Raw genomic sequence first — 137,214 nt, 5'->3', positions numbered from 1 at the left:
GAACTAAAAGGTAACGCCAACTTCCTGGCCCCTGTGAGTTAGGGCTGAGGGCTAGCAGGCCTGAACCATCTTCTCTCTCACCTTGAGAAGCAGTCCCACGGCTGCGGACCGTGGCTGTGTTTGTACCAGTCTTGCCCTCAGACAGTTGGAAAGTAAGCAGTCCCAACCTCCCTCTCGGGGCCTCAGCTTCCAGTGGGATGACAACTAGGTTTCTGCCTTGTTCCCATGTCTAGGCTGAGCTGAGTGGATGAGGCGTGCCGCTGCAGGAGCCAGGCTCCGAGAAGCATCTCATTTGAGTCCAAAGCAACGGCCCGGGAGATTTAGGAGAGATTTCAATGAGCCTGAGCAATGGATGAGCACTGCTCAGGTAAGGGCACCCCATGCCCACATCACCAACTCTGACCTCCAGAGTACAGGTCTCGGCTCCTTCAGGCCCCAAAATGTAACCCAAACTCCTTCCTCATTTCTAGTAAGACAGTTGAGACAACTAGGTACTTTCCAAAGGAATTTAACTGTGAGGCTTAAGGAAATGAAAGAAGAAAATGCTGTAGACCCCCAAGCTTATAGAACCTGTGTGCCTCAGCTTCTGGAAGGTTCTGCGTCACACCCTATTTGAGAGTTCCATTTATAGATGACTCCATATTATATGAGACGGGCTCCTTCGCCCTAATCCCAACAAAAAGCCAGTGTGTGTGTCGGCGGGGGCAGGGGTCAGGCTCCCTGAGTGCACTGCTTTCTCTCTCCCAGCCCTCATGAGCAGGGTGGTGTGGGGAAAGATAGGAGCCCCCGGAAGGACAGGACTAAAGCATGAGGTCTTTCCACGCAAATGTTCTTCTTTCCTCTCTCAGACATGAGTAGGTCACCTCCTTCCAGCCCAGCCCTTTTTTTCCTTCTAGGTGCTCACAGTTAAGTGAGGGAGATGGCTGCATACAGTTTTCACTTATTGTGGGATCTTAACTGCAGCATCACTGGACCACCTCCCAACTCCTGCATCATGTTTCATCCCAAGAGGAAACGGTCTGACTTCCCAAAGCACACACAAGAAGTCGTTTACATTGCCGTTGAAAATAAAATTTTTAGTGGTGCCAGAAAGAGTACATTTAAAAGACAAAATGTGGCCTCTGCCGCCCTATCCTCTTCCTCCCTTCCGACAGGCCCCTGCCCATTCGAACGTCTATGCAGTTAGCCTTCCCCCTCCACTTCTCCCACTACCCAGATCTCTGCCACAAAAGCCCTGTGTGTCTGGTGGGCAAATGTAGACGAGGTCTTGGCAGGCTGCCAGAGAGGGCAGGCAGGGCAGTGGCTGTTGTTAGTGTCCACCGTGGTGCAACAGGACAGGTGCGGCCCTGGTGGCCGTCTTCCCTCTCACCACTCTTTCCTCTGTCCCCAAGCGCTATTGCTCCCCAGGATCTGTCCCAGGTCTTCTCATTTTGACTCAATTCACACCACTTCCTGGACAACCTCAAATGCTCCCCTGGCTTCCCCTGGCGCGGACATGCTGATGACTCTCAAATCCGTTTCCCCAGGAATTCAGCTCCTAAGTGCCCAGGTTCTTCCAACCTGTAAGCCACTCCTTGGGGGAACCCAGAGCTTGAGAGAGACCTCTGGTCAACTACAAAGCTCTCTTTAGGGCAGCAAAACCATAACTTTTCTAAGTAGGTTATTGATGATGTAGTTTGGAAGTCACCCTGTGTCTTGTTTGTTTTTTGGTCTCTCCTCCCTCCCCAGCAAGTTCTGGCCCGGGATGGGGCTGGGGCTGACAGTGAATAGCCTTTTTGTGTTTCCGACCAGATTGGGCATCTCCAAAGCATTTATTTGTAAGGTTTTCGGGCCCATCAGAGGATCTGGTTGGATTCCCTAAGAGGCAGATCCCTGGATTAATTGCGTCGGTCATGTGTCCATTCACTGTGGCCGTGGGGTAACATATCTTAGTTTAGGTCTAGGACTACTGCCCGTCCATGAACCAATCACGGTGGCAACTGATTGGGATTCTGGCAACTGGTTTAGGTCAGTCCATGGATACTCCCAGAGCCCACCCTAACCACAAGGCTATCCCACCATGGTGAAAGAGGGAATAGGTGGCAAGTTAGCAAGGCAGCCAATGTCCCCTGCAAAGTTCCTCTTGAGCAATGGCTTGCAAACATTTTCTGTACATGATCCATAGTAAGAAATACACTTTATGTTGTGACCCAGTATCTGCCCCCACCCCCCACACACGGCTTTCACAAAACTTCCACAAAATACTATTTACCCTTTGCTTGCTACAGGCAACACATGGTGAAATTTTGTGGTCCTGGCTTCTTGGCCAGGTAACACCTAATTCTATCGTGGTTTTTTAAAAATCCTGGTCTAAACGCCCAAGACTGATTTCACAACTCGCTAGTGGGTCAAAGCCCATGGTTTGACAAATGCTATTCTGAAGGTTTACATACACTACTTGCATAGTTTAAATGGTTGTTAAATGCGTCATAAATTCTCCAGGAATTTAACAGGGAAATGTGTATGGACGTGGAAGTTGAGGAAGTTGAGTTAATGGAGAGTACAAAGTCATTAAGCATACGGGGGTGGTGCTTGTCACTTATAACTCAGAAAGAAGGCCCTGGGAGTAGGGATTTTTGAATTCCAATGTAGGACTCTAGCTTCAAGTAGTAATCAGTCTATGGGACTTTCCTCCCAAATAGATCAGATTTATGGCTATGAAGGACTTCTCTGAAGAGGCTGTATGGGCATGCAATCCAGCTGGGTGCCCTGAGATGTTTTGTTCCGTGATTTTTGTTACCCAGAACCAATTCCAACCTCTGACCAGACTTCTTCAGCCCCTTGGTGACTGGATTATAGTGAGAAGACGATGCTTTTTGGTCATGCGAGGGCCAGGCTCAGCACCTGTTGTACGCAGGATGTGTCTGTGCACCTGGGGGGGTATGTCAGGGGAGTGAGGATAAATAGGCAATGTACCCAGGTACACAACGTTAAATGACATCCACAAGTATATATTTTTAAGGATACGTTAATATGATAACACAATTCAGAAGAGTGGTTTAGTAGGTTGAGAGAGAGAGAGATAGGGAAAGGACACAGGAGGGTCTTCAACAGGGATGGTAACATCTTATTTTTCAATCTAAGTGGCAGATACATGGCTGGTTATTTTATTATTCGTTAAACTTTAAAGATGCAATGAACGCACACACACACACCTATTGGCATTTGTGACAAAAAACAAAATAAGCCATGGAGTCCATGCTCCATGAGCCCACAGACTCAAGCGGAAGACAGACATAATCACAACAAATATATTATACACTGAGATAATAAGAAATAGAAAGAAGAAATTCATTCTGGCTATCTATATGACCTTGGGTAAGTCATTTTATTTCCTGAAGCCTGGCTCTCTTCAGATACATTTGCTACACAGATAGATAAATGCACGCGCACACACCCACACACACACACACACACACACACACACACACATAATAAGTTTATGGTGAGACTCCATTGATATGTAACGCATGAGAAAATGTCTGACGCGCCGTGAAACACTGTAAAACCTGTGAGATAATATTATCACTCTGGGCGTCTTTGCAACTGCTTATTTCTTCTGTGAAACTGCTATCCCACACAGTTTTGTGCTCGAGTGGCAGTCTGAAGGAAGCAGGTTGTAAGTGACTGTAAATTATTCTCAATCGAACATATTTTGTGTCTAGCACAATGAGGGACAGAAATAAAGACGGCACCGGCTACTACTGAATAGCTTGTGATCACCAGAACAGGGCCTTGGAGCTTCAGAGACCCCTGGGATGACAAGTCTAAGGGGACTAGGACTTTGAACTTGTGGGCTATGAGGGGTTAGTGTTGAGAGGAGAGTACTATGCCTCCCCTTTCCTAGGGGCTCTTTCAGTCCAGCTAGTAGGCCCCCCACTGCCATTACCACACGGGGCCCTGGCAGGTGTGCACCTCCTTCGTGCTCGGGCCTAAACATGGACACGAATCCTTCCCCCGGCTCTTATCAGCCTAAGAAAGCACAAGAAGACTGTGGCTTCTGATGCTGCCAGGGGAGGCTCCCTTTCAGGATTCCCAGGCCCTGTCCTTGCCCCTCTGCCATATGAGACCTCTGATGCCAGCCAGACAGCAGTATGGCTCTGCAGCCTCCTTGCTCAAAGTCCTGATTTCCGGCCACTTGCCATCGCCGCGTGAGCAGTTCCACCCCAAGGTTTGGAGGGGTGTTCTCAGGAAGAATGTGAAAATTCACTATTAAGCCTTAGGAGTCTAGGTTCAAGGACACTCCAGGCAAACTGACTCCTGAACTTAGGCTCCGAACATTGTCTCTCTCAGCATAGAGTATGTCCCAGAGATTAGCGGAGACTGAAGTCCCAGGTTGGAGTCAGGTAGTTTGTCAGTCAGAATCCCAGCTGAACAGGTGACACGTACAAATGGGGTAATTTGAGGAGCGTTTGATGAAAAGACTATTTTCAAAGGGACGGCAGGGTATGGAGAAACCAACCACAAGGGAGAATGTAGAAGCCCAAGGCTCACGGAGGCACCAATAACAGCAGCCCAGCCTGAATGGGTGCAGGGAGGAGGAGCTGTGGGAGTGTGCAGAGGGGGGCCCGTGTAGGGAGCCACTTGACTGGAGTGGTGCTTTTCAAGGGAGGGATGCAGCAGAGCCCAAGACAGGAAACCCTGCAAATAAGTACCCTGACCTCACACCCCTCCCTCCCTTCCATCCGGAGCTACTCGGCTAGCCCAGCTGGAAGCCAACATACAAGGGAACCCGCCGCTGTACTGCGGATGCTCTGCAGGGCACAGAGCCTGGTGGGTCTGGAGGGTCAACTGACCCCCAAAGCCTCACTGTGAAAAGTGAGGGGCAGGGTGATGGGGGCGCTGGTCTTGAGCAGCACAGCCCAACAGTCAAGATGGGGAAACACCAGAGATGACAAAAACACACACAAGCAGTCGATTCAGGGAGACCACCCTCAGACCATGGGAATTCAGAGGTTGAGAAGGCCATTGGGAGGCCGGGGCACGTCCTTGATGGCTGAATTCAAGTGTCCTGTGTCTGAACGAGGACAGAGGCACATCTTTGCAGAGATATTTTTGGCATGCAAGAATCGAATTCATTTAGCAATTTCACTTGCAGCAGCAGGTTGAAATTTCTCATCAACTGTTTTCAAGGACATTTAGAAGCAAATGTGCAGCGGACACTCCGTGATTTACTTTATGAAGCAGTCTTGAATGACTTAATGGAAAGATCCTGGTGTAACAATGCAGAAGACCTCTGTGTTAGACTTCACTTTGCCTCAAACTCACTAAGGTCCTTTAAATCACTCTCTCCCCCTCTCTGGGCCTCAGTTTCCTTTTCTGCAGTGTGACAGGGTTGGCTGCGATCTGTAAGATCTCTTCTGATTCTAGCATGCTGATTTTCTTTTTTTTTAAATTTTTTTTAACGTTCATTTATTTTTGAGACAGAGAGAGACAGAGCATGAATGGGGGAGGGTCAGAGAGAGGGAGACACAGAATCTGAAACAGGCTCCAGGCTCTGAGCTGTCAGCACAGAGCCCGACGCGGGGCTCGAACTCACGGACCGCGAGATCATGACCTGAGCCGAAGTCGGCCGCTTAACCGACTGAGCCACCCAGGCACCCCTAGCATGCTGATTTTCGTATAAACTGTATGACACATCGGTCTTGGCAGTGACTTTTTGGAGATAGAAAACCAGAAATTCCGGCAACAAAAGCAAAAATGAACACGTGGCACTACACTAAATGCTAAAAACTTCTGCTGGGCAAAGGAAACAATCAACACAGTGAAACGGCAACCTACGGAATAGAAGATATTTGCAAATCCTATATCTGATAAGGGTTTAATATCCAAAATATATAAGGAACTCATACAATTCTACAGCAAAAACAAACAAAATAAAACCCTAATTTTAAAAATGGGCAAAGGACCAGAATATACATTTTACCAAAGAAGACATATAAATGGCCAAGAAGTATATGAAAAGGTGCGTGATATCCCCAATCATTGGGGAAATGCATGTCAACACTACAATGATATATCACCTTACACCTGTTAGGATGGCTATTATCAAGAAGACGAAAGATAACTAGTATTAGAGAGGATGTGAAGAAAAGGGAACTCTTGTACAGTATTGGTAGGAATGTAAATTGGTACAGTCTTTATGTAAAATAGTATGGAGGTTCCTTGGAGAATTAAAAATAGAACTACCATATGATCCAGCAATCCCTCTTCTGAGTATATATCCATAGTAAATGAAATCAGTACCTTGAAGATCTATTTGTGCTCCCATGTTCATTGCAGCATTATTCACAACAGCCAGGACATGGAAACTGATTAAATGTCTGTCGATGGTTGAATGGATGAAGAAATTACTGGAGTCGCCTGGGTGGCTCAGTCAGTTAAGCATCTGACTTCGGCTCAGGTCATGGTCTCATGGTTCATGAGTTTGAGCCCACGTCAGGCTCTGTGCTGATAGCTCAGACCCTGAAGCCTGCTTCGGATTCTGTGTCTCCCTCACTCTCTGTCCCTCCCCTGCTTTGCTTCTCTCTCTCTCTCTCTCTCTCTCAAAAATAAATATGTAAAAAAATTTTTTTTAAAGAAATTACTCTGTGTAATTTATGTATGTACACACACACACACACACACACACACACACACACACACACTGGAATATTGTCCAGCCTTTAAAAAGGAGATCCTGCCATTTACAACAACATGGATGAACCCGGAAGACATTATATTAAGTGGAATAGGCCAGACACAGAAAGAAAAATACTGCATGATCTCACTCACATGTGGAGTCTGAAAAAAGTCGAATTCATAGAAGTAGAAGGTAGAATGGTGGTTCCCAGGGGTGGGGAGGCAGAGGAAATGGGGAGATGTTGAGCAAGGGGTACAAAACTGCAATGACGAGGAATGAATATGTTCTATAGATCTAATGTACAGCATGGTGACTATAGTTAATAATATTGTATCGTATACTGAAAATTTGCTCAGAGTAGATCTCAGGTGCTCTCACCACATACACTCACACACACACACACACACACACACACACACACACAAGTGGTTACTATGTGGAGAGACGGATATGTTAATTAGCTTAACTGTAGTAATCTTTTCACTATGTATATGTATGTCAAAATGTTGTACACTTTAAATATACACAGTTTTATTTTTTTAAAAAAGAACCAGTCCTGACATATCAGCACAGCCAACTTGGCAGCCACTGTGTGATTCCATTTTGTAAGTTACAAAATTGTTTCTTTGAAGTCTCTCTTTAACATTGCTCCATTTCTCTGATGCAGCAAGAAGGCAAGGGAAAATAATTGCTTTCCAGTGGACTCATGCCCATGAAAACAAACCCAAGCGTACTGCTGCTAAAAAGAATCCAGTCTGCCACACTTCCTATTTATTTGGCTTTGGAGAACTGGACAGAGCAGAACTGAGGCAGGCGTGATACACCGTATTGAGTCATCATCACCTGAAGTGGCTTCCACCTCCCAGAGCCTCCTGCTGGCTGGCGAGAAGGCAGGGCCTCCGTTTGCCACCCTCCCCTCCATCCTACTTTTCTCCACGGAGGAACACGTGGCGCTCGCTGCCTCGTTACAATTCCTGCCCACAACGTGCATTTCTTGTTGGGTTAAAAAAGAAAACAGACCCAGCCTCCGAGTGCGCACGCTTTCTCCGGTTCCTGGACTGCATTCAATCTGACTTCCTGTAAGACGGATCTGTTGGGTTTGCCTGCCTAGCTCCTTTATCCGACTTGTTTAAGAGAAACAGCACTCTCACCTCGTTCGGGTAGAGATCTGGTTGATTCTGGTGGGGCTGCCAGTCGCCGAGTCCTGAGTCCTGACCCCCTCCCCAGGCGATGACGCAACCTAAGCCTGACCAATCACAGAACCCCATCCCGCAGCCTCGAGACTGAAGGAGGAGGCTGGTGGAAGCTGGGACTTAACCTCAGGTTCAGCACGGGGAGGGGAGAGCAGTCTTCTCACTGCCTTGGCACAGCTGAGCTAAATAACACGTCAGGAGTTTCTGGTGGCCATGCTTCCTGTACTCTGTCCTCGCCAGGGTGAAGGCATCCCAAGTAAGAGAAAATGAGGCCGGGGCACAGAGAAACGTCAAGATGAGGGAAGCAGGGGGACGCCCGAGTGGCTCGGTCGGTTAAGTGTCCGACTTTGGCTCAGGTCATGATCTACCGGTTCGTGGGTTCAAGCCCCGCTTCGGGCTCTCTGCTGACAGCTCAGAGCCTGGAGCCTGCTTCCGATTCTGTGTCTCTCTCTGCTCCTCCTCTGCTCACGCTCTCTCCCAAAATAAATAAACATTTATATATACACATATATACATACATATATACATATATATATGTATGTATATATGTATGTATATATGCGCTGAGTGACGCAGGAAGAGGGATGAGAGTAGAAAGCAAAAAGCATGACAATGGCCCACCCTTTCTCCAAACACCAGTAACCCCCCTTTTCTAGGTATGCTGGGGTTAACTGGATTTCTGTCCCACAACTAAAGAAGCCTGAATAATACAGCAATTCGTCCCTATAAATGGAGACTTGTGAGTAATAAGCTAATGGACCCTAAAATGTGGAGCTGGCTGGGGCAAGGGGGTGCGGAGCCACAAGGACTCCCCTTTCCTGGGAGGAGAAGCTGGTATTCCAGGCCATGTGCTGTGAACAGCCGGTTAGATGGTCACTGGCTGTTACAAGAGGTCTATCCCAAAAGATGCCAGGATGTTGGAATGGGTTGTCTGGGCACTACCGAAAAAGATGCTTCCATCAAAGCTGGGTTGTTTGAAAATGGAAGGATCAGCAGACAGATAAAAGAGCAGCTCTTTCTCCTCACGGCAAGATTCCATGGGTGCAGAGAGTTGGCTGACCATTTTCCCTGAATAACTGCAAAAGCAGAAATCTGTGGCTGGGAAGGAAGGTGCTGGAGTAAAGAGGAAGCATCTCATCTTGACTGGAACACGGCCCAGGGCCTGTGTAGACCTTCCTCATCACATGGAGCTTCAAGCCAGCTCAGGCCAGGAAGCTGAGCCCCCAGGAAATGGACGCTTCTCTGGGCCTGGGTGAAGGGCAGAGCCTCCTCCACTATGGGGTCCAGTTTGCCGCTGCTCGGTGGAATTCTCCCATGTCTCCCAAGAGGCAGGACCAATAGGAGCATGGAGGAATTTGCCCCTCTGCCAGAGAAGTGAGTTTTTGCTGTCGCTGTTCAGAAGGACGAGATATAGGTTGTTGGCAGATGACAACCGGAATTGCTTCCCCAATCCAATTTTTTTTAATGCAATTTTGCAAACATATATGGAGTTAACATATCATTTAGTCGTAAGTGGCAGGAGTATGAGTATGTCCACTAGGCTTCTCGGTTATGACCTGATTAAGCTAGTCAACTAGTCAACACATATTTATTGAGCACCTACTAAGTGGCAGATACTCCTGGGAATACAATAATGAAGAAAACAACCAACCAGCAGTGACTTACGACTCGCGGAGTCATTTCCTTACCAGGAAGTAGGGACACCATCCAGGCAACCTTCCAGGCCCAGACCCCAGGAATCATTCTCTGACTACGGAGCCCTTTCAGTAGCCCCCTCCTAAATCCAACCCAAATGTCCCCACTTCTCACCACGTCCTTGGCTTAGCCATGGCCCAGGGCATCAACACTTCGCTAAATCACCACAACAAATTATGAACTGGGCATTTGCCTCCAGCGTTCCCCCACAGTCCATTCAGCACACAGAGGTCACAGTGGTCTTTCCAAAACAAAAATCAGTTCATGTGCTGTCAAACCTAACAGATCTGTTGCGAGCAAACATCTAGAGCATAGTGTCTATGTCAATAATAAAATGAATGCTAACAGCAGGAGGCACGCATATGTCGGTGAGACTCTTTGTTGTATAGGAAGAGTCGGTGCTGGTTTTGTGTTTTCGGACAGTGGAAAATAATCATAATAATACATTCAGTCGTATCATTTGTGGCCTCAAAAATAATAATAAATAAAACCAGTTCATGTCGCCCTCCTGTTTAAAACCCAGTAGCTTCTCAGAGCAACCAGACGTAAAATCCAAACACCTTACCTCCGTCCTCAGGAGCCTAGGTGATCTGCAGCTGCCTCCGCCCCATCCGCCCTTGTCTGGCTCTGTCTTCTCCCTCACTGCCTCTTAATTAAGGTCTTACCAGCTTCTTTCTGCCCCTAACATACCCCATCTGAGTTTGCATCTCGAGGCCTTTACATTTGCTGTTTCTTCTTCTTGGGACACTCTTCCCCCAGATCTTTGCAAGCCCACACCCTTTCCATCATTCAAAGGTAACAGGATACTCAGTGGGCTTTTTCTTGTCCAGGAATTCCAGCTAAACCCCAGAGATGAGGACAAAGAGGCTCTAAGCATTCTCCTTCTCAAGTGAACTGCCCACTCTAGCACCAGGCTCTGCTGGGGCTTACTGGAAGGTGTCAGAGTGTCCCTACCAGCCGCCCTCCATCCCTCCTTTTTAATCTTCATGAGATGACTGGGGTGGAGGAAAAGAGGGGGTTAGAGCCAGAATCCTCTGCCTTGTGGGGACAGCAGTGTTTGTGGCGAGCGGCGACCTTCCCCCAAGCCAAATACTGGGGAGGCGTCAACGAATCAGCCATAGAGATGGGGTCCCTGATAGACCTGCTGTTCCCAAGCTGATCATCATTTTCGGACTTCCCGCTGGACTTGCGTGAGTCCGGGAGAGGAAGGGTGGCACTGTTTCCAGCTGGGAGTAGGAGGAGAAGGGGAGTATACTGGCTAGGAGGGAAGGATCTGTGGTTGGGCCAAGTGGACACTAAGGGAGGTAGTTGGGCTCGAGTCCTCCAGACGACACACTAGTATTTGAATGCCCGCCACAGAGAGGGTGTCAGTGGCCACTGTTAGCCGGAGGAGCGGGCACAGCCGATTTAGAAAGAACAACAGCTGTGGCCGTGTGAGTAAAGACACTCTTGTCCGGTTTCCTGTCCCTCTGCCCTCCCCAAACGCACTGGGAGAGCGGGGCCTTGAAGAAGGAAGGGGGAGTGGTATCTCAGAACCTATCGCCCTCCTTCCCCATCTGTACTCCCAGCAGCCAGGACCCAGCTCAGGAGAGGCAGAAGAGATTCAAACCATTTGAGACTGATTAAAGTAGACTTTTAATCCCCAGGAGGTCATGAAATGCACCTGCATCTGTCCTGGGCCCCTTTGCCCTCCAGGTACATTTCTCACCCTTTCTCAAACTCGGGGGTGGGAACTTGATCCTGGCAGGCCATGCTGCCCAAGCCACTGGGTCAACTGGTGGATGGGGGGTTGAAAAGCAGGAGGAAGGGACGCGTTAAGGCATCTTCCTCCACTCTCTCTGCTTCCAGTGTGATTTCCGGGTATGAGGTCTCCTTCCTTTATGAGTCCAGGCCTAGCATGGCCCAACTTTTGCTGTTTGCTCCTGGCCTCTGGGCTTTGGTCACATATCCTCCTCCATTTGCCTCACTTTTGTTAATATCTGGATAGCCTTACTCTGCCTTGCTTAGTTCTTAGGTTTTTCTATCACTTGTGTGACTCGTTACAGCAAGTTTCCTGTTTCAAATGCTTATAAAGTGTTTTTGTCTTCTGCATGGACCTTTAGTCATATACTTCCTGAGAGGTTTATAAGGGCCTATCCTGTAAAGGACTGTGCTATAGATATAGCATAGTTTGGGGACAGTATTTGTAAGAAATCAAATTATACCTTAAGGAAGACATCTGAATACACCCGTTACAAACATCCCGACTCAAATGCCATCTTCTCGGAAGGGTATCTCGGCATCCCCTCCCCCAACCATATTCCATCACCTTATTTTGTCTTCTTTTAGCAATTTTCACTACCTGAGTCCATCTTATTTATATATTTCTTTGTATTTGTGTAACTTATTTTCCCTTCTGCTGGAATAGAAGATCCTTGAGGGCAGTTACTCTTTCTCCATACCCTTATGTGCTCAATAAATGATTAACAATTGACCACCATCAGGGCCTGGTGGACTGGGATGTCACCCAGAGACCCTCAACTTGCAGCAGCTGGATGTGGTAGCTGTGATGTCACTTTGGGGGTGAAGACACCTTTAGTGTATGTGAAGTAAGGCATTCTTAGAATCGTGTGTATGGGAGTTATATATACAGAGAAAGTCTCCCACCCAAGAGGTAGGATATAAAGGGTCTTTTATTTTATTTGCCAGTATACATTTTCTTTCTTCTGTAGCACCACCCTTTCTTTGAGGAATCTCTCTTTATCCCAGCCATAGCTATCTAAGAATGCAGAATGGGGAAAGACAGCCAGATTTTTTAATAATCTTTTAAATTGCACTTGTGGTTAGAATATTCAGGCTATTTATTTTTTTGCATCAGTTTTGATCATTACATTTTCATAGCGCGTTTTATCTATGTTTTAAAAATTCATACCAGTAAATTTTATATAGAACCTTTTAATTTTTAAAATGGCTTCTGTTGGGGCACCTGGGTGGCTTAGTCCAGGTCATGATCTCATGGTTCGTGGGTTTGAGCCCTGCATCGGGCTCTGTGCTAACAGCTCGGAGCCTAGATCCTGGAGCCTGCTTCGGATATTGTGTCTCCCTCTCTCTCTGTCCCACCCCCGCTCACACTCTGTCTCTTTCTCTCTCAAAAATAAATATTAAAAAAAATTTTTTTAACGGCTTCTGTGTCAGCGGTTTATAGACTTTTTCATTATAATCCGTGATTCAGTGAACCACTTCAATCCATAGATAAACTCTTTTCAGCTCAGGAAATTCTCTCTCTCTCTCTCTCTAACTAATACTTCACTTCTGGGGCACCTGGTTGACTCAGTCAGAAGAGCATGCAACTCTTGATCTTGGGGTCATGAGTTCAACACCCACACTGGGTGTAGAGATTACTTAAAAAAATACTTCCATCCATTCGTCTTTTTGATTCTATGACTCCTGTTACATAAATGTTGGAACATTATATCTATTTTCCCTCGTCCTATTTTTTATCTTATAAATTTATCTTTTCGTCTGTGTTCTGAGGGGATTGTATGAATTCTTATGAGTTTATCTGATAACTCACTAAGTCAGTTTTCAATAGTATACGTACTGCAGTTCTATTTTATTTGGGGGCGCGCACATTCATTTTGCTTTCAAGGATTGTTTCTTGTTCTCCCAGCCTCCCACTTGATGCCTTCTCTACCCTCTGACTTTTCACTGAAATGCAAATTTCAACTGGTTTAAAAGTTAACTCCTGCTTTCTGTCATAATTCTTCTTAACTGGCTCTGATTGGCAGTCTGGTGCCATTTTGAGGCCGCACCATCTCCTCAGATGACTAACAAATGCTTGTTATTCGTTGATGTTGAGAAAGTATGAAAGTCTATCCTGAAGAGGACCGGGAGCTCTTCTGAGTGCCGTGAGCAAGTGCACAGGCCATCGTGAGCTTTCCTCGCTGCTCCGGGCACAGGTTTGTCCCCAGCCCCTGCTGGCACGGTCCTGGGGAGATCAGCCCCTGGACGGGCTCACGGGCAGGTGCTGCCTTGCCTGAGTTTGTCAGATAGGCGCTCACACAGGGTTCGCATCCTCCACAAATTCTCAAGGTTTCTGCCTGGTAGGTGTTCTTGAAACCAAACCCGTGTGGCTTCCCCTTAGACTGAGCCTGGGTCAGTAGGTTTAGCAGTGCCGGGCCCGTAGACCTCCAACCTCCGACCGCAAGAGTCTACGTAAGAGCTTCCTCTGGCAGCCTGCGCCCCTCTGCCTGGGCCTGGCCAGTCAGAAGTCCTGGCATTTCACGCACCCCTGCTTTTCAGTGACTGATGGTGCAGAACTACCACAGCTCACTTGCCCCTTAGGTGGGAAATTCGGAGGTGCCTATTCACTCCGTACTGGCTCCTAGAGTTCCTAATTGGAGAGCATGACCTGGTCATCCACAGTGGTGACTAGATGCCCCTTTGCAGCCTGCCATCCCTTCTCTGTCTCACTTCCCCACACCCCTGTTGATGTGTCCTGGGGCCACTTCCCACATAAACAACTTGCAAATGAATGCTTATCTAAGGGGGAACCCAAATCAAAACACGGACGGACGGTGTGCGGCAGGCTCTTCAGGAAGTTCTCTCTTGGGGCGCCTGGGTGGCTCAGTTGGTTAAGCGTCTGACTTCGGCTCAGGTCCTGCTCATGAGTTTGAGCCCCGCATCAGGCTCTCTGCTCTCAATGCAGAGCCTTCTTTAGGTCCTCTATCTTCCTCTCTCTCTGCCCCTCCCCTGCTCTCTCTCTCTCTTGAAAATAAATAAACATTAAAAAAAAAAAAAAGAAAGTTCTCTCCCCTGGTGTGGAGGGGGGGAGCTGGAGGCCAGATCAACCTGGAGGTGTGAGCAGCAGTCCCAGGGAAGGTAAGAGAGGAGCCAACATCCCATCGTGTCTCAAAGACCAACACACGCAGCACAGCACAGTGCCCCAAGATATTGGTTAAATATTGTGACATCGAGAAGAATAGAAATAGCCATCATGGAAATACCCAGACTTTGCTGAACTTCCTAGCACTAACTTTTATGGCTTTTTCAAATTACTGATGTTGTTGTTGTTGTCGTCACTACTACTGAAGCATTCAGTCAATATTTGTTGAATGAATGAGTGAATGAAGAAATAAATGACTCCCAGGCTACTGGCTGGGTGGCAGTGCCATTCACTGAGTGAAGGACCAGAGGAAAAAGAGCATGTGTGGGGGGAGAGGTGGGGCAGGCAATCTCCCATACAAACATCGCAGATAACAGGGCACTCTGGGTACTTTCTGGAACTCAGGGTGCTGGGCAGGCCTAGGCAGGGGAATAATCAACTATTTTATGGTCATCGTAGCACGTGCTCCTGCCAATCAGGAGGGATCCAGCCCCAGTGCCAGAGCTGAATCCTGGAGCCCCTACAGAGCCAGATGATAACATCTGAGTTGTTGGATTATGGGGAGGAGGAGCAGAGGGCGAGGGTAGCCAGAGGCTTGGGACTCCTCCCCACTTAGGGGCGTGGGACAGTGGATATACACCAACAGGTATAGTTGCACCAGTGTGTACAGGTTGAGCCCAAGCCCTGGGCTTGAGGTCAGGCAGAGAAACCAGATTAGAAGACACCATCCAGCAAGGCAAGACCTCAGCTCCTCCTGAGAAACCTGAGGGCAGGCCAAGGATAGTGAGCACTTATGGATGCTTAGTGTGAGAACCCCCTTTCTAGAGTTTCCAACAGCTTAACTCAATAGAGGGCAGGTCCTATGACTATCTTTATTTTGTAGCTAAAGCAACTGAGCTGCAGGGAAAGGTTGAATGTAGGGGACAATCTTCAGTAACCTGCCTATGATTACAAGGCTCTTAGAGGGCAGAGCCCAAATTCAAACCCAGACCAGGGCCTGTCTACACTCCACTGCCCTGCAAGTTGGAGTATCAACTGGAAAGCAAAGGAAAAAGTCGGCCAGTGGGGATCTGAGAGCTGTGAGGGACTCAGTGGTGCCTCAGTGACCCAGGAGCTCCAGGAATAACCAGAGAAGTGCTTCTCCAGCTGCTAGCTTAGGCAGAGATTGCACATATACACTTGCCTCAACTGGTGAGGTCTCTGTGGAGTTGGCTGGGGGAAAGGAGATATACATGAGATCTGAAATAGTCTGTGGCATGAGAATGAGTTCAGTGGGTTTGAAAAGTGGGAGCATCATCTGTCTTCCTACTTCCAAATCCAAACATAGTCCTGGGTTCAAAATCATTATTCAAAAAGTACTTCTGGGGGCTCCTGGGTGACTCAGTCAGCTAAGCGTCTGACTTTGGCTCAGGTCATGATCTCACGGTTTGTGAGTTCGAGCTGCACATCGGGCTCTGTGCTGACAGTTCAGAGCCTGGAGCCTCCTTCAGATTCTGTGTCTCCCTTTCTCTCTGCTCCTCCCCTGGTCTCTCTCTCTCTCTCTCTCAAAAATAAATAAACATTAAAAAAAACTTTTTAAAAGTATTTCTGAACAGATGAATGAATAAACAAAAGACCTACTTGATTTTTCTCCAAGACCTGATCTCGTATCTAATCTTCTTAAAATCTTCCCAAGGTGTGCCAATTGCAGAATCAAGTTCAAATGTCTTCTTTCAGAATTCAAGGCCAGTGTGATCTCACCTCTATCATCCACCACCACACACCCCACACTCAGCCCTTCCCTGGTGCTGTGTGTGTTGGAATTTTTATTGGTTTGCTTGTTTGTTGTTTTCTCAACTTTCTGAGTTCCCGTTTTCCAGTCATTGTAAGCCTCACGTTTTGGGTGGAGGATATGTTCTTTCTGCACAACTCATCTTGGGTGGAGCTGCCAATCCCACTTACAGGCACACAACACAGGTGGGACTGATCGCGTCCTTTCCAGGAAGTACTATAATCCCAGAGGGGAGAGGAAGTCTCTTCTCTGAGGCCAGTCTCTGGGGTGGTGGAGTAATATACGCCTGGAGCTGTCTGGGAACAACCTGTGCCACACGGAGAACTCTTGTTCCTCTCTGGAGGGAAGGAAGCCAAGTACAGACAGAAGCAGAAGCAAGAGAGCAGACACGCAGGCACACACACACACACACACACACACACACACACACACAGAACAGACTAAGTGACCACATCACGAGTCTGTTGCATCCCCCGCCCTTCTTCCTGGTTTCCAGAGCCGTTCCTTTTTGTTTGTTGTTTTATGTTTTTTGGCTTATGAATTCAATTTGTGTCTCCCTTACCGATGAGTATTCAGCTCTACTGTATTGCTGACAGTTCCCTGAATTCCGTGCTGTCTCCTTCTTGCACTCTCTACGGGTTCAGATAATGTAGTGCAAGCCATACGAAGTCCAGTGGGTGCAGGAAATTGGAGAGTGGCTCTTGGGATCCATCCTCCTCCTTTCCTCAGTTCCCCTTCAGACACCACCACATGGCCACGTTCAGCTTGGCAGAGAGTATCACCCTGGACCTTCTCCATGCTTTGTCTTCACCACCTCCCATACCCTCTCAGTCTCTTGGCTCCTCTTTGCCCTTCAAAGTCTGTCTCCTCACGGGGCCTGGCCCCTCATATATGTTGACATCTGCTTCCGTCCTTCTGGTTTTGCTTCTGGACAGGGGAACTTAGACACTGTGGGCTTCAGACCTTGATGCTCTGTGGACTCAGGGCAAGTATCCAAAGGCCTCCAGTGCTGTAAAGATGAACTACTGGGGGCATAGTTCCTTCCCCATTATTCCTGAGAGAATTAGCCCGTTTCCTGGTCTTGAGGTACATTCAGGAGTAAGCAAAGGCTTAGGGACCTTTCAGCCTCTGTTTCAAGTATGTGCCAAACACCTGAGGTGTTCAGAGGAGGAAGAATACAAACGGCAGACAGGTTCAGGGGACTGGGGGATGTCGAGGATGAAGCAGAGTCTGCACTGGCTATCAGCGAGTGGGTGAGGCTAGACGTAGACTGGTGATGGCTATCCCAGGATGGGGTGGGCCGTGAGCAACGGTCTTGCAGAGGCCTATGTGACTCACTTAAGTAACCATGAGGAGACCAGGCTGGTAGCCTTTGGCAAGTGACAGGAAAGCTGATGTTCACTGAAGGGTCTTGAATGCCCAGGATTTTAACCATCATTCTCCAAGACTGAAAGGGCTGGGGTTGATTCAGGGCCTCTTCCAGGAGGGCCGGTTGGTTATACCTACTCCCATGGAGAAAGAGCACTGGGAAGCCAGGGCATACAACTCAACCTCCCTTCCGGGAGTTAGCAGAAGGAGTGTCTGCTCCTTTTCACTCTCCCTGGCTGCTCTGTGACCTGTAAATATTGTCCTGCCTGCTCTGTGACCCAGGCCCATGGTAGGCTCTGACTAAAATGGATGACATCTTCACTTCATGACCTCAGGAGCCTCCTGTCCCTCTCCTGTCTCTGTTCCTGTCTGTACCAGGCACCTCCCAGCCCCCACTCACTTGGTGGATGGGCTGGTCCTCAACAATCCAATTCTGGGGCTTTCCAACCTATAGCTGTCTTTTATTCCATGACTCATTAGAGATTCTCATCACTCTTCCACTTAGGAAGCCCCTAAGTGAGGTTATGGGCTGTCTCCTTTTATTGTTTTGTCCTCAATTTCCTTCCTACCTCAAGGACTATTCGGGTGGATTCACGTTGCAGAGCTTCTGGGCCAGCCCAGCTGAATGGGAGGAAGTATCCCAGCATGCTCAGTGCCTGGTGATTCTGCTTCTCTGCAGGGTCAAGCCAAGAGCCAGAGCGCCACAGACTCAGAGCTGGAGGGAGCAGACAGGCGGCCTCGTGCAGTGGCTCCTTGCAAAGATCTGACACAGACCTACCACTCACCAGCTGGGTGACCCGAAACAAGGGACTTCCTGAGCCCTAACTTTTTTTTCCCATTTATAAAGTGGAGCTAAAAATACCTACCTTGCAGGGTTATTAAGAAAGGTAAATGGGCCTTATAATAAGTCTGATGTTTAATAACTGGGAGCTGATATGGTTATTTTATCCCAACCTCCTTGAAAAAACAAGGCGGGCTTGCCCAAGGTCACGCACTGCAACAGTCATAGTTCACCCTGTTTTCCTCGCTGGGGTCCTTCTGCCCTACCCCACGCTGCGCCCTCCAAGTGGGAGACAACAGGCAGGGGTGGAGGAGCGTGACGGGAAATGCTCCTGTTCTCTGATCATCTCCCGAGGGCTGTGGAGCAGTGGCAGGGTTAGCAAACCCACCCCAGGGCCACTTCCACATCAGTGGTGGAGAATAAAGGAACTAGGGGAAAAGAGTCAAACAGAAGAAAGCACCTGGAAAAGACGTTTTTATGTTCACTTACATGGAAAAAAATCAAAGCATATAGCACAAAGATATATGTGTCTCAGAAAATTCATCCTCATGAACCTGTTTGTTCAACGCCGTTATAATTCGAGAGTTGCCCCACGAAAGTCATAAAATCTGGGGCAGAGGGTGGGGAGGGCCTGCCAAGGGAAAGGTAGTCTTACACATTATTTCTTTTCTAGTTTCAGATAATTTGGAGTTTAACCTTTTCCAGCAAGTCGGAGTTATATAAACAGATGCCATACTAAAATATTGTGTAAAAATCTAAAACTCCTAAAGCATGATGGCAAAAATATTTTAGGAAATAAACATTAGGGTCTGGTAATATCAGAAAATACAAATAGGATCATTTGAGCAGTTCTGTGTCTCTGTATGAACAGCAAAGGACGGATGTATATTATGGATGTATGAAGAATAAAGCATTCGGTCTGCACATAACTTAGGGTAACATTTCTAAACACTGACTTTGTGAGAAAACATGAAGGACATCTTACACTCAACAGCAATGGTTAAAGGAAGAAATTACTTTCTGAAGGATGCAGTGGGCAGAAAGCCAAGGCCTTTGTTTTCAACTCGCTCTTAACCGTGCTGGGATGTGTTCACACTGCATGGGGTCTCCTGCAGAATCTATAGCACCGATAGATGGATCAGATTTTACTTTTGATCTGAGTCCTTTATGTCTTCAGTTTTGAGTGTATTGAGGTATGTTTTCTTTGGCTGCTGTTGTGACGGATGTGTAATAAACAATTAATATTTACAACATTTAAACATTTTCGATTTCAGTGTTGGCTCTTCACATAAGAAAAATTGGAAAACTCTTAAGAATCATTGGAGGGTCATTACTTCCTAGCATCTGTCATGAAACTGTTTTCGATACACAGAACAATTAGCCTATTAGCACAGCTATATGCTTTCTGGTCCAGAATCTTCCCTGTGCTCAGTGGGGAGGCCAGTCCCATGACAGCCATGTCGGCGGTTCGCCACGCTTCACAGTACTTATCCACAAGACGTACTCCATGGGTGCTGGAGCCGTGCCAGATGACCTTCTGGGGCCTGCAAAAGAATTGTGCCACGTTACTTTTGACATGTCACTTCTTTGTGGCCTATCCCATCGGTGAACAAACTGGCCTAAGTAATGAACCAAGTCAGACTCCTGAGTCCTTCATGGTCTGGCCCCACATCATGGTCAGACCCCACCACTTGGAAAGTTGCTCTTTTCGGCTAGCTGAACATCCTGTATTCCAACCAGACCCAGCTTGGACTTTCTCAGATCAGACTCTCCACTTTTGTGAATCTGAACCTTTGCTCATAAGGTCTCTTAGCCTGGAGTAGCTTCTCTCTCATTTTCAGATCAGTGACCCTTTCTCATCTTTCAAAGTCCATTAAATGCTTCCTTTTACAGGAAGCCCTCTTAACCGTCAGCCCCAAACAAGAACGAATCTTTCCTCTGTGCTTGTGTCATCTTATCTGTTTCTCCATTTTACAATCACAGTGTTCTGTCCAGAATTGTAGCTGGTTCGTGTCTGTCTTCCCCTGTAGACCATGAGCATTGTAAGGGCATGGGGTCATGTAGTTTATTACTGTGCCTTTCAGGGGGGGCATCAGGCCTGGCATAGGGTAGACACTGAGGAAAGCTTTGCCAGTTCGTTCTGATCTTAATGAGCACACGTATTGAAAGAATTAGAGCACAGCTCCCACAGCACAGGGTTAAAGGGTCACTAAGAACAGCGTTCCTTACCAGGTATCGAGTGCCTACTGCATGTTGGACAGTCTCATACTTACCATTTGATGCTCACAGCAATCCTAGGGGATAGATGTGATTATTTTGACCATTTTACAGACGAGGCAGCTGAGGCTCAGAGAGTGGGAGAACCTGGAAAGGTCCTTTATTAAGGTACTGGACTCAGGTCCCCTGGCTGCGAGGCCAGGACTCTCTCCATGGCCCTCAGCTGGCTCACTGAGGCTCAGTCTAGCAACAGCCCAGAGGGGCAGCTGGTAAAAGCATTGCATTGTTAGAATGTCTCTTAAAGCAGTCTATAGCCCCATATACTTTGAGGGCTTCTACCCTTACTTACCAGGAAGGATCTGTCATCACGTCTCGGCCATCAAACGAGTATATTGGAACATGTGTATTGAACTGACCTCCGTGGCCAGAAAAAATTGAGTCCCAATTATTGAAAAGTACTTGGCCCTATGGAGATAGAAATGCTACATTGGAATTCTTCTGCCATCAGCCTGCAAATGGACTGGCTATTTATTCATTCTTCAAGGCCCGCACACCACCTCACACCAAAGCCACCAGCCCCAATCCCAGAGCCTGGACAGAGTGGGAGTTCAGGAGCTGTTTGTGGTTTGAGTTCATCATCCATCCCTGAACCCTTTTGGTTTTATGGTCCTATTTCTTGTGGTAATTTCTCTTATCATATGTGTATGAAGGCTGCTCCCCAACCAAAGTGTGTTTCACGTCTTCACTAATTTTTATCTTAAAAATTTTATACATATACACCAAACTCCAAATCTGTGCCAGGCCTATGTCAATCTACACTGTGGGTGATACAGAGATGACTCTCTTACTTCTTTTCCTGAAGGAGCCCAGTTGCCTTCAGTTATTTGTATTCCAAGAATACCAACAATTTGGGTGAATGTGGCAGAAGAGAACCTCAGGAGAAGGGGTTATGGGAGCTATGGGGTCAGGATGGAACTTGCTAGCCTCAAGGTACCAAACTGGAGCACTGGGGTCACAGGGACTTAAGGGTCTCAAAGCACTTTTGAGATATGGGGAGAGGTCAGGATCCAGGATGGGTCTGAGCAGTAACTGAGCTGTCCCTCTGTAGCCTTAAAGGAGCCGGCTATTTCCATGGAATAACGGGAGGCCTACAAGGCCCTGCCTGGCCAGCGAAAGGGGGAAGAGAAATGTCTGGCAGGTTTGGGCAGCTTAGATATGCGGAGAGGACCAAAGTAGGGTGCAGGATGACGTGGCTCCGCTCTGGGACCAGTGCTAAGTAGCTCTTCTCTGGTGCCATCCAGTCAATGCCCTACAGAAAGCAGCCTCGGGCAGAACTGACGGCCCTGGACTGCGAGTCAAGGAAAGGAATTCTGGTTGGTAGTGACTTCCGGGCAAACTCTTTTCTCCCTCTGAGCCTCAGTTTCCTCATCTGACAACCTGAGGAAAGAACAACTCCCTCTTTTATTGGAAGCATCTGTTACGATAATGGATATACAGTAAACATTTTAAGAGGTATGTAAGCGAAAGAGGGGATTATTATTCCTTCCTTTTGTCTGCCCCAAGAGTCGTACTGTCCAAGGGCCACTGTAAATACAAGGAAACTGAGGCACAGAGAGGTTAAACTGACCCACCCAAAGTCACATAGCCAATCAGAGGCAGGTGAGGTCTCAGACCAGCACACTTCTGAAGATGTCAGGAAGTGGCAGTTGCCTACAGATTCTGTGGAGACCAGTGTGCCCGGAAGACAATGGGAAGAATATTTATTTTTACCTTGAGGTTCACTATTGGAAGGCTATATCTCTCTGCTTTCCTCACAACCGTGGAGAGGTCTTGCAAATGGGACGATAAGAATGCTCGATAGGTGGACAACAGTCCTGCAGCCCTGGCCTGCTGGAAGCACTGAAAGTCAGCTCGAATGTCTCCAGAAAATGGCGTGTTCAGAGCGACCAAGTGCAGCTGAAAAAGGGAAGTGAGAGAAAAGACAGTGCAGTTAGTTAAAAAGCAACCCCAACCCCACACCCATCTCATGTTCCTAGTAAGATCCCAGACTTGCTGGGATGGAAGGCGCTAGAGGTCATCATATTCAGCCTCCACCTGACAGTGGCATTCCAGCCCCAGCCTGACCATCTCCAAGGCAGGAGAGCTCAGATCCCAGGCAGGCTGCTTCAGCTCTCTGAACAGCTCTAAATGGTGGAAATTTCTTCCATATATGAAACAAAAAACAAAACAGAGCACTTCAGAGATCTGAATCTAGTGTGCAGGCCATTTGCTGGAAGCTTCTGGGTATGTCCTAGTTCAGCTTCCAGGAGGGTTTTGAGTGGCTCTGGTCCTGGATCCCAGAGCTACACCAAGCTTTCTGACCTTGCCCTTTCTTCTACTTCCCCAGTAGGCCTGGGGCTGATTGTGAGAGGCCCAGAGGGAAAGGCACTGAAAGGAGAAGGTCATGACATTTATAGCTAAGACTGCTGGGCAGACCCTTTTAGAAACTAGGGGTCGCACAGTAATTCTAGCCTTGCATTCCTGCCACTTTGGTCAGCAGCCAAAATAAAAGTCCTTCCATAGTCTTGTTTTCTCCCACACTTCCTCCCTCAAAACCCATCCCTCGTTCCCGGCCTTTGTGCTGTGCCTTCTGGAATAATACATTCTGTGGCATGTGTCCAGGAGCGGTCTTTTCCCTCCTCGATGTCACCTCAGGAGTGGCTGTCCTCTCACCAGCATAGAGCTGGGAGGGCTGGTGCAGACCCTGTGCCCAAGTCTCCAGAAAAGAAAAATATTTCAAATGATCTCAAACCAAAGGGCATGCAAATGAGCCCTGTGTGGCGAGGTGGGAGGTGGTCGGTGTTTCTCTCCGCACATCTGCACTGTCTCTCAGGTCTGAATGAGACCCGGCACCAAGCGTCTCTGTGGCCCAGCCCCAAGTGCCACCATATTGGCACTCTCCTGCTCCTCCAGCGTCCACCCGGTTGGGCACAGCTTGCCATGAAGTACAACATCCAGACTGCTCCACACAGTCCCTGCCCGTCTGTGGACCTTCTTCTCCATTTCACCATCCCCTTCCTGCCCCATTTTGAAGAGAACAGACTCCAAGCTCGCAACATCCCCCAATTTCCTCCTTTTTATTCTTCCTTGTTTTGCCTGTATCACCAGGCTGGATAGAGGTCCAGGTCAAGCACACCACCCCTTCCAACTGAGACAAGACTTCCCCTGCAGCCCTCCTAGCAGCAGCCCTTAGCATGGGGAGGGGGCTACAGCATGCTGCTCACTCACCACGACCACCTCCAGGCCACCGGACTTGTTGTCTCACATACAAACTCTCTCTTCCTCCCTCCCATGTATCTGCAGACTGTAGCACCTGAGGCAAGAGGCCCTCTGGTCTCATCATCTTCCAACCAGTGGGTTTCTGGTGGCCACACCCAAGGGCAGTCACAGGAGGATGGTGTCCCCATACCAGGGGACACCTAGGAAAGGTGCAGAGGTGAGCACAGGGCTTCCCTGCCATGCCTCCAATCCCACCTGTCTCCACTTCTCTTTCCTTAAAAAAATACATAGAGAACTGTCTGGAATGATGGCTGTTTCTGAATGGTGGGACTGGGGGCTTTGGTGCCCTCACGTCTATATTTCTCTAAGTGCCAGAACATTTTTTATGACGAACACACTATCATTTTTATGAAGACAAGAATGTTTCAACAATCAAATGTTAAAAGCGTGAGTCTGTGGATGGTTGTAGTTTTGGTAAAGTTACAGCCATGTCCCGTTTCCTTCTCCATTCTTTTTATTTATCGTCCAAATGTTCTAAAAAAACAGATTACTTTAGAATTTATAAAATGTTATTTTAAAAATCCTTCAGCCGCTGCCCTAACTTCTCCCCTTCACGGCTGAGCTTTTGGTAGGGTTACCTACACACGCCTCTCTTTCCTCACCTCACCTCCCATTTATTCCTCAAGCAGAGGGAATCTCGTTGGCATCCCCTCACGCTCCAGAAATGCTTTTCTCTGGCTTCTAAATTTGGAGAACACCATTTAGTTCTTTTGATGGACCTCCTGGAAGCATGTGACGTGGCTGGCTTCTACCTTGTTTGGCATTCTTTCTTCCTCTCTGGCTATGGCTTCTATTTGTTCTCACGTTTCTTCCATCAGTTCCTTTTGCTTCTGCTCCTCACAGTCCAAACTCTTCTCAGGGTGCAGATTCTCTTTTGGGAATCCTAGCGCCCTCCGTCACCATTGCCAGGGCTCGGTTGAAGACTCCCAGATCTGTATCTCCGGATAAGGCCCCTTATCTGCCTCCCTCCGGGTGGCCTCCACTCAGGTCTCCTACAGGTGCCCGCACTCAGTGGGCCCCGGATGAGGTCCTGCCTGACAAGTAGCAGCACTGCAGGAAACCCATTTCTGGTGGCTGCCGAGCCCGTGGCTTGTTTTTCGAAAATGTCCCCACAACGCTCGCTAAAAAGAGTGGCCTTAGGTCATTCAATCTCCTTCTCTTGGCTGCTGTTGATCTGGCTGGGAGTGGGCAATTAGCCCAAGAGGACCCATGTAGACTACCTCTCCCCAGACTCTGAATGGGGTGAGGTAGCACTGGGCTCTGCAGCTGCAAGATCACATGGAGCGGAGGCCAGGATCAGCGCCATGGCAACCCAAAGTGGTGTGTGCAAGCTTTGTGGATGTAACCTACATCTGCGCGTTGGGGTGGGGGCGGAAGGGAGGCGGGAAGAAAGACCCTTGCAGGAGCTGGTCTGTAGAGGGAGAGGAGCAGACTAATAGCAGGGACAAGAGTCCACAGACCCAGTTGTACTTCCTGCAATTGAGTGCCAGGAGGTTCCTGCAATTATCTGAACAAAATCTTCACGTAAGCTAGTGAAGGAAAAGAGTCAGAATTTTAATTCCGGTAACAAAATGATCCTTGGGAAGGAAACCAGCACCACTCAATTACCCAAGCAGAAACCTGGGCATCATTCCTGATTTCCCTCATCCTTGCCGCCCCGTTTCCATACCAGTGACCTAATCTGTCACTCTCCTATCTCCTTAATTTCTCTCCAATCTTCCTACTTTTCTACATGTTCACTGCTGTGATCCTGGTTCAGATAAAACAACAGCCACCTAACTGTCTTTGGGCCCCTGGTCCTGTTCCCTCCAACTCATTTGTACACTGTAACCAAGATAATTTCTCAAATGCCAATCTTATAGACCCTTTTCTTGTTTAAGACCCTTCAGTGGCTGCCCAGTGCCCACTGGAAAAAGTCAAAGTCCTTAGCTTGGCTTACCAGCTCTTGATGACAAGTCTCTGCCTTCTGCAGACTCACCTTCTCCCTTCTCTACCTTGAGCTCTGCCTCTTCGACCAGACTGACATACTTAAAACTACACAAAAGCACACTTCTCTCTCTTGCCTCCCTCTGTTCCAAATCCCCTCTGCCTCAAATGCCCACTCTCTACCCCCCACCTGGGTCCCTCCTTCTCTCAGCTCTCCTTCAGGCCTTAGTGTAGAGGTCACCCCCTCTAAAGATGCCAGAATTCTTTGATGTTCCTCACACCCCCAGCCCCCTTTGTTGGCCTTGCCCCAATGACTTACCACACTACTGTAACTACCTGTTTTTTTGTTTGCCCCTCTCTCTAGTCTAGATGCACCTTGAGGGTGGGAACTGCGTACCACGCACGGGGTCTAGCACACAGTAGACACATAGCTCAGCATCTGCAGGATAAATGCATGAATTATACTTACTGCAGGCCTCTGGTAATTGACACTTGACAGAGACATCAGTGGAGGCTGTGGCTGATGGGGCTGTTATGGGAAAGACGAAAACAAACAGTCCTGAATATGCATTCAAACTGTTCTTCAGAGTACACGGAGGTTCAAGAGTGATGTCTCTTGAATAGATACTTTAAATAGCTTGCCATTGTTTTGGGGGCCGCTCTTAATTGCCAAGAGTTTCATGTCCCCATGCAGAAATGATCCTCAGAAAGGGAGGGGATATTCTCAAATCTTTTACAGAGAACACTGAACCAAGGAAGAGGAAGACCCATGTTTCATAGTCAACACATTCACTTAATAGAACAGTCAACTCTTCAGAGCCTCGGTTTCCTCAGCTGCAGAATGGGGATGACAAGGCCTGCCTCAAAGGGTTGCTGTGGGGCTGAAAAAGGGACAATGGAAGCTGCCAACGTTCCCAGGCAAAGAAATCTCAGAGTGCAAAAACTAAAGGGCTCTTCTAGATTGCTTATGCCGGCCATCATTTCACGGGTAAATAAACTGAGGCTGAGAGTGGGCAAGCCTCTTGCCCAAGAGGATTCAGCTATGATGTGGAAACAGCAGCTCTCCTGCCTCTGGGTCCAGTTCTTCCTCTGCTCTACTAACGAGAACATTCTGTTGGCACTTGGCAATCTCTGGGCTTCCACCAGATACTAAACCATGCAGAGCTGGCTGGCCAGAGCTTGGAGAGCTTGCTTCTGGACAGCAAGGGGGACTCAGAAGCTGCTGCTGCTGAGGGAGGGAGCGAGAAGTCAGGCAGGGCAACCACTCACATTGCTGGAGAGCGCAGGAGGCGGTGGGCTGTCCTCGGGAATGGGGATCAGTTCTCCCAGCTTAAGGAAAACAGGACATTGAAAATGAGACATCAGCTAGAAACTGTTGGGCTATTTTCAAAACAGAAAAATGGTGCTTCCAGGGGTCGATTGTTATTTTTAAGAGTGGATTTGGAGGCATTTTGTTAAGAGAAGCTTAAAAATTACCTGCAATTTCTTCCACCCATCTCGGACACGAATAAAGAAGTCCGTGCTGTCCCTCAGGTAGATGAACGTCCCTTCGATAACCAAATGTGCTTTCTGCAGCATATCATCCATGCTGCTAAATGCCGTAACCTGTCAGGAAATTTTAAATTCCAGACAGTGCAGTCACCATTAGAGCGGTGGTACCATCTGAAAAATCGGCCTTTGCAAATGCAAACAGGCGCCATCCCCCGAGAGCCAATGAAAAGGCTCACTGTGCCTTAGAGAGACATGTACCTTGGTTAATAACCAAATGATATTCTTTTCGAGGAAACGAAAACATGAGTTGGCTTAGAACATAAATCGAAACTGTAATAAATAAATGAGAACAGAAAGATAATATTCCGTGAGCGCAAAGACATTAAAAAGCTGTAAACAGAGTTATCTTTGTGGAGTCTTGGCATTAGCGAAGTCGCGGGTGAGCTCTGCGAAAAGCACACTTCCTTTGTGTGAGCCGCTTAGCAGCACTGACGTTAATTGCGTTTACCTCATGCTACTCCTTAAAGAGTTTCAAGTTTGTTTTCATTGGGAATAAGAAAGGCAAGCCAATGAGCGATGCCAGTTAAGTTTTGAATCCGTTTTGCCCAGCTGGGTAGTTGTAACATTAAATACATGATAGAAAATCGCGGTCCGCAATTTGTCTAGGAAATGGCCGAAGATTCGACATCCATCTTGGCAAATCCAGGAGCAGACATAGAAGCTGCAGAAATCTATCGAAAAGCATCAAGTCTTAAAGAAATTATCAGTCCAAGAGAGCTTTTACTTTTCGTTTCAACTGAGAAAGATTATAAAAAATTAATTTTCACCTAGCCTTGAAAATAATGACTTTGTGCAGCAAGATGGCTCGGAAATCCCCCAAAGACGCCAGATATCAAAATTCCGTCGTCTGCTGGACGGTTTTTTCATCTGGCAGCCAAATTTTCCTGTTAAATCCAGCCAAGATCCAAGAGCATTCCCAGGACTCCTGACATCCTTGTGAGGTATTTGTCCCCCTTCCTGTGCATCATAATAGGGTCTGAGTGCTACCACCCCCTGCGCCAGTGGTGTGTAGGGTGATGAATGTGCAAGAGCCATCCTCTGGCAGGAGAGAGAAGGCTGAATTGCCCAGGGCCAATCTGACCAGCACAGGACCTGCTGCCATATTGTTTCTACTCTCGTGCTTATGTTTTTTGATGTAATACAATCGGTTCCTGTTACAGTCTAGTGAATTAAGGATCAGGAGCGTGGAACCAAAATCATCAATGGTTTTGTAGTCTGTATCTTTTTACTTAATAAGTCACCTACAGAGGTAATACATGCCCTCCGAATGTGGAGTTGTACCGATTCTATTGCCATGGAGGCCTAATTCTTACATAAGAAGTGTGCCGGCCCCTAAACGCTACAGCTGAAGTTCTAAGTAAATCCACCCAGAGCAGAAGAGAGAATACACACTGATAATAACACTGACCAGGTTTCTGGATCCGGGAAGCCCTGGCTGTCCTGGAGGGCCGGGTGGGCCTGGAAGGGCCACAGCTAAGACAAAGCAGAAAAGACAAGTTACAAAAAAAGCACGCTCTCTGAAAAGTGCCTCAGATGTCTGCTGGTCACTGAGGGGAGTGTTCACCACCCCATTCGGAGCTCTGCACTTTGCAACTGCATCTTGTAGGGGGCTGTGGGCCCAGCCTGGGACTCTGCCACATTGGCAGGTTTGGGAGAGATCTGGGGTTCTTGACTGTAGCCTTGCAGGAAGCCACGCTAGGACTTCTGGGTTTTGTAAGTGAATAAATTATTGGTGCTTCTGTTGTTTATATAGGTCAGTCTGTGCTGAGTTTCCAAATATGTCCTGACTCACGCAAGTTACTTCACCCTAGAGACAAGCCAGTAACTGCTACACAGAGGCCAGCAGGCTCAGAAAGAGGAAGAAAGGTGCTGGGGCTGCAGGAGGACGGGGTAGTGCAGCGACAGTTTCGTCACCTGTGAAATGTAAACAAGCGTTTCTCCTTCACTGGGCTGAGGTGAGAACCGAGAAAAGATACACACTACATAGCACCCAACCAGGGGCTCTCAGCGTTTGAAGAGTCAGTGCCCTCTTCCCCTAGAACAATGCACATAGCTGTGCTCTCCTTCTACCTCTGTAACCTCCCAAAATCTGCAAAGCTCTTGGCAGTGAAGGATGTTTTCACAAGTCCCAGTAAAATTACTGTACGAGATTTTCCAAGTCACGTAAACAGGTCTGCAGTTCTGGCACAGGACCTGAAAATCACGACATAGGTGGTGAACGTCTAGTGAGGGGAGGGTCAGAGGACTTGGATTTGGACCCCAGCCTCGTCTCCCACTAGGATTTGTGACCTCGAGCAAGTCTCTAACCTCTCTGAGCCTCAGTGTCTTCATCCATGAAATGAGTTTTATAGTAATATCCATTTCCTCTCCCTCCCGGGGTTGCTGTGAAGATTAAATGGGATAATTGGTATGAGAGCATTTTGTAAACTGTGGGTTGTGGGCATTACGTGAGGGGCAATCCTTCAGCGAAGCGAGGAGCCGTGGGCAGCATCCCATACAGAGCTGCTATGAACAACCGATTCTCCACATCCTGTAATATCCTTCCCCCTCCTGCAACTCCTGCTCATCCTTCAAGGTTATGTTGGCACCTGTGGTTTTATCTGCCTAGCACCTTCCTTTTTTGTGGGACTAGTATCCTCACCCTCTCTTGAGATCTTCCCCATCCCCTCTACCACCATTTGGATTCAGGAGGCACTGACTCGTTGTTATGTGACCGCACCTTCTGGCCACAGGTGACTGGCCCAAGGTTGGGTATCTGGGCCATGATGGGTTAGACAGAATTCGATCCTATGTCCTCCACCCCAGGACCTCACAAACTAACACCAAGAAGGAAGGCCAAGATTTCTAGCTGATTGTGGAAGCTCTGAGTTGTCAGTAACCATATTTCCCTTCATGCAGAGGATGTGGTCTGTGGTGAAGAAGCATGAAGCTAGCATACAGAGAGAAGCCATGACAAGAGATGGCCAGAGAATCCTCACAGGGGTTGAGTCCCCGGTTCCGGCTGTGCCTGAGGTCCCGCTGCATGCCGGCCCCTCGGATAAGTTAATGATTCACCTCCTTCACGTCCAATAAATCTCCCTTTTGCTTAAGCTAGTTGGAGTTACATTTCCTTTTTTTTTTTTTTAATTTTAATGTTTTATTTGTTTTTGAGAGAGAGACAGAGACAGAGAGCAAGCAGGGGAGGGGCAGAGAGAGTGAGAGGGAGACACAGAATCCAAAGCAGGCTCCAGGCTCCCAGCTGTCAGCACAGGGCCTGATGCAGGGCTCGAACTCATGAACCCTGAGATCATGACCTGAGCCGAAGTTGGATGCTTAACTGACTGAGCCACCCAAATGGCCCCCACCCATTTTTTATTTGAGGAAGTGAGGTAGCTATGGGTAAGGAGAGTTTTTATAGAGTTAGAATCAGTGCTGGTCCTCAAGTCCCTTAAGGGCCAGGCATTGACAAAGCAGTCAAGGAGTTTCCACCCACACATGAAAAGACGTTCCACACCATTAGACCTCAGGGAAAGGCACCGCAGGATATCACTGCACGTGAATGAGTGATGGCTGGAATAAACAATATAGGACAATAATAAGTGTTGGTGAAAATGAGGAAAGCCTCGAAGCTTTGTGCACTGCCAGTGGGAACGCAAAAATGGCACAGCCACTTTGGAAAGCAGGTTAGCAGTTCCTCAAACAGTGAAACAGAGTGAACATACATTCTTCCACCCAGCAATTCCACTCCTGGGTAAACACCCAGGAGAGCTGCAAACATATGTCCACACAAAGACTTGTGCATGAATGTTTACAGCAGCGTTATTCTTTTTTTTTTAATTTTTAAGTTCATTTATTTATTTTTGAGAGAGAGAGAATGGGGGAGGGGTAGAGAGAGAGGGAGAGAGGAGCCTGATGCGGGGCTCGGACTCACAAACCATGAGATTATGACCTGAGCCGAAACCAATAGTCAGACACTTAACCAACTGAGCCACCCAGGCATCCCTACAGTGTTATTATTAATAGCCAACAAGTGGAAATGACCCAAATGTCCACCAACTGATGAATGGATAAACAAAATGTACTATGTCCACACAGTGGAAGATTATTAAGCCATAACAAGGAATGAAGTACTGACACATAATACATCATGGAGGATGCTGAGTGGAAGAAGCCAGACACAAAAGGCCACACATTGTTATTATCCCATTGATAGGACATGTCTAGAGTAGGCAAATCCTGAGAGATAAAAAGTGAATCTTCAGGTGCCCACGTCTGGGGGGAGGAGAGAAAGAGGACTGAATGCTAGTTGGTGCAGGGTGTCTTTCTGGGGTGATGAAAATGTTCTGGAATTAGAGACAGGTGATGGCTGCGTAACCTTGTGAATACATTAAAAACCACTGAACTGTACACTTTAAATGGGTGAATTTTATGGCATGTGAATTACACATCAATTTTTTAAATTTTTTTTTCAACGTTTTTTATTTATTTTGGGACAGAGAGAGACAGAGCATGAACGGGAGAGGGGCAGAGAGAGAGGGAGACACAGAATCGGAAACAGGCTCCAGGCTCTGAGCTATCAGCCCAGAGCCTGACGCGGGGCTCGAACTCACGGACCGCGAGATCGTGACCTGGCTGAAGTCGGACGCTTAACCGACTGCGCCACCCAGGCGCCCCTACACATCAATTTTTTAAAAAAAGGAAAGAAAGAAAGCTCCAACCTGGAAATAGCTCTCTGTCATACAGTGTGGCTCTGACATGCCTGCCCGATATGGTGACCCTGAGCTCAACAGCAGGGACGGCATTCACAGTACTAACCTGCTCCGAGGATAGCTGGTGGTCCTGGTGGCCCTGGGGGGCCCGGTGGCCCAGGTGAACCAGGTCTTCCAAAGCCAGGAGGCCCAGGCAGGCCAGGAGCACCAGGGGGTCCCTGGGGCCCGACGACAGTCTCCCCTTTCTGCCCCTGTCAAGGCAAGAGCACAGTAACAGAAGAGAGAAAGCAACTGTAAGTCCCAGTAATCACTGTAAGTCCCAGCTCTTCTTTGTGTGAGGATGTTTGTAAAAAGTCAATAAATACGAGCTATTGCTATCATTATCCTCCAATCTGGGCACAACTCAGGTGTAAGACCTAAAGAACAGCAACCCAGTCATTATGTTCAATGTCACTGCATACAACCCCAGAGAGCCCTGGAGTCGGGAGGGCCCAGACTTTGCATTTCACAGATTAAGAAACCCAGGCACAGAGAGGGGATAGGGCTTGTCCAAAGTGTCAAAGCAAATTAGCAGCAGAGGTAGAAGTAGAATCCTGGTCTCCTGGCTTTGCTGGAGTCTGCCCTCATGGTGAGCTCTGCCCAGGACCAGGGTTTGCTTCTGGTTCCTGAGGGTCATGATCTGGTCATAATCTCACTGGAGACATAACTTGAATTTCTCTTGTGAGCTGGAGAAACCTGGCGTCCTAAGAAGACCAAGCCTATCTAGGGGCTCCTTCTTTCGTGAGATTTCAGAAGAATCAAATAGCCCCTCTAAAAATATCTCCCTCACCTTCCATTCTGCCTTTATTATCTGATATGTTCACCATTAGTTAGTAACTCCTTGGGTTGAGCAAATTTTCCACCGTTGACATGAATAAGGCTGTGTGGTTAATGACCTGGAAGTTACCTGAACGCATATGGCCATGGCCAGCTCCCTTTCCTCCATGGTCCTCAGCCAACATCCCTATTGGTAAGTAAATACGAGGGAGAGAGGCCGATGCCCAACTCCTATCTCCAGCTTGTGGTGCTGTGACAGACCCTTGACTCTCCAACTGCCTAGTCCCACTGGGGTGCGTCAGGGAAGGCTGTGATTCACTGAGGAAAATGGCGAGGAAAAATCACTACTTACAACCAGGCCGGGACTTCCTGGTAGTCCTGGAGGCCCTGACACAAAGAAGTCACCATGAGAGTCTCCTTTTTCTCCTTTGATCCCCCTGTCTCCATTCTCCCCCTGCAAGCAGAGAACATTCAATAAGAGTAAGGCTAACCAGTGCATACCGTGAGCTCGAGAACTTGGAAACACAGGCCAAATGTCTGGTAGAGAGATACTCACCTTCAAACTGTTTAGAAGGTATCTCAGGTAAGTCGGGTCCACTGGAGGGCCTGAAAAAGAAGTCCTGTGTAAAATTCACCACCGTAATCTCAGAAATTCAAAAATAAACTCTCCAACTTGGCATCCATCATTATTCCCCAGTGGAAGTGCCCCCACATTGGTTTAGCTAACAGAGTGGGCACTGGCCTTGGAGGCAGAAACGAGTCCTTGGCTGGGCCCCACAACCCAGACACTGTGGGATCCTGAGCATGTCACTGGCCCTCTTTGGGCCTTGCTTTGCACAGGAACTTCTGGTCTCTTTTGACAGTGTTCCATCTTGGACCCACGACTGGGTCTCTCTAGAACTCCATGGAGCTTGTGGTCAGGGTGGTAATATAATCCGTCTTACTTTCTAGCTCAGCTGGATTTCTCAGGAACAGAAATCAAAGGCAAGATCCAGAACAAGGGATAAAATACCTGGTGGTCCCTGGGCCCCCTGGTCGCCTTTTTCTCCTTTTGAGCCGGGAAGACCCCAGGATCCTTTTTCTCCTTTAACACCTGCCATCAAATACACATATATTTTATATATATATAAAAAAATACTGCGGAAAATCAGCTTCATTCTATATAAAACGTTTCTGTGACAAGTTTTCAAATTGAGCCCTTTTAGCAAAGTCCACTCAATAAACAAAGGCCTATTGAGGGTATGAAATCGTTTGCTAAATTATGGGGAGGGCAGAGGTAGATACATCAGATGCAATTCCTGACCTTCAAAAGCCCGGTCTCTGTGGGAAGATGGACACGGTGAAGGGTAATGTGAAGCAGGAGGCAGTAAGTGCTGTCTCTAAGGTGCCAGCAATGCACAGTGGGGGCCCAGCAGAAGCTACAGTTAACTCTGTCTCAGACAGCTTCGTGCACACAGCCTGAGGGCTCAACACCCAGTCAGGCCTCCAGTCCCATCTCATCTGTGTGTGTGTGTGTGTGTGTGTGTGGCATGGTGGGATAGGGGAGGAGGGGAACCTTCCAGGTTCCCTCAGAGGACCATAAGGGTGCGAAGTATTCCATGCACAAAGTTGGAAGGATGCCAACTGTGTACCCCACCACTACCCCTCAGGATTTGTGAGAAGCACTCTCTCTCTCTCTCTCCAACTCTTTTATAGCGGGGGAGAGGCACGGAGGGAGCCTTCCAGAAGTTCAACATTGGGAAAGGGAAGCAATCCCCTTTCCCCACTTTGATGGGTGGGGTAGACACTAGATCTCCGAATTCCCAGTTCCCAAGAGATGAGACAGATCGACCCAGCAGTGCTCTCGGGCCGAGAGATGGGGTTTGGGTGCTCAGGCTTCCCGGCACGGGAGGAGTGTGAGTACCAGAGGCCCAACGCCACCAGCTGGGGGTCCCCTGGGAGATGCAATCACAGGGCCAGGGCGGCAGCGCCTCCACCCTCCCTGGTGAGATCACAGGAGTGGTGAAGCCCAGAGAAGGGGATGGTGAGCTCAATCACCACCACCGATGTGGCTGCTTATCTCACGAAGCGGGAGTAACAACCACCAGTAAGTAGCAGGACACAGGCTCACCAGGGGCTGTCCTGTCCAGAAAGGTCTCTTCCCTCCCCTGTCTCCCAGAGTGGTCCCGTGGGGATGGGGGAACCACCAGGGATCTGAGACAGCAAATCCAGCTCTACCCCGCCTCCCCAAGGTCCCCCTTGCACCAGGGGCAGGGGGAGCCTTGAACTGGATCTGAGCATGGAGGGTGGAAACAGTCTGGACCTTATAACCAAAACCAACAGAAAACCCACGGGGCCAGATATCATCAGGAAGACCACAGCCTGGCGGGCCATGGACAACAGAGCAGAGCCAGAGGTCAGCATTGGGGAAAAAATGACTTTTCCCTGTTTAAACTGCAAGTGCTCAGACCTCTCAGTCTGAGGGACACACAGAGGGAGAGAGAGTGTGGGGACAGGGGACAAGAGCGACTGCTCCCCTGCAGACTCCTGTCTCCTGGCCTATGCCCCTTGCTGACATTTACTAATCGGACACCTAGAGCCAGCACCTCTCACACTTTCCTGTGCAGACACAGTAGGGGGCTTAAAGTGCAGCCTCTGATTCAGCAGGTCTGCAGTGGATCTTACACTTGATCTTAGCCCAAAGGCCCGAGAAGCGATTGAGACGCCGCATTTCTAACACGCCTCCAGGAGATGCTAATGCTATTGGTCCAAAAACACTTTGAAGCAAAGGTCTTCTGAGCTCCCATAGCCCTTCCCTGTATTAGTTCTTGGTATATTACATTAGAATGACTTTTAAAATAGTTCTATCTAAGGGAGTCTAAGGGCCCGGGTGGCAAGAATGGCGTAGGATTCATCTGCCCAATGCACGGGATAGATTCACGCACTATGGTCTCGGTGGATGCTTTATGAACAAATTAACAAATAAACAGCCAACCTGAGTACTTCCTGCTGGCTGGAAGTCCCAGCCACGATGTATAGAATATACAGATGTGTGACAAAACCGAAGAGAGGTGCCCAGTCCCACAGCGCTGGCTCAGCTACCCCTGATCCCACCACACGCAGCCAGATCTTCCCCACCATGAGTCTTAGGTCCAGCACTGGGAGTGGAGACCACCTTCTGCAGAGCTACAAGGGTCTGGAAAAGTCCCACAGAAACAGAAGGTAAAGAAGAGAAGCTGTACCATGAAAGGTGATGAGTTCTGAATTCCCAGGATGAGTGGTATCAACCTGGAGAGAGAGAAAGGCAAGGTCATAAGGTGCCAACCGTGTCCTGGTGTTTGCATCCACAGGCAGCTGCCACTGTCCCCTGTCCCGGGGGTGTGTGGTAGGAGGCACAATGTCACGGAGTCAGGCCTTTCTTTGGCTCTGGAACCCCCAGAATCCCAGGAGCCCTCATTGCACAGGCATCCCAGGCCTTCAACCGGGGGGGCCCATTATGCAGCCAGCGGGGGGAGGTGAGACCTACTGGTTGAACAACTGTGCGAAGGGAAAGCCCAAAGCTGCAAGACAACAAATCCCGACGGTGTTGATTTAGCCAACCCAGAGCGTTCTTGGCCTGCTTTCTTATCATTTAGGATTGATTCATGTGAGAGGTCAAGCATCCCAGTGAGTGACGACCCAGGTGTGAGGCTACACAGCCATTAGCTTTGCTACGGTGTATAACCAAGGATGTGCATAATGAACAGGAGCTGATAACGGTAGTGGTAACGAATAACGGGGGGTTATCATTTGGTTGGAAGGGGTATTCTAGACTCCCCATTAAGTGCCAGGGGTCTGGCATCTAAGTTGTCCTAGATAATATTCCTTCCCAGTTCATTTCCAGATTCCTGCATTGCCTTTTCTATAGAACAGAGCCACTGGAGACCCTGCTTTTAACACCCAACTTCCCCTTTTCCCAGTTGATATGTGGAATCAAAATGATCCCTCTGGCACCAGGATCCTCCTACTTTTGGGTGGAGGGTCACAAGTTGCTCAGGGGTCAACCAGAGAAGATGGGGGGAACAGATGAGAATCCCCCAGAAAAGACATTTCAAAGTTAAGGATGTAGGCTGGAGTGGCCAGCTGGTATCCTGTGGCTATGCTGATAGGGTTCCTCCGGTCCCCATGTGGCTAGAAATCATGGTGGTGTCAGGAAGGGGCCGAAATTAGAAGGGGGCTTATAGAATGATGGATGTGACAGAAAGCATTTGTTTTCAAGTGTCCGTTTCAAGAGCTGATCAGGAAATGTCCATGCCCAAGCCCCATGGTGTCCAGCCAGGCAATGTGAAATCAAAAGCTCACCAAAAATGCTCTGAGCTCATCTTTGGTTTCTTTTCTGTAATCTCATGACCCCAAAGGTTGTGGCCACTGGAAAGGGTCCTAGCACAGGTCGTGGTAATTGCAGTACATTTTTAGAACACTCTCACATTTGCTAAGTGCTGTCCCATGACACCTGCAATCATGTTAGCAGAGAGGGGCTTTGGGCACAAACTCTCCAGGAATCTCGAGCAGACCCTTTGCCTCTCTGGGCTGCCGGTTTCTCCTTCTGTATGATAAGGAGGAGGAATGCAGTCATCTCTCAGGAGTGTCCCTCCAGCACTGACATTTTATGTTTCCCTTCAGGCGATCGGTGTAAACATGACCCGGCTTGATGTCGTCCTCACATAGACCAGCAGGACCCCTGGACGTCTTAGTGGGTCATATCATCTGCATTCTATGCCAGAGTTCCCGGGCCCTGGGCTGCAGACTTGGGTGCCTCAAAGTTTCAACATGGACAGAACTCAGCCAAACTGCGTCATTTTAAAGCCTCTGACCCGAGGCTCAACACCACACCCAACAGGCATCAATTATGAACCCACTTCAAGGAACCTTTCTAAATTGTAATTTGCAAACTTCTGAGAACAGAGGCCACGCCCATCTAGTTCACCCGTGCATCTCCAGGGCCTAGCAGAGTACTTGGCTCTCAGTAAGTCCTCAATAAATACTTGTTGAACAAATGAGGAAATGGTCACGCACAGCTCTGTGACCAATGTCCGTGCACAGGGACAGGCCCACTCTCCCTGGGCTTCCCCAAAGAAATGGGCAAGACCTCAGGGACAGTGCCACTGCCTAGCTGGGGTGACCGGGCACGTGCCTGACCCCTTGGAGTCACAGTGCCTAGTGGTCAGGGGACCCGAGGGATGACCCCAGCTCTGTCAGTACTGAAACCTTGGACAACTCTGTGAGCTTGTCCCAGTCCCAGTTTGCTTCCTCACTATAAAGTGGGAGGGAGAGTCCTTCCTCTCAGCGTTGTATGCTGTTCAACATACCAGATGGGAAGGGACAGCACACATTCACTTACAGGTTTTAGCCAAAAGTTCCTAACGCAAAGAACACTGATTGGAATTGCTTTATTTTCCCATCTGTATTTTTAAGGGGGTTATTTTACTTCTTACTATTTGCTCCAAATGTGAAGCTTAATGTGGTTATAATAACAAAAGACATTGCTTTTTGATTGCATTAAAAGAAACACTCTGTCAGTGTGTGCACCTTTTAGAAGATCCAGTATGTGTCACTGCCATGGTCTGTTATCTGGGAGCTTCTAGCGACCTACTTAAGGGTCTATATGTAAGTGATAGGAGACATCAAAGAGAACACTGATGGACTGAAGGGCTTCAACACAAAGACGGATCATCTTCTCTGAGTCGCTTTCTATGCCAACATCTGCTCCTCGGGGCAGTGACTGTATACTACTTACCGGCGTTTTGCAGTGTGGCCGGACTGGTATTGGGAAGACAGCCTGCAGGAAGTGAGAACAAGAGAAGTGAGGCCATCAGGATGCCTGACTCCAGCTTAGGCCAGTCTGGGGCCTACTCCCCAGTAGCCCCTGAAGGTCTCCCTCCCCCGCCCTACCCAGCTTACTCCTTTGATGTTGATCACAGCTCCAGGGGGTCCAGGGGGCCCTGGAGGCCCAGGTAATCCAGGTGGGCCCTGAAGGGAGAAAAAGGCCATTCCTGAGTTGAGGTTATTGTGAGTGCAGGGCAGCTGCGGGATACTTCCTCCAGGAACGGGGAAAGAAGACCCTCTAAAGTCGCCTACTTCTCCCACAGGGAGGCGTGACACTTGGAAACAGCACGTCAACGTGTATCCATGACCCTGTTGCATCTTTACGGCCACCCATGGAAGAGGCAGAGGAGCAAGCACTATCCCTGGTTTACGAATGGAGACAGAGGCCAAGAGAGGGGAAGTGACCTGCTCAAAGCCACACAGCTGGAACCCAGATCCTGCCTCCCAGAGAAGGGCTCAGCCAACACGGAGCCCACCACCTCTCTACCAGCACATCCCTGCTATGGAAGGGCAGGTGGCGTGGGGACCAGAGGGTCCCTCACCTGATACGGTACCTCAGAGAGTGCCTCATAAATGCAAAAATAAATGCAAAACTCTTGTTCACTAGCAGCATTCTTTTCTTTTCTTTTCTTTTTTTTAATGTTTATTTATTTTAAGACAGGGAGTGTGTGAGTGGGAGAGGAGCAGAGAGAGAGAATCCCAAGCTTGCTCCACAGAGTGGCATTATTGTCAAAGCCAGGTCAGCGGCCTTAATGCTGTGCAATGTCTTTTCCTCCAAGCCCGGATCTCAAGCAGGACCTTGCAGCAGGACGGGTGAGGCTCTGACCACAGGTATGAGGAGTCCGGCCCGCTTGGAAGCTGCACGGATCCTCCTAAGTGAAGGCACGAGTGCCTGCTTTACCTAGTAGCTGCAGCGTGCTTGAGGAGTGTGAGCCAGTCCTCACTTGCCTGTCTGATTTCTGGCATGCAGAGCAGAGACAGGATGGTGCAAACAAAAGTAGACTTTGTAGAGAGTCTGGTACATAGTAGGTGCTCAAGAAACACTGGCGTCCTTATTGTAGACCCTGGACCCTGCTGATGCCCCCAGTGTCTGCCACCTTGTGAGGCTCTGCCTAAGTAGCTGACCTACCTTTGATATGCACTCACAAACATGTGCTGAGCCCCTAGAGGTGTGATATCCCTGGGACTGTGTGCAGCGGGAAGATGGGGTATTACCCCAGGGTCAGGAGCCTGGGATGTGAGACCAGATTTCCTGAGCATACCCAGATCTCTCTCCCACCCTTCCTCTTGGGTCGGGACAAGGAAGCTTATGTTCCACTAAGGAGCTTTCAATGGCAGAGACCCTCCTGAGAGTGGGCTGGAGGACAGGGATGGGCTGGAGGATCTTTGGAAGTGGCAATGGAGGAAGGAGACAAACATTCCTGAAGATTCTGTCTGCAAGCCCCACTCACTGGACCCGGTACTCTCTTAGCCTCCCTCCCCCCCCACCCCCATGGACACTGGACTCAGGTAGTGGGGGGCTGGGGCACTGGTCATCTCACTCACCGGCATCATGACCCCTCGGTCTCCCTTGGCACCCTTGAGGCCATTCAGTCCCGGACGACCCTGCAACCCACAGGAGATGCCTTAGTAAACCCACTGACCGCCAGCTGGCCCAGCCCATGCGTCCTCCCCTCACATCCAGTCTGAGGAACAGCGACACCTACGGGTCGTCCGGGGAGGCCAAACTCTCCTTTGTGTCCTGGTGGTCCTTTGGGCCCCTAGAGGCAAAACAAGTATCAGATTAGAAAAGAAGAGAAAGTCAAGGGCCAGGGCGATGAGGGGCACTGGCCTGCCTTCATGGGCAGTGGTGAGGATGAATCACTGGGCAGGGAGGAGGGAGGACAACAGGCAATTATGAAGTATGCACCTGCCTGGAACCTTGACTCCCAACCTCTCTGCTCTCAGCTGGGACCACCGATTCAACCCCTTTGTACCCCATGGCCTCCTGCAGGCTGTACCCCACCCAAGACTCTGGACCCCACCCTCTCAGTCAGGGCTAAGGAAGGAGCAAGAGGCAGTAGCTCAGGGCCACAGCCCCCTGGTAGCTGGGTACTGGGGTAGCTTAGAAGACGGACCTCTGCCCTAGGTCTTATGTCCCAGTTGGAATAACGCAGCCCTGCCTCGCCTCTCATGCTAGCCCAGACTAAGAACCTGCTCCAGGATTTGGCTCCTGCCTTGCTCCCACCTGTCTCTCAGGACCAGAGTCTTGGCCTGGCACCTCAATTCTTCAGATGAGTCTTTGACCTGTGGACCCTTATTCATTGCAGTGCTGGCTTTCTATGTCTTCATGCTTCTAGAGCCACTGCCCTGTTCCACTCTCCTGCAGGAACCCTTATGCCTTCTGGCATCCAGGATATGTACAATGCATACTACCTCTTCCCAGAACACCCTCTGCCTCCAGTCTACACTTTCCTACTTCTGTAGCTGGGTCTGCCCCGTCCTCCCAGGGGAATGACTCGTTTAAGCCTGGGGTCTCCAAGTCCCTTCTTCCTGCTGACATTAACAGATATAGCCATGCCCTGGAAAATGGCAAATAAAGCTGAGTTAAAACGGGCTCTGTATGTAAAGTACCCAGCCCACAACAGTCCTAAAGATAGAAAAGCAAGAACAGAAGGAGTAACAGGGCACAGGCCACTTGGTGGTATGTTCTAGTGCAGAGCTCTTCTCAAACGTCAGTGTGCCCAGGCGCCACCTGGGATCTTGTCACAACGCAGACCCAGCAGGTCCAGGGTGCGGCCTAAGGCTCTGCATTTCTAGCAAGCTCCCAGGTGATGCTGATGATGCTGATCCAGGAGCCACGGGTAACAAGGCTCTAGGGAGCTTGTAAAGGCGCTGTAAGCTATACCAGTCATGAGGGCCACAAGTAGCCCATATGACATCATCATGCGAAGGAGAAGAAGGTCTCCCATGCTGTCTGAGCCTGGCAAGCTGTGCACACACTGGGCTTTGGTAGGAACAAGTGACATGGCCATCTGAAGCGGCGTGCTGGCCACCATTGCTAACTCCTGGAATATTTCCATGGTACTGGATGTTGGTAAGTGATTCACCAGTGGTTAACACCATACTCCCCCAGTCTGTCTTAGTCCACGGTTTCTCCTCTGCAGGGCACCCATTCTGCCCGACTGAAGGGGCCAAAGGCCTCAGAAGGTCCTTTGAGGGATGCAACTTGGAGGTTATGGGCCATTCGTCAAGGACATGTGTCTGTGAGGTTCCTTCTCCTCAGGCCTGAGGTCCAGCTTCAACCAAACAAACCCCATGTACAAATCTCCAGGCCAAAATGCTTTAGAAGAAATGTTTACTGGCGGCAACGGGGAAAACCTGGATACAGACTCCAACAGGCTTGGCTCAAATCCCCAGTGTACCACTTACAAGCTGTGTGACAGCGGGTAAGTTACTCACTCTCTTTTTTTTTAAATTTTTTTTTTCAACGTTTATTTATTTTTGGGACAGAGAGAGACAGAGCATGAACGGGGGAGGGACAGAGAGAGAGGGAGACACAGAATCGGAAACAGGCTCCAGGCTCTGAGCCATCAGCCCAGAGCCCGACGCGGGGCTCAAACTCACGGACCGCGAGATCGTGACCTGGCTGAAGTCGGACGCTTAACCGACTGCGCCACCCAGGCGCCCCAGTTACTCACTCTCTTTGACCTCCGTTTCCTGGTCTATAAACTGGGAATTCTGATACCTCTTAGAGCAGTGAGTCTGACATGAGATGGTCTGTGTGAAGTATCAGTACAGCGTCTGACCCACAGTGGACATTTTACATCTGAATTTTGTTGTTGTTGTTCTTGGGGAGGACTCTATGACAGAGAGGTTTACAGTTCATTCTTGAGAGAACTGGGAGCTTAAAAACCATTCAGCAGCCCAAATGGGTTACAGATTCCTAGAGCAAGTAAGCCAAGAAGGGCCCTATCATATTATCTAGTACTAACTTGATACCTTTAACTGTACCTCTGCCTTCTGTAAGATGGGAAAACAGAAGCCCAGACAGAAATGGACTTGCCCAAGGCCTCATAGACACTAGGTCCAAGAAACAAGAGAGACTTTCTGGGGTTCCTCTGAGGGGTTCCTCTGAGGGGTTCCTTGGGCAATGGCAATCTTCAGCTAGCAAGCATGTGGTATACCCGCGAGTGGTAGGCACCAGTCGATTCTCCTCTCCTTCCTTGACACACAGCTAACCTACGCTTCTGAGTTCTGGCCAGTGGAATGTGCTAAAAGTGATGTTCATCATCCTTCATGACCTCTTTCCCCTCCCCAGCCTCAGCCTGCGGAGCTGGAAGATGCCAGTGTGGCTTGGGAAACCACCGGACAGCAGAGTCCCAGGATAAAAGTATCCTGGGTCCCTGAATCACTGCTTGGGGGTAGATGCCCATCTAGGAACAACGACCATGGGCTTGGCAAGAGTGAGAAGCTGCTTCTGTGCTAACCCACTGAGATTTTCACTGGACTACAATTAGCATACCCTAATCCACATACATTTGCCACACCCTTGCTATTTTCACAACTTGACAACTCAATCTAACGGAGCCAAAGTATGAGAAATGCTTCAAGCCCCCCAGTCCAGCCCCAGCTGAGAGATGGTCTGGCTTACCATTGGTCCGGGGGCTCCATGCACACCAGGTTCACCCTAAAGCAGGGAGATATGAACTCGTCATTCAGAGGAACACAGTCGGTGCCAGGAACAAACATGGGGCGTTGAAGCGGATGTGTGCCTTCAGGGTCTGGTGACATGATTACCTTTCTCCCCTGCAGCCGTTCCAGAGGAATGTCCCCGGTGAGGATGGCACCTGGCTCTCCCTTCTCTCCCTGCAATTCAGAGAACCTTTCAATGAAATCGGGTCTCTTCCTCACGGCCTCATCCAGAGGCTCCCTTGAGCCTGTGGTCCTGCAGCCCCGATCCCGTACCTGCAGCCCCGCTGGTCGGACATGACCTGTCCCTGGAGAACAAACTGCAGGGGCCTCCTACCTGAGCACTCGCTCTCTGGGTTACTCCCTCAACAAACAAGTCCAGGTGGGCGTCCTGCAAGCCTCAAGGGCTCCCACGCCGATGGATCTACATCCTCACCCCCCGACCCTCCAGGAACCAGCCTGACAAGGTCCTCCCCACCTCTTACTACACAGCACCCCTCTGAGAACCTCTGGCTCCTAATTTACTTGGTGGCTTGCCTCCCTAACAATCCTTATTCTCATTAAAACGCCTACAATTGGGAAAGAGACAAAAATATGAACACTAGAGGCCTCTCTCAACACAGAGGCCTCGTGTCTCCATGTGGAACTCTGTCCCCAGACTCCGGGATCCTGTGCAAACCTGAGCAGACAAAGCTATCTCAGATGCTGGGGAACTGGGGAGATGGGTAGCCAGGTGGCCAATCTTGACCTAGATCCCATCCTCAGCAGAGCCATCTATTTATCCCAGGAGGCTTCCTAGAAGATATGTGTGCACAGAGAAGGCCAGGTGGAGGGACCTTCCATATCACTCTAACACTCTGGCTCCAAACTTAAGCGCTGGCCCCTGAGGTGCTAGGCTGGACCACACTAAAGTCCCCCTTCAACGGGGCCAGAAGCAGCTGGGACAGCGGTGCCAAAGCAAGCAGAGCGGCCTCTTCCCTCCGTCCCCCTGAGCCCACACCTCATATTTGGATCTTACCACTGCACTGGCGAGGAAAGGCAGTCCTGAGCACGGCAGCAGTAAGAAGGACAAGCACAGAAGCATTAGAGGCAGAGCGAGAGAAAGTGCGTTTGCTGTGAGGGCTGGAGCAGAGCTGGCTGGGCGCCCATCCCAGTTTTCAAGGTGGTAGGAAATTAGCGGTGGCGACGGCACGTAGGTCCCTCTAAAAATAGTGTTTAAAGCAAGAGCCACTCTGGTTCGACCAGGCCTCCTCCCAAGCCACAGCAGCGGCTTGTCAAAGGCCCAAGGCAGCAAAAAGCATCCCAAGACATCACCCCACATGGTGCCAAATGCAGACCCCTTTGCCCAGCCTTTGAACTCCCTACGCCCTAAAATTATGGTCCAACAGACACTGGAGCCTCTGCTGGGGGGCCAGTGTGGAATGGTGGGGGGAGAACAAAAAGACAGAAGCTTAATGCTCCCTCCTTTTGGAGACATACCCACCCTCTGTGCCTCTCAAGGAAGGATCAGGGGTTTCTGCTATTGGCCTCGCATAGACCACCGTTACAGCAACGGCCATGCTTTTTGTTGGCTAACTGTATGTCTGTTCCCCATGTCTTACTTCTATATCCCTAGTGCCTACTATAGGAACCCGGCTGGCACATGCTTAGGAATGGATATAAGATGGATGAGTACACAAATGGATAGATGAATTCGTGACCCAATCCAGAGTCTTTGCAATCTGTGTATGGATGTTACTCTCCCTCTTATCTATAAAAACCAACCAGGAAGTTAATTCTAAGAGGCAAATACGGAAGGATAGAAAGGTCCGTTCCGTGTCTTGGGAGTTCCCAGGATATTCTTTGCATGCTAAATACTTATTCCAAAGATTTTGGACCAAGACTGCCATCCAAATGCAGAATGCTCAACTTATAACTTCTAAATACTAGCATCTATTGTACTGATTAATTTTATGTTCCTTTATCCAATAAATGTCTTGGGTGCCATTTGTGCACCGGATCCTATGCTAAGTACTGGGACCATAGAGAAGAAACTGGCATGTGGCCCTGCCCTCAGGGAGCACACACTCTAATGGGGGTGCCCAACAGGTCGCTAGATAAAGCATGGCACATGGGACTATGATGAGAATCAATGTCTCCACCACGACCCACCTTCACCTTGGAGGGCCACTTAGATCATAAAAGTTAACAGCTGTGGAGTGGCTGCTACTAAATATGGAGTTTCTTTTTGGCACGAAAATGTGCAAGAATTGGGAAGTGGTGATGGCTGTACAACCTTGTGAATATACTAAAAATCACTGAACTCTACAATTTAAAGGAATGGATTTTGCGGCATGTGAATTATATCTCGGAAAACTTTTTTAAAGTTAAAAGCTACTTTCAGCCAATTTGAAATATTTAGCAAATTCTGGAGCATGATCCCACTAAATACCTGGGTCCCTCTTACCTGTTCTCCTTTTAGTCCTGGAAATCCAGGCACACCGGTGTCACCTTTTGGTCCACGAGGGCCCTGAAAGGAATCATCGGAAGGTATTTTGTTGTTTGTTAAGATTAAAATGCTTTAGGGGTGCCTGGGCGGCTCAGTCGGTTAAGTGTCCGACTCTTGGTTTCGGCTCAGGTCATCTCACGGTTCATGAGTTCAAGCCTTGCATCAGGCTCTGCACTGACAGCATGGAGCCTGCTTTGGATTCTTTCCCTCCCTCTCTCACTGCCCCTCCCCAGCTCTCTCTCTTTCTCAAAATTAATAAATAAACTTAAAAAGAAAAAAAGAGTTTCTTCTGCTGCTAGGAAGAAGTCACAACTAGCCATGATGTTTTCTTAATTTTAAGTGATGCAAGAATTGTGGTATGGTGGAAAGACGACAGCACTGAGCGCTAGGAGGCCTAGAGGCCCCTGCCTCTGAACTTTGGCTTCCTCTGAGGGGCCCTACTGAGACAGCCTCGTCCTGCTGCCCCTGCTTACCCCATGGGTCCTCCTGGCCACCCCGTGGCCTGCCTCCACCCACCGTTCATCGCCTGGGACTCCCACTTCCCGTCTGGCTCCCCACCACATACGGGATGGGATCCAAATGTCCCAGCCTGACACTCAAACCCATCCCAGCCAGCCTCAGCACCTCATCCCCTGCTCCCCATCACACACCCAGGTGAGCCTTTCCCCTTATCCTCTCTGCCCTGCCCACTGCCTCCGCGCTTCTGCCCACGCCCTTCCCGCTGCGGGAATGCCCAGCCACCCCTCTGCGGAGCCAAGTTCTGCACACCCGGCCAGAGGTGACCTCTTCTCAACTCCAACACTATATACCTGTGACAGTGACTCACAGCCAGATGTCTGCCCCAAAAAGGTGTTTCACACTTTACTGCCATGTAGCTTTTCACAAGTCCCTGTGCAGTCTTGTGGGTTAAAGGGGGAGTTACCCACTAGAGCAGTGGCTTTCAAATATTTGTTATTGTTACTTTTTAGCAATGAAACTCTTTTCATTCCTTTTTTTTTTTCAAGTAAAGACTTGAATGAAAGCTTAATATATAAAATATGTCAAATGGAGCTTCTTTATTGCAGGTTGGTGGCCTGGAATCCCACTTTGTGGCCCCCTCTTTACTCCCTAAAGTGGCCCTGGGGGCTCCCGCGGGAACACAGCCCTACTTATATAGAAGAAAACGTGTTCTGGAACATGCTCCTGGTTCGGAGCAGCCAAGCCAGGGCTGGAGCTCAGAGGTCTGGCCTCTCCTCCTCTTAACAAAAGAGGTGTTCTCCATGACTGCCACTCTCTCTCCTGTTCCTGAGATCTAGTTCACACATATTGCCAGTGTCATGACAGGATATGATCATTTTGCAAAATGTAAAAAGTTCAGGGGCACCTGTGTGGCTCAGTCCATTAAGTGTTCGACTTCAGCTCAGGTCATGATCTCGCAGTTCATGGGCTGGAGCCCCAAGTCGGGCTCGTGCTGACAGCTCAGAGCCTGGAGCCTGGGTTCTGTGTCTCCCTCTCTCTCTCCCCCTCCCCTGCTTGCTCTCTCTCTCTCTCTCTCAAAAATAAACATTAAAAAAAATTAAAAAAACAAAATGTAAAAAGCTCAGAAAAACAGAAATAAACAGAAAGAGAAATCACTTATATTCCATCATCAAGAACAAATTTCTGTCACAGTTTTGTTAAATCTCCTTCATTTGCCTGGAGGCAACGCATACGCTGTTGGCATCAGGACATTTCAGATCTGGAGCGTCTTGGAGAAATTGTGCAGATTTCACGCTGGAGCCTTGAGCGTATGCACAAGCTCACACTTTTAGACAAAACTGATCACTTTCTATACAGAAATGCATATTCACCTTCTACGGTGGAAGCCACAATAGTGTGCACACAGACTATTAATTGTTGGGCTTCTAGTCTGTGATTGCTCCCCCTCATCCCCCACTGCTCCCATCCTCTCTCTTTAGGACACTGATCTGCGGGGACTGTATACTTGACTCATCCCCTCACATTCATAGGCAGCCAACCACTGGCTCTGGTTTCTGCTGGTACCAGGAGAGAGATTAAGACCCAACCTCCACAAGCTGTTCACAGTACAATCGAGAAAAAAAGACAAGGGTGTGAATAACTTATTAAGGGCAGAAAAGAATCACAGCAGAGGTGAAAATAAAGTCTATGGGACTCAAAGGAGGAAAGGATGGGGCACCTGGGTGGTTCAGTCAGTTAAGCGTCCTGACTCTTAGTTTCAACTCAGGTTCTGATCTCAAGGTTTCATGAGTTCAAGCCCTGCATCGGGCTCCACGCTGACAGTGCGGAGCCTGCTTGGGATTCTCTGTCTCCCTTTCTCTCTGCCCCTTTCCCACTCACGCTCTGTCTCTTTTAAATAAACTTTAAAAAATAAAAAAAAAAATTAAAAAATAAAAAAAAAAAAGGAGGAAAGGATCGCTCCAGGTGAGGGTCAACCAGGGCAGGTTACATGAACAAGATGGTGTCATAGAGAAGGAAGAGAATGGCATTCCAGGTGGAAGGCACAGAATGAACACAGCCCCAGGGCACAGAGGGAAGATGGCTACTGTGGTACTTACTGGAAATCCCGGCAGCCCAGGTATGCCCTCCGGACCCTGTGACATACCAAAGATAAAATAGGCTGGTTAGCAGCAGCATTTCCAGAGCCAGCAGGAATGCTGTGCCTCAGGGGCCCACCCCCTCCCAGCAGCTCCCAAAGACCCAAGCATGTTCCCACGGTGGAGGGTGTCTCACGATCCATGTTGCAGACAAGGATGTTGAGGCCCAAGAGGGGAAGGGACCGTGCAGAGTCACGCGGCTGGTTAGTGACGGAGTCAGAAACTGTGCCCAGGAGCCCAGAGCCCCCACTGCCACCCCACCCCCATGCAGGACTCTGCATTTGAAGGGTCTGCCTTCTCCTCTGTGAAATCACTTGATACATGTTCTTGGAGAAGCAGCCCCTAATTTCTGAGGCGTGGGCCCAAAGGGTGTGCCGAGGTATTTGGGGGTGGAAGACTCAGTGCTTCTCCCTCAGAGAAGAACAAACAGACAGTGTGCGGTTCACTCCACATTGGCCGGGACTCTTCTTCCTGCCGGCCCAGGTACCCACATGCTCATTAAATGTCTGACTTTGGCAGAATACATAGAGAGACAGACAACTGGAGAGCAACACGTTTCTCAACCCACTGTATATACAGTGGGGTGGGGAAGCAGAAGGGTGCCAGCTGGGACTTGAGTCCCCTCAGGGAGGGATGGGCCTCTGAGTAGGAAAATTCTGGCCCTTCATTAGGAACGAAAAGGATCCTTGGATTTGCTAAAGGGAGGACGGGGATTGGCAGGAAAGGCAGATTCTAGGGGTGCGGGGAGGGAGAAGGGATGGGGCAGACAGGCCCTAGGGACTCTTAGGACAGAGATGCCGAATCTTTGATTTTAGAGGGTATTTTCCTTTAGTAATAACCCGCCTAATAACCCCAAACCTCTAATTGTTCGGGAAATACCAAGACCCTTTGTGAGATGACTTTTTCTTGAGAGCTGGTTTGCTTTAGGTGTTAACTATTGGGGTATTTTGAGTGATTTTACAGAAACCAAGGAAAAGAAGCCCCATTGGCTGTAGTAAAGAGACGGCAGAAGTACCCACCAACAGAGGTCCCTCAGCAGGACAGGCTGGCTCTAGAAGAACGTCCCAGATATCTGCAGAAGCCTTGGGGGGAGCGCCAAGTTCTCCCCAGGACATGGATGCTGGGGGTGGAGGCCAACCTCATTAGGGACCACAGGGGTGGGTGGGCTGCCCAGCTGTGGAAGTATAAGCCTCAATCTGCATGTGGGCTTGCGCTAAGTGCTGCCATTTGCAAAGCAGATTCACATCCACCAACCTCTTATGAGCTGCCCTAAAGGCTGCTGAGGCAGTGTCAGAGGACAGGCTCAGAGGCTCAGAGTGGTGTGTGGACATGGGCTGGAACCCCAGGGCTCCTAAGACCACAGCTCTTTCCTCTCTTTCCGGCTGTCACCAGCACATGCTAGGAGGTGCAACGGGGATTTATGGCACAGGCTGCAGGAAGGAGCTTCCTTCCTTTTAGGTCTCCTTATGCCACAGGCCGACTCTACAGACTTGCAGAGATACTGCAGCTTTGCTAAGTGGTCCCGATCTCTAACAGGGGGCTGGAAAGACCAAAGCAGGTCATGTTCTCTCCTTGTGCGCTGGTTTTCCCATTAGCACAAGGCTAGGTCTCCCTAGGCTCTTCCCGTTCTAGGAGATGAGATCATGCAAATAAAAGCAGGCCAAAGGCATCCCACAGACGTCAATCGGTTTGTTACTTAGGATTCTTTGCTTTCCATGACACATACTTCCGATACATGAGACTGGAAGCTTCCACTGCATTGGACACAAAACTTCCCGAGTGATCAAATTAATGTGATAGCAACTTCTCAGAAAATGCAAAGTTCTTTTTTCCATTCTATTCTGACATATTCTAGCTCCATGCTTCAGGAGCTAAAAAGATGCCAAACCAACCCAGCTTAGTTTCAGCAGGGTATCTGGGAAGAACTTCACTCTAGGGCAGCTGTGGATACACACCGGAGGCCCAATGAGCTCAGGGATATCCGAGAGATTCAGGAACCCGTGGGTGATGTTAACCAAAGACTGAAAAGAGAGAAAACAGACAATGAGACAGAGGGTAGCACATTCCACCTTGTTCCTGGCAAGGAGTCTTTAACTGAAGTCACCCCAGCACCGCAGAGCAGAGGCAAACGCAACACCCTAAACTCACTGCCATCCCCTCCCCACCCCTTATGAAACAGCGCTGAGGTGCTGTAGACTTTCTTCTTTCAATTAACCTTAAAACTGCACCATCCATGGGGTGTCTGGGTGGCTCAGTTGGTCAAGCGTCTGACTTTGGCTCGGGTCATGATCTCACGGTTCGTGAGGTCGAGCCCTGCGTTGGGCTCTGTGTGGACAGCTCAGAGTCTGGAGCCTGCTTCGGATTCTGTGTCTCCCTCTCCCTCTCTGCCCCTCCCCTGCTTGCACTCTGTCTCTCTCTCTCTCTCTCTCTCAAAAATAAACATTAAAAAATTTTTTTAATAAAAATAAAAAAATTGCACCATCTATGAATGTCTTCTCTTTTAAAATTTTAAACACACACACACATACTTTTAAAGCATATATTTCCATATACATCTCCATAGAAAGCATGCAGCGTTGACAGTGTGTGTGTCCGTGTGCCTATTTTACGTCAACGGCATCAGGCTGAATGCAGAATTCTTCAACTTGCTTCTTCCAACAATGGAGCATGGATGTCTTTCCACATGGAACTGGGGGGTATGGACACTTTTGTTTTAATGGATTGCTGAAGAGTGGTCTAAAGGGGCCTTGTAACTTACACTGCTACCAAAGCATATGAGACTCACTATTTCACCACACCCTTACCCACCCTGGATATTTGTAATCACTTTTTTTTTTTTTTTTAACTGTAGGCATCCTTTTTTCCCCAGTTATTTGGGATTTTTCTGTCTCTCTGTCATCTACCAGTATGGCATCACTTGTCTCAGAAGAGCCACAGTTTTTCACCAGTGTGATGCTCTAACATGAAGGGGACCTTGCTCTGCTCCCTGCCCACACCCCAGCCTTCTCTACAGTTTTCCACCACTCTCTACACCCTCCACACCCATCAGCCTCCTGTGCCTTGGATTCACTCACATTTTCCTATTCTGTGCTGTGGCTCAGAGTGTGCCTGCCAGCTGAATTCTGGAAGTCCTGTCCTTTGTGCCTACCTGGTAAGATCCTTCTCAGCTCCTAAGTCCCTGCTCAAAGACACCTCCTCCAGAAAGGCTTCCTTAATTTCACATACCCCAAAACATCTTTCCTCACTCTTCCCCCACTTATGTTCCTCTGCCTCTCTGTCACAGCCATTCTCTTGACTGCAGATGCTGCCAATAAGAGGAGTATTCTGAAAGTGCTGTGTGAGAGAACTGTGGTACTGGGGCAGGAGCAGACACAAGGGGTGTGCTGGTAGGTGGAAATGCCAATGCCAGATGCCAGCTACATGCCCTCTGTGTAACCACCATCCTTGAAGTTGTGGACAACTTTCTCTCCCCTTTAGTGAAGGCAGAAAATACATAGTCATGCTCCAACCTGGCTGGTACTCACACTGGACAAGACCTCGATGCGCCCTGGCGGCCCCCTGGGCCCAGGGGGTCCCACAATGCTGGCTCCATCCATCCCTCTGTCACCCTGGATACAACAGTGATAGTGGAAAAAAATTCATTGTACATGGATAATGCTCCTAGAAGCTGGCTGGAAATTTCTCCCACCCCCGCCTCAGATCTGTGACCTCACCTTGGGACCCTGGTCTCCTTTTTCTCCTTTGGGACCCTGGTAAAACAAACAAAACAAGCAAACAAACAAAGAAACAGACATTCTTTGGTTTTCTTCTCTTCACTTTGTTTACTCCTCATCTATCCTCACATCTTGCCATCTCTCCCTCAGCTCCCACACGGATTTTGCCCCAGATAAGGAGAGCAAAAGATGTGGGGCAAATCCCCTTTCCAGAATCAGAAGGAAGAACACCCACGGAGGCTCTCTCCTAGCATGGGGTGAGTGTCCTCTTAACCCTGACTCTCAGAGCCCTCTGCATCTGGAGGATAGGGAAGGTCTAATTTAACCGCAGAGAGGGCTATGCTGCTTGTCCCTTCGAGGCCCTGTTTCTGCTGGGCTGCCGTGCTTAGCTCTGGGTCCCATTTGACAAACATAATGAGATCTGGGCGTTGGTCCTCTTGAGAGCAGAAAATCATTGCAGAAGAGGGACAACATCTCCCCAGGGTTGGACGCAGTGGGAAGGGGCACTTGTTGGGAGCACAGGGTTCTGAAATGAGGCAGCAGGTAGGAGGCAATGAAGCAGACATGCTTGATGGTAAGGGACTAGAGAGAGAGAGAGGGAAAGAGAGAGAAAGATAGAGAGAGAGATAAAGATGACTTTCAAGTTTTCCCCTATGATGTTTTGTGCAAAACTCCTGTGCTGCTCCTTAAAGAAACAGGTTGTAAAGAGCACCCAGTCTCCCCGCTGCATGGCTGGAAGCTGGAGGTGCAGAGAGGGTGAGTTACCAAAAGGAACAGGGCCACGGCGGCACCCCACAGCTTCCCCACTCCAGCAGGACAATATGACAATCCTCAAAATGAACGTTTCAAAACTCAACCTACACTTGAAACCGCTGGTCCAGAGATCCTGGGTTCATGCAACAGCCTGATGCTTCCAGATCCTTCGGTATCCTGGAGAAGGAGGAAGAATGAGAATTTCACATCCAATTCCAGAGCACATGCGTGTGCCAGGTGTGGAGCTGGGACCTGGAGCTGGCTGGGCCCAGTGGGGAGTCACACACAGCCTCTGCCCTCGGACCCGCATTCTCTTAGCTGGTTTTTCCAACAGCCCCTAGTGCCCATTGTTCTTTAACCACAAAAAGGGTGGGGGAGTACCTCAAATCCAAGTCCCATTGCACATCCAGGGCCTGGGGGCCCTGGGGGTCCAGGAGGCCCTGGAGGTCCCATGACCCCAGGAGCTCCAACTTGTCCGTTTTTCCCCGGAGGTCCTGGTAAGCCTCTGCTGCCAGGGTCACCCTGTAAGGAAGAGGACGGGCTGATTGTGCAGCCTTGGGGTCGCTGGTAAAAGGAGTAACATACACGCCTGAGTTGGGAAATCGTTCTTTGAACTAAATGAGGTTGATGGATTTTCTGATGGGCACTGCTTCCAGGTACAGAAACCACGGTCTTGCTGACACTTGGAGACAAGCGGATGCGCTCCTGTGCACGTGTTTGTGCGGAGGGAGGGCGTGGGAAAGGAGCAGGTGGTTTCCCCCTCCCTCTCTAGTGGGTCTGCGGTCCCAGAACAGTTCCTGAGATGTGTTTCTCTCTGAGAACACATCTGAGAGATGTGTTTCTCTCCCCGATGCTTATATACTCAGCAGTCCAGCCCAGCAGTCCAATTACAGTAAACCCAGAGAAAGGGGAAGAATAAGAAAGCTTTCTCTTTTTCTTTCTTTTTTTTTTTTCTTTTACCTTTTCACCGGCTGACCCATTAGGCCCTCTTGCTCCCTGAGGGGGGGAAAAAAAAAGCAAGAAAAAGGCCCAATTAATATATATTTCAGTAGGTATATTCCAAAGAAAATGCAGAATTAGAGGCTCTCGAGTAACAGGTTATTAGATGAGCTGACTTGAAAAATCCATTTTTCAACTCTTAGCTCATTACCTACCTTAAGAGTAAAAAGGAGAAGTTGGAGATTAACCAAGGAGAAACTGCAGAAGAAGAATTCCCTTGGAGAATTATCTGTGTACTGGCGGGTCCCTTACCCCACCCCTCCCATGTTGGAAATAAAGAGATAGGTCTGGTACTTGAGGCCAAGAAAGGGACTTCAAAAACTTGGTATGTATTCCCTAGACTTTTGGAGAATTGTGAACTGGTGACTGGCTTTCTTCCGGAAATATCTAAAGACAAAAGGCTAGCTGGAGTGGCCCCAGAATGGGGTTGGGGGGTGTTTCTCTAAAGCAGGTTACATGTATACCCCTAATGGGGGCCACAAAATAGGTTTTCTGGGGGGTAACATGTGGGTCCCACAGAATGGAGCCGGCTGTGAGCTCTGAGCAGAGGGCAGAACCAATGGGAACTGGTGGCCAGGAGTGGTCAACCACAGGAGATACGGCCCTACATCAGGGGACTGTGGTTGGTGGCCTCCAATGGGAGAAACTCTGAGGACTCACAAAAGGAGTCAGGAAAACATCCTGACACCCGATGATGATGTACCCACCATCTAAGGCTGTGCCCTTCCCCAGTCCCCTCTTATTCTAGGTTGGATTGCCCTTCCAATATCAAATCCATAGGAAGGACAAAGTGGCTAGTTCCAAAATAACATGCTCAAAAATAAGATGGTGAATGACACTGAATCTGAAAATAGTGAGGAATACCAAAGGGAAAATACAGAAAGCTGAAGCCACAGACTTCAGTAGTGGAGAGAAAGCACAGGGGAAAAAGTATCCTGCAGAAGTGGCGGTGGAAGCGAGGGGCAGGGTGTGGTGCTGATGGGCAGATAGGTCGAAATTCCGGAGCAGGAAAGCCAGCCAGCCCTGCCCATTCCCCCTCACCTCCCAGCCCCCACTCCTAGAACAATAAGAGCTGTTTACTGGAGCCAGGGCATCGGGCAGAGCCCCGAGTGGCTAGGGAATCCTGGGAGATCCAGGGATACCCCAAACTCCTAAGACCAGCTGCTGAGGTGCCCTGACTGATGGCACACCCCACTGCCCCCATCCTGAAACCCACTGAAACCTGCAAGCCTCAGAAGTAGCCGCTGCCCAACTCCCCAACAATCTGTATGAACAGAGGCAGAAAACAGACCAAAGAGAGATTCCAACTTTGAAAGCAAACACACGAGCAAGAAACAACACATATCAGAGGGAGGGCAACACTATCAAAGAGAGGCATACAAAAATAAAAACTAAAATAAATAAAATAAAATAAAAATAAACATTTAAGAAAGACAGGCAGCAGTGCCGGCAATAGAATGTATGCCCAAGGAAGGAGCGTGAAGAACACAACCTTATCAGGACTTTAAGCGTACAATACATATTCTCAGGGAGAAAAGGGAGGCTATTACAGCCATGAAACATGGACAAATTATTATGAAATAAGCACAATGCTTATATGAAAGAATGAATTAGAGACCTTAGAAATAAAAATACATGAACTGTTGAAAGGAAGTCATCTGTAAAGGCTGAATAACAAGAGATGCGCCTTGTCACAATCAGGCTGCAGTCACCCAGGGCATTAGCAGGTGCAGGGAGTGGAAGGGGTGCTTCGGCGAAGGAAGCAGTGGTGGCTGGGCTCAGAGGCTTCTCTGCCTGCCGCTTGGCCCAGGAGAAACTACCTGTGACCATTCACCATGGGCATAAACAAAAACAATCGGGTTCCAGTTTTGCTGCCTAATCTGGAGGCTGCGGTTTCTGCGCCTGCATTTCTTGGGCGTGACCAGCCGCGCCATCATCTGCTGCCTGTCGCAATCTGTCCTTGAAGGAAGTGCCAACCGTATGCACCTTTCCAGTAACAAGTCAAATCACAGTCAGGGAAACTGTGAGAGAGAAGTTAAATTAGCTTCATCTCTTGACTTCTGGACTCTGTTCTCTGAAAACCTTATTGTTGTGTTGCCAGCTGAGCCTGTCAAAGAAAATTATGTTCGGAAAGTGAAAAACTGTCTTTTTTAAATTGCCTTCCCAGCTCTTCAAATTAAGAGTATGTCTTGTAGCAGTTTCAGAGGAAGTCTAGAAGATATTTTGGACCTTGAGTTACCGGTCTCAGAAGCAGATGATTTTATCCAGCTTGTACATGCAAAAAGGTAGTATTTAGGCCCATTCCATTGGCTCACAGATTTGGTGGCCACCATTTTGGAATCTGAGCAGATCAGCTTGGGGATGGGAGTGCTCGTCTTAACTGGAATTTACACGAACAGATAGAGTGAAAACTGGGAAACTCCAATTACAAGAGTCAGCAAAGACTCTCTGCTCCCAAAATGATAATGGCAGACCTATATCCAATTCCTCAGTGTGAGGCTTGTGTGTCTTACAATTTCAGCCAGCCAAGCTGCAGGTCTGGTTGTGGAGATGAAGTGTGGAGAGGTCAGTTCTACAAGGGAAATACTGTAAAAGAATGAGGTGCAGGAGTGCTACAAAATCATGCTTCAGAATGCATTAGAAATTTCTGCTCATTATAGTTATCAGATTTGCCAAGGACATTATTAGACTTCAACATACAGGAACATCAAAAAACCTAATAAATACATGCACTGTCGTTTTCTGTTGTGGTATCTCAGATGGCACAACTTACTGCCTTGTGGCTGTCACTTTTGCTCATGGTGTTTGTTACATCGATAACTTCAATTAGTTACAATTACAACTGACCTTGGTCTATTTGGTTTTATGGAGGCCCATAATCCTGATTTTGTACCAAACACATCTGATGGTTAAAGGAGATATGAAATAGGAAATCGGGCCAATATTGGAATTTTTAACTGAAATAAGCTGTTACGAGCTCCAAACCCATTACTGGATCCTTGTTAAATGCATGTGGGTCCCATAGATTGGAGCCAGCTGTGAGTTCTGAGCAGAGCGGAGGACCAAAGGGAACTGGTGGCCAGGAGTGGTCAACCACAGGAGATATGGCCCTACATCAGGGGACTGTGGTTGGGGGCCTCCAATGGGAGAATCTCTGAGGATTCACAAAAGAAGGAGTCAGGAAAATATCCTGACACCCGATTATGATGTACCCACTGCTTAGGTTCTTAAGGGGCACCCTGTTTTTAGTGTGTAAGATTTAGACAATTGCTCAAAGCCAAACTGGGGTTACGTAGAGAAAGGGAAGGCGATGATGAATTACTTGCATTTCTTCTCATCCCATGGGGAAGACAGAATCTGCTTTATAAGGCCCAACACTGACATTTCGGTGGCTCAGTGAGATCACTCAAAGCCCGTTATAGGGAACTCCACGTCCCTCAGCAATTCTGGACACTGAAGAAAATGTCAAAACACAAGCTCTTTTCTGCCTCGGTGTCCCAGCACCTTTTGACACTGAAGAATACAATGAATCATTCAGAGTGTGAATGAAGGAAAAGAGTGACAATAGTAAATGCTACATGTGTGCCGCAGATCCGGCTGTCACAGTGTGCAATGCAAAAAGCAGAAAGGAATGTCATAGAGACGCGTCTCCGGCACGTTCTTCAGCATCCTTTCCAGGAACATTCAGTAGCTGAGAAAGCAGGATACTCTTCGCCTGTTCCTTCATGGGCTAAAGATCTCAGAGTAGCTGTTCATCTTAATTTTGGGAAAATAAATTAAGGAGTACTCCTATCATGGAACTCAACATAAAATAAACTATTTACTTCAAGAATTCTTAATGACCATCCACATTTTGATGACAATCCTACATTTGAAAATAATGATTATATATGACAATATTTTTTTTCCAGTCAGATAAGCTTGGACCTCATTCTCTGGGAAAAAACTCCCCTTTAGACAACTGCCCAGACTGGTCTATGCGCCCTGTAAGTGAGAAGGAGGCTGCTTTCTGAGCAGCATGAGAAAAGATCTCCTTACAAGAATCCATGCAACTGCGGAAGGCACTTCCTGGCAAGAAATGAGTCCCTTGGAGTTGTGCAAGCCTGAAGTACAGATATTGTGGAGGGGAGTCAAGGATCAGCTGTATCATTGGATCTTATGCTGGGTTCCCTCCCAGAGACTGCTGATTTTCTGTAGTACATTTCTATTATTTTACATCCATACTATGCTCCTTGGTTTGCTTTTGGCTTTTAAAAGTTATTTTTAGGTAAATGTCATCTGCAACGATTCCTTTGAGCTCTCCAGATGTAAGTTTCCAAGTCCTTCTAGAATCTGCTTTTACTTGACCAGAAAGCATCTTATGCACATAGTGCAACGAATTAGGACTCACAGCAAATTTTGGGGGGTGGAGGTGGGGAATGTAATTGATCTCCAACAATCATCCTATACAAGCCTGCCACCCTGTGCACGGCTGCTCCCCTGAACAGTGCAGAGCGTGCTTACTCGGGTGTCAGCGTGCGGATGTGGGCACGGGTATTTTTAAATGCCAGACGAGCAAGGGAGGGGCATGTGGGGGCGGGTGCAGGAGAGCTGGCAAGAAGGACAGGGAGGAACAGTGTGGGTCTGTGATGTTTCCCGAAGAATCTAATTTCTTATGAAATAGTCGGTACTTATAGAGAGAGTTCTATACAGCTTGACAACCGTTTCTTTCTTCTTTTTCTGAGAAAGGAGGTTTCTGCGAAAATCGAGTTACTGTTTCAATTAAAATAAACACACTTGAGAGCTGTCGGAAACTGGAAAATCAGTTCCGTGAAGATGGTGGTGTCTAGGGAGTTGACATTTTCCACAACTTCATGCCGTGGAGCACACAGAAGACCTTGGTCCTTATCCCAGCTGGGAGGGACCCTTCCTCCTCTGAACCCCAGTTATACTCATGCCTGCCTGTATCACCACACGGAGGCTTACCTTATCTTTATTGCCCTCCTTTGCAGGGGACTTGGCTTATCTCATCAACCCCGGATGGGAACACTGTAGGGGCAGGAACCCCGCCCCCAAGGCACCACGTGGGGTTTGCAGACCGAAGAGAGACAGGCTTACAGAGAATGAAGAGAGTGAAGGGAGCAGCAGATTCGCTAACCAAACGCTAACAGGGGCCTGGGCCAGAAACTAAGGACACACAGACAGTGCTAGTGCTGTTTGTCAGGGGAGGGGTGGGGGCACAGGTAAGCTAACATTGGCTAAGAGGAGTCCCAGCAGAACAAATACCGTGCTAACGGAAAGCGCAGGAAGGAGGGCTCCCTTCTGCTAATAGGGAGTCTGAAAGGGCTTCTCAGAGGATATATCCGAACTGGCCCTTGGAGGATGAGAAAAGGGAAAGATCACCTGAGATGGGGAGAAAGCCTGTGCAAAGGCCAGGGGGCTGTCCAGGAAGAGCATGCCCACAGCACATCAGTAGTGCTGCTCGTTGACCCAGAAGCCACGTGAGGGAGCAGCAGGAGATGGAGCTGGGAAGGCAGGTCCGCACACAGTCAGGGTTCGGTGCCTTCTCAGTGGAGAGGGCTGTGACTGGAGAGAGCCTGAAGCAGGAAGATGGACAGGTGCGGCAGGCGGGCAGAAGCTGGGTTACAGGTGGGGAGATGGGACGCTGGCGAGAAGCCTGATGCCATCATGTGGGCCAGGATAGGTGAACATCAGGTCAGGGTGGAGACAGGCAAGAGAGGTGACTGTCAGGCGGGCCAGTCCTAGCAACAGGTGGGGTACGGCAGGAAAAGAGAGGAAGAAGGGGTTAGAGATTCTGCCTTTGCATCCTCGTGACTGGGTAGATGGCAGCACCATTCACTAAAGCTGGAGATGCTGAGCTCAGGTTCGGGCATCAAGAGCCCTGGGATGGGGACATCCAGCAGAGAGAGGATTAGGAGGGGATCAGAAAGGGTCCTTCACCTAAGAGGCAAGGACAGGCCCAGAGGCCAGAGACAGTGTGGGCCTGGTGGCCCCCATGTGTTGGAACCCCCCCTGCCCGTACCTTCTCTCCCTTCATCCCAGGAAGGCCGGAGGCTCCATCGGGTCCAGGCTGTCCCTCAGGGCCCTGGAGAACATCAGCGACAATCAGCTCATAACATCTCTGATAAGAATCAAGCATGAACCTTTCTTGGAAAAGGAGGCCAGGGCTGGGAGGACGGAGCGGGTGAGGCCAGTGGGTCCAGGAGCATTGTGTTGGTCCAGGGTGGAATGCTGGTCCCTGGCCCCAGCATGGCCACTGCTGGCTGTGTACCCCTGGACGAGTGTCCTTCATTCTCTGGGTTGCATTTTCCCCTCTGAGGGGGAACAGGAGGTTGAGTCAGACTAGAGGGTCTCTAAGGACCCCCTGCCCCAGGCCCCGCACTTTGATATGTCCTATAATTCCAAGATTCCACGAGTCTGCATTTCCTATACTAAGATAAAGCTGCAAAACAGTGCATAGGATGGTGTGTTTCTCGGCTTCTGCTTCTTATGAGCCTTAGTAATGACTCAGCTGAGGAGGACTTTTGTTTACAAATGTTAGCTAGCTGCTCGCTCTCTATCATGAGTCTTCATGCTGGGGTATGGGGTCTGTACACCCCTCCTTGGATAGAGGAAGTCTCATGGCCACGGAGAGGGGGGACATGACCCCAGGGGCTCACCGGGGGCCCAGGTTCACCAGCAGCTCCATCCTTTCCAGGCGATCCAGGGGGTCCCATGAAAACATCAGTTCCTGGTTTTCCTGGAATCCCAGGTGAGCCGGGTGGGCCCGGGGGACCTGGGGGACCCTAAAAGGCAGATACTCTGTTAAGAAACAGCAGGGGAGAAAGACATATCATATGTTTTCACTCACATGTGGAACTCGAGAAACTTAACAGAAGACCATGGTGGGGAGGGAAGGAGAAAAAATAGTTTCAAACAGAGAGGGAGGCAAACCATAAGAGACTCTTGAGTGTGGAGAACGAACTGAAGGTTGATTTGGGGTGGGGGGGAACAGAGGGAAAGCTGGTGATGGGCACTGAGGAGGGCACTTGTTGGGATGAGCACTGGGTGTTGTATGTAAGTGATGAGTCGGGGGAATCTACCCTCAAAACCAAGAGCACACTGTATACACTGTATGTTAGCTAACTTGACAATAAATTATTAGAAAAAAGAAAAGAAAAGAAACAGCGGGGGAGGGGATAAACATATACAGAACATCAGAACATATATGTTCCACCCATTCTCTCTTTTCCTCACAGTAACACTGTAAGTAGAAACTGGTGTTCCCACTTAGCTGATGGGGAACTAAGGCTCAGTAGGATATTGTAGCTTGGTTTGAGCTCACCCACTCACGGCTAATTATTAGAAAAGCTGGGATTTTAACCCAAGTCTTTCTGAGCCCCTTATATCATGTTTTCTCCATATATATACATATATATGTGTGTGTGTGTGTATATATATATATATGTACATATATATATATATGTATATATATATAATAAAAATCCAATCAGTTGGAATTTTCAGAGGTGCTCTTAGTTTTCTGATTACCTCGCAGAGTGGTCAAAAACTGCCTGTTGTTAACCCTTATTAAAAGGGTTATATACTACTCTGCAGTGTACTAGTCTCTTTCGCTTCTGGCCGGGTTGGCTGATCCCACCAGCCTGGAAGACCCATGTGACTCCCACTCCACTTATCCAGCGAGTCCAGAACCCTTCCTTCCCTATCCTGAGGAGGAGGCAGATGGGTAACTGAGTGGAGTGTTCTAGGTAGGGATTCAGCACTGGGACTCAGACGAAGGGCTGGCGGGGAGGTTGGGGCCCCGGAACAAAGCCATCAGCTGCAGCTGGAGAAGAGAGGTGCTTCCCAGGAACCAGGGACGATGGGAGCCCCGCCTTGGACTGAAGGCTGGGGGAGCAGGAGCAAAGAGGGAGAAGGAGTGGTCTGAACTGGTAGTAGGGGTTGCATCAGGGTAGGGAGGATTTCAAGAAAGGCCTGGAAGCCAAGTGCCAAATGCTACCTAGAGAAGAGGCCAGCAGTCGGTTCTGTATCATCGGTAAAGGGGATGGGGGCAGAGCCAAGGCAGTGGTGAAGGTCATGGGCATACTTGCTGTGAAATAGCCCCGAATGCCAGGGAAAGGGGGCAAGTGGGAAAGTGAAGGTCCTAAATATAAACTAAGGCTCATATTCACTTAAAACAAAACTGACTGAAGTGGAAAATGCCAAACATATACAAATGTGGAGGGAAAGTATAATCCTCCTGATTATCGAGAGGGCAATCCCAGGCACCAGGTAGTGTCATTCTCACACTTACTCTTAACAGCTCCTCAGTGCGCACGAGGTCCCCAGAGCCAGAGCCGATGTCCGATCCCCAGCCCAGGCCAGAGCCCTCGGCCTCAGAGCTCACCTGGAGAGAGAAGAAAGTCCCACCACTTGGTTTCACCTGCCACTCCAAGGACAGCCACGTCACCAAAACTCTTCCCTTATTCTGTAGCCCAGTAACTGCTGCTGCCAACTTTCCTTCCAGCCTTTTCTCCCACCTCCCCCTCCACTGCTCCCCTCCTCCCTCACCACCTCCCGCTGCACAGCCAATAGGTCCTCAAACATACTATGCTCTTTCACATCTTCTCAGCCTCCCTTCCTGCCTTTCAAACTCCTACTCATCCTTCAAGGCCTAGTTCCACTCTCACCTCCTCCATGAAGCCCTCTTACCTACCCCATTTCCAGGTGGAATTCATCTCTCCCTACTCTGTGTTCCCCACTAACCTCTACTGAGGTCTCGATTTGGTAGTAGGGCCACCTGACTTGAAGCTCAGTTGCATGTGTCTGTCAGCCCCTCTAGACTCTAGACCCAGGGTCTGCCTGATCCTGAGATACCTCTGGATGTCCAGTATCTAGCATAAGATCTGGTACCAAGAAGACACTCAGTGCATACTTGTTGAATGCCATCAAATTCCTCCAAAGAACAAAGGTAATTTCTGAAACTCTTTTCTGGTATTTAGTTCCCGAAGACAGGAACCAGGAGAGGCTTAATTCAATCATGGAACGTCCGTGGGGCACCTGCTAAGAGGCTCCAAGGAGGAGTTGGGCTGGGTTTAGAGGGGCGGCAGTGGTGTGCACATGCAGAAGGGAGGTAGTGACAGGGTGGCTGCTGCCACCGTCTGAGGGACCAGGAGGCACTGCACAGCTAGACTCGGGGCTTGTAGACTGACCAGATGGGGTGTGGGAGGCAGAGGGCCACTGCAGGTTGTTTCCTGATTTCTGTCTTGGTGACCAGGAAGATGGGGTGCCACTCCCAGAGACGGGAGTGTCGAGGGAGGAGCGGGTCTGGGGGGATGGTGACGAGCTGTTTGGGACGTGGTTGACAGACGTGTGGGTCCTTCAGGGTGCAGGATATGAATGGGACATAAACAGACTCTGCTCCTGAGCTCACTGAGGGTTCTGATAGAGGTGAAAGCCCCGAGGTCTCACTGGAGGCATCTTGGATTGAAAGGTAGAATCATTAGGGGCGCCTGGGTGACTCAGTCAGTTAAGCGCCGGACTTCGGCTCAGGTCATGATCTGATGGTTTGCAGGTTCAAGCCCTCCATCAGGCTCTGTGCTGAAGGCTCAGAGCCTGGAGTCTGCTTTGGTTTCTGTGTCTCCCTCTCTCTCTGACCCCCCACCGCTTGTGCTGTCTCTCTCTCTCAGAAACGTTGAAAAAAAATTTTAAAATAAAAGAAAGGTAGAATCCTTAGCCTGTGGCTACTTGTCAGCAACCCCAGTCCCTTAACACTGTGTGTGTGAGGAACCTGGACAGGGGGTCTCACCGTGGCTGCAGTAGGCCTGACAGGTTCAGGGTGGCCAGGAAGCCCCTCCCCAGCTTCACCCTAAAGAGAATGAGATGGTCAGTGGAGTGCTAGGCACTGTCCCCCCTCCCCCCCCCCCGCCACTGTCCCTCCTCTTCTCTGTAGAAACCACTCATCTTTAAGATGAAGCTTCTGCAGGGGTGAAGAAGGCTTTGTTTTCATGTGCCAGCCCAAGGGCACCTTGTCCCACCCTGGGCTCAGGAGCCCTTTGTTTCTGCACCACATGTGTAGGGTAGGTGGATATGGTAGAAATAACCAGGCAGTAGGGACCCTCCCCACACTGTCACCTAGGCCCCCCCCCATCTAGGTCCTGCCAGAACCTGGTAGCCAGGCCCAGCATGCCTCCCTCTGAAGCAGGTCCTGGTTGCCCTGCCCCTCCCACCAGCCCTGTAGCCTGTGCGAGGCCTTTATTGCCTATAGGCCTGCCTCCTCTGACAAAAAAGGTGTCAGAATGGCCTGAGCCCCAGGGAGGAATGGAAACATGAACGGTAAATCTGCACAAAACCTGTGTGGTATGATGTCCTCCTCTGACTCCCTTACTGCTCCCCAGAACACTGGCGGCATCTAAAGTCCACTGAGGAGGTCAGATCAAAGTGAGGACACCACCCTCCCCAATGTCCTCACAGGCAGCCTCATGAGGCATCAGGGCCAGAGCACCCTCCTCCCTGGGAGACGGCCTCAGCCCTGGGGAAGGTGAGGAGGGCAGAGGACCAGGACCAGCGGGCTGACAAAGAGTCTCCAGAGGCAGCCAGGTTGCTGCCTATTGCCAGAGTAGGCTCCCTGAGCAGGACCTCCCCAGGATGTGGGGCTCCCGGGGGGCCATGGCCCTGGTTGCTGCGGGCATATCCCCTCGGCAATAGTTAAACTTCACTGTTGCTTCAGAAGGAGGAGTTTGTTGTTTTTCTGTGGTGACAGACACCAGACAAAGCAGTTCCACCAACATCACCTCATTTCATTCTGACTACTTCTGTGTGGGGTAGTCATCACCACCCCTGTTTTACAGATGGAGAAACCGGAGCACAGAAGGGGTAAAGATCTCTCCAAAAATTCTACAACTACTAAAAGCACACCCAGGTCTCTGAAGCTCCCGTTTGCCTGAAGCTTTCCCAGGAAAAAATTCAGGGACAGAGCCTGGAGTCTAGCCACAGAACACCAGAATTGGAAGGACCCTCTGATTACAGATGGAGAAACTGGCTGCAGAGGTCAGGGTCACTGGTTGGTAAGATGTGGCAAGAATTGAGCCCCACAATGTTTTTGTGGGTCTCCCCAACTCTCAATTTGGTTTCTTTGGGGCTCAGTCCTCTCAGTACTCCTGCTATTTCCTTGATCAGAATTGACTAACCCCAAATAACATGCTCAGGGCACATGACCAGATCCAGTGTGGTCTCTAGAATGGTCACAGCACCAGCCTTTTCTCCTTTGGGCCCAACCTGCCCTTCCATTCCCACATGCCCTCTCTGATCCTAAAACAAGAAGATGTGGTTAAAACCTGGTCCATGCATTTGGGACGTGGAGCGGCTCAGCTCTGATGAGTGAGCTGTTTACCAAGCTGAGGATGGCCAGGGGCCTTGCAGCGAGCCCCATGAAGACAGAGGTGTGGCCCTCTAGTCTCTGCTGTGTCCCTAACACCCAGAAGACACTAGGCTCTTAATAGTATTTGCCAAACGACTGGTGGGAAGACCTTAGAAATGGAGTGACCTCATTTGAACTGCATGGACCTTGCTGACCAACTTCTGACCCATGTCTGAAGACGGGTGGTTGTGGACACTGCAAAAACCAAAGGTAGAAAGTGCAGACACCAAGGTTTTCACCCCTACTCATCTCCCGGGAGCAATGTGGCCCTGTGTGACCCCTAACCTTTCTGGGCCTCATCTGCAAAATAATTAGATATACTAATTTGTTGAGTGTGTACCAGGCACTAGGTAAACTCTTTCATGTGTTAATTCATTTAATCCCCAGCACAACCTGAGACGCGAGTACTATGACCCCATTTTATGTATGAGTAACCAAAGATACAGGTAAGAAATTTGTCACAGGTCTACGGCAGGGCCAGATGTGGATGTCCCTTTCACTCACTGCTTTGGCTGACTCTGAGATTCATAATGATCCTAATAAGGTTCCAGAGTGAGTGCTCTCCTGACTGGTCCCGATTGTGCTTTTAAACCATTTGCTCAAATGGAGGCTTCCATTTCACCTCATTGCCAGTTCCTGACACAGGCACTTAGGGGTGATCTGTTATTAGTCACGTGACAGGATGAAATAACTGTGTGTTTGTCTTTCCCTCCCCACTTCCCCGCCCCCCACCCCCCCCTCGGCCCAACTCTTCTTAGAGTTTTTAAAAATTCCCATTGTAAAAGCCATACGCTCATGGCGAAAACACCAAAACGTATTAGGAACCTACCATCCTTCCACAGTTCTGCCACTTTGAGGCCACAACTACTAACGATCAGGGAGGGCATTTCCTTCCAGGGTTTGTGCGTGTGTCTATTCTTCTTCTTATTTTTTTTTTAAGTAGGCTTCATGCCCAGTGCAAAGCCCAATGTGGGGCTTGAAGTCATGACCCTGAGATCAAGACCTGAGCTGAGATCAAGAGTTGGACACTTATCCGACTAAGCCACCCAGGGGCCCCAACTTTTAAATAGTTAAGACCACACAACGTAACTGAAGTTTATAACCAGCTTTTATCACCTGACATTATGTTGTATTTCCCCCATCATTAAATACTCCTAAGAAGTATAACTTTAATAGCTGCATGATGTTCCATTACTTGAATATACTTTATTCAATCAACCCCCTACTGTTGTCTAGTTAAACCGTGTTCAATTCTTTTCTATTATGGGCAATACTGAGATTAGCAAATTTGTATACAGTTTTTTTTACATATAAGACTACCTCCTTTAGGATTAATTCCTAGAACAGAAGTTTCTGGATCAATAATATGTCGTTTTACGGTTGTTAACATGTGTTGACAAAGAACTTTCTCAGAAATAGTAATCTACCTTCCCACCAACACAGCTGGTCTGGGGAGGCCCTCAAGTGCCAACTTGTCCAAGTGGAAAAAACAAGGGATCGAAGGACAAATGACCCAGTTTCTCCAACAAATTGATGGTACAAAGAAAAAGGAAGGTGAGAGACAATCATAGACCCAAAGAGGCTTAAGAAACACATCAGCCAAACACAGTGTGTAGTAAGTGTTGGGATCCAGAGACAAACTAATTGCAAAAAGGCATTTTTTAACAACTAGGGTATCAGACAATATGAAGGAACCATTGTTAATATTGTTAGAAGGATAATGACATCCAATCAGAATGACCACTGATGGACAGCATTGTGGCTAACGCTGGAGGGGGGAGTCCCAGATCAACCTATTAGCAATGTGCATTGAAGTATTTACCAGTTAGATGATGCCATATTTGGGATTTACTTAAACATATTTTCAGCCTCCATCTCTGCTCCAAAAAGATGGCCAAAGAAGGTGGAGGAGATAAAGCACACGGGCAAGTTGATATTTATTCACATAGGGTCACGGGTATGTGGGGGGCTTATTATAGTACTCTAAATCCTTTTGTGAATTTTTACAATTTCCATGATAAAAGGTTTCTGAAAAGGAAAAAGGAGAGCTGGTTCTATGTACATGTGCTGCACTGATGTGGCGTCACTGTGGGGGGATATGGTCTTGGTGTTTTGGCAGTCACAATGTATGACATCACACCCATACACGGGGTGGGTCCCAGTGAGTTGTATGGTAGAATCTCCTGGGAGCTTGAACCCCAGGTGGAGGGGCTCCTCAATTGGTCTGGCAGTGGATTCAGACACCTGAAGCGTTTTAAATGTCCTGGTGTCTCTAACGTACCGAGAGGGTTAAAAACCAGAGCTCTTGTCTACCTCCCTCTGTTTACAGATGGTAACATTGACACTCAGGACACATCACGGGTCAGTGACATCCCCGGAAAGAACCCTGGCCTCCTGACCCCCAGTCTGACACCTTTCCACCTCACCACACTCTCAGGGAAGTTCAAGAGCATGAGCTCTGCTGGCCCACATGCCTCAGTTCGAAAGTCAGCTCTGCTTCCTCGAGGCATGTAACAGCAGACAGGTTTCTGGAGGTCTCACAACCCTCACCGACAGACTGGGGCCCATTCACCTTGTACCAGACAGACACCTCTGGTGTCTGAATAGGGTCAGATAAACTCAGAACACAGAGTGTTTCACAAACATCAGTGCAAACAGCTTATTTCCTGCCCCTCAACCGTGAACTCCTTGGGAATAGGAATGAGGCCATGCCCATTTCTATCTCTAAGTGTCTGGACTGAGGCCCTGAGTTGCTGTGCTGAGACCATGAGTAAGTCAATAAATGAATGGACAGACTCTAAATAAAGAGACAGTTAAGCAGTGCTGACGACCACTGGGCCACTGGACAAGGTCCACACTGGCCTCTGGACGCCAGTGTGCTCGAGTCTGATCCCACAGCCCTCCCCTCATGGGCCAGCCCTGGAGCACTGTGAAGGGTCACATGCCTGTAGCTCGAGTCAAGGCTTTGAAAGCGTGGGTAACCAAGTGCTGTTGAGAAGCTGATATACCCTATCTGGTCACCAGATTGTCTCTTAAAAATAGTGACATCTAGGGGCACTTGGGTGGCTTAGTTGGTTGAGCATCTGACTTCAGCTCAGGTCATGATGTCCCGGTTTGTGAGTTTGAGCCCCACATTGGGCTCACGGCTGTCAGACGGTCCACACAGAGCCCACTTCGGATCCTCTGTCCTCCTCTCCGTGCCCTTCCCCCGCTTATGCTCTCTCAAAAATAAATAAATATTAAAAAAAAAAATAGTGACATCTGGGGGCACCTGGGTGGCTCAGTTGGTTAAGTGTCCGACTTCGGCTCAGGTCATGATCTTGAGGTTCACAGGTTCGAGCCCCATGTCAGGCTCTGTGCTGACAGTTCAGAGCCTGGAGCCTGCTTCAGAATCTGTGTCTCCCTCTCTCTCTGTCCCTCCCCTGCTCACACTCTGTCTCTCTCTCAAAAATAAATACACATTAAAAAAACACTGTGACATCTGAAAGCCATTTCATTCTGATTCACACCCGCCATGCTGACAACCAGCACTAGGTTTCCTCATTCTAAAACACAAAGTTATAGCCCTAAGTGGTGACAGCCCCATGCATGTGTACAGAGCTGTCCAAACATTCCCTGACCTGCGTTCTCTGACATGATCTCAGAGCCATCCTCCCAGAGAGCTGAGGAAATGAGGCCCAAAGTAAAGAAAGTGTTTGCAAGAGGCCACACAGGTATAGCCCAGAAATATAGAAACCCTCGTTGGAAGGGACGTGAGGGTCACCCACACACACCTCCGAGTCCCCACCAAGTCTTACAGGCTTCCCCACATTCAGGATGGGACTCTCATGATATTTGAAATGGGGTCTTTGCATCTTTGCCAGCTCTGCCTATTAGGAAGTTCTCATTTGAAATTGAGGATGATTTGGGACATGAAGCCAGGTGCCCTAGATTTTTATCTCTTGCTTTTTCCTCTGCAAACTGCAGCTTCCTTGTGTGTTCCCAGGATAGACGCCCCTCAAACGCCCAAATTTGGAACTTTATGAACCAAACTGAAACCCGCTCTGAGCCAGCCAGGGGCAGTCCCTCCCAGGACTTTCCTTCTCTCCTCTGTAAGAACGGCCGCGCAAATCTCCGTGCCTCTAACGCCACTTACAGGAGTGACCGTTCTTTCAGAAGCCACTGTGGGTACGGGAAGTGGGGGCCCCTCAGGGAGGGTGCTGTCCAGCTCTTCTGCCACAGCCACGGGGATGGGCTCCTCCGTGGAGGCGGCTGCTAGGTCTTCCTCATCGCCAGGACCCTGGAAAGCAAAACCAACAAGAGGAGTCACCTCACCTTACCTGTGACGCAACGTGCACACAGCTGCCGGAGAGTCTGGGTGACTGTCGTTTCACAACACTTTCTTACCTTCGACCGTCATTACCCACCACACGTTCGCAGAAGCACAGACTCACAGACTCAGGATCCCCCTCCAACAAATGCATCCCCTCTGGTGATGGGGCGCTCCTTCCCCCCTGCCCCCAGCAACCCATTCTGACTTGAGAAAATTCCTGGACAAAGCTAGGAGGTAGCAGGGTCAGGACTCGGATTCTCTGACCCGCTCTGTCATGCTGCTTCCCCCGCACCCTGCCTTCCTCGAACGGCACCTACCCAGATACGTGCTCTCACAAAGCTGAGGGCTGCATTTGCCCCTGGGGAGGGCCAGTCACTGTTCCTGTCTCGTGACACTGACCCCTCTCCCCGCTGTGAGGCAGACGGGATACCAGAACCACTTACAGAAGTGACCTCTTGCTCAGGGGCCGCTGTGGGTGCGAGGGGAGCCAGGCCGTCTGTAGGGACACCATGAGCTTCCTCTTCTTCAGAAGTGCTGAGGGATGCTTCTGCTGCAGCTGCTGCTGTTGTTAACGTTTCTTCACCGACTGGACCCTGAAACAAAATTGGCATGAGAATCGGCCGCCGTTTCTATACCCCTGGGTCAGTGGGTGTGTGAGTGCAGGGAGGAAGCCACGGCCACATAGATAGCATGGCCAGATAGATAGCCAGATGGATAACACGGCCATAGCTCTGCTCAGGCAAGACCTGCCTTGGCCCACGGACTCCTGGAGCCCCAGGCTGGAGGGCGCCTCTCAGGCCAGTCCACCCACCTCCCGGCTCCCCTACAGCACACCTGTGCCGAGGGCCTGGCCTCAGCCTACACATCTTTAGCTCCGGGGTAGGTGCTTTCTACTGAGTCAATACTCGCTCCCTAGTTCTCTCACCCCATGACAAGTGCTTTGCTTTTCAAGAAGTGGGGGGAGGAAGGAAATGAAGGGGAAAGATAAGGAATGAGGGGTCAAAGATGAGAGATGAAAGAGAAGAAGAAGGAGGAGGGGGAAGAGGAGATAGAGAAGGTGGTGGCAACCACTTTGTTAATGAAAATAATCCACATAACTTGCAAGGGGCCCAGAAGCTCTATCAGCTGGTCAGGTAAGCATCCCCACTGCAAAGTTTCTCTCGTGGACCAAAGGTGCAAAGGCTGGGAGCAAATGGATGGAGTGATCTCAAAGGCTAATGTTGTTGATATTTGATGGCCAGACAACCCCTCCATTCATGCAGCAAATATCCACTGAGTACCCACAATCTATGTGCAGGGATAAAGACAGATCAATGAACTAGATGTATATATACTCCCTGTCCTCACAGAGCTTATGGTTGTAGGGAGCCAGGAATGAACCATTTACCAAGATTATTATTAATTATAATTACGATGAGGCCTTCCAAAGAGAAGTTTGGGCCCCATGAACGTGTCTGAGGAGGAGACTTCACACTCTAGGATGGTCCTTCCATGATACAGTGGTGTTTGAGCTGAACTCTGAAGGATAAACTGACATTAAAGGCAGGGCCAAGGGGCGAAAAGGTTCTAGGGAGAGAGGGCAGGGTATGGGAAGATTCTAAGGAAAGAGGCACGTTCAAGAAACTGAAAGAAAGTCAGTGAGGTGGGAGCCCCAAGAACCAGGGAGACAGTGGCCTAAGATGCAGTCACCAAGGCCGGTCAGGCCAGACCCTGCAAGGCCTTGTGGCTGGGTGGGGGAGCAGGGTCTGGAGTGAGGGCGATGGAAGGCTCCATGCACAGGGCTGCCCCTGCAGGAGGAGTCGGGGGAGAGCATGGACAGGTGAGGCAGGGACCTCAGCCCTTGCCTGGATGGGGGACATGCGGTCTCAGTCCACGGGCTGGCATGGGGAAAGGGGCAGGGGAAGGAGGCGGGTCCACAACAGGGAGAAAAACTCAACAAGACTTGATGCTTGACAGGATGTGGGGAATAAGGTAGAGGGAAGAGAATTCTGGATTGGGTAACTAGGGGATGAGGGTCCCAATCATTTGAGGTGGGACCACAAGAGGAGCGGACATGAGGAGTCCAGGTTGGAGTCTGTTGAGTCTGGAGAACCTGAAGGACAGCCACTATGATGACATTACAGGGACAGACCTGCCAAGTGTCCTGTATCTGTATCCCACCTTCATGAGCTGGAACACTGTCTCCATGCTGCCTAAAAAGAGGGCTGAGAATGCTTGCCCCTGCCTTTGGACCCTGACCTTCCTCTACCCTCTGATAGCCCGCATTTGTGCCCAGAAACAGGCCGTGGCTGTGCCGTCATCACCTCTTCCACTCACGCCCCAGCTCCTGCCCCACTGCGGGTGGGGGTGGTGGGTAATGGGCCCCTGGGACTGCCCCCCGCCGCTGGCTCTCCACCTGTCCCCAGCCTCACTCCCCACCAGCCTGCTGGGACTGCCAGCGTGCGCGGTCCCCAGGCCAACAGGGCTCCACCACACGTGTACCCAGGCCTCGGCCGACTCCCCTTCAGAGAAGTGCCCCATCCAGGCTCCTTGGGGTGTGCGGAACAGCATGAAGGCCGGGACCTGCTCCCAGGGGCAACTTCAACCTTGCAGCACTTTGCACTCCTTACCAGTGTCACCCGTTCCCCTAGGCCCTGGGTGGCCACGGAGAGGGTCACCTCCGCCGTGGGCACGCTGCCGGCCTCCACTTCCCCAGCCGTGCTGACGGGCACCTCGGCCTCTTCAGCTGCTGTGGCTGCCGAGCCTTCTTCAGCATCTGCACCCTGAATGGAAAGGCATCATGAGGGACCTAGCAGCAATCTACTGTGGTCGGCTTGGCTGCAGGCGGCAGGCAGCCGAGGCCCGTCGGGCACCTGCACCCTGTTGCTTCCTCGCCTTCAAAGCGCTTGTATATCCGAGACCTCATCCCACACCGCTGCCTCGAATGTGGCACCCACGCAGAAACCCACACCTCACACACCACTCAAGGCAGGAGTCCCTGGACAGCATGCCCCCTGTGTGGCTCACCCCACTCCTCCCCATCACCCTCAGGGCCACCTACCACAGTCCCTACCGTCTTCACTCCTCCTAGGAGGGGGGACTTCGCCGATGCCCAAGTCATGGTGCTGGAGCAAAACCCAGCTTTCCTTCTCATTAGAGGAGTGAGCTGGCCTCACTGACCACTTCCTCTGATCTCTGATCCCAGCCCCTTGCCTAGACCACAACACAGACCCCAGGCTTGCTTCTCCCACCCCTTCTCCACTTTCTAAATCCTACTCCGACTAGGCCATTAGCCCTTCAGTGATTCCCCACTTCTGAACATGCTCCAGCTCCGACTCGTGGCTCTTAGGTCTCAGAGGCCTGTCCAGCCACATTCCCTACCTCCCCTTGCTCACACGGGACCTCTTTGCATGTTCTTGTTAACGCCCCCAGGGCTCTGTTCCTGCTGGCGTCCCTCCTGGAACACCTGTCTCACTCCCATCTGCCAGGCTCCTTCTAGGTGTCCTCACGGTCTTACCTTCAGCATCCTTTCTCCAGGAAGGCTTGCAGGACCCCAAATCTGGGCTCTCGGCCCCTTTTGGTGCTTCTCCTATTGCACCTCTTACCACTCTGTTCCCAAGAACTGGTCTATCTTATGCACCTGTGCACAGCACAACACATCACTCCACAAACATCCAGATGAGTCAACAGATGCCTCAGCCTCCGAATCCATGTCTATTCAGACCTGATCCCACAAGGCTGTCACTCTGAATTCTGCAGACTGGTAAGGAAACCCAGTGACTCCTCCCACAGAGATGCCCACGACCCCTCAGAAACAGGTGAGATGGAGAATGGACTCTGAGCTACTCACTGGAGTGACCCCTTCCCCCATGTCCTCAGTGGACAAGGACAGGGCTGGCCCCCCGGTGGGTGCACTGCTGGCCTCCGCTTCCCCAGCGGTGCTGATGGGCACCTCCGCCTCCCCGGCCGCTGCTGTGGCTGCCAAACCTTCTTCAGTGTGCACACTCTGGAACAAAAGCATCGCGAGGGACCACATCACTGAGTCCGTGGCCCTGATCAACGAGCCTGTGGCTGGAGAGAAAAGACTGCCCATACCCCTCTCTCTATCAGCTTGCCTTTCTCCAGCTTCTTTTTCTCAAAGCACTTTTCTTATCTTCGACTTCACTGCAGCCCCATGACAGTCCCAGAATCCCAGAATCCCAGGGACAGGAGAGACTACAAGATGGCTGTATCTGCTGGTTGATTCCAAGCATCTGTTTGCACATGCCAGTGACCAGTGATCCCTGTCTCCTGAGCCAGCCCTGCTCCAGCTCTAAACACTTCTATCTAGAAGCATCTGCCTCCCTGTGACCTCCCCTATGTGCCCATCCAGAAGCTGTAAGAACAAGTGAATGTCTTTGCCCCTGACGGTGCTTCAGAGATGTGTGGGCAGCAGCTCTGACCTCCCCAGCCTTCTCCAGACTGAACTCCATGCTTCCCCCTCCCTGTGACTCAGTTTCCCTGGGAAATGCATACCCTTCTCCGGAGGTTACACAGCAGATGCACAAAATAGCAACAGCAGTTTTGGCTAGGTTTTAAAACTAGGTTTTATCTCAGTTTCAAAAGGTTTTTTTTTTTTTTTTTCTTTTAAACTTGGGGGCGGGGCACAGGTTATTCTGTGTAATTTTGTTTTGTTTTGCAAAAAGTAGTTCTTTTAGACACTAAAAACACTAAGCCGATCAAAGTTAGATTTCCTTGCTGCAAGACTTATAAGGAATCTGTAAGACATGCTATATACTACATAACAGAGTATTTTGCAAGCATATTTGACCACAGAACCCTTTTTTCCTACAGCATGAATTCCTTGCAGAATTACTGTCCTCCCCAAAAAAGAGAGAAAAAATGATGCCACAGATTTTCAAAATGAGACTCTTTCTGCTTCAAATTTAGCTGGAGTCCCAAAGGCCTTTACAATAAAGTACAATTAGGAACAATTAATTCACTGGGGTGCTTGGGTGACTCAGTTGGGTGAGCGTCTGACTTTTGATTTTGACTCAGGTCATGATCTCACCGTTCATGAGTTTGAGCCCTGCATCAGGCTCTGCACTGACAGCATGGAGACTACTTGGGATTCTCTCTCTCCCTCTCTCTCTCTCTCTCTCTCTCTCTCTGCCCCTCCCTCACTTACAAGTATTCTGTCTCTCAAAATAAATAAGTAAAATTTAAAAAAAAACAACTAATTCATTGTACAATTAAGTACACTTCCATGCGCTGGAAGAAGCAAGCAGACCGCTTGTGTGGGATGGGCTAAGAGACAAGGAAAGGAAATCAATTCATCAGGGTAGGCCTACTACCTGCCTCTGGGCTATATAGGAAAAGGTAAAAAATTCCTTTGGAGAGAATTGTCAGTGTGCTGGGACTTTCCCCTCCCTTTTCCCCACTACAAATCATTTGGTGAGCTGGATACATGTTCTTTGGAATTTGGGAGACAAAGGAACTGAATTTTGGTATTTTGCTGGACTGAACTTTGGAAATAGCTGTGAAAATAGATTATTATCAGATAGTGACTGAGAGACCATGAGAAGTGTCTGAGTTTCATCCCAGGAGAGCAGAAAGAATGAGCTGACCCCGTGGGTTTTCAGCAGAGCCGGCTGTGAGAAAAACACGTGCTTTACTTTCGCACCTTACTGTATCTAGCTTTTAGAAAACCGGCTTTGCGAGTATAAAAGCCGAGTACACAACAATGGGGTGGACACATGTGCAGTCGATCGGATTCTGTCTTAAAGGGGCTCAAAGGGTGGATAAGGCTGTTTATCTTCAGAAATGAGCAGGAGGGAGGTGGGTACCGTAGAGAGGACCCGGTGCTCAGCGCCATGCAGATGTGAGGACAGGCTTCTGCTGCACCTCTCCCGTCTTGGTGCATTCCTGGTGAGCCTCTGGGGCCCCGAGTCTGCCCTCCTCTGTAGCAGCAGGAGGGAGGCAGTCCCCATGACATCCAACTAAAACCCTCCTCCTTCTTTATGGTGCCCAAGGCAAGCCACCAGCAGGTCTGAAACAAGCAAACTTACTACTGACTTAGCAAATGAAATGAACTATTCACTTACCTCTTCAGTGACATGGATGAGGGTCCCATCCCCCGAGCCAACGTCTGTAACGGGGGCACCGTCCACAGTATGAACTCCCTCCAGTGTGTCGTTCAGGATCTCACCAGACCCTAAGGAAGCAGGCATTCTGCAATTAACAACTGCACTTTGCAATCTTGGAAAAAAATGAAGTATCTCTTTATCTACTGACTTGAAAAAATGTCCATAATACAGGATTAAGGATTAAGAGGAAATAAAAACAAGTTGCAGAAAAACAGATGTTGAGGGGCAATTTTACACAGTGCTTTGATCACGGGTTCTGGCACCAGCTGCGGAGTGGTAACCCCATTTTGCCACTTACTAGAAACGTGACCCGTGGCGAGTCGTTTAACCTGTGTCTCAGGATCCTCATCCACAAATCGGAAATAACAATTCCTATTTCACAAGGTTGTTCTGAAGACTATGTGCTTATAAGGATTAAATACATTAATGCAGAAAGAGCATTGAGGACAGCCCCTCAATATAGTTAGCAATTGATAAATGTTCACTGTCAGTGGTTCTATATGGGTAAAGGGAAAAAAAACTATATGAGTTTACTTGTGTTATTATCATTATACATATAATTATCATTATATATTTAATGCAATTATTAAATAATGTGTGTAATATACAGATACGTGTGTGTGTGTGTGTGTGTGTGTGTGTGCAGACATGCCACACATAGTTGGCTAACCCACAATGCTTAATATTGGTTTCCACCAGAGGATAGGAAAGGAAACTACTATTTTGGGGGATTCATACAACTCTGCACTGATTGAACTGTTAGCACAAGCACATATCTCTTTTGCAATTTAAAAAACAAATGGAGGGGCGCCTGGGTGGCTCAGTCGGTTGAGCATCCGACTTCGGCCCAGGTCATGATCTCGTGGTCCGTGGGTTCGAGCCCTGCATCGGGCTCTGTGCTGACAGCTTGGAGCCCGGAGCCTGTTTCAGATTCTGTGTCTCCCTCTCTCTCTGACCCTCCCCTGTTCATGCTCTGTCTCTCTCTGTCTCAAAAATAAATAAACATTAAAAAATAAAAATAAAAAACAAATGGAGTCCTAAAGCAAAGAAAAACAAATTACACTAATATGAATACATGCCTGTTATGGGCTGGGCCCCAGGCTAGTGGGCGGGGCCCCAGCCTAAGCATGTCCCACGCAGTGTCTCATTTCATTCTGCCACTAGCCTATCCGTCCTACCTACAAGGACCTTCCCACCACTTGGCAGCTTCGGGGACAGAGCCAGGACAGGAATCTCACGTTTTCAGTCTCCCCACCATCTCCTCATGGCATAGGTGTGCTGCTCTGATCCGCACGTTAGCACCTTATTATTATTGACCCCACTTTGCTGAAGAGGAAAAGGGTCCCACAGAAAGTAAGTGACTGGGAGGGGCCCTGAAACCAGGTCGGCCTGTCCCCATGCCAGGCCATCTGCACACACGGTGTGCTCACGCATGTCCCACGGTAAGAACTGACCTATGTATTGTCAGCACACATCACCACTCTCTCTCGTCCTCCCAGCTCTGGCCACCAGGGGGTGCTGTGCAAGCAGCAGGCCAGATTCCATGCCTTTGAGTCCCCACTCTTTGGAGGGTGGGGAATGGGGGTGCCATGGGTCAAGATGGTGTCAGAAAAGCTTAGAATAAAACTACTAGGTGGCTTTTTGCAGCCAGGGAGAGGGCTCAGGGTTCAGGCCTCTTTCTCCTCACCATCTGGGCTGTCCACCCAACCAGCAGAACACAAACACTTCAGCAAGCTCCGTGGTTTCCGTTTGGCCTTTTCTCTGCCAGTTAAGGAGACTGGCTGATCACAGGGAACAGATGAGCTGTGCTTGGACCTGCGTCCCAGTCTGCATTTGGCTCCCACCGCCTTTGCACTCACCCCTCAGTCTAGGAGAGGCCCTGGTCCCAGCCCTGAAGCCCCCCACACTTCCTTGCCCCTCCTCAGAGATCCTAATTCGGCCCAGGAGGACAGCACTTGCAATTCATAAACCACTTCCACATCCTTGGCTGGGTTCAATCCTCTAATCTACCTGGGGAGGCAGGGATTAGGAACACTCCCAGGGGGCAGTTAAAGAATCCAAAGCTTGGAAGTGTTAAGCAACATGCCCCAGGCCCAACAGCAAATAGGTGGCTGAGCAGGGCTTCCGTCCAAAGTGTCTGCTCTGTCCCGACTCTTTCCACGGCTACACCCTGACTCAGTGATTGTATTATGACTTTGTTAAATAATTATACAAATTTTTTCCTAATCGGTACTGTATACCGTCTCTCATCCATAGACTTCCCAATTTAGTTTTTTAAATTTTTTAAATTGTTTTTTAATGTTTTTATTTATTTTTGAGACACAGAGAGACAGAGCATGATAGGGGGAGGGGCAGAGACAGAGGGAGACACAGAACCCAAAGCAGGCTCCAGGCTCTGAGCTGTCAGCACAGAGCCCGAAGCGGGGCTCGAACCCACGAGCATCAAGATCATGACCTGAGCCAAAGTCAGACACTTAACTCACTGCGCCACCCAGGGGCCTCCCAATTTCATTTTTAAAGTAACGCTCATTTACTGATGGCAGAGGTAAAAGGAATAATGACACATATGACTGCAGAAGACCTGTCAAACACAGAAGTAAAAAGAGGAAAGAACAGCCACCCACAATCCTTCCACCCAGATAATGACCTATAACATTTTGTTGTATGTTATTCTAACACACACACATATACACTGCTCCACATGGCTACATCCATGTAGATATAAATAACATATCCAAAATTAGGGTTACAGCACACATATAGTTTTGAAATCTGCTTTTTTTTCATGGAGTATACCATGAGCACGTCCCTGGGACTGAATCTTCTGCATCACCAATTTCAGGGCTGTACATATGAATGGAATACAATATGCCCAACCAATCCCTCCTCCAGGTAGTCTGAGTGGTTTTTGGCCCTTTTTTCCTGCCCTGCATTTTGGTGCTCTGGCACGGGCAGTACCTTCAATGGAATGAACACCCCTCTGATAAAAGGCTGAAAGCACAGACCAATCTCAGACCTTGGGACGTGTCAAGCTGCTGCCCAGGGGATCACATCAGATCTTGGGTTTTGGCCAGTGTCCTCTGCACAGCTCATGGAATAAGAGTTAGGAGTGAGAGCCCTGGATGGGGAGCCAGGAGGCCAGCACCTCCCCCAGGGCCTGCCGCTGACCTGCTGGGCACCTGCCCCTCTCTGGCCACCAGTTTCCCACGTGAGCCACGTAGGAGTTTAGATGACTCGATCCTATCCTCTGAGAGTCAGGAGTTGGTGGCCGAAGCTGGAAAGGGTGAGGATTCTGGAGTCAGGCCTGAGCACTGGGTCGGTCCCAACCCTCCCTAGTTGTGTGACTGTGAGCATGTCACTTACCTTTCCAAGCATTGGTTTTTCCACCCATAAAATCCCGGCCAATAATACCATCTGGGAGATGTATTATCAGGATTGGAGGTAAAGTATGTAAATACTTGGCACACAGTAGGTATTTATTATGCAGCAATAATTATTGTAAGCTTTTCTGTTGGAACTCAGTCCCTACTGGAGTCTGGGAGTTAAAAGTTCAAGTATCCAAGTTCAGGGGCGCCCAGGTGGCCCAGTCGGGTAAGCGGCCCACTTCGGCTCAGGTCATGATTTCGTGGTCCTTGAGTTCGAGCCCCGCGTCGGGCTCTGTGCTGACAGCTCAGAGCCTGGAGGCTGTTTCAGATTCTGTGTCTCCCTCTCTCTGACCCTCCCCCATTCATGCTCTGTCTCTCTCTGTCTCAAAAATAAATAAATGTTAAAAAAAAAAAAAGTATCCAAGTTCAAACACAGCCATGCCATTTACAAGCCAAAGAGCCTCAGCTAGGTAATCCAACCTGACTTGATCTCCCCATCTTGTCTATAAAATGAGGATGGTTAGCATTCCCTCCTCAAAGGACAGAGGGGAAAGTTAAATGAGATGCTCTACGTTGCATACATCACCCAGGTTGGGTACACAGTAACCACTTACTAAAAGACCACTCTATATGAAGGCATATCAGGGACTTGCCTTGCTCAGGGCTGCTGTGCAGGATGACACTCAAGTTGGTGGTTTCCGGAGTCCCCTCAGGTACAGGCTCTCCGGAAAGCTCCCCATCATCAGAAGGAGTGGATGGAGTCGGAGGTGTGTTTATGGGTTCCACTTTTGCTTCTTTAGACTGAAGGGAGAAAAAATGAGACCCAAAAGGATTTACTTGGGAGGAAAGCAGAAAAAAAACAGCAGTGATTATCATTGAAGAAAATAACATACCCACAAGGTGCTGAACTAATCCAGAAAAATGGCTGGACCCGCCTGCCATGTACACAGGCAACTACTGAACCTCCCAGGGCCTGAAACAGGTATGTGCTGGGGGAATTGAGTTCTGTTCCATTTACAGAGAGTTCTGCTCATCTTGGCTGAAGCTCCAGCACGAGGACCCTGCGCCCTAGGCCAGCACCGAGGAGGTGCCCAATAAAGCTCTGTTAGATGAGGGAATGAATGAGTAAACAAATGAATGAACCAGGCTGCACTCAGTGAGCACCATATAAATCCACTCCCAGATGTGTCCTGAACACCTATGAACTAGAAGATGAGTGTGATTTCCTTCCAAGGAAACTTTAGGGTCTGTGTTGCTTTTCCAAAGTCAGACAGTGTCTAGACTAACCTTACCAAGTAGAGAAAAACAAACAGACAAAAGCCCCCAACAGTTGGAAACACAGAGCATCTTCAAGATCTAGATGGAAATGGTGATGGGGGGCCATGAATGTCATGATATCATCCCAAGATCCAGGATCCCTAGACCCAGCCTCATCCCTTTCTCAGTTCAAGTGGTTGAGGGCGGTGAATGGAAGGATCCTGCTGACTGGTGTTGGACCCGTGGTATGAATAAGAAAATTCAGCCACTGAGGTATTAGGGCTGATTTGTTAATGGTCACATGACTTGCCTATCCTGACTAGTAATAGAAGGTTACTTCCTTAGTGCCAAAATCCAGTGTACAAACAGTGGATCTCTGGTCCATCAGAACAAAGGGGATTCTTATGGGCACCGTAACTTGGGATTTAATGGTTCGGTTCTTACAGTCAAATCTAGGTCAAATCTCTGCTCTCCACTTACTGGCCACATTTTGTCAGGCAAGTCATGTAACTTCACTCTTCTGTAAAACGGGACAATAGTAATACTCTCAGGGTAGAAAATGCATGGAGATGCTCAGCACTGAGCCAGGCCCATAGTATGAACCCATCTATGGCAGTTATTATCAACATCACCGGAATTTTAAATTTTGAGAAAGGACACCACCTCAATAGTGCTTTCTCCGGGTGTTGGTATTAGAGGTGATTTTTTATCTGCTTTGCTCATCTGCAATTGGCAGTTTTTTCAGTAACGACTATGGACTATATATGTATTGAAAAACAAAATCTAGGTTACTGTAGTATAAACTCTCCAGGGTAGAAGCAGGAATGGAAACCTCCAAGAAGTTGGGCGTTGAAGAATGAGGAGAATTTCAGCAGCCAGGGAAGGAGGGAGGTGCTGGGTAAGAAAGGATACAGCATCGTCAGGGCCTGGCAACCTGCGCCTGGTGAGGGTTCAAGGATTGGAGGAGGGAAGCAGGGGGCCGGAGCCAGGAGAGGCAGAGAGCGGGGAGGCCGGCCCTTTGGTGAGAAGTTTGGCCTTGGACCTGGGGCCTTCATGGGATATCAGGCTCAAGAGAAGTGTTGTGCTGTGGGGAGTTCACCCTGACACCAACTGGAGCGTGGATCTGAGGGTTGAAAGAGTTGAGGTTTAGGCCAAGAGACCGGGAGGCTGCACTACAGAGGCCCAGTGAGGCAGGACCAGGGTGGGGGGTGGCAGCAGAGAGTAGGTGCCACCGCAGGAAGGCTGTGGAGAACTCCCAAGTGGTCTTCCCCACACTTCCCCAGCTGCGTGACCCAGCAGGGTGGTAAGGGCCCTGCCCCCGGCACTTCCTCTCCTCTCCCTTCCAGGAGCATGCGGCACCCTGCAGTGCTTCTCTGATGGTGTCCTGTAGGGGACCTGAGCTTTGGGACAAGGCAGGCAGGTGGGGGTATGAGAAACAGGACAGCAAGGGAACAACGGGCTGAGTTCTGTTACTCAGGATGGCAAAGGTTCTGTTGTATGAAATCCCTGACTCCAGCCTGTCAAGCCCAAACCCTCTTTTGTCACACTCCCAAGAAGTCAGCTACAATGCCCTGTTCAAAGCAGAGCGTGACTCTGGTAAGCCGACCCTCGGTGGTTAGGGCAGCTGTCCTGCCTCCAGCAGGTGGCTGTGGTTTTCAGGGCTAGCGTGGATGTGGAACCAGCGTGGTCTATGACACAACGGGGCTGTCGCGTGTATAGACTTTGTATTAAAAGTGTAGAGATTTGTTGGGCCTCTCTCTCAACAACAGAGTTACTCATTCCACACATATTTCCTGAGGCTCTACTGTGCACCAGATCCTTAGGTGATCCCAGGGGATAGAGAAATGAAGAAATAAGGCAGAGCGTCTGCCCTTCAATTATTGGACTATGGGGAGACCCAGACCCAGACACAATGTGGTTGACTGTGACACGTGGGACAGCAGAAGTGAGAGCCAAGTGCAGGAGGGAAGCTCCGATGAGGGGCTGTGGACTGGATCCTGAAGGAAAAGTAGGAATTGGCCAGGTGGGGCGGGGGAGGGGAGGGCGGGGGAAGGGCCCTCTAGGCAAGCAGACCACTCGGGCCTGGATGAAGGGATGCAATGTATAGAGTCTGGGAAACTGTGAGCATTTGGGTGTGGCTGGAAAAGAGGTCCTGGCTGTGGATCAGAATCACCTGCAGCGCTTTTATACTTTGGTGGGCCTCACTCCCCTAGAATCCGAATGTCCAGGTAGGCAGCAACTGTCCCCCCACCACGTCCCCCCCACCACCTGCCAAGACACACACGTGATTCTGATGCACAACCAGAGCTGAGAACCGTGGGGACATTAATTCTAACTAGGCATGATAGAACTTTCCAGAAATGGAAAGGTGTGTCAACAGAAGCTGACTTAGCAGGGGGGAAGAACGGGGTAGCAGGGACTCCTGCCCTAAATGGGGAAAGAGGTGAGGAGGGCTGGCTTTTTAAGTCCCTAACTGCTTAGGCAGTCCATGATTCAGTTCGCTGGTCATGGCTTGTGTCTTGCGGGGTGGCAGATTGGAAAGGGTGAGGACAGGAAAGTGAGATTCATTCCAAGAGAGAAGCCAGAGACGGGAGGGGAACGTCTGAGAGAAGAGGGAAACTCCCTGTCCTGGGGTGGCGGGGGGGGGGGGGCACAGAGGGAGCCACAGAGCCTTTTCCAGGAGATGGTGACATTACTGACGGAGCTCTAGGATCTGGACCCAAGCTGGAGACCTGGCTCTGTCCCCCTCCAAGCCAGGCAGCCCTGGGGACAAAGCTCTTCACCCCTCTGTGCCTCAGTGCCTCCTCTGAAGAATTAATGGAAAAACACCGCCCTGCAAATGGCAAAGGAAGTGAATGCTGTGCAGGTACCTGCGAAAGGGATTCTGATACCAGGAACAGGCAAGTTAGCATCAGGGCCCACAGCCCACAGAGAATTCTGTTAAGGACTGAGGACAGCCACAGGGCTTTGGCATGCTCCGGCAGCCCCAGTCACCAGCCAGGCAGGAAGCAGGTGGTGGGAAGGGGACCCCCAGGGGAACAGGGCACTCTGGCACAATAAGCCTATCAGTCAGGACTAATGACAGCCACCGCCATAAACTGAGGGCTGTCATGTGCTGAGTCCCACCCAGGTTTCACGAGGGTCATGTAACTCGCGCTAGCCTATGAAGTAGGCATGCTCCATCTCAACTGAGTGGGAAAAAGTTCCTGATTCAAGGTCAATAAACAGCAAGCGGCAGAGCTAAACCACACCTGGTGAAACTCTGGTATGCACCAGTTCTCTTAAAACCACTGGGGAGAGTGGGGTTGGGAAATCTAGGAACAAGAGTCCATCAAATCACTTTTCTCCGGACACTTCCTCCCAGCTGCGGTGTGCCCCCACGTGCAGTACTGTGGTCCCAGGTTCTGACTTCACCACTGCATGACCCTAGCAAAGCCACCCTGTTCCCCAAGTGTCTGCTGTCAGCTCCCTTACACAGTTGTTGTAAGGATTACATTAAGTCATGTATACAAAAGCAGCAGAGCCATGGTAGGTATGGGGAAATCCTGGTTCTCTTCCGTCCCCTCTCTGTCTCTACCCCTGTTGAGAGCTGCCTGGCTACAATGCCTCCTCTACCAGAAAGCCCTCCCTGACCAGTCCCCGTCACCACGATCATCTCATGCTCTCAAACCTCACTCCCCTTTCCTGTCCCTCTCGCAGGGCCACCGTGGGTTACTGGCATCTCTGCCTGAGTTGGCCTCACTCCTACCTGTGAACTGGTGCACTGGGGGTACCACCACATCAGGCCAGAAGGCCCAAAGGACCACCACTCTGTGCCCTGCTGCATGTGCCCTGGACATGCCAACAGGGCACCCAAGAGCCGTGGCACACAGGGTTCCAACACTGCCCAGACCAGCCACCTTCCCCACTGCCACCTAGCCCACCTTGGACCTTTGCCTCTTCCATCTCAGCTGCCCTCGCACCGGCTGTGGTCCTGGGGATAAACCTCTGCACTACTGCCCAGGCCAGAAGCACAGGGTTGTGGCCTGAACCCTGGATGGGGCATCAGGGGACTCGTGCTCTAGCTTCAGCTCTCCCCAGGTACCCAAGGGCCAGTCTCTTCCCCTGCCTGGGTCTCAGTTTGCCCTGCAAAGGGTAGTTTTCCATATACCTCTCCACAGAAAGAGCACTAACAGATTACAATTCTATTCTGCCCTACCCAAACCTCTGTTCCCACAGGTCTATAATCTATAATTTATAGCCTCTGCCTTATTTCTACCTCCTTCTTTTCCTTTATCAGAGATGACTCTATAGAATGTGCCAGATTACCGGGCCTCTGTGTTCAATGACTCAGACGCTGTTGGCTGTTTTCATTAAAAATGGGCTCCCGCTGTCTCCACAGTCTGACTCAGTGCTTTCAAAACCACTTCCTTGTCTAGGCCACAGGGTGGATTCCCAGGAGGGAGGAGGCCCCAACCACTGGGAGGATGGCTGCCTTTCCCATGGGGCCAGACAGGAGCTCCTGAAAAGACTCTACATCTCACAGGAGTGGCAGCCCTGACTTCTTTCTCACAGCCCAGTGCCTGGAGCAAATGCTACATCATCTCCCATTCAGGGCCACTTCCCTCATGCCAGACACTGGGTTGAGACCCGGCCCTGCACTGCATCATCTGGCCTTCACATCAACCCCAGGAGCTAGGACTCTGATTATTACTCTATGGAAGAGGAGCTGAGGCTCAAAGAGGTTGAATGTGTTTGCTAAGTTCACAGAGCTTGGAGGCAGTAGGACACAGTATCTGCCTTTGGACAGTCCTCTTGTGGCCACAGTACAAGGTGGCTGGGAGACAACTGGCATTCCAGTGCACTGGAGATCTGGCAAAATGCCCTCGGCCAGGACTTTCCCAACCTGCCCAGATGAGCCGACAATGGAAGTCACAGATCTAAGAACAGAGATGTCAGACCTAAGGCTCTGGGCACTCAGCCTCTAAAAGCTGACAGAGAAGGTATGGCTTACCAGCCAGTACTCACCGGGGCTTGAGTGTAGGTGACAGCTTCTAAGATCTCGGCCACTCCCTCTGTCTCCTGAAGCCCGCTGGTCTCTCCCGACCCCTGTATGGAGATAAAACATGCCGGGCACAGGGGGAGCAGTTGACAAGTGGGAAAGTCACATAAGTCACAGAGTCTCCTTTGGAGAAACTCTGTGTGTGTGTGTGTGTGTGTGTGTGTGTGTGTGTGTGTGCGCGCGCGCGCGCATAAGAGGGAAAAAGAGACAGAAAGAGCGGAACTGAGAATGTGTACAGTGCACAGGCTTGGCTCTTTTTGCTGTTCCTTCCACATTTTATTGCTCACGCAAACAAAAAGCTACAATCAATGGACAGTCTCTAACATACCTACTTTGGTTTTGTCCAGGTCCCTTCAGTCCCTGCCAAAGGCCCTCCCACTTGCGTGGCTGTCACCAGAATCACGGAATTACACAGTGGAGAACAGTAACAGTTAGGGAATGTCTTCCTGTTGCTACCTCTTCTTCCTAATTAGCCTTTTAATGTCAGCCAAAGGGCCTGGGGGCCATCATTTTGTAAATAATGCCTTATTCTTGGACTCTGGGGTTGCTTCTACTTTTCCAGTACTCACAGCACTGCAGAGAAAGGAATGAATATACATAAGGTTTCCCTGCTCCCAGCTTTATCTGAATGTCAGGCCAGGATCGTGGCCTCAGGGAGTGCAGACATTCTTACAGAGCCAAATTCTACCTCCAAAGGGCTTTTCTGCTTTGTTTCTAAATGAATGAAATCAACTTATGCTTTGCTTTGGGGTTGACAGCACCCAAAGTTCTAAGAATGCTTTGTTTGCCTCTGACTTTTTGCAGCAGGCTATGGCTTCTGCCTGAAATGCCTTTTCTTCTTCATCTGGCTAACACTCCCTTGTCATTGGCCAGGCATCAGCCCCCCCCCCCCTCACCTAGTCTGGTTCCTCTTCTTTCACCTTTGTGCCCCCACCCCCACCCAAGCCAGAGAACCTGGGTTTGAGGACCTCCCCGGTGTTCCAGTCACCCTCAGCTTTGTCACTGCATTGGAGCGTGTAAGTGTGTGTGAGCAGCTGGAGGACAGAGACAGGTGCCAGTGTATCCCTTTATGTCCAGCACCCCCAGGACTGTCACCTAGCAGGGACAGGTGGGGGGGGGAGGGCAAAGGGGGAGGGAAAAGGGGGAGGGACAGAAGGGAAGGGGGGAGGAGCGGAAGGGCCCATCTTTTTTCCCTGCCTACCATATTCCACCCCCAACTTAGGAACTGATTCATTTGCCAGGCACAAAAGCTAAATTTAGGTTCGTTTTTATAGGAATTTACACTCATGTCTTAGAGTTTTAACTTTGATTTTAGAATCCTGACACCCTTTCCTGGCAGGAAGTCTGGAAACCAGGCCACTGACTGCCACAGCCATAGAAGAGCCTAACACCTTACAAGAAACACAATCTCCCCTCCCCCAACAAATAAGATAGCTGAAGCACTTTAAAAAAAAAAAAAAAGCTAAAAAGCCCAAAATAGGACTTGAGGCAGCGCTTGACAAGTTGAGAGATTTTAGAGACTCCATGACGTTGGGGAAGAGGAATTGCCTGGGCACCCAACCCTCCCTGGCCAACTGGCTGCTGGGGGTGGGGGCTCACCGAGGACTCATCGGCTTCACACAGCTCCTCAGGGGTCCTGGGGTCCGGGTGGACAGTGAGCTGCTGTATGGAGCCCTGGGGAAAAGCAGAGGGTCAGAAGCCACCACTTGCACATCTACAGCGTGACTGCTAGTGGGAAACACGATTGTTCTGTAACGGAGAAGATCAAGGGGAAGGACGGGTGCGAGAATGTGCTGCCTGTGGCCGTGACAGTGGAGCCACCCTTGGCCCACTCTCATTTAGGGGGACTCTCCCTGGGCCAATGTAATATGAGCTCCACTACCTGGGGAGGCCCCTGGGGAGTACTGGGTTCCAAGCACGGACTGCCACAGCAGCCTCCTAACTGGCCCCAGGTCCCCAACCTGTCCGTGGCAGGCCCTAAGATGCACGTCTCCCCACTCCCAGAGTGTCTCTCCCCTGGAGCTTGAAGCTTCTTGGCTGGAAGGCCTCCTGGGAAGAAGAGTGGCCGGCCAGCCTCCTGCCTCCACTCCTGCCTCCTCTCTCCACACCTGACAGTTCATTCTCCATGAGGCTTCCAAAGTCAGTGTTGAAAAATTGTAATTGGGTTTTAGCTTCTTAAGATTCACTCACTGTGTCCCCACGTACTGCAAATATACCTGAGCTCTGCCACATGGTACCGTCCTGTACCAGTTAGGTGAGGTATCAGAAGCATGGGTGCTGACTAAATGCGTGACTACAATAACATAGGGATTTTCTTTAGAATGGCTTATTCATAAAAGCCCATTTTGACAGGAAAGTCAATTTTCTGCTATTTTTTCAGGGCACATTGTCTAAAAGGTGAGAGAGAAATGACCTGTCACTCTGGCATTCTAGCTTACTCCACCTTTGCAGAAATTACTTCAATGTAACCGCTGCCCTTCTCCAAAGGAATAGTCACTGAAGGAATAATAAGCCTTCCTCTTTTTCTAATGCCTTAAAAATGCACAAAGAGGGCACTTGGGTGGCTCAGTCAGTTAAGGATCCCACTTCAGCTCAGATTACGATCTCATTGTTAGTGGGTTTGAGCCCCACATCGGGCTCTGTGCTGACGGCTCAGAGCCTGGAGCCTGCTTCAGCTTCTGTGTCTCCCTCTCTCTCTGCCCCTCCCCTGCTCATGCTGTCTCTCTCTCTCTCTCTCTCTCTCTCTCTCTCTCTCAAAAATAAAATAAATACACATTTTTTAAAAATGCACAAAGAGCTTCCACTCAGGCTATCCCACTTAAACCTACAACTCCACGGTGTAGGTCTTCTTATCCTAGTGTACAGATAAGAAAACCAAGAGAATCCACACTCTGAAGTCATCAGGCTAAATTGGAAACTTAGCACCGGAATCTAGGTTTGGGGTTCCAGGACTAGGGCTCTCCACACCACCCACACACGCCTCCTTGAGGCTGTAAGGATAAGACAATAACGAGGGGGCGCCTGGGTGGCTCAGCTGGTTAAGCGTCAGACTCTATCTCTGTAGGGGTCATGATCTCACAGTTTCGTGAGTTCCAGCCCCACATCAGGCTCTGTGCTTGACAGTGCAGGGTCTGCTTGCGATTCTCTCTCTCCACTCTCTCTGCCCCTCCATTTGCGATCTCTCTTTCTCTCTCTCGAAATAAATAAACATTAACAAATATTTTTAAAAATAATTAACAGGAATAGTTGCTTATGTTTATCGCGTGGTGTCCACTGGCCTCCCTGATCTGCGAGGCTTGGACTCACGGTGAATCTCTCCAGCCCCGTGGCTCCTGCATTGCCCACGAAGATTCCCGCGCTGGGCTCGAAAGCCAAGGCCCGGGAGGACCGCTGGAAGGGGACGTGGCTGTGCTCCTCACAGTCCATGAAGAGGGTCACTTCCTCGCCCTGGACAATCACTGCAAAGCGGTTCCACCTGTGGGTCATCACGGGCACTAGGAAGGCAGCAGCCTCGTGGGACACGTGGGAGCCTGGCTCTGTGTAGTAGAGGATGATCCGCTGGCGGCCATCCTCCACACCCGAGAGCCGCAGGCCCAGGTAGATGACCTTCTGGAAGGCATCCGTGATAGCAAAGAGCACACCGCCTGTGGCGCTGCTGGGCTTCACCGTGACGGTGATGGCAAAGTCCCTGAAGAAGGTGGGAGGGATGAGGGTCCTGGCCGGGCGGCCGACGTTGGCACCAGGCCCGAAGCTGTAGGCTGGGAAGCCACCATAGCCCGTGACAAAGGACACGGATGAGGGCAGGGGGACACCGATGAGCTCCGTGAGGTCCAGGTGGCCCGGAGAAAGCGATTCTGCAGGGAAGGAGACAGAGGCCATGCCTTACACATATATTCTACCATGCTTGGAAATGAAGAAATAAAAACTCACAAGCGAAATGGGATTCCTCGGAACCCCATGGTAGTGCCTTAATTACTGGCTTTCAAACTTTTTTTGACAATGACCCACAATAAGAAATGCATTTACATTGCAACACAATATTCCCCCTTCAATAGACATATACCTGTAACACTGAAACCAATGTTTCAGAAAATATTATTTTTTTTAATTTTTTAAATGTTTATTTTTGAGACAGAGAGAGACAGAGCATGAACGGGGGAGGGTCAGAGAGAGAGGGAGACACAGAATCTGAAGCAGGCTCTGGGCTCTGAGCTGTCAGCACAGAGCCCAACACAGGGCTCGAACTCACGGACCGCGAGATCATGACCTGAGCCGAAGTCAGAAGCTCAACTGACTGAGCCACTCAGGCGCCCCAACATTATTTATTTTTAATACCCACCGGGCACTCTGATACTTTCCTCTGTTTCAGAATTCTTCTCTTTTATTTTCTTAAAAGCATGCTGGCAACGACTCACTACATTGATTTCATTAACCACTAAAAGGTCCTGACCTACAGTTTGGAAAACTTTGAAAAATATCTCCTAGAATATTCCTAGAATATATGATGTTCTCCCATCGACTCAAAGACTGTTCCTCATTTCTTTCTATAAAACTGGGTAAGTTTGTTTTGTTTGTTTAGAATGAGGTCTACTGTTGAAGTGTCCCAGGGTGTGGGGGACAAGTAGGGACAAAGCGAAGTGTTCCCAGACCTCAGGGCAATGAAATTCACATCATCATCATCATCATCATCACCATCATCATCGTGGACATTCCCTGAACTCTCATTCTGTGCCCGACCCTGCTCTGAACTCTTCACACACATCAGTTCATTTAATCCTCACGACAACTCTGGGAGGGTAGGTGCTGTTAACCTCATTTTACTTCCAAGAGAAGTTAAGAAATTTGCCCAAGGTAAGTTCCCTCAGAGTTCAAAGCCAGGGCAACTGACCCCAGAGTCTGAGCTCTTACTGATACCGCAGGGCTGCACTGTGGCGGCCTGGAAAGGCCCCCAGGCTCAGGAGCCTTGGTGCGCTGGGAGCAGACTCTGGGTTGGCTTGCAGGGATGTGCACCCGGTCCCGAGGGGATACCCACCATGCCAGCAGTGTGATTGGAAGGCAGGTCTCAGGGACTGGTGGACAGGACCCCTGCAGGCAGGACAATGGACATGCAGGACCCTATGGCCTCAGAAGTGAAGCCAGATCCTGAGGATTCAGCCCCATGAGGAGGTCTGGAGTGAGGGAGGGTCAGAGTGGAGCAGGGTCCTTCCCCAGAGACCAAGGGGCAGAGCAGACACCTGGTGACTGCCTGGGCTACGGCCAAAAGCCAGAGGATCCTGAGAGCCTGAGTGACCACGGGGGACTTGGGTTTGTGTCCAGAGAAGACCCAAGCCACTCAAGGGCGCCATGAGTAAAGCCCTGTCTGACGAATCAAGCCTGCCTCTCAGTTTACACCTTGCCCCTGTCTGACTGGACAACTAACCAGCTGTGTGACCTTGGGTGAGTCATTTCACTGCTGAAGACTGGGTCTCCTTCAACGATAGGGGCCCCACGAAAATGATGAAATGACACCATCCACGTAACCCTGGTAAATAGGGTGGCAATGCATTGAACATTCACTATTCTTTCCTTTTATTACATCCACTCAGCAAGCCCGAGTTATTGCCCCCACTGTGCTGACAGGGAGAAAAGAAGGCCAAGATGGGGTGGGGGGGGGTGGCCTGGACACCCTGTCTCTGTGCCCCTGAACTCCCCATACAGATTATAAAAACAACTGGGTTTTTCATATGGGATTTTACTTAGTCCTCACTGCAGCCCCAGGGACTGCCAGTCTCCCACCCTACAGATGAAGAACCCAGGCTTGGGAAGACGGAATGACTCCCTGAGTTACACAGTAAAAGTGGCAGGTGTTTTCAAGCTGTGACTGGTCTGACCTCAGGTTGGTTCACTGCCCAGTCTCATAAGCTGGGCGGGGGGTGGGGGAGGGCGGTGCTCCGTCCCAGGGGCCTGTGGGTAGCCCAACCTAATTGGCCTGCCATGCCAATGACCCTTTAGCAGCATGACGGTGCAACTGAAGCTCTGGGTGATCGAGGAAAACCCAAACTTCCCTGGAGGATGGGAGAGAAAGAGATGCCCTGACTCCAGTGCCCCACCCCCCAGCACCCCCAGAGAAGGCCACACAAAGTCAGCAGCTAGCCTGCGTGTGTGTGCGCGTGGGTCGCAAAATTATTATGGAATAGTTAGGACATACCAAAAAAGTGTAAATAATAATATGAGACACATATTAAATGTTAAAATGGTCAATTTTGTGCCTTTATGTCTTGCCATCATTTTATTTATTATTTATTGATTTGTTGATTTTTAATTTACATCGAAGTTAGTTAGCATAGAGTGCAATAATGATTTCAGGAGTAGATTCCAGTGATTCATCCCGTCTGTATAACACCCACTGCTCATCCCCACAAGTGTCTTCCTTAATGCCCCTTTCCCATTTATCCCACCCCCCCCACACAGTCCCTCCAGTAACCCTCTGTTTGTTCTCTTAGGTTTTGTCCCCCTCCCTGTTTTTATATGATTTTTGCTTCCCTTCCCTTGTGTTCACCTGTTCTGTGTCTTGAAGTCCTCATATGAGTGAAGTCATATATTTGTATTTCTCTGACTGACTTACTTCGCTTAGCATAATCCCCTCCAGTTCCACCCACATGGTTGCAAATGTCTTGCCATCATTTCGAAAGGGAGTAACTGTATGCGAGGACTGAAGGAAATAGCATGAGGTGCTGGCACATGCTCAATCAATGGTGGGAATTATCACCCTCATCATCATCATCGTCATCATCATTGACTTTCAGGTTCAGAAAGGAATCTCAGAGGTCCCCCAATATGATCCCTACCTGAGATGTGTGAACCCCACGCTGTCCAAGATGGCAGCCATTACAAGTGTGGCTGTTCGGCACCTGAAATACAGGTCATCGCAACTGACCTGTGCCATCAGTGTAATATACAAACTAGATTTCAAAGACTTAGTTTGGAAAAAAGTCTTAGGAAAAATATCTCATGAATAATGTGTATATTGATTACATGTTGAAATGATAATTAGGGGAAGGACTGGGTTGAACAGAATACATTATTAAAACAATTTCTGAGGAATATTATGAGGAACAGGCATGTGTCCACCACTCTGCTTAAGAAAGTACTGATTCAGGGGCACCAGGGTGGTTCAATCAGTTAGGGGGCCGACTTTCGGCTCAGGTCATGATCTCACGGCTCGTGGGTTCGAGCCCCACATCAGGCTCTGTGCTGACACCTCAGAGCCCAGAGCCTGCTTTGGGTTCTGTGTCTCCCTCTCTCTCTGCCTCTTGCCCGCTCACATTCTGTCTCTCTCTCTCAAAAATGAATAAACGTTAAAAAAGAGGGGGGGTGGATAAAGTATTGGCTCAGCAGAAGCTCTCACCACTCTCCAATCCTATTCCGCTGGCCATGCCCCAAAGACAGCCTCTCTGAGGTATGTGGTGTGTATACTCCCATGCATGTCTTTGTTTGTTTACGACGTGAGCATGCATGTGTCTGTGACAGAATGCAGAACCACTGTGAGCATCTCTAAACCTCATGTCAGTGTTGGTATGCTGCACGTATGCCTTCTGACACTTTTTTCCCCATGAAAAATTGTTATTTTTTTAAATGTTTCATTTATTTATTTTGAGGAGGGGAGGGGCAGAGAGACGGCGGGGGGGGGGGGGAGGGAGAATCCCAAGCAGGCTCCACGCCGTCAACAGAGAGCCCAATGAGGAGCTCAATCTCACAAACCGTTAGATCGTGACCTGAGCCAACATCAAGAGTTGGATGCTTAACCAACTGAACCATCCAGGTGCCCCTCAGCATTGTATTTTTAAGACTGATCTGTGTTGATGCAGGAGGCTCTGGATCTCATATTTTCACAACAGCACTCTATGGTATAAACAAGCCATACAGAGTGGCTCACTTTTCTGCTGATGGAAAGGGAGATTTTCATCACTCTTCAAAACACTTACTACTATGTACTTCCTTCCACACATCTCCTCGTGCTCACCTGTGCAGGCAATTCCACCCGAATTATCGGGTGACATGGGGATGTACACCTGCAACTTCACTGAATGCTGCTAAAATGTCCTCTGAAGTTCTCTGAAGTGCTACTTTTTAAAATTAGGACATAAGTGACACATATAACACTGTGTAAGCTTAAGATATATAATGTGTTGATTTCATACATTTAAACGTTGCAATATATACGTACGTGTATATATAGGTATATCTATTAGCTTTAGCTAAAACCTCCATTAACATCACATAACTATCGTTGTGTGTGTGGCAAGAACATTTAAGATGCCACTGTGCCGTCTGACATGCCCACCAGCAGCGTATTCTTACCAACATTTAGGGGAGGCAGGGAGATGCGATATGGGAGCAGTCTGTGGGGCTTTTCAGCTATAGCAATAATGTTTACTTCCTAAACTAAGCAATATTCAAAAGAAGTATTCATTGTAGTAATCTTTGTAGACCGCGTCTTGGAAAATATTTCACAACATTTTAGTGAAAACAATGACCCGTCCTCAACAAAAGAGCAAATGTGATCATGTTGGTGCCCTGTCGAGAGTCTACTATGGCCACCCAGGGCCCTCAGCGTGAGAATCAGGCTGCTGCCTCCTGGCTCCAGAAGGCTCTGTGGTCTGGATGCAGCCATGCTCCCTACTCCCCAGCATGCCCTGACACAGGCCCTGGAGGGCCCCGCACTGCTGCGGGTCCTCCCCTCCACAGCAAGTGCCTCTCCCTCGCCACCCACACCACCTCACCCCCTCAGCTCTTCTGCCAGGAGAACTCTTTCTCATCCTGCAAGACCCAGCCCTGGCCTCACCTCCCCGGAAATCCCTTGTCTCACCTCCTGCACCCACACCCTCCCCCTCCCCTCTGGAAGTTGCATTAGAAGCCCTCTCAACACACGCTGGGGTCCCCCATCATAGTTCTCAACACACTGCATGTCACTGTGGGGTCACTTGTCTCTCCCCATCAGACAGTGAGGACAAGGACCACGCCATCCATCTCTGTGTTCCCAGTATCCAGCCTAATTCTGATGAGTGAATGAATGAATGAACAAATAAATGACTGCATGACTAAAATCAAACCCCTCATTTAAAAAAGGTGAAACTGGGGTTAAAAGAGGGAACAGATTGTTGGCTACGAACTCAGATCTGATCCTCAATCCAAGGCTTTTCCTCTCCAGTTTGCAACTTGCACTAAAACAGGAATTAATTTTAAGTAGGAGAAACCCCAGAAGGCATAAATGAAAAGGCTGATAAATCTGGTTAAATTTAACTGCACAGAAATTCTTAAAGTTCTGCACAGGGAAAAAAAAAAAATCCCACAATGTCAAATAAAATCTCAAACCGGACAAAAATATTTGCCACATATGCCACAGACAACAAACTAGTTACCTAATACACAAAACAGATGAATCCACAGGAGAGCCACAACCAAGTGGAAAGATGGGAAAAGAATAGGAAATTCTTGCCACTGTAAAAAAAAAAAAAAAGAAAAAGAAAAGAAAAGAAAAAAGAAAATGGCTCTTCAACCTCTGAGAAGACACTCACGCTCATTCAGAATGAGAGAAATACAAGTTAAGGCTACGCAGAGACACCATTTTCCCTCTCAGACTGGCAAACATCAGAATGTCAGAACACTGAGTCGGCAAGTGTGCAAGGGAACGGGCCATCCCCACCTCTCTACCCTCGATGGGCCGTTGGGACCATCAATGCGTATGATGTCTGTGGGAGGCGCTCTGGCAATATTCATCAAAATGAAAAGTAAACATGTACTCCTTGATCCAGAAGTTATACTTCTATGGATTTTTTTTTTAATGGATGAAGTTCCGTATGTGAAATAGAAAGCATGTACAAGAACGTTCATGGCAGCATTGTTTAAAATGTATCTAACTGTCCATCTTTGGTGGCATCACCAGTTTTGATACACCATGCAGCCTTTGAAAAGGGTGATTCCTTAGGTACCAATACAAAATAATCAACAAGATGTATTAAGTAAAAACAGACCCCCAAAAAGGGGTGCAGAACAGAATCACTATCAGTTGGAAATGCATACATTAATACATATTTCCCATACAAATATATACATTTTAAAATATATATTAGAATATCTCTAGAAAGATACAGAAGAAACTAGGACCAGAGACTGTCTCTAGGGAGGGGAGGTGGTGGGTGGGGAATAAGAACACACTTTCTTTTCTCTCGATACTCTTTTGTACTTTTTGAAATTTTATACCATATACATGGTGTGAAAAAGACATTTGCATATTGTAAAGGCATTAACTCCTTCCATCCCCTTTTAGAAACTATAAAACCTTTTCTTCTTGCTTTTCCTCCCTCAGATACAGCCTGTCTTTGTACCGAAAGAAAGGGGGAAGGGAAAGAGTGAAAAGAAAAGACATAGAAATGAAAGCAAACACCCCACTGAGATTTCTTTTCTCCCCTCCACGGTTTAAAGATAAAAACAAAACAAAACCAAATGCACCCTGCTGACAGCCGTGCTTTCTTCTTCCCTGACCCAGTGTAAAGCTCTTCCTCCTGTTCTAATCTCCCCCCTACTGAGAAGAAGAGAAACCCCTTTCTGGTGGGATGGTCCAGGTTTGGACAATGTGTCCTTCCACAGGGAGTAAATGGGCCAGAGCCGCTCATCCAGTCACTGGCTTGTTTCCAAATGGTGTCCTGAGGGTTTCAGGGACAGGTGGGGGTTCAGGGGACCTGGAGGCAGAGGCAGAGAGGCCAGGAAGCCTGTTTCAACCAGCCCAGCGCTGCCATGGCTGGTACAGCCCAGGCTTCCACGTGGCCACTCTGGAAATTCTTTAGTCCCAAAAGAATCCTGCTTTAAAAAAAAAAATATCACAAATCCATCCAACCTCCTTGCTTTATAAACAGGAAAATGGATGGTCAGGTAGGGAGCTCCGTGACTATGAGCCACAGCCAGGAAGTAGCAGATGAGCAGCGAGCAAGGATGGACAGAGGGGAGGTGTGATTCTGCCCCACTGCCCCAGCCCCTTCCGGGCCCAGGCGGTTGGTTGGCCAGCTGGAGAGTGGGCAGAGGAAGCCACCTGCGGAGGAGAGTTCCTGGCATTGGACAGAGCTGGGTTCAGATCCAGCCTTTGCCATTTACCAAGTGGGCAGCCTCTGGGTGGATGACTTAGCGGAGATGTGGGGACATTCAGCCATTCTCACACGTGGGGATCCAACAAAACGAAGGGTGGGAGTTGCAAATGCTCAGTAGCAACCAGGGATTCTATTTGATTTGAAAGGTATAAGCTTAGCCAAAAGCAAAGTGTGCAATGGGAACCCTTCCTAATCGCCCCTGCCCTCCTGCTGCCCAGGTCCCAGCTGCGTGAGGGAGGACAAGTGTGCAGGGGCCTGGCGACAGGCCTTGTTTCCACTGGGTTGGCCACAGAGAGAGCCAAGCTACAATCTACAGGAAGCCCGAGTCAGTCCAGCTCTGCTCTCAGCAACCCCAACCCCTCTCCAAACACAGCGTCCCACAGCATGGCGTGGTGGGGAGCGACCCCTGGCCTAGAATGACCCATGCTCAGGGCTGCGCTGGGCCTGCTGGCTCATTTTTCCTTGGCTTCGGCGGGAGGGCCACCTGCTCTGGTGGCCACCAGGGAGGGGAGAGAGAAGCCAGGGAGCCAAGACAAACAGGCCCAGCAACTTGGTCCACAGGCTTGTCCTGGGATGGCTCTGTGCTGGGCGGGAAGCAGGGAGGGCGTGGGGATCACAGCTGGTGGGAAGACATCCCGCCATCCTGGGGGCTCAAGTTCAGAGGGGGCAGTGCGAAGGGAGGTGGCGGTGTGGGGGAGGGGGGAGCCGATCCTGGAACTCTCTGGCCTCAGGAGCTTCGGGCCCTTGGTGGGAGGGGGCCGCACTTCTCCACAGATAGTAACACCTATCTCATAAAACAGCCGTGTCACTTGAGTGAACTAATACACCTAAAATGTTTAGCACCCAGGAAGTGCCAGGTTCAGAGTCCGAGGCCCTGGTTAAGGTCAGTGACATGAGGCTGAGGCTCCACATCTAACAAGGACCTCACTGCTCCTTCATCTCCTGGAGACCCACACGCTGCCTCATTTCCATGGGGTTAGGTCTATGGGGCCAGGAAGCCCTCTGGGCACAGACACGGCCCAGGTGGGGGAGGCAGGACTCATAAGTTGAGTGCCAGCTCTGCCACTGACTCCACCTGTGCTCTCCTGGGCAAGCTGTTCTCCCTCCTGACCGCCGTTTTCCCATGTGCACTTCGAGGAGTTAGACGAGATGGGATCTCAGAGCCGGAGCCGTTCTGACGTATTCTAGGTATCTTCACTCCCTTCAAAATACCTCCTGGGGCTGATTCCGGCTTCAGTCTTGATCTCTCCCTTCATCAATGCATAGGGAGAGCTTCATCTCCAATGGTGGTTTTTCAACACACTTTTCCAATTCATGAATTGATAACACTTATAAAGCCCCCAATTTCTGCCTGTGTGCCATGGGGGGATATGACACTGAATCTAGAGTGCAGGTGCCCAAGAAGCTCATGATCTAGGTGTCTTGGTTAGCAGTCACCTATTCATGCTACTTATAAGCCCAAAGCCTTCAATGGCTCCCCAGTGCCTTCAAGATCAAGTCAAAATTACACTGAAGAGAACCTTGGCTGCATTTCTTCATTGTCTCTTCCCCTCTCTCTGTCTCTGCTTATGCTGTTCCTTCTAGTTCCCATCTTCTCACAGCTGAGTCATCCAAGCTTGCTCAGCTGCACTCCAAGATACCAAGCCCTACTCTCACCCTATACACAGAGCCACACGCATCAATCCCTCCTCTAAATACTCAAATCAGGGCATACAGCAGGCAGGCAGTGCCGTGGCCTGATGAAAGGGCAAAGACAGATGCACAGGGGCCTCTCTCTCCTCCAGTCTTTGGCTCAGGCTCCTGAGAACAGCTCTGGGCAGCCCCTCCCAAGGGCACAAGGAGGAGGGATCAGAAAGCTTTAGAGATGGACCAGGCAGAGGAAAATCTGAACAGTCACCGCAGGGTGCAACTTTCCTCCCAGGGGTCCAAAGCTGGTTTCCATGGAAACCAGGGCAGATTCCTAGCAATGAAGAAACAAACAAGGCAGGGTTCAGGTTTTCCTTCCACACAGATGACAGCAACCTGGCCAGAGGAGGTGATGAACAGGAACCCTTCCCTCTCCTCCTCGCAGCCACAGACTCTAGGGCATCTGGTATTTCTCTTCCACAGTCAAGCCTCAGTTTCTCTTTCTGTGCAATGGGCTGGTTCAGCCCTTCCATCTGTGGGGTGCTGAAGCAGTGCCTAGGACAAGCCTGGGCTTTGGAGCCTTGCCTCCCTGGGGAACTGTATTTGGCTTCGCAAAGCTCCATCTCACAGATGATCATCTGGGACCTGAGCCCAGCGCTCGCGCTTGTTAGCATTTAAGGCCGGAAGGAGCTAAGGAGCGTTCCTCTGGCTCCAGGTCAACAAGGGCTGCAGAGAAGCCAGACCGGGAGGGAGGCTGAGGACACCCCAGGATCCTGCATGGCAGCGGCCCCTGGTGGCCACATGGAGAACGACGCCTCCATGAAACCCAAGGAAGGCTTCCCAGGCTACAGCTGTGAGGGACACTGCCTGGGCCTGGGGAAACTGGGAGAACGGGGATCCCAACAACCAGAATCAGAGTCAGAGGTCCGGGAGGGTCCCAAGAGAGCAGGTCTGAGGTCACGCAGGTTGCTGTGGTCAAGCCACACCTAGAAATTAGATGCCTACCTCCTACACTACTGGTGGGAAAGCCAAAGGTGTCCCGCCCACACATCTCTCATTTCCACCTATGGCTGTGAAGACCCACAGAACACTTTATTCAGCTTAAATGGGGACTAAAGACTCCTTCAGGCTGGTTGGCATATTCCACTGGGTGCAGGGGTGCAGACGATCCTACTCCCTGCCCCCTACTGGGGCTGGAGCCTGTAGGCAACGATATGCAGGTAAAGTGGGGGTGACCACCCTGGGAACCCCAGCAGAGCCTCTCTGGCCTGGGTTTCCCTGCACCCAGGCCCCGGGGAGAGAGGAGTTCTCCAATACCTCCTTTGCTCCAGCAGCATAAACTGGGGAGCCTCAGAAAACCAAGCGTCCCTCCCCTTGCTCCTTCTCAGGCCATCCTGCCAGGGAGGCAGACATTCTTGCATCTTCTCAGGACCGCTCTTTCCCTTCCCTTCGGACATTCCTACAGGGACATGGCCCCTGAGGACTCTGGGTTATCAGATCAGACCTCCTGGCTTGTGGCTTCCCTTCCTCTGACTTCCCCAGAGAGACAGGGAGCTGGGAGTTCAGCAAGCCACAGACTCTATGCAGGAAGAGCACAGCTCACCATCTGGAGAAGCAGTTTCCTCCACTACACGGCCACCAAAAGGCTATGTGCCATGTGCAAGGTCTCCGTGTGCACATCTCCACTAATGGGGAGTTCATCTCTCTCCTGACAACCCTGACCACTGCTGGACAATCTTTAGTCCTCAGAACTTTCTCCTGATGGACCCAGGCATATCTCCCTTAGCTTGCACCTGCCTGGCTGGGCCCTGCTCGGCACTCTGGGACCACACACAAGTCGGCCTTGACTTTTGCATCACGGCCTCAGAAGCATGCGGCGAGGGAAACGGCCGGCCTGGGAGGCAGACTGCCACTAGCTCAATGTATAATCTTGAGCAATCCCTTCTCCTCTCTGAGCCTCAGGCTGATGGTTTCCAGAGGCCCCTGCCAGGTCTGCGAGTCTCCGATTCGGCATCCTTCTTTTCTCCTGCCTGTTTCCCAGTTCCTCTAACCACTCCTAACCGTCCATTCCTCCAGCCCACAGCCTTCAGGCCTGGAAGGAATGACTACAACAGGGAGCAGGACAAAGCCAGTCCTCCCCACAAACTTCCTGGTCTTTGGGCAGCAGAGCCTGGCCAGAGGCGTGGAGCACTGTGCCCAGGAAAATGTTACAACTCTGCCTGTGAGGAAGCATCGCCCCACCCAGGCGGGAGCCCACGGAGGCTCCCGGCTCTACCTGACTCCCTTCTCGAAGGAAAAGGGACACAACAGAATTCATGCTGCATGGGATCCTTCTGCACCCAGCAAAGATGCAAAAGCCTCTTAGAAAAACCTACCACCCAATGCATTTCTTAGAAAAAGAACCATTTTCCTGCCAGGGAAAAAAGTCCTGGATCAACTTAGAAAGGAGACCTGGGTTTGGCAACAATCAAAGACCTCATTTTTCTGAATTACAGAGGAGCATTTTTCTACATGTAAACTTAGAACGCCTCCTTCCCTTTTCCGGTTTTCATATATAGCATAGGAATTTTCATGCTCAATGAAGTTACTGTGTGAGCTCTCCTCTCTCTCTCTCTTTCTCTCTCTCTCTCTCTCTCTGTCTCTGTCTCTGTCTGTCTCTGTCTCTCTTGCTTTCTTGTTCTCTCAGGCCTTTGGCCTAAACTGAGAGAGGGATGGTTTTGAAGGTGCCTGGATGTGGGCGGAGACAGGCAAGGTGGGGGCACTGTGGCTTGGCCACCCCACCCACCCGGCAGGAAGGAGAGGCCATTTCCCCACTCAGCACCTGCTTCAGCTTCCAAAGCATCCTCTCACCTGAGCCCCCACCAGAAGGGAGGCAAGGCAGTGATCATTCTCTCATTTCAAAGAGGAGGAAATTAAGCCCCAGAGAGGGGAAGTACCTTACTTGAAGCCCAGGGCAGGACTCAGCACGGAAGACTCAGTACTAGGCTCTGCCCGTTACAACCCATGGCCTCCCGGGTTGCCCTTGGGACCCCTCCAGGTGCACCTGCACACCTCTGTGTCCTCATAGTCCCCACCCATCCCTCCACCCAAACACGCCCATCGCTCTGCACTCTGGTGGTGAGTTCCCTTCTCTCTCTGATATGACTACATATGGGCATAGACCATGCGGACCCGTCTCAGCCCCCAGTGCCAGAAGAGCCTAGAAAGGATGACCTAGGAATGCAGACAGGAAGGAAGCACAGCAACAGCTAAGATTTACTGTGGGCTTGCTGCGCGGCAGGCACCGTTTAATGACCTTTCCATGAATCATTTCATTTTCCTCCTGATTATGAGATAGATAATATCATTATCCCCATTTTACAGGTTTACAGACTAAGTCTTGGAGAATTAATTACCATTCTAAAGCCATGAGGATAATAAATGATTAAGGTCAGGATTCCAATCAGAATGGGTGGTATACCATGGTGGGAAGGTTCCAGCCCTGGCCACACATCACAGTCACCCAGGGAGCTTTAAAAAAGACATAGGTCTGCCCCTCCAGCCTGGCCCTGTGGGCTCAGTGTCTTCTAGGGTCTGGCCTGGGTAAGTCTGATGCCCTCTCCCAGTTGGCAGTCACAGGTAAGGGTAACCCCCCCACCGCCACCCCCAGGCTTTGCTAGCAGACAGACCTGGGCTGGAGTCATGAGTTTGCCACTACCCTGTGTGTGACCCTGTGGAAGCCACTTCACTCCTCTGGGCTGTATGTGGGGCAGGAACAGAGGCTGGCTCAGAGTCATCGTGAGGATGGACAACACAGTGAGGGCTGCGCCTAGCAGGGGGCTGGTGTGTCTAGAACTCAGCACCCACTGGCTGACTCTGGGCCCCGTGGTTCCATGCCCTCGCCAGCCAGCCTCCAACTGTTAACCATTATAGAATTAATAATATAATTGGATAAGTAGGCCCAGCAACTAAGGAACTGAAGAGTTTAGCCTGGAGAGAGTATAGTATGACTCACTCATTCTGAGACCCAGGTCTGCTCACTACCACCTCCTAGACACACACACACACACACACACACGCACGTGTATGCTACCCCCTCAGACTAGGCAGAAATTGGCTCCAGTGCAAGAGTAATATGCGAGCCTCAGGAAGCATGCAGTGAGCCCTGCTGTCTTATTGCAGTGAGGGTCTTGTCTTCAGACCCCTCCTTCACCCCTTTTCCACACTTGTTCCAGAAAACTGGGTACAGAGCCATTCCAGGGCCCACGTGCACCAGGTGGCACATGAAGGCCAGCAGGTGTGGGCAGGCGTGAGCATCTGGGAAGAGTTTTCTAGTCAACTCTTCTCGATTTATGGACCTTCCTTTCCCATTTGGGGAACAAAGACTCTTTGAGTGTGATGAGGGCCTTGAATCCTGAGGATGACATCAACTGAAATGAGTCATCACTCCCAGCAGGCAGCTCTGGAGGACTCCACTCAGGGCACCACGAGGAAAACTCATGGAAAACGGGCATGGAGGGGAAGGGGCCTGTCGGGGGCACAGGAGGGATGCCGGATGGGAACATGCATTGGCCTGCTGGAAGTGGGTGCCCGGCAACCCACAGCTCCTGAAAACTGCCAGGCTCAGCACTAGAAGGGGACAAAGAGCCAACAGCTGGAGGCCAAGCAGGGTCAGTGTGGACATCTGGACCAGAAGGTTTCAAACTTCATTCCCCAGGACCAGGGGTGGGACTCAGGGGAGGGGGGGTGCACCGCAGGAGAGGGGAGATGGAGAAGGCCTGACTGTTGGGCTCCTAACACACACAAGTATACAGCCACACGGACACACATACACACACAGCACACACTCACCTGTTTACAACACACCCACAAGCATACTCACACACACTAATGCATCTATTCATACACACACGTTCACATGCACACATACACACCCTCTGACACCTCCACCCACACTCATCCCTCAGACACACTCATGCAGTCACATACACACTCATGTACTCACACACACACACATTCGTTCATGACACTCTCCCACACACTGACACACAATCGCACAAACTCACCTACCCTTATACGCACACTTGCACCAAAGCAACTCAGACTTCCTTTGTTGAACATATCCAGTTCCAGTCACAGCCTCATTTGAAGAAGGTTCTGTAGCTAAAAACCAACCAACCAACCAACCAACAAAAAACCACCATCAAAACCCTTTCACGTCACTGACATTCACGTTGAAGCATTGCAAGGGAAGACATGGGCCTAGGGCCCCACGGAGAGTCTGAAGCCCACTCTTCCTTCCCCGGCTACCTCTTTAAAGGTTTGGAGATGTTTGACTACACTTTCTACACACAGCGTTTAGGTTTCTCTAATGTGGGTACATTTTCCATATTTTCCCCCTCATCAGTAAAAAGCCTTCTCAGAATATCCGATTTGGGTCACGTCTTCACAAAGCACTGAAACCAACTGACTCATTTTCTTAGAAGCAATGCTAGAAACGGTTGCTCCATGAACAGCTGGCTTGCATACATGGCCAGATACACGGCACACAGCCTGGCACAGGCAGGTGCCCAATAAATGTCAGTTTCACGAACATACGAGTGCACGCATAGCAGGGGCTCGTGTGTATTGAGCCCTGACTGGGTCCTGGGCACAAGGGCTTTACCAGCATGGTGGTTCTCAGCTCTGGCTGCACAGAAGAATCACTGGAAGACTGCCAAAAATACTACTCCCCATGCCTCACTCCCAGATATTTCAATTCAGCTGGGCCATGGCTGGGGCTGGTGAAGCTGCACAAGCTCCCCGGCTGGTACTCATCCACAGCCCCTGAGTTCTTCACAACAACCTCATTCTTCTTGTGCCCAATCTACAGGTGTGGGGACAGAGGCAGAGAGAAGTTAAATAACTTGCCCAAGGGCACACAGCTATCAGGTCCCAGAACTGGTGGCTTTAAACCTTCATCTGTCTGGTGTGAGGAGTTGAGGGTTCATCTGCTCCTTTCCAGGAATGTCACTTCAATCTGAGTCTGATCCACTCCAGGAGCACACCCTGACCTCTTAGCCTTCAGTGGCCTCGAGCCCATCTGCTTCTCTATCCCCATCGCCCTGATAGCCCCTCCCCATGGCTCTTAGCATCAACACAGCATCTCCTACCAGCTACCAGAAACAGGGCTCTGTGCCAGCCAGAGACAGTCTCTCTTGGGCTTCCTCTTCTGAGCAGATCTGGGAGGGCCAGAGACTCCAGGCCTGCTGGCCCCTGGGAAGCCACAGCTCTCATCTTGGCTGACCGGACATATTTTCAGTGCTAGAAGGATCTCCAAGCAGAATGGTGCTGGGGAGAAAGACAGCTTTGGCTTCAAATCCCAGCTCTGCATTTAAAAGCTATGCAACTCTGGACAAAATGCTTCCCCTCTCTGAGCCTCAGATTCTAAATGTGTAGCACAGGAATAATGCCACCTGCTGTAGGAAAGAGTTTTGAGAATGAACTGGGATAACAGATATAAAATCCTGAGCTGAAGGCCTAGCAAAAGCAGACATTTAATAAAGCACATTGGGTTATGACCATTGCCCTCATTATCAATGACATAAGCTTTCTTTTCTCTCCCCTGAACTATTGTAATTGCCATGAAAAGTAGCTTGGAGCAACTTTCCTTCTGGGTCTCTGTTTTCTCAGAGGTGAGATAGGGTGATACAGCTTCCTTCACTAGGTTACAGTGAGGGCCCCATGTGGCTCTGAATGGGAAAATGCTTTGTCCAGTGCAGCCATCTCAGGTGTAAGGAGCAGTTAATATGGACAGAGGCCTCAGAACAGGTGTCTGGGAGCTGAGATTGCTATTTTTCTCAGATTAATGAAATCTGAACACACGGAGACCCTGTAATATGACCAATGTCACTCCATAAGCAGAACTCCTGCTCCAGCCTGGGAATGGTTTGCGTAACATGGGGCCAACAGAGAGGAGCTAGAACCTGGAAATCAGCTTAGCACCCCACCCAATTCCTCCCACCCCAGGGCAGGAAGCTGGAGTCAGGCCTAACTGTAGCTGCTGGAAGAAACAACAACTAAGCAATAATAATAATATAATAATCATAATCATAATAGCCACGTTCACAGTAGTAGGTGGAATGATGGCTCTCAAAAAGGATATGTCCACATCCTAGTCCCCAGAATCTGTAAATGTAACCTTATTGGGATGAAGGGTCTTTTGCAGATATATTTAATTTTTTTAACATTTATTTATTATTGAGAAACAGAGAAAGACACAGCATGAGCATGGGAGGGGCAGAGAGAAGGGGAGACACAGAATCCAAAGCAGGCTCCAGGTTCTGAGCTGTCAGCACAGAGTCCAACGCGGGGCTCCAACTCACAGACCGTGAGATCATGACTTGAGCCGAAGGTGGATGCTTAACCGACTGAGCCACCCAGGCGCTCCCAGATATATTTAAATTAAGGATCTTTAAATGAAGAGATCTGCCTAGATTACCCACGTGTGCCTTAAATCCAATGACAAGTGTCTTTATGAGAGACACATAGGGGAGATTTGACAGACAAAACGTAGGAGACAGTGTGACCACACAGGCAGACAATGGAGTGAGGCAACCAGGAGTCAAGGAACACCAGCAGCCACCAGAAGCTGGAAGAGGCAAAGAAGGATCCTTCCCTAGAGCCTCCAGAGTGGGTACGGCCCTGCCCACACCTTGACTTTGGACTTCTTGTCTCCAGAACTTTACAAGAATAAACTGTTGTGGTTTTCAGCCACCCAACTTGTGGTAATTTGTGACAGCATCCAAGGACACAGATATATTCACCGCACGCTCACTGTATGCCAAGTGGGACCTGGATTGGGGCATGTCATGCTTACAGCAACCTAGTAAGGCAGGGGTCACCTTATCTCTATTTTACAGATGAGGAGACTGAGGTGCAGAGGCATTGGTTCACACAGCTGGGAAGTGACAGAGGTAAGATCTGGACCCAAATAGTCTGGGTTCAAGCCCCACAGCCCATGTGCTTAACCACAACACTGGTGGTTCTCAAAGTGTGGCTCCTGGACCAGCAGCAGCAGCATCACCCGGGAACCCAGAGCTACAAATTCTCAGGCTCTACTCCAGGCCTCCTGAATCAGAGGGCCAGCATCTGTGTTTGGACTAGGCCTCCAGGTGATGATCACCCTCAGGTTGGTGACACCTGTTGTTCGCAGTGCTGGTGGAGGCTGAGGTTGTGGCCTAAGGCTGGAACAGAGGCAGGTGGTGGAGAACCATGGAGCAGGAGATTGGAGCAGTCAGCAGCGGAAAAGTCTGCTTCAGGGTCAGGACACAGGCACAGAGTTGGGCAGGACTCCAGCTGCATTCACCAGGGGACAGACTCAGGCAGGGCCCCAACCGTGATGAGCTACAAATGAGCAGCTTCCTATCCAGGCTAATGGAATGCTGGGTCCCCTGAGGGACTAGATCTCACTGATTGGCAACAGGAGGGCCCTAGGGCCTGGACTGAGATGTCCAAGTGGCCCCAGGCTGGCGGTGAGTGAATACAAAGAGGCTTGGGAGTCCTAGCCCAAGGGCCTGGGTGTGTCAGGTCAGGGTTCTGCAGCCGAGAGTAAGCTGACGGCCTCCAAGGGACCCAATCCCCAAGGGAAAGATGTCCTGAGCAGAAAGAGCCCAGGCCTTCCAGGGGAAACGGGACAGTTACTTCCCTTGCCTCTCCAGCTTCCCCGTGCCCCGTGCTGGGCCTAAGGGCCTACAGTCACCCAGGGAAGCCACTGCAGCCACACTGGGAAGCTGGGGCTCAGGGCCTACTCCTGGATGCCTACAGATGAGTCACGCCATCTGGCCAAGAAAGCCTCCCTGGGTGAATTTCCCAGGAAGCTCCAATTTTTCACTACTCTGTTATTATCTGTTCACTTGCCTGTGTCTCCCACCAGCCTATGAGCCCTTGAGGGTTCAGGCCTCATGTTCTGCTTTCATTTCTGTATCTCCCACCTTCACCCACCTCTCTAACATGGGGCCTTGCCTGGGGTAAGCAAAAACTGAGCACTGATGGATGGACGGATGATCGGACGGATAGATGGATGAACAAATAATGCACATGTGAGTGAATGGATGAGCTTAATGGATTCTGGACAAGAGTGATTGCAGGCTTGACCTAACATCCCATATTTATTGTCATCAATCGAAAAAGTCTAATGAACTCCAGGTGTTGCCATAGTAATGCCACCAGCACCATTAGCTCAATATGCACCTAATAGACTAGCTCTCACCTGATACCCACTATTAAGATATAATAAAATAGTATTATTATATTACAAAAGCTTGATGCTAACTTTCCTAAGGGCTGGAGTCTCCCATCCTTTTGGCTGACCCTTAAGCAGGAGGGCTCTGAATGACCAGTCTTTTGCAAAACGCCTGCTCTTGGCTCTCACCCACTAAGTTGGGAGTGCCTCCCTTAAATACACTGGCCTCTTAGACTTCAGACTAAATTCCAGCCGCCTCCACCTTCCCCCTCCCTGAAGTGAGGGTCTGAGTGGAGGATGTGAGCAACATGTGCTTCCCCTTCTCCCTTACATATCGTTAGGGTCTTGAAGTTTTCCCCTTCTCCCTTACATATTGTTAGGGTCTTGAAGTTTGGCTGGAGGCCTCAGGGAAGCTGCCCATATGGGTATCAGACATGAGCTGGGGCCACTGGACAACTGGGATGGGATGGGATGGGACAGACCAGCCCTCCAGGTCCTCGGGGGAGAACAGAAAGATTCCTGCTCCTGGTTGCATCCCCTAGCCCCATCCCCACCCAGGAAGCAAGACACTGGATGGGAGGAGCTTCAAATGGTGGGAGGAGCTTAAAAGACTGACAGTTCTGGGGCTTTCTAAGCCTTTCTCTTTTTTTTTTTTTAATTTTTTTTTTCAACGTTTATTTATTTTGGGACAGAGAGAGACAGAGCATGAACGGGGGAGGGGCAGAGAGAGAGGGAGACACAGAATCGGAAACAGGCTCCAGGCTCTGAGCCATCAGCCCAGAGCCTGACGCGGGGCTCGAACTCCCGGACCGCGAGATCGTGACCTGGCTGAAGTCGGACGCTTAACCGACTGCGCCACCCAGGCGCCCCTCTAAGCCTTTCTCTTAAGTGAGGTATATTCTCAGGTGTTTCTTGAATTTTTTGGCATGGGTGACACCACCTGGTCAGCAAAATCTCTTAAAGAGCTGCTATCCACGTGGGTCAATTCAGTCATGATTTATATTATCCCAGCCACGATGTGGCCACAAGGGGAGAATGGGTTCTGGAGGGGTCTTTCCTTTCACTCTCCCCTGGTCCCAGTCGAGGGTTCTGCCCTTGCCTACAACCAGTGTCCAGTGGCTGACCTTGTCCAGACTTGGCTCGGGGCTGGACTCTGGGAGACCAAGAGGATGCAGTATCTGGTCTACAAGTAGCTCTGAGCCTAGTAGAGGGAACAAGACACCAACGCAGAGTCCTGATACAGGTGGCCTGAACTGGAAGGCTCTGCACAGGTGGACGTGGCGGAGACAGCAGAGTGCAAGCTAACCCACCATAAGGAAAATGAGGGGTATGTGAGCAGTTCCGGGGGAGGGAGCAACAGACCCTAAGATAATCTCCAGCATTTGACCAGAAAGGAGAGAGTTACAAACTCAGGTAAATACAGATTTAGAAGTGTTAAAGTAACATGCATCACGTAATCTCAGGACAATTTGATAAAGTGGGGACTGACTACTGCTATCTCATTTCACAGATGAAGGCCACAGAGCTGGTGGGTGGGTGGCTGGGACTCAAATGTAGGTGACTTGAGGTCCTCTCCAGCTCTTACTACTCTTATCATTTTTTCACGTAGGGGACAAGAGCCAGATTGCAGAGAAGCTTGAATGTCAAGTCAAGGAGACCAAAATGTATCCAACAGGCCATGGGGAGCCTCAGCAGGTTTCTGAGGAAACCCACAGCTGACCATTTTAGGAGGCATCACTACCTCACCCCGAGCTGCTGCCCCTGGCAGCCAGGCCCCCTTCCTTCCCTTGCCAAGGAGAGGGTGGAATTGGTGAATTGGAATGTGGAGCGAAGGCAGTCGTTTGGCAACAGCAGGAGACATACTTTCCTGCAGCCTCTGGGGCACTTGGCACGTTACGCCCCAGGCAGAATCGAGCTTCCCTGGGAGCAGTCCGGGGTGTCCCAGCAGACGAGTCTGTGTGAACTCAGCCAAGGCAGAGAAGCAGCCTGGCAGAATGAGTTCAGGCTTTCAGCACGCACTGCAAAATCTCACCTACACAGACCAAGGCTGCTGGAGGCCTGTGAAGGCCTTCGGAGCTGGGGGAGGACCTCAGGAAACACAGGTCCAGTGTCCCCAAAATGAGAAAACTGGGGCCCAGACTGATGGTGTGAGTCACCCCAGTGCCCATGGCATGTCAGGTTCCCACAGCTGTCTACTCTCCAGGCCCCTTCTCCCCGAAACCCTGAAGAAGGCGAGGCACAGGACAGCACCCCACCCAGTGCTTGATACACAGTAGGGGCACAATGTGCAAACGAATGCACGCGTGCCTGTAGTGGGGGCCTGCAGTCCACATGTACAATGACTTGGGTGCTGTCGAGCAGGCGGAAACAAACGACCTAAGAAATTTGTCGTGCAGCTGTTATCGAACACATTGCTTCTCTCTGCAAACTGTCCTGCTCAACTGTGCAAAGACCTGCTCCCTGCTGGATGCTGGAACCCATTTGGCTCTGCAATGGGATGTGGGTTTCAGCGAACAGCTGGAACAGATGGTGACCCTGAAGTCATATTTTGCAACAGGCTGACGCTTGTTTAATCTAGATGAAAGTACAGCTCCATGGTCCTCACATGTTGGCTGGAGGAAGGGTGGTGGAGAGCAACGGGAGGGAGAATCGGAGATTCCAAGGTGAGTATCCAGGAGATACCTCCACCTGGAAACCCGGAACTCAGGGTGACGCAGGGGGAGAGGATCCCAGGAGGACCAGCCTCCCCGACCACAGGTGCAGGGGAAAGGACGCGGAATTGGACTTCAGACAGGCCTGTGTGCGAGTCCTTGCTCCAACGCCTACTAGCCAGTAACCTTGGTCCAGTTCTTTCACATTTCTGAGCATTAGCTTCTTTACCTGGACGTGGAGATGCCAATGTCTGGCTCTCAGGGTGGTGGCGCAGGGCAAGGTCAGGTGCCAAGCACACCTTGTTCGTCCATCATTCATGCATTCATTCACGCATTCACTCAGTCACTTGTAAATATTATCAAGCACCAAGCACCACAAGCCTGGCACTGCTGCTGTTGGAGAGTCAGCAGTGAATAGGACAGACGTGCCCCCTGCTTTCATGGCCTGCGTGCTCTAGCACTGAGCTCCTTCCTCATCCCTGGCAAAACCACCACCGAAGGGCCTTAGAACACTGATGCCTGGCTGCCACCGCCCTGGTCGGAATCTCTGGGGATGAGGCCAGGGATGCTGTCATGCGGCAACGTGAGGTTCATGGTTTAGGAAGAAGCTCCCATCCACTAAGGGTGTACTGCCTGCCTCCGGCTCTCTCTGAGCTCTCCCCTAGCATCACTCGCTGAACGCCTGGCACAGCCCTGGAGGTGAGACCTCTACCCACCTCTCCCCATCCCACATCGAGGTAAGGAATCCGGCACTCTGTCTGAGTGATCTGCCCAAGTCACAAAGCTCAGAAAAAGCGGAATTGGGGTTTGAAGTCCATCTGATGATTCCAGAGCTCAGCTCTAACCACATGCTGCCACAGCCCATAAGCTGAGGGACCTGAGCTTATGTGAATGCCTGCCCTCGGCTCTCCTCACACATCCCTGGGGATGGGACAGACTGACTGTGCATCTACAGTCACTCTTGGGACTTGGGAATTTCAGGGTGGTGCCATGCCCCCCACCTGCACATCAGAAGACCCAGATCCAGGCCTTCTGTATTGCAGCTCTGTGGCTTTCATCTCTGCATCTATAATTTATTTTGTTTTTTTTTAATGTTTATTTTGAGAGAGTGTGTCCTGCCCATAGGGGCGAGCGTGTGCATGTGCGGGGGAGGGGCAGAGATGGGGGGAGAGAATCCCAAACAGGCTCTGTGCTGTCAGTGCAGAGCCAGACGTGACAGCATGACCTGAGCCAAAATCAAGAGTCAGACACTTAACTGACTGAGTCACCCAGGTGCCCCTCCATCAGTAATGAAGAAATCCTGAAAGTCCCACATGTTCTGGGTCCTCGAGGCTCCCAGTGGGTTTTGATGGAGGCAAAGTGTTTGGGGGATCTCTGGGCCCTTTCAGATGGGAGCTGTAGGAGCCAAGCTCTCCAGCATGCATGAATGGTGAACTGTGTCTTCTCCCACAAGAGCCACTATGCGGCATGGACCACACTGGGTAGGAGGCTGTCTCCAAAGGGTGATTCTTAGAAACCCTGAGCCTGAGTGGGACTGGCCGGTCTCTCGTATGCATATGCACAAGGAGCATTTTTCACATTCCCCCCAACCTTCCCATACTAATGCTACCCCACACACTGATTCCTGGAAAGGTAAATGCAGATCGAGAGGGGAAAGCTTCTTGCAGCCATGAACACATACACACAGCTATTCATTCATCCAGCATTCACTGAGTGCCTGCTGTCCAGCAGGCACTATTCTAGGTGCTGGAGATCCAGCAGTGACAGACAAACAAGTTCCTTCCCTCATGGAACTGACAGTCCTAGCACAAGAGCTTCGGAGAGCAGTAATTTTCATCTTGTCAACAACAACAAAAATATTAATAACCCCTTCCACACACAAGTGCATTAGGCATTTGCAGATGGAGAAAATGTTTATCCAAGAGTGGGTTCTGACACCCACTGCCATAATTCTGAGCCTCCTCCACAAGTTAGGGACCTCAAATCTATACACAGCATCATCTCCACTCAAGCATCCTACCATCAGGGAGAGGGGACCCTATTCCTGACTATCTGGGTCTAGCCAAAGAGCCCCCCAGAGCTTGGAAATGTAATTAAAGCCTCCTGCTTTATCTCTAAAAACCCTCAACTTTTGCACTCCACTCCATAATATATGTGTGCTGTTCCTTTTAGTATAAAATGTTCTAAATTATTCCCCAGTTATTACTGGACTTCCCACCCCACCCCAAGTTACCAACCTCTGAGTAAAGTGGATGCAGAAAATAAACAATGTGGCTTTGCATGCCACAGTCACACAGCCATGGACCATGACCACAGCCAGTTTGAGAAGGTCTCTAGGGGAATGGCCTAGACAGGAGGGGGTAACGCATCATCTATATCCCACCATTAAAAAAATTTTTTTGACATTTATTTATTTTTGAGAGACGGAGAAGGAATGGGAAAGGGGCAGAGAGAGAGGAAGACACAGAATCTGAAACAGGCTCCAGGCTCTGAGCTGTCAGCACAAAGCCCGACACAGGGCTCAAACTCACAAACTGTGAGATCATGACCTGAGCTGAAGTCGGTCGCTTAACTGACTGAGCCACTCAGATGCCCCGGTATATCCCACCATTTTTAAAGAAGTTACTCTCTTGCATAAACACTTCTAAAAGTTTCCCACCAGAGTTATTTACTTCCAAGATCTTGTTTCTGTTCCATGGGGGGGAGAATTAATTCTGCATTGTGTGTTTATGGACGCACGTTCGGAATACAGAGATCCAGAGAGAGACAGAAATCAAAAGAGATAATATCATATCTGGATGGGCTTACAGCTGGTCCAATCCCTTCATTTCATAGACAGGAAGAAGCTTTTCAAAGCCAAGGCTAACTGGAGTCTAACTGCAGAGGGCAATTCTTAGAATCCTTTCCCCATGTGACATTCATGGCCTGTTGGTGAGGCAGCTGTGACAGGCTCCGGGTGGCCGGGGCTCTGGGTGGCTCTCACTCCAGCCCTGCTCCCCTATCATTTTGCTGCAAATCTCTTAAATGCACTTCTCCTGTGCAAGAAAGAGATGGAGACCCCAGACCCCCATCCCTAGAGCAGTTTGCTCTCTGCAATTACAGGCACCAGCAGGGCAGGAGGCAGGACCAGAGGCCCCTAGCCCATGGATCCTGGGCTATGAGCACTGCATGGGACCCATGGGACTGAGGGAAGCCAAGATGTTGGCCCCACTGGAGGCCAGGTGTGGGGAAACAGTTTCTGGATGGAGGTTCTGTGTTCATCTCCAGACCCCCCACAGCCTCCCCTCCCACACCACGCTCAGGCTGCACACAGGCTGCTGTTTCCCCCCTCTCCTCATTCTGATCCCTTGATCTGGAACATTCCAATCCTCTTCCAACCCACCAGCCCCACCCCATTTCCTGGCTAAATCGATTCAACCCTCACATCTCATCTTAAATGTCTCTCCTCGTGGAGACTTTCCTGACACCCCGGTGCTGATGAGAATGGCCAGGTCTGTGCTCTCATAGGTCCCTGTACTTCTTCTTAACATTTGTTTACCATTTACAAATATTTAGGGGGTTTTCATACAATTATTTATTTAGTGTCTATGTCCCCCATAGACTGCCTGCTCCCAGAGGGTGGGAACCATGCCTGTTTTGTTCATCATGTGATGCCCAGCACATACCACATTGCCTTGTAGGCCGTCAATGAATATTTATTCAGTAAAAGTGAGTGAACAAATGAATGAATGAAAATCCTACCAGATATGGCAGGCAGGATGGTGAAGTCTAAGGAGGCCTGAAAGTTTACAATTAATTGTATCCCACCCTCCCTCCCACCCTGGCAAAGTTCTTATTTAGCAATATTTCACTTTTCCCCACAACAGAGTATGGCTTTTTATGTCCCTCCAGTGGAAGGTCAATGATTCCAAAGATGAATGGCCTCATCCCAGCCCTCCTATCCTTGGCAAGACGGATTTGCACGTGAATTCTGATCCCTAATGGAATGAATCAGGTATAAGCACTGTGCTCAGAGCTTTGGGGACATGATTTCATGTCCTCATCACAAGAACTCTGAGATGGGTACTATTATTATCTCCCACTCTACAGATGAGGAAACAGAGGCTAGAAGAGGATTCGTAAATCATCCAAAGTCACCAGCTGGTATGTTCAAATCCTAGAACTGCAGCCAGCTCTGTCTGATCCCCCAGCCCCAGCACTTAACCACCATGCTACAAAGGCCATGTACACACACATCCCCCAGCACCTGGGTGATTCTAACCTGGGGCTTTGCATTTTTTCCCCTTTTTTCCTTCCTTCCTTCCTTCCTTCCTTCTTTCCTTCCTTCCTTCCTTCCTTCCTTCCTTCCTTCCTTCCTTCCTCCCTCCCTCCCTCCCTTCCTTTTTTCCTTCCCCCTTCCTTCCATCCTTCCTACCTTCCTTCCATCCTTCCTACCTTCCTTCCTTCCTTCTTTCTTTGAGAGAGAGAGAGTGTGAAGGAGGAGCAGAGACAGAGGCAGAGAGAGAGCATCCCAAGCAGGCTCCACGATGTCAGCACAGAGCCCGATTCAGTGCTCAATCCCATGAACTGTGGCATCATGACCTGAGCCGAAATCAAAAGTCAGATGCTTAACTGACTGAGCCACCCAGGCACTCCGGGGCCCTGCCTTTCTAACAAGCTCCCAGGTGATGCCAATGTGCTGGTGCAGGGACTGTTTTGAGTATTAAGTCTATAAAGGAGAAAAGACGAAAGAGGATTTCAGCAGGGCAGGGAGAGTATTCCAGCCCGCAGGTAGGCACTAGCAAATGCTGGGTGAAGGGAACATACTTGTGAAGTTGAGATCAGCAAGTATCTTGATGTGGCTGGAGCCAGGGCATGAAGACGGATAGGAGGGGCAAACAGCCTGGAGCTTCAGCCCAAGGAGAGTGGAATTTCAGGTGCTGTAATGGAACGCATGGAAGGGTTTTTAAGAGGGGGCACGACATGATGGGACCTGTGTTTCAATGAGCCACTCTACTTGCAGTGAGTGCTTGAGGACGGAAAGATAGAGGTCCTACCAGCAAGGGAGAAGCTACAACAATCCATTAGAAGACAAGACACAGGAGTGACTCTGGGCAGATGGATGCAAGCAGGAGATTAGACACCAGAGACATTGAAAGGGCAAGATCAATTTCTTTAAAACAAAGCTGCAGGACTCTTTCCAGGCACTAACAATTTCTCAGCCAGTCCATGCCCTGGGACAACCACACAGAGCTGGTGGCAGATGTAAAATCAGGTGTGGGGCACCTGGGTGGCTCAGTCGGTTAAGCATCCGACTTTGGCTCAGGTCATGATCTCATGGTTTGTGAGTTCGAGCCCCACACCAGGTTCTGTGCAGACAGCTCAGAGCTTGAAGCCTGCTTCAGATTCTGTCTCCCTCTCTCTCTGTCCCCCCCCTCCAACTCATGCTCTGTCTCTCTGTCTCTTTCAAAAATAAATAAGCATTAAAAAGTTAAAATATAAATAATAAAAATAAAATAAAATCAGGTGCATACAATTCCAATGAAGTCCCAACAGTACTCTTAGAAATGGGGCTCACCAACCACTTCTTCCAGTCCAACCACACAGTCTCCTTGGTGAGCCAGGCTTCTCCTGTCCTCGTACAGCAAGTGTCTGAGTCTGAGAATGGAAGTGACTTGGTCAAGCTCCCACAGCCGAGCCCAGAATCGAGGAATCTGACCACTAGGTTACTGCTGTGCATTTTAGAGAACTTGCCCCAGCAGAGAAAATGAACACATTCAGCTGTAATCTGGTATCAGCCCACACTTGCAAATATTAAACAAGCAAAAACATTCCACTTCTCAGACTGGAAGTTTACATTCTAAAAGAAGAGGCGGGTTGGGGGGGAGACCCTGAAATGGAGCCATCTACTCCAGACAGTTAAACCTGAAGTAAAATTAGAAAATGTGTCACATGGAAAAACTCTGCAGTGAGAAATGGTTTCTGCCCCCCTCCCCCCTTTTTTTCTTGCTGTGGGAGAGTGAGTAATTTGGCATTTTAACTAGACAGGGGGAGAGGGCAGCTTTGGTCTCTGCTTTGTGCCAAATACACACAGTTGTTGGGCACAGTTCTGTATCCTGACTTGCAGACTGGGATGGAGTGAGGCATCTGCCTAGCAACCAGACGAACAGGGATGAGGGCCACTGAGTTCAATTCTTTTCCCCAAGTGCCACAGCATTTGGCCATCTGAACTCAGGCATCCTATAATATTCATGCTAACAGTGCTTTTAAGGGTTCACCTGCTCTAACCCCTTCACTTCTCAGATGGGAAGCCGAGGCCCATAAAGAGGCAGAGAGCTAAGACAAAAGAAGAACAGGGGAACATCAAAGCTGAGCCTTTGGGAAAGTTTCTTCCGTGCCTCCCCCCACAGTTGCCATACTTGCCTCCTGAATCTAGGGGAACCCCTCCATGGCTGATGGTAACCTGAATGTACCAGGCTGCCATCAGGTTATTCGTTTAGTGAGCGTTGCCTGAGTACCTGCCAGGGGCCAGGCATGGAGCTAGGTACTGGGGGTACAGGGGATAGAATGTCCCCAGTTTAGACTTTTGAGGTGGCCCTCCCCCAGATTCTAGCTACTTTGGAGTTTGTGTGGTTTGAGGTCAGGCTATGAAGAGGAATATTCTGGGAGACAAAGCCAGAACACCACATCGGTGGGACATCCAGGGTCTCAAATGCCATGCTAAGAAGTGCTGTAATCCTTTTCTATGGCTGCTATAAGAGATCACCCCAAATTTAGTGACTTATATTAACAAAAGCTTATTATCTTACAGTTCTGTAAGTTAGAAGTCCAACACAGATCTTATTTGGATAAAAAGCAAGGTATCAACAGACTGTGCTCCTTTCTGGAAGCTTCAAGGGAAAATCCATTTCTTGCCTTCTCCAGCTTCTAGAAGCCACCTGTGTTCTTTGGCTCATAGCCCCTTCCTGCATCTTAACACCAGCAAAGAAAGCCGGTCAAGTTCTCACGTTGCATCTCTCTGCCCTCCTCTCCTGCCCACCCCCTTCCATTCTTAAGGACCCTTGTGATTACATTGGCCCATCTAGATAGTCGAGGATCCTCACCCTCTTTTAAGATCAAATGATTACCAAGCAGAATTCCATCTGCAGTCCGAGTTCTATGCCATGTGACCTCATCTAGTCACAGACTCTGGAGATTAGGACGTAGACACCTTTGGAGGGCCATGACTGCCTACCACAGGTGGTCAGCATGGGAAGATGACAGAGGGTTTTCAGCACAGGTAACATAATCAGAGTTGGTTTTGCAGTGCTGCTCAAACTGTAACGTGCATGTGAATCACTGGGGATCTTGTTAAAATGCAGATACTGATTTACTGGGTCTGTAGATGAGACTGGAGATGCTGCGTTTTTACCAACATCCCCCACGATGCTGATGCTGCCGGTACATCTGAGTAGCAAGAAGCCAGAAGGCTACTGTCGCCGCAGTTGGGCGGCGGTGCAGTGTAGGGTGGAGGGAAACAGACCCGTGTGCTGAAAATAAAGACAGAAGAAGCCAACTGCTACGATGTACGGCTGGGAGGGGAACTTCAGATGGAGTTGTGTGTATGATGCCACTGACACTGAATGAACTTAGGTTCGCTTTGTCACCAGCTTTTGGGCTCTCTAGACTTCTATTCTAGAATGGTTATAACTTTCCAGCACCCAAAAGAATACCTTCATTTTTCTTCTGTGACATGCATGCTATCCCTGACATATCTGTTATATCCAGTCCCTGCTCTCACGCCCACTTTGGTCCCCACACCATCCATCGCAGCGGAGGGCTGCGGGTGGTCTTTCAGCAGGGCTGGAGGCACACACAGACTTCGCTATGGTCAAGGGTTCATAATGCTGGGTTTTCACTAAGATCTCCACAGTCCCAGGCTTTGAATGACTCATTCATTAATGTATTCAAATGCTCATTGTGTCCGTTTGGTGCCATGTCAGATGCTGAGGAAACATGGATAAATAAAACAGGGTTCCCGCCCTCAGGGAACCCACAGACATGTGGGAGCAGGGAAGGAAGGAGGTATTGAATGGGTCCCCAATTACAGGCCCAAGGCTTACCTTGTTAGTCTTCATAGTAGGAATTATTGACCCAATTTACAGGTAGGGATGATAAGGGAAAGGGAGGTCACTCAATGGGAAGTAGCAGAGTTGAGATTTGAACTCAGGACCCAGGCTCCCAGAGCTCCTATGCCTGAGCTACACCCCCTGAAGGTCCCTCTGGGATCCAGTGCGAGCTCTGTCACTCACATGTGTTGCAACCACAGACAGGTACTTTCGTCTCTGGGACTCGGGATTGCCACCTCTGAAAGGGGGCCCTTGGACTGCATGGTGTGTTCTCAACCCTGGCTGCACCCTTGAATCACACCAGGAGCTTTTCAAACCCGCCAACGACTAGACTTCACCCCAGAGGAATTCAGAATCCTGGAAGTGAGGAAGGCTGGGCATCACATCATTCTGAATCTCCAAGTGATTCTAAGGTGCAGCCAGGGTTGAGAACCACCAAGGTCCTTGAACATGACCTCTGGAACTCCAATTTCCTGAAGAATCCTCTTCTCTTCCAGCCCTTACAAGGCATGTGCAAAATGAATGAATGAAGCAGGAGGGGAAAAGGGAGGAAGGATTCCCGACTCCATTCAACTAAGGACGATATGAGGCAGTAATGCAGCACTGTCTCTTTACCTGCTGTCCTTTTCTCCTTTTGGATTAGAGAAACAGCAGCAGCAGATAAAGGAGGGGTGAGCCAGTCTTGTGTGCTGCTGCGGGAAGTGCAAATTACTATCACCTTCCCAAAGAATGCAACAGAAGCTTTCAATATGGGCATGCATCGGGCCAACAATTTGTTTAGGAATTTATGTTCGGAAATAACTGCAGAAAAGGTCAAATCCAGAGCTACAAGAGTAGGGTCATCATGATAGTGTTTATAACAGTGAACAGCCAGAAAAAGTCTGAAGGCATATAAGGGGGCTAGTTTAATAATGGGGCATACGTACAATGAAATATTATTTAAATTACAAAGGACGTTAGGAAATAACATTTAGTGTCCCAGAGGAAGTGTTTAGATGATTACTAAGGAAAAAAATGCCGAGCAACACAACACAATGTTGACAGAATGATCTATTCTTTTTATAACGTATGTGCATATTTCAGCAAATAACTTTGAAAAACTGTCCACCAAATGTCAGCAGCATCTGTCTCTGAGTCATGAGATAATATGTGACATTTATGAACTCTTTTCACCCCCTAGGTTTTTACAATGACTATTTTTTTTACTCTCAATTCTTTTTGACATCATTGAAAAAATAAGTCTCCTCTTTCAAAGGCTGCTTCCCTCCCCCTGCCTGCCCCATCTTCTGGCGGAAATAGACACCCCTACTTTGGTAGTGCTGAGGCTTGCTTGCACCTCCATTAGGACACACAGGATCAGTTCCCCAGCATTTAAGCCAGCTGTTGCTGCACACTGGTCTCTACTACTGAACCAGTAGTCAGTTCTGCTGAGTCCCTCTAGGACGGGTGCTCAGTCCAATGCATCTTTTTAGTCACCCACCACCCACCCCAGAGGGTCTCAGAGAGAGCAGGCGGCCAGGAAATACGGGAAGAAGACAGAAATCTATATATCTACAAATGTATATATCTCTATAGTAGCCAGAACACAGAACAGGGAAGTTTTTCAAAGACTTTAGCAGATGTTTGCTTTGTGAAAAGACTAGTTGAAAAAGCCCTCCTGGTGGTAGATGGGGCTTTTAAGCTGGGCCCCATTTGAGTGCCTCAGTGATGGAAGGATGACTCCTGGAGAGGCTTAAGGCAGGGCTACTCCCTGCACACCAGACTCTAGCTAAGCTCCTCCAAACCCAGGAAGAGGCCCCCTAATACCTGAACTCAGGGATCCTGCTCATTTGAGGGAGATATGCGGACCCTCAGAACAGATTTCTTCCCTGTCCAATCTTAAGTCATCCATGCCATGCAACAAGTGCAAAAATGAACTGGGTTGGATGAAACTGGTTCGGTTTGGGTTGGCTTGGCTTGGGTTGGGTTGAGGTGGGTTGTACTAGATTAGGTTGCATTGAGTTAAATTGAGTTCTGATGGGGATAAGGGGTGGGATGCACTCATTAGGTGACCCCAGCCTCATAACTCCCTCATTAAATCTTGCCCAATAATAGGTCTGGACCTTCTCCCAGGTTCTGCTCTAACCATAGACTTTTTCTCTCTTGAGCTGGGGTGGAACAGAGGAAGGTGGTCAGCCAGCAAACCTGCTCCTCCCAACGCCTCTGCTGCATCTCAGCTCCTCTGGGCTCTGTGTCGACAGCAGCAGCTCAGGCCCCATGATCTGCTGCTCTGACTTTGAAGCCTTATTTGCCATCCATTCTCCTTATTGCACATTAGCGTCTTCAACTGAATCTCACTGTAAGATTTCTTCCTCTTTGATAACCCTCACCTGCTCACCACCCCGCCAACACTCCCAGTATCCAATCATATCATGAAAAACCTGGGTGATAAATCAGTCTGTACTAAAAAATGTATGGCTTAATGAACGAGACAGGGGTGACTTCCCTTACCAGATTTTAAAATATATTATGAAGCAACAATGATCAGGGCTCCTGGATGGCTAGGTCGGTGGAGCCTCCGACTCTTGACTCAGCTCAGGTCATGATCTCACAGTTTGTTGGGCTCCACACTGACAGTGCAGAACCTGCTTGGGATTTTCTCTCTCTCTCTCTCTCTTTACCCCTGCCCACAAAATAAATAAACATTTTTTAAAGCAATGATCATGAAGACCATGTGGGATTTAAAAAACACACACATGCATAGGTACAGGGAAGTGACCAAAGTAGAGGTTTGAGAAAAAATTTTTGACCATTAAAGAAACAAACGTATATGATGACAACCAGAAGCAACATGATAATTGGTTAATAGCTCACATCTTAATTAGTGTTTTGGAGAATCCTGAGTACCATTTTGAAAAAAAAAAAAACAAAAAACAACTGACTTCAGATTATACCCTATGTAATCTATGTAATTTACCTAATTTATGGTCCGTTTTAAGTAGGTCAAGCTATAGACATTAAAGGAAACCTTGAAAACAAACTCATATATTTAGCTAGCAGAGAAAAGATAAGTGTACAACTCTGGACAAAATGGAGGCCACTAGGAATAAGATGAGTGGGGATAAACAGGAAAACAAATTGTTTATGCAATTAGATGTAATGAAAAGAAAATAAAGAGCAAAGTAACATTAGCATAAATTCCTAACTAGTTATTAAAGTCACTAAAGGAGAAACACCTAAAAGCCCCATAATGTACCCTCATTACTCAGCCATGGTCATCCCAGAGTTGGCAGAGCTGTGGAAGAATCGAGACGAATGACAATCCACAGATGATATGGTAAACTGGCGCGTTCTCTCCAGACCACGACCTGGACCTACCCATTCACTCCCTCTTTGATTCACTGAAAGGGTTTTCTGAATGCTCGCTCAGGCATTCTGGCATTCAGAGTTGGAAAGACCTAGTCCTGCCTCTTGGAGCTTCCCATGTAGCATGGGAGGCAAACGAATCATCAGTGGTCACGGTCCGGTCTGAGAAGCCCTGGGACCAAGGGACGAGTGGATAAACAGTGTCAGCCCAAAGGAAAAACACCCAACATGCCAGGCAGAGGAGGGCTTCCCAGAGAGGATGCTTAAAGGGTGAATGGGGGGTTGCCAGGTGGACAGGAAGAAAGGCATTCTCTCAAAGAGTGACCAGCCTATGCAGAGATGCAGAGGCGACATCGCATGTCTCATTCTGCAAGCTACCGGTGGTTTGGAGTGAGCCCAAGTCAAGAGGGGCTCTGTGTGGCTGGAGACCGGGAAGCCACAAAGGGCCCTCTGCAGCAAGGAGCATGACCCCCATCTTATGTAGAGTGAGAATCCAGTGAGAGCAATTAAAGGAGGAAGGAAAATGATTAAATTTGTATCTAAGAGAGATCTATCTAAATATGTAAGAAACGTGCAAGTACTTCTGTTCTTTGATGGGAAAGTAAGTCTGGGGTAATCTAGTCAAAAATAATAATAATAATCTAAAAAGAAAACAAAGATCATTTGTCAGAAGATGGTCCCAGCAGCTCTGTTTATAATAATGACAAAAGAGCCAAAGTCCAAGTGGCCAACCGTGGACAAATGAGGCATGACCCACACCCTCAAGGTGCTCCCATGGTAAAGAGAGAGAAATAAACATACTGACAGTACAGGGGGACAATGATGGTGCTGGAAGAGAGAGATGAGGGAATGGGGAGTTCAGTGATGAGAAAGCTTGGCCAGAGAGATGCCTCTTCCAGAGCGCCATTTAAGCTGGGAGGTAGAATTAGGCCTTAAAGAGAGACAGAAGGTAAGAAAGTGTACTCCAGACAGGGAGATTAGTTCACATCATGTGCAAAGCTGAAGAGACTACAAAATCCCAGCACTGCATGGGAAGCTGTGGCTGGTTCAGTGTGCCAGGAGCTTTCAGCCTGTACTCTGCTGTAAAACACACACACGGCACAGGATGTTACCACAGGAATTCCCCATTTTATACAAAACCAACAAGTTTACCCAGTAATTAAAACACTATAATCATTTATATTCATTGTAATTTCTAATGGCACGTCAGCAACAGTAGCTCACTACAGGCCAGGGCACAGGTAAGGCAGAGGCCAGAGATGGGGGGGTCTCAGGTGTGATTCCTACCCACTTTGCTCTCCTTCAGGAAAGCATATCAGACGGCCATGAGCAAGAGTGAGATGATCTGAGGAAAAACCCAAACTGGCTCTGATTAGCATTCAGATTTGCCCCAAAGAAGATTTACAAATGGTCAAAAAGCACATGAAAAGATGCTCAATATCATTAGCCATCAGGGAAATGCAAATCAAAACAATGAGGGACCACTTCATACCCACTAAGATGACTGTAATTATAAAAAGTGTTGGCAAGGATGTGAAAAAAATCAGAGCCTTTGTACACTGCTGGTGGGCATGTGAAGTGGTACAGCCACTGTGGAAAGGAGTTTGGGAATTTCTAAAAAAAAAAAAAAAAATCTAAGCATGTAATTACCCTGTGACCCAGCAGTTCTGCTAAGTATATATACCCAGATTAATGAAAAGAAGTACTCAAATACGTGTATCAAATGTTCATAACAGCACTATTCACAAGAGCTAAAAGGAGGAAACAAATCAACGTCCCCATCAATGAAAGAATGGATAAACGAATTGTAGTATATCTATTCAGTGGAATATTATTCAGCCATTAAAAGGAATGAAGTACTGACACTTGCTACAAAATGGACGAATCTCAAAAACATTAAGCTAAGTGAAAGAAGCCAGACACAAAAGGCACATACTTTATGATGCCATTTATATGAAAGATCCAGAATAGGTAAATCCATAGAGACAGAGAGCAGTTTAGTGGTTCCCAGGGGCTAGTAGGATGAGGATGGGGGCCATGGGGAGTGACCACTTCATGGAAATAATGTTTTTCACTCTTTGGAGAGATGAACATGCTTTGGAACCAGACAGAAGTGACAGCTGTACAACAGTTTGAATGGACCGACTGCCACTGAATTGTACACGTGAAAATGGCTAGTTTTGTTATGTGAATTTTACCTCAATAAAAAAGTCAACCAGGATAACCAGATGTCCTATAAATATATGAAAAGGTAATCAACTTAAATATCAGGAAAATATAAATTAAGACTATAGTAAGGGGTATCTGGGTGGTTCAGTTGACTTTTATCTGACTTTTGCTTTCGGCTCAGGTCATGATCTTGTGGTTTATGAGTTCAAGCTCCACACTGGGCTCTGTGCTGACGGCGTGGAGCCTGCTTGGGATTCTCTCTCTCACCTTCTCTCTCTGCCCCTCCCACATGCTCTCTCTCTCTACCTCAAAATAAATAAGTGTAATTGAAATAAAATCTTTTTTTAAAAAAAACACTACAGTAAGATTCTCCTATGTACTCATTAGAAGGGCTGAAATTCAGCCCAGTGACAAGATCAAGTGCTGGTGAGGATTTGAAGAAATGGGGACTCTTATACCCAGTGGGTGACCACGCACCTCAGTACCACCATAGTGTAAGATAGTCTGGCACTGTCTGTGCAGTTGAAGGATGAACACACCCTGTTACCCAGCACCCCACTCCTAGACACAGAACCAACAGGGATATGTGCACATGTGCACCAAGAGACATGTACAAGAATGTTCCCAAACCCACCACTGTCTCTGCCGAAATGGAAACAACCCAAATATTGGAGACAAATGAATAGATGATGTACAGTATGTTAATACAGTGGAAAATTATGCAGCAACAAAGATGAATTAACTACAGCCACACACAACAGTATAGACAAATCTGAAAGCTGAATATCCAGTGAAATAAGCCATGTATAAAGTTCAAATTCAAGTGGAACTGTAGAATCTGGAGATGCATGCTTAGGTACTAAAGTTATTTCTAAAGAATAAGGAAGCAATCACCATAAAAGTCAAGGTGATGGTTAGCTCTGAGGGCAAGGAGGGAACAGTCACATCCAAGGGGCACAAGCTTCTGGGGCTCTCCTATTCTTGACCTGGGTTATGTGGCTGTTTGCTCTGTGATAAACACTTGGGCTGTAATTTTTGTGTGCACTTTTCTGAATGGATATTATATTTCACAATAAAACAGTATAAAAAAAAGTAAATAATTTGCATATATCGGGATTTTATTAACAGAAACAAATAACTTGTGAAACCACTGCCCTTGTCCCCTAAAACCACCTTCTTATCTGCTAAAATAGCAGGTGTTCCAATGACACTGTAACTTTACTAGCTCAGCTATGACACATGAGGGGCACGAGGATAGGTGTAGGGGATAGGGTCCCATTGACAAGGATCTCTTCAAACAGGGCAGGCCAGGAAAAACCCTCTAGAGTTGGGAAGCCTTGAGACTTTGGACCTCGGTTTCCTTATCTGGAGCACAAAGATAACAGTCCCAGTCCCTGCCTCCTGGAGCACTTTTGAGGATTGGATGAATGTAACCCGGACATACCCACACCTCTGCCTGAGCATATAAAGTGGTTTGCTTATAACTGTTGGCCTTATTAAACGGCATGCAAAACTGGGCTTGCAGGAGGATATCTTACGTGTCTAAGAGTTTCTGCAGAGGCCCAGAGGGACACTGAATACCCATCAGTTGCAGATGGCCCTCTCGTGGCCCTTTCCAGCTCCTGGCGGTTTCCTGCCACTCCCTTTTAACGCTTTCGATGGGAACAGGGTTTCCTCTGTGTTGTTTCTAACAACTGACTTGACATCAAGGGGAGCCTTCAAACACAGGAGGAGAAAGAAACACCAAAGTCTCTTTGCTCAGAATCTTCTTCCTTTTGGAGGCAGGGGTTGCAGCAAAATTCACGAAAGCCCATGAAACACAGGCCGTCCTCTACGGCTGAGCTGGCAGTGCCCTATATCACATGGGAAATTGCAGCGTTTCGACATGGGGCATGGCGCTGAGAAGCCAGAACTGTGCTCCCTCTGCCCTCTGATCTACAAGAAATGCCAGCCTGGATGTTCCGGTGGGAAAAGTGGCCAGAGGCCAAGGAGACAATGGTCTAGGTTGTCCCAGGCTTTCTCTGGCATACAAAGAGTTAACCCAGGCCACCCCCTCAATCCTCAGTGTCCTTCAAAGGGAGAGAGGTTGTTGCCCCTTCTCCTCAGACACGTATTTTGTCCAGGCTGTGTACTGATCTCCTAAATCCAGGAGGGGTGGGACCCTTTGGAGAACACAGTTCTGCAAACTGGGCATGGAGAAAGGGCTGAGGGTGGAAGGACGGGAGCCTAGGATCCCGGCTCCAGTCCTGCCTTTTGGACAGGCCACTTGCTAAGCCTCCCTCATCCTCAGGGTCCTCTGTAAAAACTGCCTGCATTGCTTTCTAACAGCTATTGCAAGGATCGACCCATAGTTTCTATCGCTTATTTTGTGCCTAGTATGTGCCACAGTGTGGAAAGCGTATTACCTCTAATACCTCTTTTAATCTTCACAGCATCCCTATGAGGAAAGGTGGTCTAATTATTCCCGTTTTTTGGGGTGAGGAAACTGAGGCACGAAGAGGTGAAATCCATTGCCCAAGGTCACCTAACTCAGCCACGCTTCAAGCCCAGGCAGCCTGAACACAACTTAACCAAAATCTGTTTTAACTCAGACGCTACTAGTCATCCACCCTGCTCTGGGTCGTAGTGAGGAAAGTGAGGCTTGTGGAACAGAAGGGTACCAGATCCCCTGGCTCCCCGCCGGTAGTTCTTCTCATCACCCTGGGCGCCACTGCCCACCATGGATGGGACTCCTTCAGCTAACTCAGGGGTAAGTTAGGCATCGAGGCGATTCAGTCCCGTTATTTCTTGCGCGGCAAAGGCGCCAGGTGTCTCTGCTAGCGATCACGCGGCCGCACCTGTGTGCAGAGCGGGCACCAGACCTGTCCTTACAATGAGCCAGCCGGCACGCAGGACCTGCGCGCGGGCTCCGGGTGAGCTAGAGCTAACTGTCCCCTCGGAGCCGCTGGCGCTGCCCCCGTACTTCCAAAGTCCCTCTGTGCCCACGACTGCAGGGGCCGCGCCCTAGCTGCACAGCGTCCAGACCGCGCGCCACCCGCCCGACAGATCAGGGACCCCGGTTCGCCCCTCGCATCCCCTTCACCGCCCGGGGAAGCGGCGCCGGGAGCGCCAGTGCGCACAGAGCGGCGAGGACTCCCTTTTATGTCCAGGAATGAGCGCGCACCGCAGGCACGCCCGCCGCCAAAAACCAACTTCCCCGGGGCGCGCGGAGGCAGCCGGGGCCACCCCCGGGGCGCGCGGAGGCAGCCGGGGCCACCCCCGGGCCGGGTCGCTTACCTGTCGCGGAGCGGGTCCGGGTGACAGAGGGGAGAAGCGCGGAGACCGAAAGCAGCAACAGCAGGGGCCACCACCGTCCGTTCCTCCTGCGAGAAGTGGGGGGCGAGAAGGTGAGGCGGGCGGGAGGGGCGAGGGCCCGGGGCGCGGGGAAGCGAGTCCTACCTTGGCGCCATCTCGCAGGCCCGCCGAGTCCCCCGAAGGCACTGTGCGCCCGGCTGAGCGCTGGCCGCCGCTCGCCCTTCCTGCAGCGAACAAAGGCGGCGCTGGGCAGCGGAGGCGGCGGCGGCGGGCAGGCTCCCGGCTCCCGGCTCCCGGCCCGCGCCCTGAGTCACCCGCGCTCTGAAACCCGACTCCGCCGCGCCCTGCGCTCGCCCGCGCGCCGCGCCGCGCCCACCTAGGCCGGCGGCGCCGCACTCACGCCCCGGGGGTCCCGGCCGCCGCTGCCGTCCCCACGCCCCTTTCCCCCTTCGACGGACGCGCGCTCCCGGCCGCGGCCGCCACCCCGGGCCGCCTTATGTAACCTTCGAGAAAAGCCCCGTGCCCGCGCCCGTCTGGGTCAGCGGGACTCCGTTCCCTCCCGCCCTAACGTCTGTCCGGGTCTGAGCTGCCCCGCGGCCAAAGCACTCTCCTTTCATGGACCAATGGAATTCTCTCAACAGCCCAGGGAGGCTGGAGTCACTGTGATTTCCTTAAATGACAAATGAAGAAACTGAGGCTCAGAGAGGCCGGGAGAATATACAAGGGCACACAGAAGGACTGAGCTCCTAACTGCTGTGCCTACCCTGCACGCCTGACACACGAACCCCACGTGAATGCCCAGTAATGGCCCCGTGATATATACAAATCCATGCCGCAAAGATAACTCTAATAAAAAATTGAACGTATCTGATATTTCCAAGGTTTTCCGCTGTATAACTTGCCTGCCCCACCCCCCTACTCCCAGCATGGGAATGTAAGTTTCAGGAGGGCAAGAAGATACATTTGTTTTGTTAGCTGGCTAAAACAATACCTGGTGGTAGAAATGCAAATAAACATTGGGTGCCTGAAGGTGAGAGTCTGAGTGAGACACCTCTCCAGGCACGATGATGATGTGGGAGAGGGGAAGCAGTCTCAGCCATCCCTGGTATATGTGACTATCCCACGGGGACAGGGCTTAGCACAGGGTCTGGCACTGGCCAACCCCCCACACGGTGGCTCTTTATTATGATTACCAGGCACCACAGAGTAAGGTTTTGGGGTGGGAGGAGGCACCACGGAGGCACAGTTCTGAAGCCTAGCAAGCCCCAGCAATGGCTCTTCCTGACGCACCAAGGAGCCACCGTGGGCCATGGCTCTGTTGTCAGCTCCTGGGTTTCATTTCTAGTAATCCGAGTTAGGCCCCCAGAGATAGGAGGGGATGGATATACTAGCTAACATTTATTGAGTGCTGATTATTTCCCAGACCCTGCGCTAAATGCTTTACAGTTTCCGCCCACTATCAGAAAGTACAGTGGGCCTATGAAATCTTTCATGAGCCAAAGCAGTGTAGAGTGAAGAAGCAATTACCATTAATTTATACGGAAAAAAGTTTTAGCATTCTCAGACCCCCAAAAATTACCCCTCTTAGGTTTTTCTGAAACCTTAGGACACATCTTGCTAATGATGCCCAAAATAACTCGAGATAAAGCACAGATGCTCACAGACACAGTCAAAAGCTACAGCTGAAAGCTGCAGCCGCTTGATGCTGAGATGTCTCCTGGGGCCCATCACACTCTTGGGGTGCTTGCCACATCTTTAACAGCTTGCCCAAAACACTGAACGCTATTTTCGCTTTGCTCCTTTTTTCTGCAACAGTGAAATTGCTCTTCAGATTTCTTTCAGTTACTGAGAACAGGTATTCCCGCGGGTCTTTTGTAAAAGCAAAGTGGCAAAATGGGAACTTTTGGAAAGCAGAAAATACCTATACCTGTGTTACCTCATTTAATCCACACTACAACCCTGGAAAGGCAGTACTGCAATGATCCTCATTTCATGGATGAGGAAGCCGAGGCTTAAAACATGCCCAACCTATGCGTGACAGTTGCCGATACCCATGCTCTCCACCACTCAGTCACCTACCTGCACGAGAACAGAGGGTTAGACCCACTGGAGATGCGCAGCACTCTGGCATGACAGGGTTAATGCCTGCATGGGCAGTGAGGGCTCTGAAAGAGCTCCAGCCCGAGGTCAGGAGCTTGTTTCCAGTCCAGTTCTTGTCTGGGCTACAGAGTAAAGTTGGGCAAATCCTGACATTTTCTGATTTTTTTTTAATTTCTTCATCTGTATAGTAGACACGATGATCCTGACTTGGGCTGTGGGTCTCTCGATATGCAACTTGCACACCACAGTGCTCTGTCGCTTGTAAATGCTGCACATATCTACAGATCTGGGATTAATGTGAACACTCTTCAGAACAGGAAGAGAGCAGCACGTCCTGGAGAAAGCTGGAGAGGCTTCAAGAGGAGAGTGAAGTTCACCCCGGCTCTGGGTCTGAGGAGAGTTTGAGGGGGATACATTGGAGGAAGGGGAAGGCAGTATTCAGAGAGATGCACTCTCAAGCAATAAATGGATAAAAATTTCCTGGGTTGCAGAGGGTACTTGTGGGCAGGGAAGTGTTACAGAGCCAAGACCTTCAATGACATGCCAGCTGATGGGTGTGTGCATGTGGACTTGAAATCATGGGTATTCCCTGAGCGTTGTGGAATCCCAGAACATTTACAATGGACAGAGCCCTGCGAAACCTGATCCAGCCACCTCCCTCCTGTCCCCATTTTATTGATGGAGAAACTGAGGCTCAGAAAGGCCATGCAATTTACCAAGTCAGAGGTAAGGGCAGAGACACATAAGAGAAGGAGAAAATGGGTAAGGTCTTGAAATGTTGCAGAAGATCCTTAAAGGTGGTGAATTACCTGTCACAAGAGAGATACACCTCTTAACAAACAAGAGGTCCCTGAGAAGGTAGGAATTATGAACTGGTACTCTGGGATCATGCTGCCTGGCGAATCCTGGCTCCATTCTTTATGAGCTATAAGAAATGTGGGCAAATCTGTAAGACGAAGGTGACAATGAGTTTTTCCTATCAGCTCTTGGAAGGATGAAGATGTTCCTGGGATGCAAAGCAGTTATCAGTGTCTGGTGCACGATAATGCTCACTGAATGTTAGCGTCTATAATTGATGGTGGCGAGATTCTGGCAAGGGGCATGTCTGCAAGAGAGGCGAAACCCCAAACCCAGCCTTCAAGAGGCTGAGGCACCAGCAGCCAAAGCAGCCATAGAGCTAGGACGGCCCCACGTGGAATTAACTCACGAGCCAAAGCACATTCTAACAAAATTGTCTGCTTCAGTCTTCTTTCTTCATCGGTTCGTATTCTCTGTGAAGATGAATTCTCTCCCACGTGCAGCCATTCTTATTTTAGTATGAATCACTAACCATAGGGAATTCGGTCTCTTAGTTCTATATTTCTCTATTGCTTATAAAGTATCACATCAACTGGAAATATAAGTGACTTTCTTAGGCCTCAAACTTAGAATATATTTCTACATTGCTTAGAAAGAGCCACATCAACTATAATTGTGTAATAGGTCTATGGCTCGTTCTATTTGACTGTTAAAACCAGAAGTTGTGAACTGGTGGCCGTTGGCTCAATTTGGCCCACAGGTTTTGTTTGGCCTGTCTGGTGACAAGCTCAACATTAAATTAGTTGGAAATGTTTGATAATTAAGTGATTTTATTTATTTTATTTTTTTATATATAGAGAGAAAGGGCACAAGTAAGCAAGGGAGAGAGAGAGAATCACAGGAAGGGAAGAGAGAGAGAGAGAGGGAGAGAAAGATAGAGAGAAGTAGGGATCACCCAAGCAGGACTCAAGCTTGCCGGAAGCGGGACTTGAGCTCACCTATGTGAGACTCGAGCTTACTTACGGTGAGATCCGATCTGAGCCAAAGTCAGTGCTTAATGACTGAGCCACCCAGGCACCTGATAATTAAGTGATTTTACATTAAAGTCTAGATTTCTGGCTTCTTTTTAAATTTTTGGAAAACCTGTCAACACAGGGCCTGAATTCCCTGTGCCAACAGTTGATTGGCATTGAAAAGGGGCTGCTACTTTCAGTTAAGAAAGTGGTCTGCCATTTGCCCTGGTCCCCACCACTCCCTATGTTCCTCAGCACCAAAGATATGAATCATTTGCCATCACATGCACTTTTTCTTTCTTATAAAAAAGAGAAGAGTGGAATAGATTGTGTGCTCACGTCTCTGTTAAAAAATGGGTAAAAAAAAAAAGGTGTGTATAGATAAACAGGGAGTCAGGTTTCAAAAAACATGTGCAAGAACACATTTCTGCATTTTACTGTATAAATAAAGCATATCTACCTTGAAAAAAATGAAAACCAAGATGCTATTATGAAACAAACCTTGTCTCCCTCAGGTATGTATGTTACAGGAAGGATGAAGGCATGGCTCCGTTTTGAGTGGTGAGCTTTAATTGTGGTCCCATTTATGGTCCAGGGTCCATACAGGTGGTCTCACACTGATGATGGTTTGATTTTTCAACTCTGTGATGGTATGAAAGCGATATGCATTCAGTACAAACTGTACCTCAAATTTTGAACTTTGATCTTTTCCTGGGCCGGGCATATATGTTCTGATCCTCTCTCGTGGTCCTGGGCGGCAACAAGAAGCTGCAGCTGCCAGCCAGCCAGCGACCACACGGGTAAAGAGCCAATACAGCAAAAAACAAAACAAAACAAAACAAAAAACAACAAACGAACAAAAAGAGCCAATACAGCGACAACCATGCTGTACCCATGCAACCACTCTGTTTTTCACTTTCAGGACAGTATTCAATAAGTTACATGAAATATTCAATGCTTCATTATAAAACAGACTCCGTGTTAAGATGATTTTGCCCGACTGTAGGCTAACGTAAGTGTTCTGAGCACATTTAAGGTGGGATAGGCTAAGCTACGATGTTCTGTAGGTGAGATGTATTAAATGCATTTTCGACTTAGGATATTTTCAACTTACGATGGGTTTATCAGGACCCATTGTGAGTAGAGGAAGATCTGTATGCATAAGGCAGCAGGTTCCTTTACTATTCTGGCAGGGAGATCCTGTGTGCACATTTCATATTTTGTTGGTTCTGTGTATTGGATAATATCAAGTTCACTGGAATCTTTATTTTTTCCAATTCACTGGAATCTAAAAATGAAGGTCTCCAAAGCACATTTTCTGTACAAATGACTGGAAACAGATGCATGTTAATATTGTTTTTTTTTTAATTTTTAATGTTTATTTATTTTTGAGAGAGAGAGAGAGAGGGTCAGAGAGAGAGAGGGAGACACAGAACCCAAAGCAGGCTCCAGGTTCTAAGCTGCCAGCATAGAGCCCAATGAGGGGCTCAAACTCACGAACCGAGAGATCATGACCTGAGCTGAAGACGGATGGTTAACCGTCTGAGCCACCCAGGCTCCCCAAATATTGTTCGTTTTGTACCTACTTCACCTGGAAAGGCGGCCCATGTTCGTAGGCAGTAGGGCTCTCATTTTGGAGTTGGGCCCAGAGCTGGGAACTGTGGGCTCAGGCTGAAGGAAGACAGGGAGGGTGCAGGGCATCCAAATGGTCCCAGCTGCAGGTGTGGGAGGGGTGGGGGCAGGATGCCAAGCAAGGCATTTTGCCTCCTGCCAGACTGTGTTTTGAGGGTTTCAGCAATTTCCTTCCATTCAATATGAAGTGGTAGAAATAGCCAAGAGGAAGCCTCATGTCATACCCAAGCAGGTCTTAAATTGTTTACCACAGCTTCAGTACAATCTGAGAGATTAGGACATGTGGAGACGTGGGGATCTTATGTCCCAGCTCTTCCAGGACTCAGCTAAATTACCGTGCTGTTCCATTTTCCCATAATCCACCCAAGTGTCCTAGAAAACACAGTCTCCGAAAACATTCTCCAGACTGTCTCCAGCAGCTGGAAGGGGTACAAAAATCAGTGAGAAGCATCCCAAATTTTGGTTTGGGAAGAAGTTACCAAGCACATAGCACACGTCTTCCTGAACCTGTCTCTTCAGTGAGCGGCTTCCTTGTGGAGCTGTGTGACAGAACGCACACAGGCACCCAAAGCTTGCATCCTCATCTGATTCCATGAGCAGAAAAAGAGGAATAAACTTAGCTAGCTGGCTAGAAAATAATTTACTAGAGTAACTAAAGAGGGCTGCCTTTCGGGTAATCAAGAGAAAACAATGACAGTTTAAGCCCACCAATGCTTTCCACGGAGGAACCTTGTTCTGATGAACACCTTGATGTGTTTGGATGTGCAAAGGAGAGCCAAGGGCTGCATAAGAGAAAGAGATGAATTTGAAAATCTGACAGTCCCAAAAGGAAGAGGACGAGGAGGGAGAGTGTGTCAGACCCTCTTTGGGGCCACTGTCAGTGCTGGGTCCCTGTCCCCTCTTGCCTTTGTCATCCAGGTGCACTACAGGCAAGGGCCACCACTGCCAGCACCTGCTTCCCTTTACCTGAGTGCTTTCTCTGGCCACTGGAGCCCGCCCTACCCACACAGACCTGAAGTGCTGGGGAATTAACGCCGACCAAGAAAATCTTAACCAGTGACCAGCAGGAACTGGTGAATACAAATGTCAGCTCCCTTTCCCACTTGGTGGGAACCCTTAGGCACCCAGGGTCCCTGTCCAGTGCCCCATGCCCATGTGGAGCACCTCTCACTTCCTGCCCCAGGGCTCCCTATTGGTGCTGGCACATGGCGTGATCCACTCAGCATAAGCAGCCTGCAAGTGATGTGGAAATACCACCCTGAGAAGCAAACATGTTGCCAGAGGAAGCCAACAAACACGTTTCTCCCTACCTCTCCCAGATACACTGTCCCGAGAAAGTCATTTATAAGGCATCTCAGAAGATTGTCTCAGGGGCACCTGGGTGGCTCAGTCGGTTGAAAGACTGACTTTGGCTCAGGTCATGATCTCACGGTTCATGGGTTCGAGCCCCACGTCAGGCTCTGTGCTGACAGCTCAGAACCTGGAGCCTGCTACGGATTTGATCTCCATCTCCCTGCCCCTCCCTTGCTCGGGCTCTGTCTCTCAAAAATAAATAGACATTAAAAAAAAGAAAAAGATGGTCTCACAACACAGACATCTGTCATTTAATGCATCTTATTGGCCCCTCCTCCTTCCCCTCCTCACTCCCCTTTCCTTCACTTCCTCTCCCTGGGACTATACTCCCTAATGCCAGAGAAGCACCGAAAACTTCTGCCTCAGAACCCAGGGGAAGACGGGGGCAGAGTTTACCTGTCACTCTCTCACACTCATGTTATCTTCACAGGGTCTCTAGGCAGCTGTCATTTCCATCTCACAAGGTCCAATCAGTGTTATGCTTTCAATGGAGGGAACCAGCATTGTGATCTGTGGCATGTCAGGATGACAGGGTCCCTGTGGACTATATTACAACCGAGAAAAGGAGAATTAACACGGTCCTGGGGCAAAAATGTAAACACGTAGTACTTTCCTTGCCATATGGAAACAAACTGCTTTCAATTTTCCCCACTGATAGGGATTGTGACTGCCCTTGCCAGGTCACGGTGCATTTCCAAGTGCCGAAGGTGGTGTTGATATATTCCAGTAAAGATACCACATCTGGTATAGCAGCTGTGATTGAGGCTACCATCTGGCCGAGTTTATGGCAATCCACTATTATCCACCATAATCTGTTTGGCTTTTGCAAGGGCCATGAAAGCGAATTAGCAGAAACAGAATGGGACTCACCACCCCTGTACCATTTAAGCCTTAATAGTGGGTCTAATCCCTGCAATACTTCCTGGGAGGTGGTATTGCTTCTTACTTACTCTTGAAGATGGAAAAGGGAGGTGGTTTTAAGGACTTCCACTTGACCTTTCTCATCCATCTTCGTAAGTCAAATAGCTTAATACAAGTGTTCTGTCAGAAGCTAAGTATATCTATCGCAATTACATATTTGAGGCCTAAACAGATCTAGAAGGCACAGGTAAATATGTGAACAGGTAGCCCAGATCCCCATGTCACCTACCACTTTGCACTAAAACTCCTTCAATGCACACCTATGGCTTTATGGGTGGTTTTCTACGACCCATAAACAGAGAAGGAAAGAACTTAGGCTGCTTCACAGATGACTCAGTATGATGTGTTGGCACTAATTGAAAATGGAGTCTCTCTGTATTGCAGCCATTTCAAGGATGGCCCCAAAGGATAATCACAAAAAGAATTTCTTCCAGGGGGGTAGAACTATGATGGGACACCTGGCTGGCTCAGTGGTTAAGGTTTTGACTTTGGCTCAGGTCATGATCTCACAGTTTGTGGGTTTGAGCCCCATGTCGGGCTCTGTGCTGACAGCTCAGGGCCTGGAGCCTGCTTTGGATTCTGTGTCTCCCTCTCTCTCTGCCCCTCCTCTGCTCATGCTCTGTCTCTCTCTCTCCCAAAAATAAATAAAACATTAAAAAAAATTTTTAAAATTAAAAAAAGAACTGTGAGTGTAGACTTGGTCGACCACTATGACGAAGGGAGAAGTGGTCTGAGTTACGCGTATACAGAGATGCCTGAGCAGTGTGAAAATGTCTTGGATGTTGGCCAGGGGCCTGAAAGATAAGATTGGACTATCGGGGACCAGGAGATCTAGGGAGGTATATCACGTATTGACCTACGGGAGTGGGCACAAAATGTGTTGGCCTTTGTATTTCACAGTGCTCACCAGAGAATGTCCACCACAGAGGAGACAGTCAACAACCAGGTGGACAGAGTGACTCATTCTGTGGATGAGCCAGGTTCTCTCCTTGGCTACCCCAGGGCTGACATGGTGGAGTGACAATGATGGCAGGGGTAAGTGCTAAACAAAGGCCCAACAACATGGGCCCCATCCCTCTAAAGCAGATCTAGCTACACACACTGTGGCATGCCCAACCTGCCAGCTACAGAAATTGACCGTGACCGCTTAATATGGCACTATTTCTCAAAGACAGCAGCCAGCCACTTAGTGACAAGCCAGTTTCTTCAGATCCTTTCCTGAGATCTTTCTTTTACGAGCATCAACACCTATCTGGATACAGGTTTGCTTTCCCTGACCAAGTACCTTTGCCAGCATCAAGGATGCTTCATTTATCAATATGGTGGCCCATACAACATTACCTCAGATACGGGACACATTTTATTGCAGAAGAGGTGCAACAATGGGTGAATGACCAAAGGATCCACTGGTTTTAGCATGTACCACTTCACTCAGAAGAAGCTAGCTTAATACAATGGTGGAAGGGCCTGTTGAAGGCTCAGCTAAGGCACCAGCTTAGGGACAACACAGTGCAAGGTTGTGGCACTCTCCTCCAGAGTGTGAAACCCACAGTCAGTATATGGTGCTGTGTCCTCCGGAACTAGAGTACTTGGATCTAGAAGCCAAAGGATAGTCAGATTGAGCCCTTTTATCTTCTCTCCCAGTGGTCCACTGAAACTGTAGGCTCTTCTAGACTGAGGGTGCGGTTTCCAGAGAAAAAGTTCTTCCAGAGGCTACAGTAAGGTCACCAAACTTGAAGCTGAGACCACTTGGTCATCTTAAGTTCCTCATGCCAGAGAGCCAGTGGACAAAGAGTGGCTGCATTAGTGGAAATAAGGACCCTGATTTCCATGAGAAGTGTGACAGCAACTACCTTATGAAGGTAGAGAGGAACTCAGGTAATTTCATGGGGGATTTCTTGGTACCTCTATATTCCACACTGATGGTGAATGAAACTATCAAGGCAACTAACAGATCAGACTCTTAAAGGATAAACATCCAGGTCACCTCACTAGGTGAGCAACTCAGACCATCCAAAGTGTGGATCGGAAATAAAGGAAATCTAGAATGGGCAACAGAGGAGGGAAATGGCACTGGCTACAGCTGGGAGACCGTATGAAGCGTGTTTCACCAATTCTCCTGCCTAAAATCTTACCAGAGATTTCAGTTGACTTGATCTTGAAAGGGATTCTCTGACTGGTTGGACTTGTGCGTGAGAACATCCTGTTCTCACAGCATCAGAGGCCCCATATCCTAGTACTGGAGCTGGATCTATTGGGAGGGCATGTGCAAACCTAAGTGGCACAGGGGTGGACTGGATTAGGTATCTCTAATGCACCATTTCAAATCCTCCCAGCATCACCTCCAGGTGACCATTTGTTCCAGCCACGGCCGTTGCTGCAGCGATCACCTCTGTATGGGTTCCAGCCAACCATGGGCACAACCTGGCAGCCTTAACTTACACCCACACTGGGTTCCACCCTCCTGCTTTTGGACTTCTCCATCCATCCTGAAACATGAGGTGCTGCAGGA

At 49.3% G+C, this 137,214-nt stretch overlaps 1 protein-coding gene across 1 annotated transcript; it reads right to left on the bottom strand.

Moving 5' to 3' along the window:
• Positions 1–18,794: 18,794 nt before the first annotated feature.
• On the bottom strand, positions 18,795–127,040 carry COL15A1 (collagen type XV alpha 1 chain). The gene is made up of 41 exons (XM_047066906.1): positions 127,030–127,040; positions 126,868–126,953; positions 88,695–89,242; positions 86,988–87,062; positions 85,355–85,435; positions 79,744–79,891; positions 75,684–75,793; positions 73,451–73,606; positions 72,231–72,383; positions 70,065–70,214; positions 69,445–69,588; positions 63,699–63,758; positions 62,205–62,297; positions 60,571–60,696; positions 59,934–59,996; positions 53,873–53,908; positions 53,294–53,434; positions 53,021–53,089; positions 52,160–52,195; positions 51,956–52,054; positions 50,402–50,467; positions 48,408–48,443; positions 45,811–45,873; positions 43,473–43,541; positions 43,327–43,362; positions 40,400–40,453; positions 40,239–40,298; positions 38,769–38,837; positions 38,605–38,646; positions 36,071–36,116; positions 33,862–33,942; positions 33,406–33,455; positions 33,202–33,303; positions 32,140–32,284; positions 28,754–28,818; positions 27,271–27,399; positions 27,064–27,123; positions 26,264–26,323; positions 22,321–22,506; positions 20,900–21,015; positions 18,795–19,877 (listed from the first exon to the last, which is right to left on the bottom strand). The coding sequence occupies exons 1-41, from the start codon at positions 127,038–127,040 to the stop codon at positions 19,664–19,666; spliced, it is 4,134 nt and encodes a 1,377-aa protein (XP_046922862.1). The 3' UTR covers positions 18,795–19,663.
• Positions 127,041–137,214: the final 10,174 nt, after the last annotated feature.

This window comes from Lynx rufus, unplaced genomic scaffold (assembly GCF_022079265.1).
Source record: "Lynx rufus isolate CCGP_SWC_20201006 ecotype Redwood Valley unplaced genomic scaffold, mLynRuf1.p SCAF_10, whole genome shotgun sequence".
NCBI classification, from domain to species: Eukaryota; Metazoa; Chordata; class Mammalia; order Carnivora; family Felidae; genus Lynx; species Lynx rufus.
The sequence above is the reverse complement of the archived record's forward strand: the minus strand, read 5'-3'. Positions and strand labels throughout refer to the sequence as shown.

Coding starts and splice junctions, on each gene's coding strand:
- COL15A1 (XM_047066906.1), bottom strand. Junction 89,243..126,867: donor CCGGACCCGCTCCGCGACAG/GTAAGCGACCCG, acceptor CCTTCCCTGCAG/AATCGCTTTCTCCGGGCCAC. Junction 45,874..48,407: donor CTGGGCTGCCGGGATTTCCA/GTAAGTACCACA, acceptor GATTCCTTTCAG/GGCCCTCGTGGACCAAAAGG.